Raw genomic sequence first — 144179 nt, 5'->3', positions numbered from 1 at the left:
TTTAATTCCTTGGAGGCAGAGCATCAGTTTTACAGGGAAAAGAACTGGTTCTCACACCTGTTCTCCTTCCTTTTCTACTTAAAACAAGCTTCCAGCAGAAGCAGTGACCACTGGTTGTGAAGGGGTCTGACTCAAGTGCTGGTCTCTCTGATTTTGGCTGAAACAGGAACTGTTCCTGACCAATGGGCTTTCTAGTCCCCTGTGTTCAGTGTGGCTCTTTGTCCTATCAGAAGACTCTCAAATGTTCTAGCAGCATTAATGCGTCAGATGCTCTGACGGATTCCATCAGTGTATTTCCTGCTATGTGATCCTGTGACCTGCCCTGGTTAATGACTCTGTGCCGAGGTCAGCCATGGTCATGTGATCAGCAGCAGCATTCCCTCATTCAGTGTATCACAGGTCCCACACATCCAATCCTTTGGAGAGCTCCAGAATCAAAGCTAGAGGAACAGACTGAAGAGATGGCTCAGTGGTTAAGAGTACTTACTGCTTTTGCAAAGGACCTCAGTTCCCAGCACCCACAAGGTTTAGTTAAAATCCAGACATCCATGTGGTGGCTCACAGTCTCCCGTAACTGCAGTTCCAGGGGATACAACACCCTCTTTTGACTTCCATGGACTTCTGCACACATCTGTGCACATATACTTAAACAGGTGCTTGGGCATGTGCACACACACCTATATATGTGTACACACACCCATATATGTGTACACACACACACACACACACACACTTTCTTAAAAAAATATTTAGGAAAAATGAAAAACTCAGAGCAGAAACTGAAAGTAGAAATATCAGGGAAAGGTCTTCATGGTCATTTATTCTCCTGAGAGTGAAAGTTAGCATTCATCCAACCTTTTGATGTTGCAACAAAATGTCATCTACAAAGTTCACACTCAAGAAACTCCCAGCCCATCCCTACAGACAGCTCATCAAGCTAAAAGAACTTGTTGTACAAGCCTGGCAATCTGGGTTCACTCTTCAGGGCCCCCATAAAAATGAAAAGAAAGAACTGACTCCACAAAGTTGTCCTGTGACCTCTACCTGTGCTCCGTGACACTTGTCCCTCTCCCCCATGATAAAGTTTTTAAATTAAAAATTTTTTTAAAGAACCACACAATCAAGTTACTCACAAAATTGCTTGAAACAGCTCAGTGTTTTAAGTATGTTTACAATCTTGTGTTGGGCCACATTATTAGGTACCCTGGAGTAGGTGTAGCCTATGAGCCACGGGTTGGGCATTCCAAAACAAGCACATAGGGTGGGTCAGAGAAGGTGACTGAGAGGATGCAAGCTCAAGAACAAGCTGGCAGTTGTGAAAAGATAGGTGTGAGGAAGTTCTTGGGGGAGAGGGAGGACCCTTGAGGTGCTGGACGAGAAGCCTTCACACAGACAGCAGCAGAGGCATTACAAAACCACTTTGTGTGGCTATCTGCTGGGAGTACCATGCCAGGGGTTGAACGCCTGGGACAGATACTCTAATCTTCCTGGCTGTGTGATGCTGGAGACCTTTATGGACTTGTTTCTCCATCTACAACACAGACTTCCTAACAGATCTCATTTTTTCTTATCACTCCAATGAGTTTAAGGGAAATATAAGGTAAAAAGGGTTCTGTGTGGTCCAGGTCCTATATGTAAATAGTGCACAGTGAGTCTTGGCAGCCATCATAAGCCTTTTATCTTTATACTTCCCAATAGTTATTGCCTGGTTCCCTACCTTGTATCTGCCCTGGGCAGTGGGAGATTGTCATGACCATTCTACAGATGCACCAAGAGGTTGGTTTCTGGAAGATACTAGACAAGCTATGCCTCACCTGACATCTAGGACATCAACACTGAATTTCTGCACCAGCACAGCTACATAAACAGTGATGTGTGACAGGGTGTGTTGTTCTCATGTTTCATGGTTGGGAGTTAAGCATGTGCATGATACAGTGAGTGCTGGGCTTTAAATACAGACCACTCCACTTACCAGATGCCTGGTGCTATTCCTTAACCTCTGGTTGGCCTCCATTTTTGTGGTAGTTTAAATAAGAATGGCCCCCATAGGTGATTTTTTCATTTCCTGAAGCTTTGTCACTTTTTATCATACAATCAAGAATTAAAAGTCTCAAGAGGTAAAAAGCTGTGTCATGAATCTAGAGATTAAATCAGGATTTAAAGGCTAGGTTTTGACAGATGCCCTGAGCAACAAAAGTCAGATGTGTTAAACAGGTTGAGAGATTAGTGAATGAGTGCTCCTGCTCTCTCCTTCAATGAAGATTCTTTGAGTTCAAGTGAAATACTGGCTAGAAATGTAATATGCTTTCCCCTGCTGTGGCAAAATAAAAATCTAATTAAGTCACAGAATGTGCCACTGAGAACTCTGTTGAAACCATAACATGATTAACAAACCAGGCACTCAAACAAGTGCTGTGATCACATGCAGACTCAAGCTGTCACAACGGATGTTGGGGGAAGGGTCATCATTGGGATTTGTATAAATCTAGTACCAATCACATGCTACAAGTATTAGAATATTGCCAAAGTATGGCATCTGAAGTCGTTGCTTCCTGATTCAGTGGGAGTGTATGTTCCTCTAAGCTATAATGTGTGTGCGTGCGTGCATGCGTGTGCATAGGTAGGTAGGTGGTTTCTGAGATAAGGTTTCCTACAGACCAGGCTAGGCTCAAGCTCTCTATGTATCTCAGACTGGTCTCCTGATCTTTCCGTCTTTCTACCTCTCAAGAGTTTCGGGATTGCAGTATGTACCATCATAGCCAGCTCAAAGGTACATTTGGAAATCAGTGTGGTGATGTTGGGAGGCAGAGTGGTACCTTCAAGAGGCTAAGCCTAAAGGGAGGTGGATAGGCCACTATGAGGCTAGCAAGTTCCCAGGAGAGGGCAGACTACAAATGTGCACTTGCCCTTCCCCTCTCTGGCATCCATCTCATCACATGATATCCCTGGCTCCCTTGGACTCCCACCACAGTGACATCTGCCACAAAGGACTAGTGCCATCTGTTTGGACTTTCAGCCTCCAGAACCTGAGCCAAATAAGCCAGTTTTCTTTATAAATTATTCAGCCTTGAGTATTTTATTATGGAAACAGAAAACAGACAGCATACTCTCCATTCAAAGACAAGAGCTTAAGATACTAGAAAGGAATTGCATTTTTATTTTTCAAGAGTCTCAAATCCTAGGCAGAGAATCTTCTCCCCGGGCTAGTGAAAAATTATGTCAACAAGATATGACAGTTTTATCTTATACCTGTCAGAATGGCTAAGATCAAAAACACTGAGAACAGCTTATGTTGGAGAGGATATGAAGTTAAGGGGAGCACTCCTCCATGGCTGGTGGGAGTGAAAACTTGTACAACCACTTTAGAAATCAGTATGGTGACTTCTCAGAAAATTGGGAATTAATCTACTTCAAGACCCAATGATACCACTCTTGGGCATATACCCAAAGGATACTCAATCATACCACAAGGACACCTGCTCATTTATGTTCATAGCAGCATTATTCATAATAGCCAAAACCTGGAAACAACCTAGATGCCCCTCAACCAAAGAATGGATAAAGAAAATATGGTAAAAAAAAAAATGACATTATGAAATTTTCAGGCAAATGGATAGAGCTAGAAAATATCATCCTGAGTGAGGTAACCCAGACTCAGAAAGACAAACATGGTATATACTCAGTAGTAAGTGGATACTAGATGTAAAGCAAAGGATAACCATACTACAACCCACAGCTCCAGAGAAGCTAGGTAACAATGAGAAACCCTAAGAGGGACACATGGATTGCCCTGGGAAGGGGAAATAAAGACATCTCCTGGGTAAACTGGGGTAGGGGTAGTAGAGGGGAGGGAATGGGGGATGAGAACATGAGGGAACAGAATGGCAGAATTGGGGGAGGGACAGAGTGGGAGAGCAATGAAAGAGATATCTTGATAGAGGGAGCCTTTATGGGGTTAGGGAGAAATCTGTTGCTAGGGAAATTCTCAGGAATCCACAAGGATGACCCCAGCTAAGACTGCTAGCAGTAGTGGAGAGGGTGCCTGAATTGGCCTTCCCCTATAATCAGATTGGTGAATACCCTGACTGTCATCACAGAGCCTTCATCCAGTAACTGATGGAAGCAGATGCAGAGATCCAAAGCCAAGCACCAGGCTGAGCTCCAGAGTCCATTCGAAGAGGGGGGAAGGATTATATGAACAAGGGGGGTCAAGACCATGATGGGGAAATCTACAGAGACAACTGAACCAAGCTTGTGAGAATTTACAAACTCTAGACTGACCGTTGTGGAGCCTGCATGGGACCAAACTAGGCCCTTTGCATTTGGAAGACAGTTGTGTAGCTTGGCCTGTTTGAGGGGCCTCTGGCAGTAGGATCAGGATCTATCCCTGGTGCATGAGCTGGCTTTCTGGAGCCCATTGCCTGTGGTGGGATGCCTTACTCAACCTTGATGCACGAGGCGGGGGAAGGGCTTGGTTCTGCCTCAACTAAATGTACCAGGCTTTGTTGACTTCCCATAGGAGGACTTACCCTTTTGGAGGAGTGGATGGGGGGGGGGGGTTGAGAGGGAAGGAGCAGGAGGAGGGTTAGGAGGGGGAACTGTGGTTGATATGTAAAATGAAAAAAAAATTAAATAAATAAAAAGAAAAGATATGAGGGTTTTGTTTTTGTTTGTTTTAGGTTTTTGAGACAAGGTTTCTCTGTGTAACCCTGGCTGTCCTAGAACTTGCTCTGCAGCCCAGGCTGGCCTTGAACTCACAGAGATCAACCTGCCTCTGCCTCCTGAGTGCTAGAATTAAGGGTGTGTGCTACTACCGCCCAGCTTGGTGTGAGAGTTTTATCTGGCTGGAAGTCTAGCATGCATTCACCAAAAGGCATAGTTATTAAGAAAACTGACATGTGCTTAGGCAACATGTATGATAATCAATACAATAATGAGCAGAGTGTGAATTTAAGACCACCATCCCATTCCCCTCACTTATTTACATACATATATAAGACCCCCTGGAAGAAAGATATGATCAGTCACCTGTAAATAACAAGAATACATCCAAATTAATGAAAAATCTAGAAACCACATACTGAAAGTGTTTAAGCTGCTGGGAATAAAGATACAATAGGCTCTCAGCTAGTAAGACTTGGGGCAGAGGAGGGAAGGACTCAATGACCCAGAGAAATATTAATAAGATTATCTTGAATATGAATATTCCTTCAAATATATTCTTTATTAACATATTATTCATAAGACAAATCTAGCCCAAAGAATTGCTTGTACCCAGGCATAGTTTTATGAATTTATTATATAAAATACAATTTTATGAATGTATTTTCTAGAATATGTTTTGAATGAATTAATTATATCTAGTGAATTTATCATCTGAAGGCTACACTCTCATGGAATGTTCCTTTGAATTTGTGCATAATTTCTATTCTGTTTCTCTCCCCAAGGCTTCTTCTCTCGGCCTCCCTTATTCTCCACTGTTCAGCCGCTGGCTTTGGTAACAAGGCACCAGGGCAAAGATGAATTGAACATCCCTGAAGCTAATTCTACTAAGACAGAGGGAAACTCAGCACACAAAAGTACAGTGTTATGTCAGGCATAACGACTCATGTCTTTAATCTCAGCACGTGGGAGGAGAGGCAAGCGGATCTCTGTGAGTTCGTGACCATGTTGGTCTGCACAGTGAGTTTCAGAACAACCAGAGCTACACAGTGAGGCCCTGTCTTGAAAGAAAGAGTACCCTATTTTATATCATTTCAGTTTTGTAGAAAACACAGTAAACAATTGAACATCTAGCAAATTCAGTTCTCTATCTATTGAGTTATATGGAAAAGGTAGAAAGGTGTGAGATTTAGGTGGCCACCAGACCAGTGTGAACCCACTGTGAGAGTTAGCTAATAAGAAAACTCATACTCTGGCTGTATCAAAAATGACTTTGACCTTAACCATGGTTGGTTAAGTTATAAGTGGTCAATGGACCCAAGCAAGGCTAGGGTTCTCCCCTAACACTCTTCAAGTTGAAATCGGGAGGGAGCACGATCATTCTTTGAGTAGAAAACTTGAGAAGAAAGATGGAGCTTTGGGGCAATGAGCAAACTTGCTTCCTATCTGGTGAAGGAAGTTACCACCTGCAGGGAGAACAGACTGAGCTGGTTCTCAGATTAAGGGAGAGGCTGGACAGTGCCCAGGCACCTGATGTTACTTTTCCTGAAACCCTGCTGCCCCGCTAATCTACCCAAAGGAGGAAGTGGCTGACTGAGGCCCAGAGCATGGCCTTCTCAAAGAAGAGTCAAGGTTAAGTGTTTAGCCGTTAATGCAAGTACCAAGCTCTCAACTTGCTAAGAAACTTTTTTCTCTTCTTTTTCAATAAATGAGATTATTTCAATAAATGAGGGAAGCTCCAGAAACACCTAGGATAGGACTATAATCTAGTGAAATAAAACCAGGAGCCAGTAGGGTTGCAGGAGAACTGCAGGGCATTTCCTTTTACTGCAAACAAGGTTCTTATTGAGATTCTTGAAAGATTTCAAGTTCACAGCTGGGAAGGGAGAAAGACCTTACACAAACATTAATTGTGTGTGTAGACCAGGCTAGCTTTAAACTCACAGAGGTCTGCCTGCCTCTGCCTCCTGATACTAGGATTAAATGCATACTCAGCCAGTCCATTGTGTTGTTGCAATTCTTGATTCTCAGCTGGTAGAAGAGGCTTCCACCAGATCTCAAGATGATGGGCTCCTTTCTCATATCATCATAGTTTCTATTTCTTTTTATCCTGCTTTTACCTGAAAGCCTTGCTATTATGAATAATTAAGTTGAAGCATTAGGAATGATAAGGAAGCTGGTATAGGAAAGGACCAACAATATCTGCCATGTACTACTGCTAAGTAAAAAGGGCAGTCTATGACTGTATCTTAGTGCAGGCTGCTATGGCAGAATACCACAGGCTAGTTGGCTCAAACAGCTGGATGTTCCAAGGTCAAGGGGCCTCCAGGCCTGATTTCTGGTGAACCTCTCTTCCTATTTTGCAGAAGGGACTTTCTCAGTTCATTCTCATGTAGTCTTTCCTTTTGATGCAGACTGAACCATGGTGTCTCTTCTTCCTATTAAATACACCAGTCTCATCTGCGGGGTTAGGGCACCCCAGAAGAACCTTATGATCTCGTAGCATCACTGAACCTTAATGGCCTCCTGTATTATTTTTCTCAATGCTGTCACCAAATACCTGACAAGAAGCAACTTGTCAGGGAGGAAGGTTTATTTATTTTTTGACTCACAGGTTTGAGGGGAAGGCATGGCAGCAGGAGCTCTAGCCACCTCTAGGAGGTTTTTCACATTGTATCCACAGCCAGGAAGCAGAGAGCAGAGGAAGGAGGAAGGAGGGCCACACCGTAAAACTTCTAGCCTCACCCAAAGTGACCCACTTACTTCATTGAAGCTCCACCTCCTAAAGGGTCCACAGCATTCAAAAACAGCACCACCAGCTGAGGACAGTGTTCAAGCATGTCCTTATTTACATCATAACACCTCTTGAAAGGGCCCATCTCTGGGTCCAGCTACACTGGGGATCAGGGCTCCATCGTGTGCTGGAGAAGGAGAGCACACAGTTCAATCAGGACGGTGGGTAGATTTGTCTTTCCCACTCCACTGCTGCTTTATATGACAGCTGTTCTCAGGAGGGCAGATACAGCTGGGTGGTTTGATCCTTGAAGGGTCTCCAGGTTGGCTGGAACTGGAGAGCACCAACTTGCTCTGCTCAGGGTTAGGCAGGCCTGGAGCTCCCAGAGATAGTGTGGGAACTAGACACAGGAAGGCTGACATGGGGGTAATGCCCCACCTCCACATATTCAGAGACGCTGAAAAGCATGAGAGGACTTCCCATGAAAACTGGTGAAGTCATTAGGTTCTGTGCCGGTTAGCTTTTGTCAACCTCACACAAACTAGTCACATGGAAAGACAAGACCTCAGCTGAGGGATTGCTTCTCTCAGACCGGTCTGTATGTGGAGCATTTTCAACAATGTAGGAGGTACCAGCCCACTCCTGGTGGTGCCACTCCTGGGCAGGTGGTCCTGAGCTGTATATGAAAGCAAACGGAGCAAGTCAGAGAGGAAGCCAATAAGCAGTGTGGTCTCTGCTTCAGTTCTTGCCTCCAGGTTCCCGCCTTGAGCTCCTGCTCAGGGATGAACTGTTACCTGGAAATGTAAGATGAAACAAATCCTTTGGTCTCCATATTGCTTTTGGTCATGTATTTATCACAGCAATGGAGACATGAACTAGACACCAGGCCTGGGACTGTGTGGGTAGAAGCAGAATTGGGTGGGGGTGAGAAACCAGCGTGGGGAAGACCAGGAACCAGGAGGCCCCCAAACCAGCAGACCTGGAGGCTGTGGCTTGACTGTGAGGGGGTTGTGAATCTGCATTGTCCTGCCAACCACCTTTGAATTTCTGGCAGGGGCAGGCATGATGGGCCCACAGCACTTAGAAAATGTTTCAATACTAGAGAAAACCCTAAGGAATGGAAGTATATAGATGGTTCAATAAGTATTTTGAAGTCAGTGGCAGCTAAGGAAGCCCGCCACATGGCTGAGATAGGAGTGAAAACTACCTTGCAAGTTGCTGTCATCTGATTGTATGTGTATGTGCATGTGTGTGCCAGTGCATGTATGTGCATGTGTGTGCCAGTGCATGTGTATAGATGGGAAAGTGGAGGCAGAAGATCACCCTTGGGAATTGTTCCTTCCTTAGCATTTCTCTTTAAAATTGCGTTCATTTATGATGGATGTGGGTAGGGATGTGACTTGGCACCTGCAAACCAGTGTGTATGTAGCATTGGGCATGCTTTTCTTATATAATAACTAAAGCACATAAATATGTTGTTTTGTGGTTCTCTGCAATGTACACACACACACACACACACATACACACACACACACACACACACACACATACATTCTTAACCCAGAGTGATTTGGTAGGAAATTGTCCTTTGATACATAGTTGGTGCCATTTCTTCACCTGAAGTACTTTCTGCCAGCTCTAGGCTGCCTCCTTCTCATGCAGAAGATAATTCTCAAATGAAAGATGTTACAAATGTTGCCCCTTGCTGCCCTCCTTCCTGCTTGTTCTCAGCTGGCTGTACAGCCTAAGCATTAGTTATTATCATAGCGACAAGATTACCAGGGGACTTCATCTAAAACATTTTCTTCCGAGTGTGATCAATTGGGCTCTTCAGGAGACAAACAAGCTCATTTCATTATGCCAAAGCACCCCATTTGGTACCCAATTTCCTGCCACACTCAGCCTCCCCATTTCCTCTTGGGGAAGGATGGGCATAAAGGCAGGTGTGCACAGGCTTGCCTATCCAGGGCTCCTTAGCAGCATGCAAGGCCACTTCTCCATGAATCTGGGCTCTTGGGAGTGCAACTGCTATTTATTATGTGATTAGTCTCACCAGGGCCATCTTAATTTGCCCTTCACAGGCACATATTCCAGCCACACAAATTGAGGAACTATATCTCCAGCCTGTAATAAGACAATGCCTTCAGCAGCGTCCTGAAGCACAGCAACACATCCTGAGCTTGGTCATGGCCTTAATTTCCATCTGGACTGAGAAAACACGTACATTCTGAGAAGCTGCAGCTTTCAGATGATCAGTACACTGTGGGGAATGTCAGGCAAGGAATTTGTCCTCTGTGCCCTTCTCATTGTCTTTGGGGACTTTGGAGAGGTGAGTGGGATGAACTTGGGACTCAAAGATCAGAGCTAGAATTATAGTTCTTTCTTACAAGTGTGGTCCTGGCAAAATGATTTAGCCCTCTCTGTGACTCAATTCCCTCATCTGTAAAATGGGTGTGATTATAAGTATTCTGTGTGTTGGGCAGCCTTGGATGTTTCTTAGAATCTCTATGAAGCCCTCTCAGGAGACTATTCCTTGATTTCCTTTTAGGGAAACTTCTTTCACTACGTATACTCTTAGAGACGTAGAAATCAAGATGTTCTGCCCCTGTGAGGCTGGGAAGGGCATGCAATCAACCTGAATGATTCTGAGGACACCCTCAGGATGCCCAGGGCTCTTTGTTCTATTGGCCACAGTGGTGCCCAGACTGGAGAGATGTTCCTTAGATCTAGGATTTCTCCTAAGTCCCAGGTACTCTGATAACCCCATTTCTCCAGCTCTCTTGCTCCTCTGTGAGCTATCAAGTCTCTCTTGGAGAGAATCTTTTCTGATTCTGTACCCCAGGGCCATCTCTCTTGCTCGTGACCAAAATTCAGTTACTACAGCTCAAAGCTGGCCTACCTGCCCTCCTCCAGAGGATAGCAGAAGCCATGGTGGTTTTAAATTGCATCTCCGTATGTGGGATGAGCCACCTGAAGTCTCATCAATTTGCCTAAACCTCAGGAGAGCAGGGAGTGCAGTGCTGGAGCCTGCGATGCAGCAAATCCAAATGTGTCAGCCAGAAACAAATGTTGATCAAGTTACATTAAATGCGTGAAACCACCTTCTCTTTTTCAAGAACTAAACAAAACTATTTTGTGAGAAGTTAGACTTCATAGAGAACCACACAAAGGATCTGGAAATCATATTATCATCCACCTAATTAATAGCTGTGAATCTATTGTCTATTTTCTTCTACACATTAAAAAGATGAATACTGGGAATACAGATAAGGCTTTTTGACGTGGCATTGGCTAATTCTGCTTTGATCCCTCAAGCCACTGAGTTAACCTCCAGCGATCATGTGCCAGGAAGCGCACTATAGTGTGGCTTTTCCTGGGGAGAAATAACACAAATGTCTACTTACCTCGATGGAACACCAAGGATAAATCAAAGTAATAATTCTACCAGTCAATTGGGTTTTTATTGGGGTTACTTACAGGAACAGGGATGACTCATAGGCAGCTCTGAGATCCTGAAAAGCCCATCCAATATGGGTTATGGCTCACGGAAGCTGCATCTTCCCAGCTCTCTCCATTACTTGCAGACAGATCCTTAGCAATTTGCTGCTTTTATAACTTTAGGAGGGGCCTTGCAAATCTTAGAAGTTTCTGCTTTTCTGGGACTTGTGAAGTTTGTTTACTACCCAAGTTTCATGAGTCTCCCTTAATCCTCCTAGAGGGAATGCTTCAATTTGGATGAAATTTGCTCACATACACATTTGCACATGCACACCCACACTTGTGTGTCCTTTAATAGGATTCATATTAGTGCACCAATGTTTTAAAAAGATCCTATCTGTAACTTTTGACATCTTGCTTTTCATTCAACATTATTTTTATTTATTATTTTATGAGTTTGGATATTTTTGCCTGCATGTATGTCTGTGCACCACATGTGTGCCTAGGAACTGTGGAGACCAGAAGAAGGCACCACAGGCACTGGGGCTGGAGTTACAGATGGTGGTGAGCTGCCATGTGGGTTCTGGGAAAGGAACCCTGGTCCTCTGAAGAGCAGTTGGTGCTTTTAATCACTGAGCCATCTTTCCAGAGCAACACTGTTTCTGTTTTTTAATCTTTATATTTATTTAGTGTGTGCAATTTGGTAGACTTTTTTTTTTTTTTTCCGAGACAGGGTTTCTCTGTGTAGCTTTGCGCCTTTCCTGGAACTCGCTTTGGAGACCAGGCTGGCCTCGAACTCACAGAGATCCGCCTGCCTCTGCCTCCCGAGTGCTGAGATTAAAGGCGTGTGCCACCACGCCCGGCTTGGTAGACTTTTTATCACTTGGCATGTGTGCAGTAGTGCATGTGTGTCACGGCACATGTGTGGAGGTCAGAGGACAACTTGTGGCAATTGGTTCTCTCTTTCTATCTCATGGGTCCCAGAAATTGAATTCAGATCAACAGATTTGGTGGCAAGCATTCTTACCCAGTAAGCCATTTCACTGGTTCCTGAACATTTTTTAAAATCTATGTGTATATATGTGTAACTGCTTGAGTTTATGTTCATCATGTGCATACAGGTGCCCTAAGAGGAGGAAGGATGTTGGATTCCCTGGAACTAGAGTTACAGGCATTTGTGAGCTACCTGATGTGGGTACTGGGAACTGGGTCCTCAGTGACAGCAGAAGGGTAAGGCATTAGTGTTAGAGTTAGGGGTTAGGGTAACTGTTGGACTGTCTCTCCAGCCCTAACATTGTTTTTTAAGTCTATGTTGATATATAAGATCTAACACACACACATGCAAATGTATATTTGAACTAAACAAATCTCAAAGTTTTTTGAGTGCTGACAAGATCTTGCCTTACAAAACAGAAAATTTCATATCTGACTTCTTGTAGTAGGCTGTGATAAAAATACAGATAATATATAGTTTAGTCAGCATTCCAAGGGGTAAAAAGATCCTCCCAGCACCTTCAACTGCAAGAGACAAACTTTGTTTCATGTGCAAAATATTATATAAAATTACTTCTGGTCTATGTGTATAAGGTGTGAATTTCATATATACCACATGTTCCCTGAAACACTCATTTGGCATATATTAGCTAGAGTGGTTCTGTTATCTGTAATGGAAATTTGGCCAATAGAGTTTCCAAGAAATGGAATGTTTAACACTCAGTGTATCCTTCCTTTTTTCATGAGAACATGTTTTGACAGCAATGTCTTAAAATTATTCATCAAATCATACAAAAGTATATATTGAGCATCTTGTAGGTTCTACCCTTGTGCTGAATGTGTGTAACAGTAAAATAAGATGGTCCATAGCAGTGCTTGGGGATACCATTTTCTCCACCTTCTATCTTAAAAACCACGGGTGCTGTAATGGCTAATCTTGATTGTCAACTTTATAGGATTTAGAATCACCATGGAAACACCTGTGAGTGTATCTAGGAGGGTATTCCAAGAAACAGTTACTTGAAGAGGGAAAACCTACTTTGAAAGTGGGCCACATCATCCCATGGGCTAGGGTCCTAGACTGAATAAAAAGATGTCCATCTGAGCACCAGCATTCACCTCTCCTCTCTCTGCTGTGGGTGTGATGTGATTAGCCGCCTCGATGTCCTTTCGCTATGACCTGCTGTGATGTATTAAATGCTCAAACATGTGCCTAAATACACTTTCAAGTTGCTTCTGGTCAGGTATGTGGTCACAACCATGAGGAAAGTAACTAATGCAGGTGCCTTTGACCCTTTGGCTACCCCGTAAGTATGAGCATCAGAGTGGATCTTGATACACTGATCATATGATTCTATAGGCTCAAGAAACTTGATTCCCCACTCTATCCCTGTGCAGATAGAAGGACAGACAAGCTGGAGGAAGGAGGGTGTTACCAAGAAGGTTACTGGTGTTCTTGAGGCTTACAAAGGATACCATTAGCACCTGCCTCATTAATGTGATACATTCAGGAATTGCCATTCAGGTTCTGAGAACTGATAAACTGTCACTTCTTCTGGCCACCTCAGCAGACAGAAACAGCTGCTTCCCTGGTAACCACATTGGAATCACATCTGGGAGGGTCTGTTCTGACAGAGCCTTGGTTTTTGCATTAATGATGCTCTAAGCCTTGAGATCTGTCACACCACGAGAGAGAATGAAAACGCAGATACCTTTGAGTATAAATGAATCAGGTAGCTTCAAAAACAAATGTGCTTCCTTTTCCTTTTTCTCTTTTAGAGTCATAAAGAAGCTTATGAATTATTTAACCCAACTTCAAAATAAGGAACACTGCCAGAGATGAAGAGAGACCTTTCATGAATGGGATGGGGGGAGAAAAGTGTATGTGTGTGTGTGTGTGTTCCATCAGAAGCTGTAATATTTGTAAATATGTGTATATTTTATAACAGAGCTTTAAAATATAGGAACAAAAAACAGCATCAAAGGAGAAATGGACAAACCAATGGCCATTACAGGAATGTTCCTACTCCCCTCCCAGTAACTGATGGAGCAGAGAAATGGACAAACCAACAGCCATTACAGGAATGTTCCTACTCCCCTCTCAGTAGCTGATGGAGCAGAGAGATTGGTAGACAAAGGCTGTGGAAGACCAGGGCAGCACTATCTTGACCTAGCTGACATTTATAGAACTCTCTGCTGAGAACACACAGTCTTTTCCCCATATAAATAGAACACTCACTATGATAGGTTTTTGTGCTGGACCACAAAACAAAATTTCAACAAATTTCAAAAGGTTACAAATCCTGTTAAGTACATTTCCCTATAAAGTACATGTCATATTAAACATTATTTTGTATGATAACCAAAAAGTGAATGAAAGCAAAAACAAAATATCTGGAAAACTAAATATTTAAAAATTAAACAACACAATTTTATTTTTATTTTTGTCATGCTAGGGATTAAACCTAGGGCTTCATGAGCAAGTGCTTTCCTGCTAAGCCACATACCAAACCCAATGATATTTTTTCCCAAAGGTTAAAACAGTTACATATATATATGTGTGCCTACATGAGTTTATGTGCACCATGTGCATGCAAGTGCCCTCAGAGGCTACAGGGTATCAGATTCTCTGGAACTGAAGTTATAGGCAGTTGTGAGCTTCCTGACATAGGTGCTGGGAACTAAACCTGGGTCTTCTGCAAAAGCAGTAAGCACTCTTAACAACTGAGCCATCTCTCCAGCCCCCTGAACTCAACAACACAATTTTAAATAATCCATTGGTCAGAGAAAAAAAATCACAAAGATTGACAGTTTCTGAATTCAAATTATGGTGGTTTCTTTCCCTCTGAGTTGTGCCATGGTCAACTGCCCCTGTCTGCCTAGATCTATGTCAGTTTTGTTCCATAAAATCCTAAGAAAGCCCTGGGCTGTGGGTAAACAGGGATGGATGGTCATGGGATAAAGTGCTGGTCTGGCTCACAGTGTCATTTTGGGCTGTGAACCAGACTGAAAGCAACACCCAAGCCTTTGTTAACTCATGATGGTTGTATAAGTAAAGGAGCCCAGAGAGAAAGAGTCTGGCTCCCCTCAGATGGAAGGGAGCCTAGAAGAGGTGTGGGTGGTGGCTGCTGAGGCCTCCTGCTTTTGTGAACCAAGGGGCTAGGGGAAGGGCTATGAGTGGGAAACTCCTGAACTAAAGTAGATCAACTATCTTGAGTAAAACCTGTCTGAACAGAGGTGCATCGTGGGGGTGAGCCTGGCATGTTGGTCCATACCAAGGTATTAGTTGTCTATGCCAGACTTCCTGTATATGAGATCCCGAGTTTTGTCATATTGTATTGTTTAGTGTAGCTATGCAAACTTCGGTGATGCAAGAAATAACATAATTACTTGTAATGAAACTGGAAGACATCCACATTGAGACCACCACAGAGCTAAAATGTTAATGTCATCACTGGATTCTTTTTTGTGAGTGGATTTTTAAGGAATGTGCTATGTCCCTGTTGAAGTGTGTGCACCCCTCATCTGCGGCCCTTGCTGGGAAAATAATTGGAGTGACCCCACAAGAGGATATATTGGTGTTGTCTGAGAGACTGTGTTGTGAAGAGGTCTGTCCAGAGATGCTACTATCACAGTGCTCCCAGTTCAGGTTCCATCCCTGCTGTGAAGAACAGGAGCTGTTAAGCTCCTCAATGCTAACACCCTTGAGGACCTTGAGAACTCACCTTCTCATGAGGAAAGCAGCCTGACTTTTACAACAGACAATACTGCACTCAAGAATCCACGGTGACAAATGGCAGGAATTTTGCACGTAGAACACAGAACAAAAGAGCCATCCAGAGCCCTCTCTCTGTAGAGGGGAAAGATGCTTCTGGATGGAACAATGAGGCTGGAGATCTTTGCACTATGGAAGAGGCTTAGGTTGGTTACATAACATAATATGAGGATATCATTATGTAATTGCTATTTATTTTTAGTATAGAGAAATATGAGACAGAAATACAACAAAATATGTAAGGAGAATAAGCCCATCTGCCTCCTTGATAAACACACATAAAGCAGAATGTGCCTTGTTCACAGCCAGGGTGAGAGGACAGAATGGTTTACATGGAGGGACAGAAGACTTGGCAATGGCCTGCATTCTGCTGATGGCACAGGACAGAATGGAAATCAGGGCACATGTAGAGCTAGTGGGCCTGGACAAGGCTCTCTCCAGTGTTACGGCAATAAGCTCCCATTTTCCCATACTGGACTAACATGGGAGTAAACCAAGGCCAGGGACGGCGACTAATTAGGGCCAGGACCCCATAGGAAGACCTCACATTTGTGGGAAATTTACCTGAGTAAGGGCCCCTAAATATTAAGGGAACTCCTTGTGGAGTCATACCTCTCTATCTTTACTGTCACTGACAGTGTGTGTCCAAATACATGTCTTCTGAGTCCAAAAATCCCTTAGAGCAATTCTCAGAAGTCCCATGATACAGTGTCCATGTCCTGATACTCTGGGAAAAATAATGGTACCTACCCTTGGGCCCTACTGGCCCTACACCCCCCGGGACAGGTTCCTTCCCAAACCTACTTTATCTCACAGAAAACTTCTCTAGCTCTGGAGGGACTGGGTCTGAGGCATTCCAGGCTCTCCCCCTTAACCCGTGCCCCCAGCCACTGCAATAGGAACTTGTTCTGGTAGAGGTCAGGCCTCAGTGATGTGATGATTAGAGATAATAGCACTGAATCAGATACAGGCCTGCTTTTCAGCTGTTTTTCCAATAGGATGGAGAAAACATTGCTACCACCATCTAGACTGGCTGTTTACAGTCTGCTCTAACTACCACCTTCCTTCCCAGCACCAGCTTCTCAGAAATGGAAAATCCCCACTTGCAATTAGAAGGTGAGAGAAAGACCAAAGCTGATGGCTGAGCTGCAGGCTCCCTAAGGCTAAGTGCTTCCAAAGGCCAAGATCAACCCTACAACCTCTGGAGGGTCTGTAAAGCCTTAATTAAAAAAAAAAAAAAACCTCCAGCAACCCTGATGAACACTCTAAGGTCCCTGCCAGAGTCCCTACCACTCGTCATGTGGACAGGGTGGCTTCCATCACCATCACCACCACTTGGGAGGTGGAAAGGAAGTGATCAACAGCTCCCTGCCTCTGTTTCCTCCTCTAAGCAATATTCTGAGTGAAGGTCAGAGTGGAATGGACCTCATGCCCTCAGCCGTCAACAACCTTCTTTCTCCTAAGGGCTGAAAGCTGCCTCTGAAAGCCCCCATTCCTCCTCATTCCCAAAGACAGTGACAATGAGCAGCAGACACCCTGCTACTAAGCCTCACTGAAAGCTCAGTGTGTCTGTGTGGAATATGTTAATCCTCTAAGCACCCACAGGAAGGACAGAGTGAAGGGAGAGGCTCTGAAGCTCTGTGTCTCCATGCACTGGAATAGCATGGATGTCCTCAGGGTGACAGAGGGGCACCCACAGGATGAGAATATAAGAACTTCCCCTTATATGCTGCTCCAGTCTCACCTGTGTCTGGCTTTGGACTGGGTCCGTCAGGACAGAGGGGCCTCCTCACACTGGTTGTGTGATCACAGGGGCCACAGCAACATATACCCTTATCTACTGTGGGTCTCAGTGCACCCCTGAAAGACCTCAAGCCAGCAGCCAGGTGAAGCTTCCAAAGATGGCTGAGACTATGCCTGTCCCTGCCATACTCAGGAATCTGGGATAACCCAAACAAGCCCCACATCCCAGAAGCTGCTCCATCTTCAGAATCCACAGTACATAATTCTAAGATATTTCCATTCTAACTTTATTTCATCCTTGATGTATCTGCTGTATCCTGTCTGCTTTCTGCCATGAGCCTGGTGCAGGGGTGGTCTGTGAAAAGTGAAGAGCCTGGAGATACTATTTGACCCCAAAACCTCTACCCAATCTAAAGACCACTAGGCACTCAGAACTGCCTCTCTCCAAGTCCTCCTTTTCACCCCTCAGGCTCTGTTGCTCCATCTATACAACAACCATGACACTTACCCATGTCTTGAAGGCAGAGGATGGACCAGGTGACCTTCTGAAGGTGTGTCCTGTCTCAGGCTTTCTAATATGCTGGTTACAGAGTCAGTTACCACCCTCTAGGTCCCAAGTGGCACCAGGACCTACAGGTGCTCAGCAAAGACAGTAAAGTTAATTCCTCTTCCCATGGCTCCTGGACATGGCTGAGGTCTTCCCTGTCTGTGTCAGTACCCAGGCACTGGAGCGGGCCCTTCAGGGCTTCTTCCCTCCTCTCTATACCTCCCAGCAAGAGAGGCACAGCCAGCCTACAGGACAGCCAGTCAGTTTCCAGATGAGGATTGAATGGCTGATACCAGCCCTTCATTCATTACAACTGCCATATGACCAGCACCATCATCTGATAACAACAGGAATCTCATCCCCTATAGAAACCAGCAGGCAAAGGCACAGCAGGTGGAGGCCTCATGCTCTAGTTTCCAAAGTCCCCCTGGTTATGGAGGAAGACAGGATGCAGAACCTCAGAGGAAGACAGTCAGGGCTACTAGAATTGTGGGAGACAAGCTGGTGCTGAGTCCACACTCACTCTGGCCTGTTCTGCCTTCTCAGCCAAATGACCTCCTCTCAAAGGTGAGTGTGACAGGCTTTGAGCCATGGGCCTGACTCTGCCATGAGCTGGCACTGTAGGCCCAAGGGTGATGGGCCAGCCTGGGCAACCTCAATCAAACCACTCAAGTTTCTTGAAATTCATTTCTCAAGTGTCAAGTGCAGCATTTAGATGAAAAGATTCAGTTTTCAATCATGGTTGCAGCAGACACCTCAAAGGTAAGCAGGGGAAACACAGCCTGAATATTTTTGAGGGGTTCTGAGACCACTGGGGACTCACCCAACTGCCTGTGCAATCTTGCTACCGCTTCTCTCTGGGTTATCTGAAAGATCCTCTATGGGAATCTAAAATGGACCACTCACTAAGAGTCATTTGCCAAATATCAACCAACCCAGAGAAGATGAAATATCACACATGTAAATTTCATGCAAACATTTTAAACAAAATTAGCATAAACTCTAAACTTGTAGAGTGGGATGTGGGTAATTGGCTTTCTTTTCTTTCATAAGCTACTAACCACTGTGTTCAGCAAATAAAGCAGGAAATCTAGTTATGCAGGCACATGGGTCATTTGGCAAATTGATGGATGATTTTAAACAGAATGCAGCCCCACTGAGGCTGCATCTTAATGAAACCCCAAAGGACACTTTCTGCTCTTGACATTGAAAAAGCACTCAATTTTGAGAAATGTTTTTAGCCAGGGTCACCACTAGCTTTAACAAGACAATGAGCAACAGGTGCCACCTCCAGGGTCTAATTTCATTGGCCAGAATAAGGGCAACTTCTTCAGTACTTTTTAGTGTATGTGTGCACTCAAAAGTGTGGATGTATCTGTGCCAAAGGTCAACCTCAGCTCCATACACTGTAGTTGGAAGATTTCTCTGGTGCTGCCAGGCCCCCAGAGTCCCATGACTCACTTATAAAATAATCACTCAGAAGCTTATATTAATTATAACTGCTTGGCCATTAGCTCAGGCTTATTACTGACTAGCTCTTACACTTAAATTAACCCATAATTCTTATCTATGTTTAACCATGCAGCTTGGTACCTTTTCTCAGTTCTGCCTTGTCATCTTGCTTCCTCTGTGTCTGGCTGGCAACTCCTGACTCAGCCTTCCTCTTCTCAGCATTCTCCTCACCTACTCACCCTGCCTATACTTCTTGCCTGGCTACTGGCCAATCAGCATTTTATTTATCAACCAATCAGAGGAACACATATTCACAGCATACAGAATGACATCCCATAATAATACACCTTGGAGTTGTTTATTTGTTTTTGAGATAAAGAGCTTGCTGGCCTAGAACTCACTGCTTAGTCTAGACTGACTGGCCAGTGAGCCCCAGGGATCCACCTGTCTCCACTTCCCCAGTGCTAGGATTACAAGCATGTGCCCCACTTGGTATTTTTATGTTGATTCTTGGAATCATACTTAGGTCCTTGTGCTGACAAGTGTTTTACCAGCTGAGCTAGTGCCCAGCCTTGTGAGTATTTTAAATGTCCTAGAGCACATCTGGCAGCTCCTACCCCAGCTGGTCTCACATGGCTCCATCAGCTCCTTCCCTTTTCCTCCCTCTTCCCCCAGGACCTAGAACTCCAAATTGTGGTAGATGCTCTCTCTAGCATGTGATTTCTGTCATCATGGCTGACAGTCATAACCAGCCATCAGCTTGGGAGAGGCATCCCAGTCCATACTGCTTTCTAGGTGGGAAAGAAATGACTCCCTGGCATCTGGCAATTTCAGAAACAAGCCAGGTATAGTCCAGGGCAGTCTTCATTGGCCACTTGCCTTGGGGCTTGTGGTGGATTCAATAAGAATGACTCTAAAAGACTGATATATTTGAATGCTTAGAGAATGGCCCTAGGCAGTGTGGCCTTGTTAGAATAGTTATGGCCTTGTTGGAGAAAGTGTGTCACTGGGGGTGGGCTTTGGGGTTTCAAACGCCCAAGCCAGGCCCAGTGGCTCTCTCTGTTCTTGCTGCCTGTGGATCTGGATGTAGAACTCTCAGCTACCTCTGCAGCATCATGTCTGCCTGTGTGTGTCATCATGCTTCCCACCATGACAATAATGGACTAAGACTCTGAAATGTAAACCAGCCCCAATTAAATGCTTTCCTTTATAAGAGTTGCCATTGTTATGGCTTCTATTCACAGCAATAGAACAATGACTAAGACAGGGCTTGTCTTGGTTGGTGAGCATATCTGGAAAGAAGGCTCCTGTTTCCAAGGCAGCACAGATAACAGGGATGCCTCCAGGACTGGGAAGTAGGAACAGGGGACAGTGTTGCAGCCTAGAGTCCAGGTCCTTTGAGGCTCAAAGACGAGGTCCTGGGAATCTGTCCAGCAACACTCTCCACTAGCTCCACTCTCATCAGACCACCTGGGGCCTTTATTAGGGTGGGTGGCCGACTGTATGCTGAATTCTCAGTTCAGCATGTCTGGGAAGGGACACAAGGAATTTCATTTCTCATCTGATTGGAGGACTACATCTTCAATGTAGTCTTGTCCCTTCCCGCTGTGTGACCAACGGCAAGTGGTTGATCTCTGTGTACTCAAGTCCCTCTCTGCCAGATAAAGCTAAGGACAGTAGTTGTATCCTTGAACTGTAGTGTGGAGCAAGTAAGGAAAGAATACTAGAGCACAAAGCCCTGGTGCTAATGCACTGAACTATAGCAATCACTAGTTTGGGAAGTTGTGTCTGTGAGCCTTTCTCCTTCCAGGGATCAAAAACACTTTACCAAATTATTTTTTAATTCTCAAAGCAAACCTCTAGAACAAATGCTAGTAATAGTCCCACTTTACATATATGAAAGCTAATCAGAGAAGCAGAGTCACTTGCCAAAGGTCACACAGCTAATGGAGTTCAAATTTAAACCCTGGCTTCAGCCCCAGTTGCCCTCCTGCTGTTCTTTGTACAGCCATGGAAGTGACCTGACCTTGAACTCAGCATGACCAGGGATGGGGTTGGGTCTAGCAGGGGCAGCCACCACATGACTGTTGGCTGTTGGTGTTCTTTGCATTAAATAGACATAAACCCAGCTCCTCTGTTTCATTGGCTTTATACACAGGGCCCCAAGGGCCACACTGGACACTGCTGTTTTAGAACATTCTCATCTGCACACAAACTACTGTTGGACAGTGCACCCCACAGCCTTCTGTACTGATGACTCCTGGCACTTCTGGGCTTTCCAGTTGCCCCATTCCACAATCAGAATTGAATGGCTGCAGGCCAGGTCTAGGGAGGTGAAAACAGGCAGATCCCTGGGTCTCACTGACTAGCCAGTCTAGCCTCATCTGTGCATGAGACCAAAGAAAGACCTAAAACAAGGTGATGTCTGGCTCAAAGTTATCCCTCCACAGGCATGAGCATGTGGCTCTACTCTGGTTGGCTCTCCTGGCTTTCCTGACAATGGCTGGAGCTTTGTTCACAGGGCAATAGAGACTAGAAATGAGTTTTCCCCTTCAACTTTGTCTGTCTACACATGACAGCTGGGCTTTGGAAAAACATGCATCTGTTATTCTCCACATCTCTGCTACAGATGCTGCCAGCCTACCAGGGGACCAAGACGGGAGAAATAAGGTAGGATGAAGGCTGGAGCCCTGAGTCTGGGCTCAGAGGTATCAGGACCCCCAAGGGTTGTTAGGGCAGTTGATAACACAAATTTGACAATAAAAAATTGCTGCCTGAACAACTGAATTAATTGGTGTGAAGGTCAGAACTAGAGCACACAGTTTGCATTCATGCCTGCTGGCTGTGTGACACTGGACTGCAGCATAACCTCTCTGGGCCTCATGGAACTGCTGGGAGGATGGACAGAGATTGTGTTGGTGGAGAGAGTTTCACACAGGACTGTTAATAGTCACAAAATGAAGAAGGGATCAATGGTTCCTCCCATCTCTAGAGACAGGGCACCACCCAGCCCACCCTTGACACCAGCAGAAATCATTAATGTGCTGCCAGGCCAGCACTGCTTCTGCAGAGAGGACTCCAGGCCACCAGTGAGGTGGGTTTTGTGCCCTAATGGCCAGAGGCCTCCCTCTGTGTCTCCTGGGGTCCAGCCTTGTGACAAGACAGTGTCACCCTCTCCAGCTCCTGCTCTCCTTCCCTCTGGAGAACCTCAACAGGGCACCCCCAGATTCAGTAGGGTGGGGGGAGTTCAAGGTGAGACTTTCCAGACAAGTTCCTGCATCCACAGGGTCTCTTGCCTCCCTGCAGTAAGCTCTTCTATATCACAGCCCCAAGACCTCCCTGCATGAGACTTCCCCATTTGTTTTCGCTAGTCTTCTAAAGTCTCCAATACAGGGCCCTCAGGATAAGCGGCACCCTCATAGTCTACCACTGGCCTGGAGCTAAGTGGCCAGGGATGCCCAGTCGTTGCCTGAGTATCAACTCAGCATCTGATTTATTTTCTCTCAGAGCCTGCAGGAGCCAGTAGCACCCAGTAAACGACAGTCCTTCTCACCATACCCCTAGGCTTTCTGATGGCAAAATCCATGGGCAGGAACAGAAATCCTACCAGTCTCCTCCACCAGCAAAGAATGGGCCCATGCCTGGTTGCCAGAGTAACCACTCAAATCTATCTATTTAGGAAGTTAAGCATCCTATTTATGTCCATTGATGTAAGCCCCTGATTGCAGAGGGCACTTGGGAAGGGACGCTCTACCACAAAGTCCCACTCTCACAGCCAGCTTGTTAAGTAACCCTGTATCCCAACTAGGCCAGCAGCCGCTGGGATGTTCTCACCTGAGCTGCATATATGCCCCAGGCCTGGTGGAAGGAGGGGGGCCTGGGAAGGCCCCTTTTGAGATCCCAGCAACAAGGCTAAGGAGAGACAGCATGCACTCCAGTAGGGCCCTGCATGCCCTGTCTGCTAGACCTACCAGAGCACTCAGCCTCTTCCAGCAGCCACCAGGGACTCCATCATGTGGATCTGGCATTCTGTGTCCCTCTCATCCCTGCCCCAGGTCTTCCTTCGTAAAGACAGCTCAGGGTACAGTGTCAGAATTGAATAAAAAGGTCACCCAAATTGGGAGTCTAATTTTAGCCCTGAAATGAGAAAAATTAAAAGATGACTTAAGAATTAGTCTTCAAGCAGGTTGTGGTGTCACACACCTGTGATCTCAGTACTTGGTAGGTGGTGACAGTAGGGTCAAGAAATCAAGGCAGTCTGAGCCATGTGAGACCTTGTCTTGAAAAAAGAAGAGTCTTCAATTAGACAGTATGGAAACTGGAACCTGAGACTTGATCCAGCATCTTTGTCTCCAAGAGGTAGGCTTGTTATGCACAACTGAGCCATCTGGAGTAGGTGTTGGGGCTACTATACATGTACAGAACTAGAACCTCAGCCATGTGTAATGGGCAAGGAAGCCACATGGTTGACAAACCCTCTTAGTGACAGTTCTGCACACAGGAGCTCAAGAGCTCTCTTCTTTGGCCAGTGAGGAAACAGAGCAGCTAGGTGACTGGGGTCTCGGCCAGGCAAGACTAAGACTTGGGACCCAGCTCTAGGAAACACAGCTGTCACTGGCTGGAGCAGCTGGGCTGGCCAGACCTCAATTTGTGGGAGCCTCTGGACTCTTGCAGTAAGATGATCTTAGAAGCCTGTAAAGGTAACTTGGGTGGCAGTGCAGCTGGTCACTGCAGTCTGTCAGCAGGATCTTCAGGGAAAGGAGTGGTGAGGTAAGGTTAGCTGTGGCTTTCCCTATTTCCCTGACCTCTCTCAGGCTTTCACCCTTATATCTGGCTCCGTGTTTTTTTTTTTTTTTTTTTTATTTAATACGACCATTTAGAAATTCATCTACACAAGTTCCTGTTTCCTCGTGCCTTATATACCTTTCTGTGTCCTGCCATATTACTTCCTGGGATTAAAGGCGTGTGTCCTTATCAAGCAAAGACATGAGATCTCAAGTGCTGAGATTAAAGGTGTGTGCCACCACACATGGCTGTGTTCCCAGTGTGGCCTTGAATTCACAAAGAGCCAAATAGATCTCTGCCTCCTGAATGCTAGGACTAAAGGCATGTGCTACCACTGCCTAACCTCTATGTTTAATATAGTGGCTGTTCTGTTCTCTGACCCCCAGATAAGTTTATTGGGGTGCACAGTATATCAATCACGATGGGTTTATTTATTTATTTTTGTTTCAAATGCTATCAGTTCCCCCACAAGACTCCTGAAATTAAATGTCACTGATCATAAGAGGTGTTTCCTCAGCCCCAAAGATGAAACACTCAATAACTAGAAGCCATCGCCCATACCCAAGGATAGGCCTTGGTAGAACTATAAGAAGATGTGGGTGCTTTCGATTACTATGACAATTGCCTAATCCAGTACATACAGCTCAGTAAACATTCATTGAGTTAAAAGAAAATAAGACTCTAACTTTCCAAAAGAAAGTAAAAAAGCTATGTGAATAATGGGCTATGGCTAGACAGCACGGTAATTTAGTTTTTCAACACTTACAGAAAACTGCTTTCTTTTAAAGAAAAAAAGCCTTCTATGCCTGTTAATTGTAGTTATGATCATTTTCTGCCAGTTCTGGGCAGGGTGTGTCCCCTGTGCAGTGGAGATTGAGGATGGGGTCACACAGCTGCAGGAGCAGAGCTCAGAGACTGTGCTCTGGTTTGCCCAGCTCCCTTCAGCATCCCGTGCTCAGTACCAGGAAAGTGATCCAACTGTTATGTCCTCACTCGTCTCGTGGGAGGAATAAAGAGAAGTCGTCAAAGCCCTCTAGGGATGCAGACACCACTGTGCATTATGCATAGGTATGGAGAATAGAGAAAAAAAAGCAGCTTTTAACACACAGCACCATGTGGGGACATGTGGCACACTGTGAGAAGGACAGGGCACAGGGCTTATCATCGAGCTCTCATTAACAGCCTGTATAGAGAACTATACTCTGCTCAGAACATACTGAGACCACAGCGGCTCCTCCCTGTATTATATACTGGCTAGTGGTGGGTAGGCCACCTCTGGCCATCATTAAAGCCTACTGTGCAGGGAAAGAATCTCTGATTGGGGCCAGTCACCTGCCCCTTCTCTACCCCCTTGGCCTGGCTCCCACCCTGCAGAAGATGGCCAGTCTTCTGAAAGCCAGGGACACCCTGTACGGTGGACCCTATCCAAGGCTGCGGGCCAGTCCTGTGAGCACCTGCTGTGGTGGCTGCCAGTATACTCTTGCTGCTGCCTGGAGTTGGGAAATGCGTTTTTCACCTTGTCAGGAAGCAGGGCAAAAGCAATTTACAACGGTCAGACAGAAGCAACATGCAGCTAGAGGTGTTTGACAGTTCATTAAACAGTGTGGACCAAGGCTTCCAGACATGTCCACACTGTGCATCGGCGTTCACTCATCCAGAATTGGCAGGGTTCTTTGCTGGTGAGTGATCAAGGATCGGGGGCTTTTAGGGACTCAATCTCTGGGCACTGCATTCTTCCCTCACCAACTCATAGAGAAGCTCCATTCCTTAGAACAGCAGAGCAGGACAGTGGGATCTTTATAAGAAACTATGAAGCCATTGAGAGATAACTTCTGTTAATTGATGGATCTCATTGATGGGAACTTTCCCATAAATGAGACCACCCAGCAGGTGGTCTTTTGCCCAGGATCATTTCTATTTCCATTTTTCTACCATGAGTCAATGCCAAGGGCTCCCTCAAGAGAAGCCTTGCAAGAAGCCCTGCAAGTATTCTTCAAATTCTCTGTCTCTATAACTTTTGAGCTAACTAAATCTGTTCTTTATGATATACTCAACCTCAGGAATTTTGTTGTTACAACACAAAGAGGGCCAAGACAGGGAGCAGCCTGGAAAGTGTCCCCTTTGTCTACAATGAGATTGGCAAGTAGCCGTCTTTAGATGCATTTATTCATTTGCTCACCCTTATCAGAACTGCTCTGATATGGGTAACAAAGACCCCACTTATGGGGAGTGAGTTATGTAGGAAGCAGAAGCCCCCAGAAGCTTTTCTAGGAGTCTTGGGATACAGAGCCTACAAGCAACAAAAACCGACTCATCTTTCAAGGTGAGTGAAGTAGGAAAGGCATGGGTACTAAGGAAGAACGGCAGTCACTGAGGACAAGGCAGAACTGTAGCTTTCAGGTGTGCCAGCACCAAACAACGCCAGGATCTTCACAGCAGGAGTCCAGCAGTGTCCACTCCTGGCAAGGGCTGGCTCCTGCTATTGACAGACTTCAGCCCCTAAACAGCTGCAGCTCCAAGAGAGAAGCCTAACTGGTTAGGATCACATCTATCTGCTGGTTGAGGGAGGCAGGTCCCCTTCACCAATCATACCCCCATAGCTATGTCGAATAGAAGTACTGCCAATTATATGACATGAAGGGCAGGGGGAGGCCAACTACACCCCAATGTTGGTGTCCTCTACTGTAGCTCATTTCTTTTATTAAAGCACAGAGACATGGGTGGTCAGAAAGGCTTGATGACTTACCTGGTGAACTAATGGTGGGGCCAGAATCCCACTGTGAACCTGACTCTAGGGTTGGCCCTCCATGTAATAATGCCCACCCTTGGCCTGTACTTCCTGCCCTCTGCTCAGCAATCCATGACCAGCCTTTCCAGGGTATGCTATTTTCTGATCCTATTGACAAGGGAGGCACTGGAACTTAGTAGTCTCTGGCCTCACTGAAATTGTGCTCTGGACAGACCTATGGAATGCCTCTCCCTCCATGTACCCACAAAGTCTGGCTTTGTACTTTCAGATGCTAGGGCACGTGGTTAGAGCAGTAACCTGGAGCTCTGCTACAATCTAGAGATAGCCCATACATGGAGAGTTTGGCCTCTGCTGTTTGTTAAGAAGAGGCTTTGTTCACAGCCTGAGCATCTATGCCATAAAGGTAGTTAGGCTGCCATGGAGCATAGCCTGCTTTGTGGATACAAGAGAGGATGTGGGTACTTCCAGACCTCCTGCTCTGTCTAGTGGTATCATGGTTACACTTTGAAGCCCTATGCTGTGGTGGTATTGTGTTCCCCAAAATATTGTGCACCCTAATAAACTTATCTAGGGTGAGAGACAGAACAGCCACTAGATACAAAGGCTAGAAAATGGTGACACTCACACCTTTAATCCTAGCATTCCAGAGGCAGAAATCCCTCTGGATCTCTGAGTTCAAGACCACATTGGAAACAGCCAGGCATGGTGACATATGCCTTTAATCCCAGGGAGTGAGCCTGTAATCCCAGGGAGTGATGGCAGATAGCAGAAAGGTATGTAAGACCAGGAACTAGAAGCATTTGGCTGGTTAAGCTTTTAGGCTTCTAGTAGCAGTTCAGCTGAGACCCATTCTGGATGAGGACTCAGAGGCTTCCAGTCTGAGGAAACAGGATCAGCTGAGGAACTGGCAAGGTGAAGTGGCTTTGGCCTGTTCTGTCTCTCTGATCTTCCAGCGTTCACCCCAATACCTGGCTCAGGTTTGATTTTATTAATAAGAACTTTTAAGATTCCGGCTACACTATGCCAACGCTGGTCAGTATGACCATTAAGGCCAGCTGCTGGGACACAACTTGGTCAGATCACTTCACAGCTATGTTATGGAACAGGGTGTTAAGTTCTCTGACACAGTAGATAAATGGCTCTGCCATGCAAGGGACATCACCAGCATTTGATAAACAAGAGTGAGTAAGCCCTTGGGCTGAGACACCAGGAGACAGGGAAGGTACTGGGTTGCCGGTTTTAAAGAAGATACTAAGGTTCAGAAAGGTGAAGTGACCTACACAGGGACACAACTTACTGGCCCAGGAGCTACCGACCTCAAAGACATCTAGGTCTAAGTTTGGCACTCACCTACTGCAGTGTGGGACCTCTCAGAAGTCCTGATCCAGGTTCAGGCTCCAGCTTCACCACTACCTCATTTCCTCTACAGGAGTCCTGTCTCCTGGCCATAAGGACTCATCCAGAATGACAACCTGGCATGAAATGGCTTGCCCAGCTGATCAAGGCCTGGTGTGCCTAGAAGTCTGATCCCTTGAAATGCATTTATGATCAACAGTCTCCACAGTATCTGCCTCACCTTTTCTGTTTCTTTCCTAGACCCTGTCTGTGCATCTGGTAAGCTGGGCCCTTTCAGGAGAAAGTACATACACATCTGCTTCCAAGCTTTTGATGTCCTTCCCTGTATTAGCAGACAGGGCTGGTACTTTTCATTTTCCCCAGGTTATACTTGAAGGATGGAAGCAATTCTCCTCACTACCACCAGGGACTAATCTGATTTCTCATCCTTTTCCCTGGCTTGGAAACTGCCAAGTCTGTGGGAGAATAACTGTCACAGAATCCAAGAGCAATCTGTGCTGAAGCTAAAGAAAGTGCTCAGGGAATTCCCCCAGCAGTGACTCAAAAGGTCCCTTTCCCATGCTTCCCCTGATTGGATGTAAGGACATGATGGCTAAAGTTAAACTAATGTCAACTCCACTCCCTAATCCCTGATTGACAATCAAAATGTATTGTTAAAGGCAATGAGGTAACATTGAGAATAAAACACAACTGAACCTAGGCTGACCAGTTGTCTGAGCAGATAAAGGCACTTGTCCCATCCCAGGACCCCACATAGTGTAAGAAATTGTCCTCTCAACTCCACATGTGCCCCTCCTCCACAAGAGAGGGAGGGAGGGAGGGAGGGATTTTGTGTAAGAGACTCATATGCTGTGGCATGTTACAGCTCAAACTATCTCAGAACAAATGGCACATTCTCCTTGGTTGTTAGTTTTAATACATTCCTGTGTTGCCTTGCCCTCAGACACTCCTCACTGACAAATACAAGAACCAAGTCTCTGAGATGTTTTGCTGCTCTTAAACTGACATCCTAGGGTCAGAGGTCTCTTGTTCAGCTCACTGATGTAACAGCTGACTACTGCAGCAGCCAAGGGAACAATGTGAGCACCCAGATAACACAAGGAATGTTAGATGTTCTGTCTTTGGGACAAGTATCTGTAGCATGAATCCTAATTTGTCTTAATAAAAACCGGAGCCAGATATAGGGGTAAATGCTGAAAGATCAGAGAGACAAAGGAACAAGCCACAGCTACTTCTCACTTCACCAACTTCTTAGCTGAAAGGGGTGAGCTTCTTTCTCTTCCTGCTTTATATTCCTTTCTCCGCCCAGCCACATCACTTCCTGTCTCAACCTCCCTAGTGCTGGGATTAAGGGCTTGTGTGCCTCCCAAGTACTGGGAGCAAAGGCATGAGACCACAAGTGCTGGGATTAAAGGTGTGTGCCACCACTGCCTGGCCTCTATGGCTAACTAGTGGCTGGCTTTGCCCTCTGGTCTTCAGGCAAGCTTTGTTAGATCATACACAAACCATCACCACAAATACCCAAGAAAATAACTCGAGGAAGATTGATTTTGTTCATGTTTTCAGAGGTGTCAGTCCATTATTGTGAGGAGAGCTACTAACATCTCAGAGGGCTGAAAGTAGAGAGAATGCCTGTACTCTGGGCTTTCTCCTTTTACTTTTTTATTCCCTCTGCAACTCTAGCCTATGGGATGGTGCAGCCCACATTCAAGGGTACTGTATCCCTTATTTAATCCTCTCTGATGGCACCTTCAGAAAAACCCAGATGTGTGATTTACTACCACTAAGCTCTCCTCAACCCATTTGTTTTACTAATCTCCCTAGGCATTCCTCAGTCCAATCAAATTGACAATCATGAGGAACCACCAGGGCAAGGCTAGCCTGGCACAAAGCCAGAAGCAGCCCACTGTTAGGGCTGTCAGGTTCCAAAGAAACCCAGGACAAATGACTGAGGTATTTATTAACACATCAAAGTGGATGCTGGCCACCAGGCTACCTCAGCATTGCAAGTACCTGTTACAGAGTCCTGACTCTCAGCACCTCTCACCACCCCCACCACCCTAAACCTCCTCAGCCCCTGAGCGTTACTTCTCTTCCCCCAGCTTCTGATTCCTATAAAACCTAGCTTTTTCAGCCATGTGCTCTCTATGTCTTTGTTCTCTTGGTTCTTCTCCTTCGCCTCATCCCCTCTCACCCCTTCTATATTACTCCCCTCATCTCTCTCCTCCCACGACTCTGCTGGCCATGTTCAATCCACTTTCTCTCTGCTCTGGACTGAATTCTCCCTCATATCTACAATAAAAATCTTCTCTTCAACTATATCTAAGAGTGGCCATGTCCTCATTTTCATTCACTCACATCCCCGAGTACACCCTTAGCTGTCTATTAACTTTGGCACTTCTGTGGGGCAGTAAATTTCCCTTCTCTTTTAAGTGGGTGGTCTGCACAGTGAATAAGATGTTCCACTGAGGCACAAGGAAAAACCAGGAGTTACGATTGTTTCTAAGAGAAAAGAGACTTTACCAATACATGGCAAGTCTCAGTCCCCATGTCAAGGATCAGATAGCACACAGGAGTACTCAAGGAACCTTCAAAAGACCAGTGACAGCCTCACGGTGCCAGGCCAGGGTTTCACTAATCCTTTCCTGAATCCCTTCTCTGTGTTAGTTTGATATATACTTTATCATCTTCCATAGAGCATGCTGACAACAATTTAAAAATGATAAGAAAAATTAAACACCAAAGGGACTTGCTAGTTTTCTTACTGCACTATTCAAAACACTGTCAAACTGAGGCTGAAGAGATGGCTAATCTGTTAAGAGCAATTGCTACTCTTCCAGGGAATGTGAGTTTCATTCCCAGCACCCTCACAGTGGCTCACAACTACTTGTAACTCCAGTCCTAGAGGATCCAACACCCTCTCCTGGCCTCCTCAGGCACCAGGTACACATGTTGTTCAAAGAATACAGGCATACAAAATACCCATACACATAAATAAAACCAATATATACATATAAAACGGTCAAACATGAAACACATTCTAGTTTTCTGCTTAAAAACAAAAGAATGAATGTTTGATGATTTTGTCAGCCTTCTCCCATGGTGAGAAGCATTTGTAATAATATGCCATCTAGAAGGAATTTTCAGAGTGAATAGGTAACAGCTTTTTTTTTAGGTTTATTTTTATGAGTATTTTGCCTGCATGAATGCATACTTGCAAGCTGGTACACTCAGAGACCAGAAGAAGGCATTGGATTCCCCTAGAACTGAATTTATAGCCAGTTGTAAGCACCCTGTGGGCTCTGGGAACCCAACTTGGATCATATGCAAGAAAAGCAAATGTTCTTAACCACTGAGCCACCTCTGCAGTCCTCACACCTGATTCTTCTAGGCAAATGAGATACAAACAAGAAAGGAAGAGTTGTGACCCAATCGAAAGAAATTCTTGTTACAGATACTTTGGGATTTTTAGATTTATGTCTTAGAGATATTATTGCTGTGGCAAATACCATGATCAAAAGCAACTTCGGAAGGGAAGAGTTTATTTGGCTTGTACTTCCACATCATAGTCCATCATCAAAGGAAGTCACAGTTGGAACTCTAGGCATGGAACTGGAGGCGGGAACTGAAGCAGAGGCCCTGCCAGAATGATGCCTTCTGCGTTGCTTCTCATGGTTTGCTCAGCCTAGTTTCTTAAACACACCGGCAGCAGCTGTCCAGGGGTGGCACCATACCCAGTGAGCTAGGCCATCCTACCTCCGTCATTAAGACCCCACAAACTGGCCTACAAACCTGATTTTATAGAGACATTTTCTCAATTAAAATTCCCTCTTCCGAGATATGTCTGGGTTTCTGTCAAGATGACAAAAACCAACCAGCACAATATGTAGCCAAAAATATCCACCCATTAAAAAAAATGTACTCTTAAAGCTAGGAAATAAAACCCCAGAATAAGTTTCTCTGTTGGTTTTTAAGCTATTGTCAACAGTAGTAAAGACTGTTCCTATATATTCAGCAAGATCAGATTACTAACACCAAAAAAGCTGAAAATGCATTATCAGGTATTTAAGAAACACCTCAACAAACCAGGCAGTTGGAATTGAACATTTCTTCTAGAAAGCATAGCTTTTTTTACAACCAAAGGTATCAATGAGATAGCTTTTTCAGGCATAAAACAAGCCACTAAGTAGCCTCTAAAATCAAGCCTTAAGATAAACTTACCTTAGAACCAAAACATTGAGATCTTTGCATAAAGACCAAAAGGAGTTCCAGAAATAAAACATTTTTAAGGGCTCAAGGTGTAGTTCAGTGGTTCTCAGCATTACATGAAAAACAAAAACCCTTCAAAAATAACTTTTTAAATGTTTGTGTCTCATTAATTTTAGTATGATGTTTTTGCTTACAAGTTTTGAAATAATGAAGTGTGCTGACTAGTTTTGTGTCAACTTGACACAGGCTAGAATCATTTGAAAGATGGGTACTTCAGTTGAGAAAATGCCTCCGTAAGATCAGGCTGCAAGAGACCCTCTAGGGCATTTTCTTAGTGATTGACAGGAGAGGGCCCAGGCTATTTCGGGTGGTGCCATCCCTGGGCTAGTGGTCCTGGGTGTGGTGACATATTGTGTACCCTAATAAACCTTGCCTGAAGATCAGAGAACAGAACAAGCCACTGGATTAAACAGAGGCCAGGCAGTGGTGGCATACACCTTCAGTCCTAGTACTCGGGAGGCAGAGATCTGTCTGATATCTGAGTTCAAAGCCACCCTGGACTATATGAAATTGACTCAGTCTAGGAGAGAAAACAGAGCTAAGCAGTGGTGACACACACCTTTAATCTCAATACTTGGGAGTTACATGCCTTTAATCCCAGTACTAGTAAAGTTGAAACAAGAAATTATATGGGTGGGCGGAGAAAGGTATATAAGGCATGAGGAGACAGGAACTAAAGCCTTTTCGGCTGAGGAAGCTCATTCAGCTAGAGGCCTATTGGCTGAGGCTCTTTCAGGCTGCAGAGAGGGTGAGGTAAGAGGTGGTGGCTATGGCTTGCTCTCCTTCTCTGATCTTCAGGCAAAGTTTATTAGGGTACACAATATATCGCCACACCTGGGTTCTATTAGGAAGCAGGCTGAGAAAGCCATGAGGAGAAAGCCAGTAAGCAGCACCCCTCCAAGGCCTCTGCATCAGCTCCTGCCTCCAGGTTCCTGCCCTGCTTGAGTTCCTGCTCTGACTTCCTTCAATAATTGACTAGAGTTTAGAAGTATAAGCCATAAACCCTTTCCTCCCTAGTTGTGTGAAAAAAATGACACAATACACATATCTACTTATCCTAGACAGGGATCCCACGACAGACCTGTAAGAGATTAGTATCTGCTCAGGACTTCTGAGAGTAAGTTCTCAGCACAAAAGAGATTTATTTGCCCTAGAGGGACAGAGGGCAGGAAATAAGAGACAAAGACAGGAGATAGATGACAGGGAGAAGGGGAAGGAACAAGGGAGAGGGGGCGGGGTATTTGTCCTGGAGGGGAACAAAGGACTGCCTCTGGATAGAGAGGAGATAGACATAGCCCATTGTCAAATGGCAGTTTATAAATGTAAAAAGGGGAAACCCAGTGTTAGGATGAGGTGTTTAATTGGACATGCTAATTAGGTGAGCCCAAAGGGGCTTTTGACTGATGGACTTAAATACTTTGATAGCTGGACCTTGTTAATTAGCCTCAGGAGGAGGTGGCCAAATAAGGGAAGAGACCTTGGTGGCTAGCTTTAGGAATGTAATCTAGCGGTTTGGGGCAAGGCAAAGGGAATGGGAGAGAAGGGTAAGGCCTGCCAGAGCCATGCGCTCAAGTGGGCTAGTATCCCTTCAAGACCAAAGTACAGATACCGCCAAAATCCAACAGTCCAACTTGGTGAACCAGTGAGTTTTATTGGAGTTACTTACAGAAGAATGACAGCCAGCTCCAACACCAAGGCACACTCCAGCATGGGTGACAGCTCACAAAAGCTGGGAAACCTGGAGCACACTGCACAGCCTGCAGGCAGCTCAATGAAAGGACCAAGCAGATGCCATAACTGGCTGCTCAGTCTTCTCTCAGAGATCAGGCCTCAATTTCAGTTTCCTGAGACTTGAGCAAGCAGTTTCTGGGAGGGCCATGAACAAAAGACATAGTCCTTGCAGTAGCTCCCTTTCTGCACGTACTCTGACTGCTCAAAGTTCAGCCAGATGTTTACTTTCTGGGGCCCCTCACCAACTTAGAGTTATGTGCAGTACGTGCTTGGCCAGCCAGCCCCCATGGTGGCTCAAGGACAAAGCCTGGGACTTGTGCTGGACTGCCCCCAAAGCAATAAATTGTAACCACCAACCAGTAAATTCAAAGGTTACATACCCTCACCCAATTAAAAGAGAACAGAGATAGAAATAAACCAATCCGAGTTGCACCCGTGCAAAACTCCCCCAACCCCCATGAAGGGCTTGTGGATTTTGCCTTTAAAAAGCTAGCCACACAAAGAAAAAGCAAGTTCCTCCTGGCCTCACGGTTACTACGAGTGAGTGCTTTGGATCAAGCTTCCCTGCCCGTGGCTTGTAAACAAACAGAAATAAACCATGCTGTTGCATTCTGAACCTAAGGTCTGTGGTGAAGTCTTTGGGGTCCCTATCTGGGCATAACACTCAAAAGGCTGGACTGTCCTTTCCAAGTGACTCTGGTCTAAACCTCTTCTAGACAGCTGAGCTGGTTTCTACTTCTTCCAGGCAGCTGGTCTGGTCAGTCTTCTTTACATTTCCCACCCCCCCTCACCACCACCACCCTACCCCCACCCGCACCCCCATTTTTTTTTTGTAGCTTTGCTTGTTTGAATCTTCTTTGCAGCTTAGTTCTTTCCTCTGAGGGGGGACCCTTAGCTTTTATTGTTCACTCTGGCAAGGGGGAGACCTAGGGAATCTGGCCAGTTTTAGGGACTTTCTGAAGCTACTTTGAGTTTTTACCTTTTTGTTTAAAGAGCTTCCCTACAGGATGGAATGTTTTCATCTTGGAGGAAACTGCTACACACCACCAACTTGCTTCTGATTGGTGTTTCAACATAGCAATAGTGACCCTAAGTCAAAGTTTATAAAATAGTTTATGTGTCCAAATGCATCCTGTGTACATACGCATCAGTTCAGTCATCAGGGGACAATGCTGGGTGCGGCTCCTTCTCTTTCATCTTGTATATTTGAGACATGGTCTCTGTTTACCACTGTAATGCCAGGCTAACTGGCCATCAAGCTTCCAGGGATGATTCTGTCTCTACCTCCCATGTTGCTGTAGGAATGCTACCACAGATAGCTTACATAGGTCCTTAGCAATCAGACTTTGGCCTTCACACACACATAGCAAACTCTACTGGGTGATCTCCTCAGTCCCAAATCATTTTTGAATCGCACAGCTCTCACTTAAAAACCATTTTTAGCACATCCCTTTAATTCCAGCTAGGGAAGCAGAGACAGGTGGATCTCTGAGTTTAAAGTCAGCCTGGTCTACAGAGTGAGTTCTAGGACTGTCAGGGGCCAGAGAAACCCCATCTTAAAAAGCCAAAAAATCAAAATAAAAACAAAAAAATACCATTTTTTTAAATAAAGAATAGTCTTAAAAGATACAAATACCACCCACAATAGTTCAAAATATTCTCTCCCTTTTTTGTGTGTGTCTTATGTGTAGCAGTATATGAGTACATGTTTAAATTTAAACAATTTGGTTACGGATAGATGGCTCAATGTTGAGTGTATACTCCTTTTGGAGAGGACCTGGGTTTGGTTCCTAGCACACAGACATCAGACAATTCAAAACTGTAACTCTAGCTCAGTGGTTCTCAACCTTCCTAATGCTTCGATCCTTTAATCCTCATGTTGTGGTGACCCCAACCATAAAATTATTTTTGTTGCTACTTCATAAGTGCAATTTTCCTAGTTATAAATCATGATTGTCTGATACGCAGTTTATTTGATATGCAACCCCGTGAAAGGGTCGTGACACACAGGTTGAGAACTGCTCTACATTAGGGGTTCTCTCCTGGCCTCTGCATGCACTCTATGCACATGGTACATATAAACTCATGCAGGTGCACATATACACATAAGTTTTGTTAAAAATGTATCCATAAGTACACACACTAAACACTCCATGGAGCACAAAGGCAGGTGACAGCATGTATACAGCATTTGTGTCTCGTGACTATGTCCTTAAAGAAAATTCTCCATTCCTAGGAGTGGGGAGTCAATGTCTTTTTTGTGCTGTGCTTTTAAATTTAATTTTTAGTCCATCTGGGCTTTCTTTGATGAATGGTATGTATGACAGCAATCAATTTAATTCTCTCTAGCAGTTTTCAATGAATAACTCCTCATAGCCAGAATAACTCTTAAAAGCCAGTGTTAATGTATGCCTTCATTCCTATTTTTACCCATTTCCCATCACCACGTCTATGTTTACACCATTGTAACTGTTTTAAATTTAATTGCACTTTTGAAAAATATGATGTATCTTTTTGGTACAGCAAGTTCCTTCTATTTTTTTCTTGGTCATTTTCAATGGGAATTTTCCTATTTTCATCTGTTTACACTTCCATGAGGTTTTAAATTATATTAAAAACAAGACTTTTGGTCTTTGGAATGGCTTTGTATAAATTCATATATTAATCCAAAAGGAAATGGCATGTTTACAACAGTCAAAATGTTATTATCAAATGCTTATAAGCTTCTGGGCTCCTCCACCAAGAAAATCATGCCCATTATATATGCCTACAGTACCATTTATACACAGACCACGTACATCTAAAGCACAAGTGCACATACTACACCTACAGTACATTCATACATACATACTTTATACACCCACAGTACATGTGTGCACATATATTACCTACAGCATGCATACACACACTACCTACAGTACACATTCATACACTGTACACTACATCTACAGTACATGCTTACATAAACACCATATACATCCACAGTTCATGTCTACACACATACATTGTAATGCCTAAAGCACATATAAACAGTTTTGTAGTCACCGATCTAAAGGTTAAGGCTAACTGTGTCTGAGTTGTGGCTCCCATGTCATAGAGTACCCTGTAAGTGGAACTGAGCATCCATGTTACAACAGCGAACCAGGTATCAGAGCCAGGACATCTACACAAAACTTATAACAAAACAAGTTTAAGGACATCTGTACAAGATTTATTTTCCATTAACCACAATGTTTTAGTAAGAATATACACCTAATACAGAAGAGTGATTCAAAATCCATCAAACGTTTATAAGGAGAGCCCAGGCCAGCAGCTTTGTGCCCCAGCTCAGTAAGCGCTTTAGTCTTGTTCTGTGAATGAGTGAGTGGCAAAGGACAGTACCAGATTTGCCATGCCTTATGACAAGTGGTTGGGAGACCGGACAGCAATGCTTCATTCACTCTGCTATGCTGGTGGGTGGCAAAAGCTTTTGCCTGCATGTGATCTCCAAATTTTGTATAAGCATTTGTTTGAGCCACAGTTCCTCAGGACTTGACATTAAATAATTTCTCTACAATTGCACGGCTGTAACACTGACAAATAAGACTAAGAAGAGCCAAGGGTACTGCCAACCATTCAACCAAACATACCCTAGGAGAACATTCAGTCTTACTGCATTTAATACAGTCACAATATTTAAAAGACACATAAAAACCAATACAAACTATTTTCCAAACCACTCAACTTTTAACCCCAGAGCCATGCTGATGACTTTCCCAGAGGTGTAATCCATCAGCACTCTTCTAACAATGAATCAAACCTAAAACCAAGTTTTCACAGCAGAGCACAGATCTGTAAAATAACAGGTCCTGCAGTGAGGTGGCAGCCCCAAGCCACTGGCTCTGGAAAGAGGTTCAAGTTAAGGTCTCAGCTAGAGCAGGAAGGAGGAGGCAGTGACTGCAGTTAAGCAGCAGGGGGACCAGAGAGGAGGCATTTCCTTTGGGAAAGAACAGGTACCTCCTTCCCAAAGTTCTGGGGGTCAGAAACCAAGGCAAATTTCTATGTGGTAATTAAAGCACAAGAGCCATTTCTCTATGGACCGCTGCAACCTCTGGTCAAAATGAACCTCATTTTGCACACTATTACTGAAAGCACTCATCACAACTGAAAAGGCTCTCTATACTTGCTTCAGGTGTCAGTTAATGGTGTCACATTCCAACCTTGAATTTTAACATCCCCTTAAAAGACCTACACATGGATAAAAGCAAATATAATATTCCAAGCTAAAAGCTCAAGGGATACACCATAAAAACAAACAAACAAAAAACTCTAAACACTCTAACAGCTGGATAGCTAATGCAGGGTTTTTGTTTTGCTTTTTAGTTGTTTCTTATTATCTCAGCTTAGTATACTCTATGAATATACATTCATAGAATAATGCTTAGTTAAATGTTGGCTGTTTAATAAACAACTGAATCTTAGCTCAAGGGAAATTCCTTCTGCATACTAACTGTGGGAATAATTAACCACTGTGAGAAAGAAGAAACAGGAGAAAAAACAAACAGCCTCAATAAGACAGCAAAATCTGGAAGGTTATTTACTCTATTTACAGGGAGGTTGTTTAAACATTAAATGCTCCTCTTTCCATTACCTGCAAAAACCAGTTTTGTTTGCAAGCTCACCATGGCCTTCGCTAGTAAGTGTATGAAGCCTCTCGTGCTGATAACCTTTGATGCTGTTTGGTCTATACAGAGTACATTGAAGTGAGGAGTGTGCAAACTGTTCCTGAGGAATCATTCACGTGTGCAAATTTGCAACCTGACAGAAAGCAAACGGGGGGGGGGGGCAGCAGCTAAGCAGGTCTGAGCATTAGGGACATATATGCAGTGTTGTGACCAAGGGCACCTTTCCTCTGCACTCTCACCAACACTCAAACCAACTTCATCCTAGCAAAAGGGAGAGAAAGTGAACCAGAAAAAAAGACTTTTCCAGAAGTTTCAGTAACGCACACTTTGTGGCTTTCTTTTAAAGCATTAACTGCATTACACTGACTGGCTAACCAATCTGCATCATTTGGCCATTGAGGATCTGATTAAGAAAGTAGTCCTCAGCAGGGGTAGAAAAACTGCACATCTCACTGGCAAGAACACAAGACACATGAAAAGAAAGTGTTTTCTGGAAATATAAAGTGGGAGAGAGCAGATTTTACTTCCTCATGGTTGAGGACTACGAATTCTGTCAAGATTTCAACTAATAAGCAAGGCCAATTTCACCTTGAGTATGTTTTACAAACTATGCCTTTCAGTATCAGTACAGTTGTATCCAGCTCTGACTCAGAATTTTACAGGCTTTCCTCTATTTTGTGCTAACACAGAATGTGTATGATTATATCTCCATTAATTTAATAACACAAAAGCACACACTTTAATGCCAATTTATGTAATATGATGCTTTTATAGGGAAAGTTCTATTGGAGAAAAATAGAGAGTACTCTCTTCCAGTGGAGGTGGGAGGGTAGAATAAGACACTGAGCTACTTACTTATGTCTCAAGAAATGTTCCAACTTTACTACTGTCAAAAATATTAAAGCCATGTAGAAGAAACCAGTTCCAAATTATATTTACAACCTTGTGGCAAGCATTCCAACAGAAAAGTAAACTTTGGGCTTCTTGATAAAATGAACGTTTCCCTTGACATTAGAGCAGAAAAAGCTGTACACCTGCCTGTCTCTACTCAGGGTAACCCAAATAAAACGAAGCCAATTAAAGTCCCCACAAACTACCAACTGCAGAGAAGTAACCGAAGGAGCTAAGCTGTCAGCTCTTACTATTCCTCCCCTAGACCATCATTTACAAATCCAGGACTGCTACTGGGCAACATTCTTGCCCCCAGTACACCATTTCTAACTCTTCTGCCCACTGTTTCGAAGTAGTAGCCTGGGGAGGCATTCTCTGAAGGGTCAGAATCACCGTCGGCTAAAGCCTGGTAGCACGAAGCCACTTCACAGTCAAGCAAAACTGAGAAGAAAAATATTTTTCCTTCACCATGCCTGTTTTTGTTTACCATTGAAAAACAGCTAGAGAAAGCTTCAGACATTTGTGAAGATCTAAAGAGCACTGTTGGTGTAGTGAAACAGACAATACAGCTCTATCACAGCTGAAGGAAGCCTTCAAATACCAGGGCAAACTCTCCCCTGCTGTACTCAAATATCAAACATGATGTTTACAAGATGCAGGGCAAAGTTGACCTTTTACAAATACTAAAATGCACCCATCAAAATGAGATGGACCAAGAAATATTTACCATTTTTGGCTTTAACTACTATTGCTCCCTAGAGGGATCCAGGTAACAGCTCCCACAGCTGGGTAATCTCTACAGTATCACAGACCAGGACTCCACCCACACTAGAGGCTGTAAGATCAGGTGAGGTGACGGCAGAAAGGAAACCACTCAGTAAGAGTTGGTCCCCATGAGAACTGGGACAGAAGGGTGAATTCTGACCTCTGTCCATTTTCTCAATCAGGTCCTGCTACAAAGCCACACCAGAGGCCTTGGTAGGCCAGTTTGGGATATCAACTTCTCCAGGAAGCATTGTGAGTCTGATGACATAGTCACATAGTTGCAAAGTGCACAAAGCTCAAGGCACAGAGTTAAAAACGTGAACTGATGGGGAAAGTTATAGTGAAAGCAATTATTAGCATTTTTCTCCATAAGACTAATGCTAAACATAGACCAATTCTGAATTTAAAACAGATTGTTTGGGGCACGGGTGAACACTGTATTGTAACATCTGCTTGTTTAAAGCAAAGATATCTTGACATGAGACACCATGTGCCAAGTCCACAAATGAACAAGACAAGTGCTTAAAAAATAATAAGATTCTATCGTTCTTGTATTTTGGAGGAAGCTGATTTGCATGTTGGGCTTCACTTAGCAATGGCCGCTCTCCAAGACACTTGCTCTGTAGATAAACTCATTAAAAGATTGTCCCATTTCAAAATCACCCCCAAGTCTAGCAGCAATTGTTTTTGTTAGTTCTTGTTTTTGAAAACTGAAAATCAAAGAAAGAAGTGTGGCATCCTCTCTGAGAACAGCCTTTTGACAGAGCTCCTGAGTGGTGCAGGCCCCGCTGTGCCTGGAACAGTTTCTGTAGCTCCAGTGTCTTCTCTCCGAGAGAAAAGTACTTCAGCAGTCACTATCTATATCCCCTGGAACTTGCACAAGCAGACGGACTGTCTGGGAAAAAAAAAAAAGGTCAGACAAAGAAAAACCATCAGAGACAGAGAGCACTCTGTTCACACAAAGCTATTTCTCTCCTGATCCCCATCTCCTGGTGTATTTATTTTAAAAACTTTGAAAAATAACACAGTCTGAGAGAACTGAAAAGGAGCCAATATCACCACGAACTGATCTTGAGGCATTATCCCAAAGAATCTTGTGGTCTCTTGGCACCTGCCTGAGCCCAAGGCCAGAATGACCCCAACTTCACAAGCCATGCTATGCCATCTAGACTACCACCTCTACAAACATGGTCTCCATACTCATCCTCAGAAGCTGGCCCACATCAAAAATTCATCAAAACAGGAAAAGCATTATCACTTACTATAAGCCAACTCATCCCCAGCTCTTTTCCGGGACTGGTCACCTCTAGGGATAAGAAAAGAGTTCGAAGAAGTCAACAAAACTGACTGGTTTCTTTACACACGAAACCAGCAGAAATAAATCGATGTGATAGCAGAAACAGCAAATGCTTCAGTTTCTAACCCAACAGACTGTTTAAACAGACATTAAACATCAGCTGAGTCATTTACCTCAAGTATTCTTACCTCAAGGGTAGATGTAGCCTGTTAAATATAGAAAGTTATTAAATGAAGGATCATCTATAAAGATGGTTTACACTGAGTACTACAAAGGTACAAACTAAAATATGTCTTTGACAACAACCCTGGATTCTGCTAATATTATCTCCAATATTCTGCACGTACTAGCCAAACTTTAAATATCAAAAAGAGGGGAGTTAAAAATCTTCCCGTCATGCCCCAACTGAGACTCTCAAAGCCTTTGGAAGTCAGAAACTGAGGTACTTGAAGACCCTTGTGGGTGGAGAGCACAAATCTTCAGATATAGTGCCCAGCCTAGCCTCACAGGCCTAGAGGCAGTCACGTTCTGTACTCCAGTTAAGAGTGGTTGTGTATAGGCCATACTTCCCATGAATCACACTCTAGCTTTCTGGCTTCAGACACTAACCCAAACTCCAATGCTTAACCAATGAGCAATAATGGCTCCACTTACTTGCCTCTCAGCCAAGGGTACAATCATCCCTCCTTTCTGAAATACTTTTATTCTTAGCTTCTTCTGACCTCCCACCCACTGTTGGTGTCCTTTGTTGGCTCTGGTTAACAATGTCATAGGCCACATTTTCTTCTCCATATATATTCTTCTCTCTTTTCTAAGATGCAGACTATATCAGGCTGTGGCTCTGATTTCTGTCTGAGATCTGTAGGTTCAGCATTCTCATCATTAAATACACACTGAAAATTTACCATACCCAGAACATAATGTCTGTTCAGCTCCATCCCCAAACCTTATATTATTCTTGACAAAGAGCTAGAGTGAGTTTATATAAGGTATAAATAAGATTAGTTCACACCTCTGATTAAAAGTCTTCATAACTTTTCATTACAGTTCAAAATCAATTCCAATTCATTTCAGCCAATGTCATGGCTCTGGACTCTCTCTCCCACCTCATTTTCCAGCCCTTATCACCTCCACTCACTTTTGGGGTGATTATATTTTTCTGTTTGCCGCTCTCTTCCCAAGGGAATCACAACCCCTTGGAGGCCAACACCATGTCACTGATTACCCCCCAACTCTAATTTACTCTCTAATATTCTTCACAGTGCTTATTTTTTTACTTGAAATTGTACATACTTTTACAAGTTTATTATTTGTTTGCCAACAGTAGAGCACAAGTACCACAAAAGTGAGGACTCTGCCTGTCTTGTCCACCCTGGTGCCTCAGTGCCTAGCTCATAAGAGACACTGGAAATGTATCTGTTGAATTAACAAATTGGTTAATAATTCACAATCTCAGATAATTACTAAAATGCTGATCTGAGCATCCCACATTTAAATTAACCAAACAATAAAATAATATCTGATTACTAAACCAATGCTAATTTTGAAATATTGTAAGATTTTGAATAATTTTCCAGATATTCCAAGTTTATTCTTTCTCTCACTTGCTTCTAACCAAGACAGACATCTCTTGCTAAGCTAAGGATCCTTGATGGTTGGCAGAGAGGCCATAATACATGACTGAGAGGTATATGATTCTTTACAGTGAGCATCTAGAAAAAAATTCCACTGTATTCTCCAGGAACAGCCCTGAGCAGCCTAAAAAGATATCCAACTTTATGCCCTACCAAAGCCAGCAAAGCGACTTATGTGGTTATAATGCTGATTAAAACTGAAGATACAAAACTTCATATCTGGAACCTCTACTTCTAAACAAAGCATCCATTCCTACTTCCTCACTGGTTAGATAGAAACAGAAGATGTACAAGTAACAGGGGTGAAATGCAGATGTGAAAACAGCAGGCATGAATAAAGTAGCTGTTGTAGATGCAAAAGACAATACTGATTTGTGAAGTCTGCAGCTGTACACTGTGCTCTGCTATGAAATGAAAAAACTCAAATTCAGGGGCCACTCTCTCAGCTAAAAAACAAACAAAAACACCAGTATCTTTACAAAGTTCTACTGTATTCCAGAAACCAAGGTCACTTCTTCTCAGAGGGAACATCTTATTTGCCCTTGCAAAATGTTTGGTTGGGACTCTAGGCTGGCCTGGATGGTACACTCCAGGCCAAGGCTCATGTTTTCTGTTGCCAATAAACTTAATCTCCACAAGGTAATTTCTGACAGCAGACACCAACCTATCCAATCAATACAATTACCCATAAGAGAGAAAGATCATGATGGGTCGAGCTTTCATATGTTTACTCTAGTTATGAAATAAGTCTTCCTTGTACTTCCATGCATCTATAGATCTACTGCAGAGGATAGATCTGAATACATTTGCAGATTATGTAAAAACATTTCAAAGACTTTGACACAAAATGAAGAGCTTGGAATACCAATAAAGAACCACAAACTTAGTAAAATTACTGCTCATGCCCAAATAGGCAGTAAAAGAGTTATCTGATACCCTGTACATTTTGAGTTTTTCTTCCCTTTCATATCAGTGAAGTTATTTTTCTCTAAAACAATCCTAGCTAGATGACTAAAGAGAACATTAGTGTGACAGGTATTACACAGAATGCCCATGACACAAACAGAGACAGGTCTTCTACAGAGGCTAAGCATGGCAGTCCTTTCTGATAGGTGATTAAATAAGCCTAAAAATGGGTCATAGGATATCTGCTTTGGCAGGGCCTACTCTGTTCAAAGTACCTGTCAGAATCCTTTAGAAGGCAGAGTTTAATCCTCACAGTAAATGTGTAATACACAGTGTTAACTATAAAAGTGGCTAGATTAAGTTTGTACTACAAGACATTTCAATTTTACTACCTCTTGGAATACAACCTAATGTTTAAAACTCAGCCAGAAACTGTTTTAAAGAACCCCATTGTAAGTAATAAAAATTCTAATTTACACAAAAAGCCCAAGGCAGTTCCCTGATGCCCTTGGCCTTGGCAGCACAATACTACAATAGTTCTTTCAAAGCAAAAGAAATACTGTATGATGGCACTTCCAGAGTCAGCTGCTCATCTCATCTCAACCCAAGTCTGACCTAAGAGCCATATACCCAGCAGCTCCATACCCTTTTCACTTGTTTTAGTGCCCAAGGTAGGGCTAAGAGACACCTCTGGATGAACCTCAACAGCTCAGTGACAGACACAAGAGCAGGTTTTCAAAAGGCAAAATTTTAAAGGGGGGAATTAATAAACTAATGTCTAAAATTAATTATTTTGCATTTATTTATAAGTATTTAGGGTTGAAGAGATGGATCTGTGGTTAAGAGCATTTGGCTCTTGCTGAGGACCTGGGTTCAGTTCCCAGCACCCACACGTTGACTAATAACCCAGTCTGTAACTCTAATACTAAGGGGATCCAATTTCTCTTCTGGCCTCTGCGGGCTTCTGGACATGTGTGGTACATATAAACACATAAATCTTTTTAACAGTGAAATAAAAGTATCTAAGGCAAAATTTAATTATAATTCAAACTACAGAAGTCACAAAAACCTTAACCTAGTATAGTTACACAAAAATGTAAAACCACTTTCTCGTGACTGAAAGCAAAGCCAAAGGATCAACTGAGGAATATAATCTTGGACTAGGAGCCAATTTCTTTCCTATATAAAGAGCTCCTAGAAATCAAGGAAAAAAGACTAACAGAGCAATGACAAAGGACATAAACAAGCAGTTAACAGAAATACAAATGCAAACAATGCTCAGCTCAGAAATGCAGATTTAACTTATTCTGAGTAGCTTCTACACTTTTTAAAAGTACAGCTATACTTATGTACACAGTGTATGTATGGCCACAAAGAGCATATGCACAACGGCAGTATTAATCACATTTCCAATTATATCTAACCCTTGACCCAGCCAAGCTACTTCTGAGATACACATGCAACAAGCACAGAATAAGGTATGTTTTTGGTTTTCCATTGCAGCTCTGTCTGTATTACCAAACAACTACTAGGGCCTAGTTAAGTAACTAGTTAAGTTAGTACACCGTCTAATAGTCCAATGTAGACACATAGCTGAATATGTGGGGGGAAAAGAATAAAAATAAGGGAATACTTTAAGTTTACTTGTATTTATACTAAAAAACAACAACAACAAAAACCACAAAAAAAAACCACTAGAAAGGACCACAAAAAACTAACAATAATGGTTACTTAATGGATTGAGGTAGAGTGAGACAAGTGGAAATAAAAATTAGTGTATTTTTATATTATTTAAAAATGAATATGGGAAGGAGGGATTCTTGAGGCTCCATCCCTAGCTGAAGAGCTATTGGCAGTTGATGGATGCTAGGGAAGGCGGAATTACTTTTCTTTGGGGGTGGGGGTGGCTGCAGACAGGCTGCCCATACCCTGTACATAACCTACACCCATGTACATAGACAGCACTAATTGGACTCTGGATTATTTTAAATACAAACAAGAAAACTATGAAGTTGAGAGGGAGATGTACTGAGGAGTTCGGGGGAGAGGGGGTGGGTAATAGGGAGATGGGTATAATTAAGATACATTATACGCATCCATGAAATTGTCAAAGAACAGGGCATTAAATGGCTTCACTCTATGCACAAAATACTTTAATACTGGGAGATACAGGACGCCTCAATCTCAAAGAGAAAAGCCATCCACTTACATTCAAGCAACACCCGTCTGCACTGGACACTTCTGATGTAAGCTGCTAGGGAGGGAAGTAAATGGCCAGTGGAATTCTCAGTGCCTCTACTACCTTATGACTACAGATGTCACCAAAACTACAACCCCTGAGGCAAAAAAAAGTCTACTCTCTGGGCTGACAAACAACAACAACAACAAAATTTCCTTTCTTTCTTAACCGGAAACAGATTAAGTAGGCAACCATGGTAAAGGCTGTTTTGTTTTGTCTGTTTTGGTATGTTTCTGAAATTCAGTTTGGACTCAAAACTTTATTTAGAGGAATGTCCATCTCTCATCAGATAATCAAATCAACATTCAATTTGTTGCTTGGGTCTTCTTTTTCATAAGTTTCCTTAATATTAAGAATTCAGATACCAGAAGATAGGGGAGACATATAAACAGAAAAAATACAAAAATATAAGTTACTAGTGTGTCATTGACTACCTAACATAACCAAGTACTTTCCCACAGGAAATTACCAATCTTTATATTATTTAAAACAATCTTTATATTATGTATTCTTATTTAAAACAAAACAAAACAAACAAAAAAACACCTGTACTTTCCATGATTTCTCTGGGGTATGGTCATAATAAGGAATTGTGTTGTAGAATAAAGTAATGTGTTACTTTTGTTTATGTTGCATTTGTTTAACTCTGTGAAGCTGTGCTGTGGGATGGTCTGTATGTCAAATCTGTTGCTCTGCTTGGTCAATAAATAAATCACTGATTGGCCAGTGGCCAGGCAGGAAGTATAGGCGGGACTAACAGAGAGGAGAATTGAGAGAACAGGAGGCAGAAGAGAGTCACTGCCAGCGGCTGCCATGACAAACAGCATGTGAAGATGTGGTAAGCCACGAGCGACGTGGCAAGGTATAGATTTATAGAAATGGGTTAATTTAAGATATAAGAACAGTTAGCAAGAAGCCTGCCACGGCCATACAGTTTGTAACCAATATATGCTGTGGGATGGTCTGTATGTCAAGTGTGTTGCTGATTGGTCAATAAATAAATCACTGATTGGCCAGTGGCCAGGCAGGAAGTATAGGTGGGACAAGGAGGAGAATAAAGCTGGGAAGTGGAAGGCTGAGAGAGAGACACTGCCAGCCGCCACAATGACAAACAGCATGTGAAGATGCCAGTAAGCCACGAGCCACATGGCAAGGTATAGATTTATAGAAATGGATTAATTTAAGCTGTAAGAACAGTTAGCAAGAAGCCTGCCACAGCCATACAGTTTGTAACCAATATAAGTCTCTGTGTTTACTTGGTCGGATCTGAGCGGCTGTGGGACTGGCGGGTGACAGAGATTTGTCCTGACTGTGGGCCAGGCAGGAAAACTCTAGCTACAAAGCTGTGTTACTGTGCCTGTCTAAAACACCTCATGGTCTAAAAGAGAGCTGAATGGCCGGTAGAGAGGCAGGAGAAAGGCTAGGTGGGACTGGTAGGCAGAGAGAATTAATAGGAGAAATCTGGGAGGAGAAAAGAAAGAGCCAGAAAAGGAGGAGAACATCAGGGGCCAGTCACCCAGCTACATAGCAAGCCAAGGAGTAAGAAATAGAGAAAGGTAAAAGCCCCAAGGCCAAAGATAGATGGGACAAGTTAAGTAAAGCTGGCTAGCAACAAGCCAACCTAAGGTTGGGCATTCATAACTAAGAATAAGCCTCTGTGTGTGATTTATTTGGGAGCTGGGTGGCGGGGCCTCCCCAAAGGAGTAAAACAACAACAACAGAAGAACTGTAAACATTGCAGAAAAATAAACATATACACCAAAGGCAAGGGAAGGGAAAATCTGGACATTTATAAAGAGACACTCTATTTTTAAAAAACATTTAGATTTAGAGAAAACGTGACAATAATGTTTTTCATTGTGTTCAGGATTAATGTTAGAGACTCCAAGCTGGAAGGCCTTGCCCCACCTAACTGTCCATTCTTCAAAATGCACACAGAAATGAACAACTTCCACCAGCTCAGCACCCAGTTGGAAATGTCCAGACAAGGAGTCCACAGCCCCAGCTCTCAGACACTGATTCTCAACACTCTCTCTAGCCAAGCTAGAAGCCTAGGCAAATGGGCTATATTGTCACTAAAGGAAAAGCTAACTTGCCTGGTAAAACCGTTCTGTATAAGTTCTCTTTGAAGCTTCTGATCTTGAGCAGCGTATTCAGAAAGTTCAGATTCCACAGCTGGAGGCAGAATGTTTGGAATAAACTTAGAAAACAAAGTCGGAGCCATCTGAACCCATTCTGTGAGGGGAAACATATGATTCGTTAATAACAAATGAAAAAGCAAGTTTCTTATTTAAACAACAAGCATATATATTAAACCAAATTAAATAAAAAAAAACTTAGTCTGGCCCTATTTTGGTAAACACACAAAAATATTTTCTTTCTAAAAAGTATAAAGAAAATGGACATTTTTATATTATTGATTCAAGAAAATTGAATAAAAATCTATAACCTTTGAATAGATCTTGTAAAAAATTATAGAGATGTGGGAAAACACAAATGAGATTACTAGGCAACTCCAAGTGGAAGAGGATGTGGAGAGAAGCAGCTTGATGGCAATACTAGCTCTAGGAGCCATTAATTCAAACAACAAACCAGTCCCAGAACACAGCACTTCAAAGGAAATAATAAGTATAACCCAAAGAGAAAACAATCCAAACACAGGCAGGGAGGTGGAGAACTAGTTAGTGCTTTGGAAATAAAAATCTATTTTGATCCCTGTTAAAATTCCAGCTCCGTGTTTGAGGGTGAACACAACAGTAAAAGAGAATTACATGGTTATCAAGAGAAAGGCCAAAAGAATAATCTATAGAAAATAAAAGGGCAAAGAGAGGTCATAGGAATATATTTCCACCAGACATAACAAAAACGTTTATTAGAGTATTTGTACCAATCAGGTTCAGAGATGAGTAAAGACAGGAATGGGCTGGGTGGGGGTGCACACCTTTGATCCCAGCACTCAGAAGGCAGAGATCCACTCAGAAGGTGGATCTCTGTGAGTTCAAGGCCAGCCTGGTCTACAAAGCGAGTTCCAAGACAGCCAGGATTGTTACACAGAGAAATCCTGTCTCAAACAAACAAACAAACAAACGAACAAACACAGGAATGGATTATTCGAAGAAAAGATCTGCAACATTACGTAGGCTTGTTAATATTAAATTAATTATTCAAGGTAAAACACACATGCATACTGGTCCTCCATTCAGAGATGGCATCTGGCCTTTCTGAATAAGACTTTCAAGAACACTATTCAGCCTTTTCCAAGTGTTTCAGGTTAGAGCTTTCAAAATGTCCCTGTTATAAATATTCTAGCTGTTTATACTGAAAAAAACATGAAAATGCCAATGCTCTGTAAAGCCAGTAAGCCCACTTTAAAAACTGCAATCTGAATCTGAAAGCCCACATTTTTGATTCTGTGTGGTGGTGGCCAATGGTAAGTGAAAAGTAGAAAAAAAGATGTCCAACTAGAAAAGAGCTAAATTAGAGGAAACAGGCAAGAGCTGGGAACATGCAGGCCAGCCTACACTTCCCTTTCACAGTGTCATGGCAAATGCTGTCTGTCAGTGGTGTGCCCCTCCAGCATGTAGCTTTAAAAAGAGTCATTAGAGTGTTCTGGGGAATGACTAGCAAATCAGTCTGAGGCTCCAGAAGCCAAATCCTTTCATCAGGTGGTATAACTTCAGGTAGTCATTAAAATAAAGATAATGAAACAAAAGTGTATATATTAGACAAAAAGAGGCAGAGTAAGGTTGCTACACCTGCTTCTAAAGAGAGTTTCTAAAAACTCAGATGGAAATTTAACATCAATGCCAAGTCCTCCAAATTGCCACTGGGTGAGGGCATGAATCTAAGGCTGAAAACCTACCAAGATGATTGAAATGTGGCACACAAAGACTAACATTATTGAGGACACCTGTGGCAGAAGAAGCAGCTTCTATGTTTAAAATTCAGCTTTTGTAATATTCCAACCTTAATCTGTCAGGTGACTAGAATTTTACTAGACTAGGAACATAATGGGCACTGGCAAGACATGGAAATGTCAAAACATGTTTAATAGCGTCTCTGAAAACATCTAGGGCAGCAAAAGGTTAGTCAGTGATAAAATTCACCTTTTGAAAAGGACAATTCTCAAATACAGAATTCTCCTCACAAGGAGTATAAATCCTATTACAAGAGCTCAACCTGGATAAAATAGCATTTAGATAAACAGCCATCTACAATTTTTTTCTACCCATAGTGATTAGCTTTATTCTATAATTTTGCTGCATGTGTGAAAAGCCATCCACGGCTGATAAACCTGCCTACTTAGGAGGCAGAATTTGTCATACTACACTGAGAAGACTTCCAACATAAAAGAAAAAAATCATTCATAATCTAGTGTACAAAAAAATTCATGAGGCATCTTTACACTATAGGAAAATAAAATTCAAATATCAGAAAAACTAGAAAAATAGCTTACTAGAAAATGTAATAAAATATTTTTGTAACTTTATAAAAGTAGTTACTTTATACAAATGATTCCTGTTAAAAATTACAAAGAATAGAACTCAAGGCCAAAGCCAAAGTTAGCTAATAAACATGAACACTCTACAAGTCACTAATCATTTTATAATAGCCTGAGAAGGAATAATTTCTTGCCGGGCAGTGGTGGCGCACACCTTTAGTCCCAACACTTAGGAGGCAGAGGCAGGCAGATCTCTGTGAGTTCAATGACAGCCAGGGTTACAGGGAAACCCTGCTTCAAAGTAATAATAATTTCTTGAATCTGCTTCCTTGATACCAGTTTCACTTGGTTCTTAATTTAGCAAGCCAAATTTTGAAGTGTCTTTTAAATTAATTAACTATCAGCTATTAATTTGTTATAATAATCATTAAACTCAAATGATGAGTAACTACAGTTAAAAATGCTTATTATTGGTGTCAGATTAAATTTTTTTTTAAGATTTATTTATTTTATGTATATGAGTCCTCTGTTGAGTGGTTGTGAGTCACCATGTGGTTGTTGGGAATTGAACTCAGGACCTCTGGAAGAGCAGCCAGTGCTCTTAACCACTGAGCCATCTCTCTAGCTCCCAGGTTAAATTTTCCATTCACATTTTATTTCTTTGAATCTTCAGATAACAAAATTTCATAAAACAGTAATTTCTTTTTTAAAAAAAAAAGTATTTTTTGTGTTTACTGATTGTAGGATAATGTTTTACCCTGAGATTTCCACAAGCTTCTCCTATAGGCATGTTGTAAATGGCTAGATAACTCAGTGGCAAGCTTGAGGCCCTACAAAGGCTCTTTGGATTGCTTTGCATCTAACCATGCTTTTACTATGAAGTAGACACACTACAGTCATTTACAGGCCTGGCTTGTGAATATAGGTATTGTTTATGTGTCTTCCCTCAAATCCTCATGACATAAATTTATCAACTGTTCTAGATCCCTTGCCAAGTTATTAATGAACTAGAAGATATAATTTGAATGGGCACTCCTACACATCTGACAGGGTGAAATAAAGGAGAACCTCCATAACAACAAAGACAAAACTAACACCAAACACAAGATTCATTTTCTTGCTTTGTTTTGCAACACAGTCTACCTATGCGGCTTTCAGGCTGGCTTTAGACTCACTATCCTCCTGCCTCAGTTCATAGATGATGTCAGCACACATAGGAAATGAATCAGCAAATTATTTTCTGGATTTCTCTCTACAAAAACCAAAGCAGCTGCTTTTCACTGGTAGAAAACAAGTTCCAAGTGAGTTCAAAACCAACATTTCACACAGATTTAAGTTCTGGGATTTTTACTACAGTAAACCCAAATGTCATTTGGCCTTACGAAGCATATCAAGAACCACTGTCCTTTTGTATAAGGCTGTAATAAATAAAAACACAGGCCCAATCCCAACAGAAATGACAGGTGTTTACCTGGTCTGAGAGTGTACAGGCCTTTCACAATATTTGCCATAGTTGAAGGTGTGACCTGAAATGGTGTTGACTGGGCTTCTAAAAGTAAAGCTGGAATAAGAAGAAAAAACAGGTAAAAAAAGAAAAAAAAGAAAAAGAAAATGAAAAAAATAAAAAATAAAGAAACAAAAAAGAAAAATAAAAAAAGAAAGAAAAAAGCATGTAACACTTGCTAACAGTAAAAATGTCTCTCTATTAGTATTTCTAAGTCTGAATAGGTAAACACCACAAGAAAAGAGCAGCACAAGACAGGTCGAGAACTTATACACACAAGATTACAAAAGCCTTTAGCACAGCACTCAATAAAGCAGGAACCTGCACTGATCTGCTGCAGTACTAATAAGCGAAGCAGTGCAGAGGAGTCAGAGGAGAAAAGCCTTCCAGAAGCAACAGCACGGGGCACTCATTGTGTGGGTGAAGATGACACAGGACCTTCTTTCTTCAAACCACCCTCATCTAAAGTGCTGGGATCAGAAGTTGTCTTGAATTTTATTGGCTGAACATCCCTAATGCAACAAATCTGAAACACTCAAATTTCTGTTATGTTAAAAAAGCTACAGATTTCAGCTAGGAATGGTGGTGCACGCCTTTAATCCCGGCCCTCAGAAGGCAGAGGCAAGCAGATCTCTCTAAGTTAGAGGCCAGCCAGAACATAGTGAAACTCCCTCCCCATCAAAGAGCATTTTGGATTTTCAGATTAGGGATACTCAACCAACAGTAATTTTATTAACTGTATCAAAGCCATAGCTCCATCTTCTTGCAAAAAATCTTCCTATGCAACGCTAGAGATGATCACAACTCACCTTTTCTACTTCAGCAACTTTGAAAGTACCCTTGAGTTCTGACTGAACAGAGTCAGCTTTCTTTTATATTTTCTACATTTTCTCTATTTTTAAAATAAGTAATTACTTCAACAACACTTCTATTATATCATTAACAGATACTAATCCCATGTTTATGGGCAGAGCAAGTGCTACTGCCCTGAAATAGTTCATTTTAAATTTGTCTCTCAAAGACTAAAACAAACAAACAAAAATACCCACTATAGAAATATTTACTATCCAAAACAAAAATGGGGGGGGGGGAATAAAGAAGAAAGAGAAAACTAAATGGTGGGATTTTATATAAGCCAGTTTTTTATAGTTAACTATTTTCCTTTATCCATGTTATTTTGAAAATGGAAATACTTCCTTACTTCAAGGATTTGGTAACTTTAGACACAGGATGTGACTTGCTATGGAATTTACTAATAAAGTTCATCAGAGGTGCTTTGTTTATTCTTCCCATCTTCTCATCATCCACATATAGTTTCGATTTTGAATGACAAATGTTAAGGATGACAAATGTGAACTATCATAAAATCATGGTACTTTAAAATCTAATGTTTAAAAACTGAAATTCTAAATGTTGTGTTCTGAAAGCCTTAGGTACTCAGCATGTACCAAATGTAAGTGTTCTTTTTAACCAATCTATGTTCCTAGTTTTTTTTTTTTTACCAATTCCTGAGGCCTTCATACTTAACCATATACTCAATATGTGCTAAGTAATGACTCTGCCAACAGTCCCTACCATAATTTCTATGCCAACCTGACAGCTATGAAGAAATGGCAAATTTTAAAAAGACATACATAGCACATGAAATGTGTATGAATAATTTGTGGTGAACTAACTATAAATAATTACATTCAAGAATAAATATTATTACAGGCTAGGGATGTAGTTCAGTTTGTTAGTGTTTGCCTACCATGTACAAAGTTCTGGGTTTGACCCCCAACACAACCTAAACCAGGCATGGAAGGTGAAAGTAGAGGGATCAGAAGTTCAAAGTCATCTTTAAGAGTTTCAAACCAGCCTGGGCTACAAGAGACTCCATCTCAATAAAGCAAACAAAACAAAACCTCCAAACAATAAAGGGTTATCAAGAGCTGATAAAGTATTTTAATAATTTGCTAACATCCTCTGTTCTCTATCTACACTCTTCAGACAAAGTAAGTTTAAAGAATTTTCCAGATTTTTTTTTCCCTAAAGAACTGGGACTTGCTAAGGATGAAAGGGGATGGGGTGTTTACTGCATCCAGCAAGTTCTGACCTTTACCATCTTTGTTTGCTTTAACTGGATGAACATTTCATATGGTTGGGAAACTTGTATTCCCTCTGAACCCTGTAATCGCTCTTCCTTCACCAAACATACTCCACAGACACACTTGTTTTACATGGACTGGTGCTAGTAAAGTGTTGTTCTTAGTAATTGGTTTCTTCTGAAAGCCATGTATCAAAGAACAGCGTACTTCAACAATCCTTTTACTCACAGAAGTATGTCAATCAAAGAGGGGTTAAGCCTAGGCATAGACCTGTTATGACATTAAACTCTTAAGTTATCTTGCTGGGTCCTGAACTCCTCTAATGTTTCAAGTTTCTTGGTGCTAAGATCTTGCACAGGATTTTCTTTTAAATTTTCATTACATTTATTTATAGTGTATAGTGCACACACATGCATGAATGCCACAGTGCATATCTGAAGGTCAGAAGACAACTTGTGAGAACCACTTCTCTTTCCACTCCCCTAATCCAAGGACTAACATGGTCAGGCTTAGCAGAAAGCAACCTGACCTATTCAGCCATCTTACTGCCTTCATTGTTCAGGGGATTCTTTTACTAATTTGTTCTAGAAATGAAAACTAAAACTACATGAATTCAAAAAGTGTCAAACTACAAGGGTCTAAAAGTAAAATATAGACTCCTAAGGAAATTTAAGTACAAATATTTGAAACTATCTGCAAAGTAAACTACCTTTAACTGCAAAAGTCAGCACATTATAATTTCTCTGGAAATGTCCAACCTGATTACTACATCTGCATCTGCTCAGTACAGTACCATGCAAATACTTTAATTAATGTAAATCCTCCTAGTTCTACATTCAGTTTAATTCAAAGTGAAAACAAATTTCTGAGGAAAGCAATTTTGTTACCAGTCAAAACCATATCACTTTATTTTCTAAGGACACATGTATGCAAAGATCATACACAGTGCTGATGAGAAACTAGCTTCACCTACAATAACAACACTCACTGTTTCTTAGTCACAAATACTAATTCATGAACATGAAGACATCGAGTACCAATTTGTTTTTAGCACACAGGATTTTATTTTCTCTTGCCGTACTAGTTTAAGATATGGAATCTCACACACTCGTGTGAAATACTTCCCACTGAGAGATGGGGGTCCATGATCATCCCCCTCACCCCAGAAGTTTAGGCTCTGTGATTGCTCACCCAACAGAATGCAGAAAATTTATTCTGAGCCCAGGACTTTAGACACAGTTTCCAAGTTTCTATTTTCTGAATCTTGGAACATTCACTGTTGGAGAAAAATCTAAGAAATTAAAAACCACACTAACTTAGCAGTCATGTCAGCCAGTGTGGAGCAGGGCAGATAAAATGCCTTACCAAGTCCTTTCCAGATTTACACAGCAAATTAAAAGATGCTGCTAGTTGAAGCCACTATGTTTCCAAACAACAGTGAATGGAATAGTAGCACATCCAAGTGTGTAAAAGGCCAAAGGAAGGAAACTAATATTCACATTTTTAGAAAATCAGACACTAGGTATACTTGTATTATAGCCACTGGAGTTAAAATACCAACTCCGAATCACTGTTGTTTTGACTTTATTTTTATCTCTCTGCCTCAATTTCTATGGTAATAACCACCTACCCTATAGTGTCAAGATATTTAAATAATACTTGTAAAATATCTAGAACAGGTCCTACTACATGTAAACTGTGTGTGCGCCTGCTCAAAAATCCTTGTCATAATCATCTTTACAACTGTTAAAACATTTATAGAGCTCCTTTGTCCTGGGACCCAAACCAGTGTGTCCAGCAGCCACTCTCTGTGTCTTCCATCATATGTATAATACCTACTAACTGCTCAATAAATATCTAATGTGTTTAGTTTTATCCAACTTACAAAAATTTAAGGGCTTTTTCTATTTTCTGGAAAAAAGGATGTATCCTTTAAGTGTCAATTTCATGAAAACCCCAGACTAGAAAGCACTCACATCCAATCTAAGTGCAATATTCTCTTCAATATTCTTTCCATATGGCCAATAAAGTTAACTTCCAAATTATTAGCAAGTATAAAGACGAATTTAGAAAGAAAATACATATTTCTATCAGACATAGCATTTCTTTATAAAATTTTTTTTTTTTTTTTTTTTTTTTTTTTTTTTTTTTTTTGGTTTTTCGAGACAAGGTTTCTCTGTGTAGCTTTGTGCCTCTCCTGGAACTCACTTGGTAGCCCAGGCTGGCCTCGAACTCACAGAGATCCGCCTGGCTCTGCCTCCCGAGTGCTGGGATTAAAGGTGTGCGCCACCACCGCCCGGCTCTTTATAAAATTTTAACAAACAAGAAAGTGTGCTTTAAAAAGTTAAAAACAATGTCAGTATCCAAGGCTAAAACCAATGGCCAGAAGCTGGTGCAGCAATACACCTCTGTAATCCCACAAGTTGGAAGGCTCAGGCAAGAGGATTGCTTAAAGTTCTAAGCCAATATGGGCTAAGCAAGACCCTCTCTCAAACCCAAAACAAGTGGTATACCTCAGGGTTAATGTACAAAAATTCTTATAAGTATCTGTCCAGTCTTAAAAACAATGCATGTTATAAGTCCAAGTTTCTGGATCTTCTGGGAGCAAAATGATGTCAATCAAATCTATACTAACTGTGTGAAAACTGTGACTTGCAAAAGTAAACTGGTCCAGTATATAAATCTCTTCTCTTAATTTAAAATCAAAAGTGACAAAAAGAGTTTGTGGTCAAGCTTAAAACAATTACTTTGTAAATTTCAGTAAAACTTTTGTATGGCAGCAACTAATTACAACTAAAAGACTGGGGGAAAAAACTACAATCTACATTAGTACCAATTGCTAAATACTGATCAAAACAGAGCTTTTTTGAAGGTGCTGAGTAACAAGTGATGATATACATGGAGTGCACTCGAAGAGGGATACTCCTTTAGATGAAGAGGAAACAATGCTACCTATTGTGAGCCAGGGATGGGGAAAGACTGACTGAGCTTGGCACTTGTATCATAATTAGCTATCTATATTGCCATGGTAATATTTTACAAATGCTAATCCACAGGAGGCTAGCTGCTTGCTAACATGGGGAACAACAGCCACACTACACTAATAGTAGAAACCAGATAGAATCTGTGCTGGCCTTCAGACATCCAGTGCTCCTTTGAGAGTCAATGATACTGCAGTTACATGTGACCCTGCTAATCATACTTCTGCTCAGTGAAGAAATGGCAACACAGATCATACCAGGCACAAGACACGGTCCAATACATAACCCGCCTAAGTATCTAAGAACAGTGGATGATCTGTAAACCACAGTTTCAATCCCCAGGTGTCTCTCTCTCTCTCCAGACTGAGGCGGCCTTTACAATTTCCTGCTCTCTGGTTCTAGAGATGCCAATACTGGAGTTTAGAAGACAATGTTCTCAGATGAAAGGAAAGAGTAACACTGAGATGGAGAAGGGAGGGAGGAAGGAAAAAAGAGACCATGGCTAGTGCTGTCTCACCCCCATAAGAAGTAAAATTACTTACGCATTAGGCTGTAAATGTGCTTTTCTGCAACGTGTTCCGTAAACAGCTTTATAAGATCATCTTTTAAGTCTCTGTTAAGCTTAGTTTCTATGTAAAACTTATTCTGAAAAAAAAAAAATAAGTTTTTATTTATCAACAAGGGAAAGTAATCATTTCCATGAGTGGGAGAACTAAGTGTTGTTTTAGGAAATAATGTATAAATGTATCGATTTAAAAAAACAATAAAATAAAAATATCCAGCAAACAGCAAAACCCAGCCATTCCTAGTTACGGGTCTTTTTGGCATGAGGTTAAAAGGCTGGAAGATCCAAACAATCACAGCAATATGGAGCCACACTGTGTGCCACGTCCTTTAAGCATTCATTAGAAGCATCAAAAGTCAATGCTGAAATTCAGGAAGGCACTCCTCAGCATCCAGGCTGAGGGTAGGCAGTGGAAGCTACCAGGAAGAGTCCCTGTAAACATGCCCTTCAGCAATGGTCAGTGTACCAAATTTCAGATACCATCTCTGTTTAGAGGCAGACACCCTAATCAGGCTGAGAGCAAGCAGTCCTTGAAGGGAAAGTTGTTTCATTTATATCCAAAATAAGATGAGCTGTATGGTGTACAGCAAGGGACAAAACAGAAACCCTGATTAGAACACCCCTGGGAACTGCCTACTCTCAAGGACTCAAGGTCTGCTTCCTTATTTACCTGAGTCACTCTGAATCAAGTTTTCTCTTTCTTGCAACCAAAATCAGCCTAACTAGGAAAAAAAACAAACACAAATCTAAAAACATTACATTTGTTCATGTTTAAATGCTAGCTGAATGCCAAAGAGTAGAAAACAAACCGCTCACTCACTCTCTTGGTTCTGAACAGTGTTTTTCCCTTCTGTAAAAAAAAGGCTATATAAGTCAGGCAGTGGTGGTGCAGGCCTTTAATCCCAGGCAGAGGGAAGTGGATCTCCGTGAGCTGGAGGCCAGCCTGGTCTACAAAGCAAGTTCCAGGGATAGCCAGAGCTGTTACATAGAGAAACCTTGCCTCAAAAAAAAAAAACAAAAAAAAAAAACTATAAAAACAAGATGCACACGGTTAGTTAAAAACTACAACCATGCCCATAGGTGTACAATCAAAGCTGATCCTGTATTCTAGCTCTACATAAGTTTGAGAAATTCTAGAGATAACATTTTGAGTCTTCCAAGGCCATTTTACCAATTCACATTTATACTCTAAATTATAGGCCTGTTTCTCTACAGCTTCATCAGAAATGAGTATTTCCAAGAACTTTTTAAAAAGTAATTTTAACTTGTATTTAACAATGATGTTGGATATATTTTCCTTTTTTATGCTATGTATTTTCTGTGAACTATCCAATTCAATACCTTTTTTGTCAAAAAACAGTATTGCTGACCCTTTCCTACATAATGTATGAAAACTAGTTAGCGAAGACAAACCTGAGTCTTGTGTTTTGTAAATTTCCTACAAACTTCTCCACCTATTTTTGGTTTTGGTATTTTGCTGAACAAAGGTTTTTCATTCTAACATCAACTAATATTCTCCTTCCTGATGGGATTTAAAGGTCTTCTCTCAGCAAGAATGTGAAAATGGGACCTGTGGGGATATGGGGATGGGGGTGCAGCACAAAAGGAGGTAAGAAAGGGTTGGAGGAGAAAGTAAACTATATATACTATATATAGTATGAAATGTGAAAGAACAAATTTAATAAAGAAAATTATGAGGAGGGGAAGAAATGCCTTTCTTCATTCTCAAAATTGGGCATGATTTCATCTCTCTCTCTCACCTTTACTTTTAGGCTTATTCCATTTGGATGTGCTGTAAAGAATAAGGTAGTGATTAGACCTCCTACCCTCAACTCCAGGTTCATAAACACACCCATCTTTAATCTGACTCAGGAATGAAACGGAAATTAAAAAATACAGTAAAAGAAAACCAGAACACCATTAAGCCCACATGGTTTGGGAAAGGTAAACAGAGCTCTCACTTACCATATATATGAAAAGAGGCACGATGCTCTGCAATGCTCCCATATACTGTCCCAGAGCTATATTAAATCTTTCGATATAGAGGTCTGGAGGGCTGGCCTGTAAGAAAGAATATCAACATAAACACTCTGAGAAACCAGGTGAAAGTCCTTCAACCTCCTGCAACACAAACCAACTTAGAAAGAACCCAAATTCCCAGTAAGAGGGTGGGGTGGGGTGTGTGTGTGTCTTTAAAATACTTTAAAGTCGGTTAAGGTTTCTTTGTTCCAAATCAGTTTAGTCACCTTTAAAAACTGTATAACTTTAACACATTAAGATTTTAATAAATCACCATTGAATTAGGGAAGACGCTCCCTACAGGAATCAAACTACATTGGGCCCTGAATTGGGGGGGTGGGGGGAGGGGCAGGGAATTCAAGCTTATAGAACAGGCTCAAGATACTACCAGAGAGGCTGAAGAGATGCCCAGCAGTTAATTATGCTTGCTGCTCTTGCAAAAGGACCCAGGTTCAGTTCCCAGCACCCACATGGCGGCTTACAACCATCTGTACCTCTGGTTCTGGGGAACCCAACATCATCTTCTGGCTTCCACAAGCACTGTACACAAACATGCACTCAAGTAAAACACTTATACACATAAAATAAACCAATCTTTTTTTTAAAGACACTATTGGAGTGGCTAATTTTTATAATATTAGCTTGGTTTCTTTAGCTAACAATGTATCAACATGAGAAGTAAGGACTCAAATGACTCACATTTACCTGCAGGTCTAGACTGAAGTACAGTATAATGCACACCTAACTTCACCACTGCTACAAAATACTAAGTCACAAAAGTAACTAAGGAAACCTCTAGAAATTTACTGTATGTTGACTGAACATGTCTGGTCTCCCAGTGTAGCTGTATCTGAAATAAGAAAACAAGATTCCATGAGGTCATAAGAGCATGGCCCTCATTCTACAAGACTATGTGACCTTAAAGGGATACCAAAGGGCTTACTCCCAAACCTTAGCTATCAAAACGTGGCACAGAGGAAAGGCTTTGGTGAAAACGCTTCTACCTACAAGTCAGCAAGAGTCCTCAACAGGAACCCCTAACCCAGAACTTGATCTTGAACTTCTCAGCTTCCAAACTACTGTAAGAAATAAGTTTCCCAGTCTGTGGTATCTTGCTGTGGTGCTGTAAGTTAAGATGTTATGTTTTACAAAAAAATATATCCATATACTATTTTATTTTATTCTTTACGTTAATTTTAATATTAAAGAAGCTTAAATGAAAGGGTAATTTAAAAGATTAAAATATTAGCAAATGATAAGATACACATGTTCAACCAAAAATTAATTCCTGGGTCAGGGTGTTGAGGAATGGGAATGCATAAAATACAAAAACAAACACATCCCACATAAGGCCTGTCCTTTGGAAACTTCACCTGACAACCAGACCTTAAAGACAGTATCTTGCTTTCAAGTTCTGCCACACTAAGACTCCTAAGTAACAAGTCCAACAACATAAAATTGGGGGCTAGAGAAATGGCTCAGTGGTTAAGAGTGCTTGCTGCTCTCCCAAAGGACCTGGGTTTGATTCCCCAAACCCCTCTATCAGGCAGCTCACAGCCACTGGTAATTCCAGCACCAAGGATCCCAGACCTCTTCTGGCCTCTTCAGGTAGCCACTCACCCCCACACAGAGATACACATAAAAAAAAGTTAAGAATATTTTTAAAGTGAAATTACAGAAGCCATGTATTAGCTATTTGAGAAATGTTCAATGTTCTAATACTCTTAAATGTTTTTAATTTTTAAAACTTGTAATTTGTAAAATACCTCATAAATGTTTTCACTTCTACCTAGAAGCTCAGAATATATTCGGGGAACTGTCTCTACTTCATCTTTCATTACAGAGTATTTACAGGTCTAGTGTTCTCTTTCCATTTCTTTTCCTAGTCCTCCTAACTGCCTGTGGAATAAAGGTTTTCTCCATCATACATAGGAGGTAAACAGCTCAGAAACACTTAACTATTTGACTGTGATCCCAAGCTAAGTTTAATATGCACTAAGACTCAATCAGATCCTGGTGACTCTGAGATATTTTGTACTGAAACTCCCTTCTTAGTACTCTCAAATCCCCCACTTTTTATTCTTAATTCAGACTTCTTAATTTAGGGCACATTGTCTACTTTTCTGCTTCCGCATCCTACATCCTCTTATACACTGCCCAGCCCAGCACATGGACAAACTCGCCAATACCAAGTGGTATCAGTGTTCTTCTGTCTGCCCAAACATCTCTTTTCCTACCCCTCACCAGACTTGCTTTATTCCATGGCCCTTCAGAGGGGCAACTCACTTACTGCTCCCACTCGTCTCTGCCACTAACTGCAAGCCCCTGAGGAAAGACCTGTGCCCTACCTGTTCCTCTCCAATCTGACCAGAAGGCCTGGAATACAGGGGACAGAGACATATATTTTTCAAAGACAGAGTCTTTTGAAATCTAAAATTTATATATGAATCTAACCTAGCACTGTTTGAATCTAAATTTCTATTTTAGTATTAATAAGGCTTTGTGGTACTGAGTAACTAATTCATCCCTTTGAATTTCAGTTTCCATACTCAGGAGCAATACCCACCCTACACTATTTCTAAGAATGTGTCAAGAATCAGACAAAACAAACTCACATCTATATGAGTAGTAGTAAACAGCAACCATGTGCCTAACGCTTAGAAAAATCCAGTAATATTTTAAAAAGCAATCTTTGTCAACCAGAGAACTTGAGGGAAATGGTTCCGCATTACAGGCAAACCTAGCCACTGGAAATGAACAGACTGGCATGCATCATCTTCCTCAAAGCAGCTTCAAAGAACTCAGGAAATGATATTCAGCATTCAAAGAAGTAAATTTTACACATATAGAAGAAAAAAAATCTGAAAAGCTGTTATATTAAAATATTTTTTCCTTTTCATAAAAGGGCACTTCATCTAAGAGTTAAAAACATGAACACTGATCAAAAGGCACATTTAACAGCAGCGAGAATAAATAAAATTGAGCTCCTTATTTCTTTATGAAGTCCCCAAGCCTCAAAGGTTAGGAGTATTAAAAAGTACTTTTTGTGCTGAATCAAATGTCAGAACACTTAGCTTTTTTACTTCTACATTTCATGCAGCACTTACTCAAAACCTTTGAAATGACAAGACTATAAATTATGACAGTCTGAGAAAACAAACTCCATCTTTTCCAGGAACCTAGAAATGAATGTCATTTTGAAAAGACTAATCAAACTGTTCCTCTTTAAAAACCTACATTCTGTATTACTCTGGTCCCCATTGGGGAAAATGCTGCCTAGTTTGAGTTTTACTATTCCAAAATGATAGTATCTGGCTTGGACATTAATTGGGGAAAAAAATCCCTCACATCAAACAAGAAAAAGCAAGCTGTGGGAAAAATAACTACTGTCATAAACTTCTTCCAATCTTAGGGAAAGTGGTGCAGGTGCTTGGGCTGAACCAAGAGCCTCACCCAGTGCCAGGCAAAGGTGCTCTACCACAGCCACACCCTCAACCAGTTCAAATGGGTTCAGAGTTTTACTTTCACTTCTTCCTCCCTGAAACACCTGACACTTAATTCTTTTCTATCCTTTCAACATATATTGCTTGTAGAAATAAGAGTCTAATAGCTCTTTACACAAATGTTAAGTTATACTAATACCAACGTGTACTTTTTCTAACTATCTTGGGAGTAGGTTTTATTCTATTGAGTCTAAAACATTTTGGTCTTTAGAACCATTTGCACTATTAAAAATAACTGAACATGGAGCTGGGGACATGGCTTGGCAGTTCGGAACACTTACTGCTCTTGCAGGGAACCCAGATTCAGTTTCCAGTACACACAGGGCATTTTACAAGAGACCTGATTCTGTCTTCTTGACCACACAGGTTCCTGAACACATGGTACACATAAACTCATGTGGGGGCATAAGTACACATGAAAATAATAAATGATAAATCTTTAATCCTAAAGGCTCCAAAAAGCCTTTATTTGTGGGTTTCATCAAATATTTTTTTCTATCTTAAATTAAGATAGAATTAAGAGGGTACAGTGAAGAGCACCTGTACTCCCAAGGAGGCTGAATCCCTTGAGCCCAGGAGTTTGAGAACAGCCTGGGTAACACAATAAGAATGTATGGTCCAAAACCAAATAAAACTGGACTTTACCAACAGGGTACTCTCAAGGTACACTCCAACTCTTAACCATGAGGAACCCAGACAGCAAAGTGGGTTTAGTAAACATGATACTACCATTCACCAAAGCATATACAAAAACCAAATTAGACATTTTAAGATGAGTGACTTGGTCAGCAATGGTGTTTAGATAGGCATACTAGTTCCCAACACATAACTCTACTGCCAAGCTCAAGGCTGGGACAAATGGACATTTGCCATTTACTGACTGAGAAAGTATGATAAGGCAAAGCCCAGAAATAAAATGTTCAGCGCTTACTAGTACCCTTTGGGTACTGCCAAAGTGGGAAAAGAAAATCACTGAAACTTTGAAACACAGCAGGAAGTATCCATTTTGTGCAAACATGGAGGGTGTACAGGAACAGGCCACACCACAGCACAATGAGCTTCAGACACTGCAGACTGGGGTGGGGGGAACGGCTTCACAGACGAGGGTCTAGAGAACAAGCCCCTCAGTTTTCAAGAGACATATAAAGCCAAGGGATGTGAATTCTATGATGTGTCAAGAGGAAGAAGAGATGAAGTAGGATGTTTGTACAGCAAATGAGGTGAAAGGAGCCATTTTGAAGGAAGCTAAGAGTTCACCAAGAAGAATGAGACTTAGAGAGTTTTAGAAGAAGAAACTGCTTTCCTGGAAAGCAAGCTACCTCTGAGCTCATGCATTAGGTGACAAGTTAAAAAGGACAAGGACCAAAAGAACTCCAGCTTTGTGTAACACAAAAGTCCAAGAGCATAGGTAGGTCATCACATGCAAAGACCATTCAATTCAAAATAAAGGCGGCTATGCTTTATTGTTTTCTCATCACTAAGGTCTTCAAAGGTCTTCAAAAGTACACAATCGCACACGTCTTACATATTTACGGCTATGAAGAACCTACAAGCTGCTACTCTGCCATAAGTCTAGTCTCTTTTGCTGCAGCCAAATCACTGTCACTTCAGTGTGCATCACTATGAAGTGCAAAGGCTCAGTGTTCCTGAAACCACACAACTGCTTCATATCATAAGCAGCTGATAGCATTTTTACTCCAGGATGGACCTTCTTTGTCATACACCAAACCAAAAAAAAAAAAAAAAAGAATATGCTTTGCAGTACTTAAAATCAACATAGATGGAGACTTTTAAAAAGACTTATTTATTATGTTTTAGCACAAATCTTAAAAGGTCTTATTAATAAAAACAAATCTGGATCAGAGAAGCAGAACAAGCCACAGCTAACCTCACCTCGCCAACTCCTCAGCTGATCCTGTTTCCTCAAACTGAAAGTCTCTGAGTCCTCATCCAAATGGATCTCAGCTGAATTGCTGCTAAAAGCTAAAAGCTTAACCAGCTCTAGTTCCTGGTCCTCACGCCTTATATACCTTTCTGCTTCCTGCCATCACTTCTTGGGATTAAAGGCGTGTATCTCCATGCCTGGCTGTTTCCAGTGTGGCTTTGAACTCACAGAGATCCAGATGGATCTCTGCCTCCAGAATGCTAGGATTAAAGGCGTGTGCTACCACTGCCTAACATCTATGTTTAATATAGTGGCTGTTCTGTTCTCTGACCCCTAGATAAGTTTATTGGGGTGCACAATATATCAACCACAATTATGTATACAGTGTTCTGCCTGCATGTGTCCTTGCAGGCCAGAAGAGGGCACCAGATCTTATTACGGATGTTGTGAGCCACCATGTGGTTGCTGGGAATTGAACTCAGGACCTCCAGAAGAGCAGTCAGTGCTCTTAACCATCTCTCCAGCCCGAGATTTTCATTTTTGATAAAATTATCCAATTGGCAACATCCCAAGGCTGTTGTTGGAAGTTTTTACTCTTTTTTTGGGGAGGGGGGCTGCCACCTAGCTCCCAAATAAATCACACACGGTGGCTTATTCTTAATTATGAATGCCCGGCCTTAGCTTGGTTTAGTTTCTAGCCAGCTTTCCTTAACTTAAATTATCCCAACTACCTTTTACCTCTGGGCTTTTCCTTTTCTCTAACTTCTGTAAATCTTACTCTTACTCCATGGCTTGCTGTGTAGCTCGGTGGCTGGCCCCTGATGTCTTCCTCCTCCTCCCAGTTTTCTCCTCCTATATATACTCTCTGCCTGCCAGCCCAGTCTATCCTTTCTCCTGCCTTGCTATTGGCCACTTCTTTATTAAACCAACAGGCACAGTAACACAGCTTCACAGAGTTAAACAAATGCAACATAAACAAAAGTAACACACCTTAAAATATTCTACTACACGAGACTTTGTTACATTGTGTACCATGATAACCCTTTATATGCTTCAATGTATCTTAGGAAGTTGATACATTGCTATGATAAAACAAGTTAAATTTAAAAGTTAAAATAAATCTTTGAATGGTAGTCTATTACATTATGTTCACAGGATATATTACACAATGCTTCTCAAGAAGAGGATAAAATTGAATAATTTTTAATAAAATTTTTCTTAGACATATAACTATGAACATCTGAATATTAAATGTATAAAAAAGTTGATTAGTCCTAGAACATTTTAATGCTTCCTAACTTTTTTTTAATGGTCTGAGGCATATAATTCTCATTCCTTTGTACTTGAATGTCTATATTCTAAAAAAAAATTAAATAATTTACATATTTAAAAATATGAATTAATTCATTCTAATATGACAATAATAGTCATTACATATGAATATATTTTTATGAAAAATAATCTTCTAAAACAAATCCAAATGTACTTAAGTAACTTTGGCAATTATTTTGACATTTTAACAAGTCTCTTACAACTTAATTCTTGCATCTGCTTCAATAATCAATTATTATGATTTTTTAAGTAAAGGAAGAAAATTTAACCTCAGAAATTTGTAAATGGGGGAGGGAGAAAGATATCTGAATAGCCTTTTTTCTCTCTCTCTTCTCTCCTCTCTCTGGTTTTTTGTTGTTTAGTTTTTCGAGACAGGGTTTCTGTGCAGCTCTGGCTGTCTTGGAACTTGCTCTGTAGACGAAACTGGCCTCAAACTCAGAGATCCACCTGCCCCTGCCTCCCAAGTGCTGGAATTAAATGCGCGTGCTGCTGCCACCACCACCTGCCCTCAGTAGCCTTTTCAAGACACAACAAATACTCTTTCTCAGAAGCTTAACAAATGATTGTTTCTTAAAAATTTGTTGCAATGTGAATTAAGACTCCTGAAACTACCAATGGGTGCATTAAATATTACATGGAGCTCTGGTTTATCTTCTACTTGGGAGTCTTTAATTTACATATTTGTTACCACAGCACATTGGCCACTGGAAAACAATCAGTTACATAGATCTTCTAACTGCTGACACATTTCAAGTACCTAACTCTGAATAATCAGTCTGTTCTTCATCCATTCATTAAATGGTGAAGTAAACATGGTGTTCTATAGGAAAGGGTAGTTTTCTCAACACTCAGACCATACTTCGGTGTATAACTAAGCATTCAAATATATGAGACTGTAGGAGCCATTCTTATTTAAACCACCATAGCTACTGTGAAGATAAAAACACAAAGAAGATGTGGAAAGCAGCATTCTTTGCAGTCCCTTTCTTGAGGACATAAATGTTGTTCATAAATCTGACTTCCAATTTTTAGACTATTAGTATGGGGTCTGAATAAGTAGATAGATAGTTCATTCAGACTTCTTATAAAAACAGAAGTTCTTAAGGCATGTACCTTTGAATACAGATTTTTTTTTAATTACCTCAAAGTCAAACTTCAATAAAATGAGTAATTCTTATAGTTCTCAGATACTCTTTTTGAAGACTGGATCTTGTTACATAGACCAGGCTGGCGGGAAACTTGCTGGACTGAGAAACATGCAGTGATCCTCCTCCTAAGCCTCCCCAGTGGTAGGATTACAAGCATGTGTCAATCATACCCTACCATGTAAGATAGTCCTAAGTGAGACTGAATGAGTTGTTTTGTTTTCTAATTCACACATATACAAGTGAAAAAAGCTCTAGCAATTTTACCCACCACTGCTTACCTCATCACCGCAAATGTTAACAAAATTACAAGAGGAAATAATACAAAGTAGAAAACCAGCTTTGATTTTGTAGAACCCTTCAACAAGTTTCAGAGCCCCCAGAAGTACTCAACAGGTATGTACATTGAAGAACTTCTATTCTTGTAAATAAAATGTCTGAATGTACTATTTATCTATTTATTCAGAATATCATATTTACTCATACCTATAGTCTAAAAAATGGAAGACAGGTTTATGAACAAGGTTTATGTCCTCAAGAAGACGACTGCAAAGAATGCTGCTTTCCACGTCTCTTTTATATTTTTATCTTCATAGTAGCTATTGTGGTTTAAATAAGAATGGTCCCTAAAGGCTCATATATTTGAATGCTTAGTTACCAAGGAGTAGCACTATTTGAGAAGGATTAGAAGGATTAGGAGGTGTGGTCTTGTTAGAGAAAGTGTGTCCTCAGGGGTAGGCTTTGAGGTTTTACAAAAAAACCCACACCAAGCCCAACACTTCTCTCTATTGGCAAATCATGATGTAGCTCTCAGCTATTTCTCCAGATCACATCTGCCTGCAACCATGTTTCCTGCCATGATGATAATGAACTAAGCCTCTGAAACTGTAAGCAAGTTCCCAATCAAATGCTTCCTTTTATAAGAGTTGCTTAGGCTGGAGAGATAGCTTAGGGGTTAAGAGCACTGACTGCTTCTCAGAAGGACCCAGGTTCAATTCCCAGCACCCACATAATAGCTCACAACTGTCCGTAACTCCAGTTCCAGAGGATACAGACATACGTGTAGGCAAAACACCAATGCACATAAGATAAAAATAAATAAATCTTTAAAGGTTGGGGATTTAGCTCAGTGTTAGAGCACTTGTCTAGCAAGCACAAGGTCCTGGGTTCGGTCCTCAGCTCTGAAAAAAGGAGGGGAAAAAAAAGAAATAAAAAACAAGAAACCAATTATTAAAAAAAAAAAAAAAAAAAAAGGTCGGGCGGTGGTGGCGCACGCCTTTAATCCCAGCACTCGGGAGGCAGAGCCAGGCGGATCTCTGTGAGTTCGAGGCCAGCCTGGTCTCCAAAGCGAGTTCCAGGAAAGGCGCAAAGCTACACAGAGAAACCCTGTCTCGAAAAACCAAAAAGAGTTGCTTTGGTCATGGTGTCTCATCACAATAGAATAGTGACTAAGACAGTAGCACCCTGGACTTGTTTTTTCTTTTGTTTAACATATTTGAGCGTTTTATCTGAAGATAGCAGTGGATGCCAGAAGAGAATCCCTCAGAATTTGAGTTACAGATGTTTGTGAGCAGTCATGTGGGTGCTGGAACCTGAACCTAGGCCTTCAGGAAGAGCAATGAGCGCTCTTAACCACGGAGCTCTCTCTCTCTAGCCCAATATTCGTGTTTTCAAGTATCAGATATCCAAGATTTCCTCCTCTTAAACCTGCCATGTCTAACCAGGTGTCTTAGTTAAGGCTATCATTGCCATGATTAAAAACAACTTGGGAAAGAAAGGCTTTATTTCACTTAAACTTCCAGGTTAACAGTCCATCACTGAGGGAAGTCAAGGCAGGAATTCAAACAGGGCAGGAACCTAGAGGCAGGAGCTGATGCAGAGGCCATGGATGGGTGCTGCTTATTTGCTTGCTCCCCATGGCTTGCTCAGCCTGCTTTCTTATAGAACCCAGGACCACCAGCCCAAGGATGGCACCACCCACTACAGGCTTGGCCCTCCACCAATCACTAATTAAGAAAATGTCCTACAACCAGATCTTATGGAGGCATCTTCTCAATTGAAGTTCCCTATTTTCACATGACTCTAGCTTGTGTCAAGATGACAGAAAACTAGCAAGCACACTAGGTGAACTAAATTCTGAAGACCAACAAACTCCACGAAGGAAACAATGAACATACAGACTTCTTCCTCTTTAATAGTGGTAGCCATGGATTCAAGTTAGAGAATAAATGAAGGTACAGTGAATCATTACTGGCCGTTGTGACCAACAGCATAGAATTCCTCATAGTTTCCATCCTGCAACTCACACCTGTTCTCCCCTGGAGTCTGAGAGTGGGATAGTTACCTGAGAACCTCTGTCTCCTAATGCTTAGCAAACATTACTTTAGTCCCAAGTTTTTGGTTTTTTGTTGTTGTTGTTGTTGTTGTTGTTTTTGGGGGTGGGTTTTTGAGGCAGGGTTTCTCTGTGTACTTTTGGTGCCTGTCCTGGATCTCGCTCTGCAGACCAGGCTGGCCTTGAACTTATAGAGATCCGCCTGCTTCTGCCTCCTGAGTGCTGGGATTAAAGGCATGCGCCACTACCGCTCAGCTCCCAAGTATTATTTATTTTATGTATATGGGTGTTTTGCCTGCATGTATGTCTGTGTTCTATGCATGATCCCCTAGAACTGGAATTACAGAAAATTGTGGACCACCATGTGGGTGCTACAATTCAAACCTAGGTACTATGGAAGAACAGCAAGCATTATGAACTGCTGGACCATGGCTCCAGTCCCTATAGGGCTTATTTTTTAAAAGAAAATTTTTCTTATCTTTTGAAACAATTACATAGCTACCTCAAAACAAACATTAAACAAAAATACAATCTGTGATCTGTGGGAACTAAAGAGATGGCTCGGAAGTAAGGAGCATATGTTCTTCTTGCAGAAGACCCAAACTTTGGATCCCAGCACCCACACTGTCGAGCTCAGAGCTGTCTGAGACTCAGCTCTAGGAAATCTGACCTTCTGGCCTCTGAGTGTACCAGCACACATATGCACATACTTCCACAAACATATAACATATACACATAACTTAAAAAATAATAAATCTTAAACTAAGTAAAAGAAATTCAATTTGTAAATGTACTCTACACATTCTGATAATAAGCAAATGCAGGTATCTGCTGTCTAAGTTCCAAGTTCAGGATCTGCCTCAACTGAAAAAAGCAGATGCCTCAAGAATCTCAGCTGTATAGCAACTTACAGAAAGTCACTTCTGAATCTGTCTGGGAAAGATCACACTAGGCCTATGACAGATTAGATTAAGGATAAGTCTCTACTATCAAAGGCTGATGGTAAACATTAAAACTACTGTCTGAATGAGCACTTGTGGATATGGCTGAGAGTCAGTATCTTACTGGCAAATTCTCTTATAAAAATAACTTGTGGTTGCAACTGCTTAAGTTCTAGTTTAGATTTAAAAACAGGGGCTAGAGTGATGGCTCAGTGGTTAAGAGCACTGGTTGCTTTTCCAGAGGTCCTGAGTTCAATTCCCAGCAATCACATGCTCAGAACCATCTACAATGGGATCTGATGCCCTATTCTCTCATGAAGATGTACAGGAAGACAGAGCACTTACATAAATAAATAAATCTTAAAAAAAAGACTTCCAGATAACTTACTCAGAAAAGCCTTCATTATTCACAAGTGAATGATTCAATAATTGGTAATGATATATATTTTGTTTGAGATCTAGGAAGAAAGGGTACCAGGCAATTTTCTTTTAAGGTAAGTAGAGGGGTATGTGTTTGCCTATGACCACATGTGCATGGGTACCCATGGAGTCTAGAAGAATGCATCAGGACCTCTTGGAGCTGGAGTTACAGGCTGTTGTGAGCTGCCCAATGTAGGTGGCAGAACCATATTCCAGTCCTGCATGAGAACTACAAGTACTCTTAATTACCAAACCATTTCTCCAGCCCAATAATTTTATTACCTAAAATCTTCGGTCTAGTAAGGAAAAAACAGTATACTGGAAGCAAAGAGGGTCTTTGTTTTGTTTTTGTTTTTGTTTTTAAGACACACTATGTACTTCAACAGAACTAAAAATTAAGGCTTTTTTTTTTTTTTGGCTAAGACAGCTGTAAGCAACCAGTTGGATTGTACTGCCACCCATTGGGCAAAAAGCAAATAGCAATGCAACACCTGCCCAGATCTTTTTTTTTTTTTTTTTTAATTTTTATTTTGCAATACAATTCAGTTCTACATATCAGCCACAGATTCCCTTGTTCTCCCCCCTCCCGCCCCCCTCACCTTCCCCCCAGCCCGCCCCCCATTCCAATCTCCTCCAGGGCAAAGCCTTCCCCACAGACTGAGATCAACCTGGTGGACTCAGTCCAGGTAGGTCCAGTCCCCTCCTCCCATGCTGAGCCAAGGGACCCTGCATAGGCCCCAGGTTTCAAACAGCCAACTCATCCTGCCCAGATCTTAACACCAAGACATGGCTGGCCCTTTACTGGCAGTTGGGTAAGAAGACTGATATAAGTCAGTGTTTGTACAGTCTGAATAAAGTGATCTTAACACCAAGACATGGCTGGCCCTTTACTGGCAGTTGGGTAAGAAGACTGATATAAGTCAGTGTTTGTACAGTCTGAATAAAGTTAAGACTAATTATGGCTTAGTTTCAACTAATTTCATTACTGATTGGTTTGTCAATTATAGTAACTAGAAACCAAGATATATTTATCTTAAAAGGTACCAAAATTACTAGTTTTATTATATTATTTTAAGTGTACCCAGTCAACTTCTTTTTAATTAAAACAGCTGATAAACACTTCTATAAAGTGCTGTTTAGAGGGTCTAGCTAGAGTTTTCCTGCCTGGCCCACAGTCAGGACAAATCTCTCTCACCTGCCAGTTCCACAGCCCCTCATACCCGACCAAATAAACACACAGACTCTTACATTATTTAAACTGCTTGGCCATTAGCTCAGGCCTATCATTGTCTAGCTCTCACTCTTATATTCAGCCTATTTCTATTAATCTTTACTGTGCCACGTGGCTCGTGGCTTACCGGCATCTTCACATGCGGCTTGTCAAGGTGGCGGCTGGCAGTGTCTCTCTGACTCAGCCTTCCACTTCCCAGCTTTATTCTCCTCCTTGTCCCGCCTACACTTCCTGCCTAGCCAATGGCCAATCAGTGTTTTACTTATTGACTAATTAGCAACACATTTGCCATACAGAACATCCCACAGCAAGAGGGGGCTGGAGATATGGCTCAGCAGTCAAGAGCACTGACTGCTCTTCCAAAGGACTCTAGTTCAGTTCCTAGCACCCACAAGGCAGTTCACAACTGTAACTCCCAAGATCTGACACCTTCATACAGACATACATACAGGCAAAACACCAATGCACATAAAATATAAAGAAGTAAATTTAAAGTTCTGTCTAGAGATTTAAAAATGAAAACTTTTACTATCCCCTCCCCGGCTCTGTTTTTGGTTGCTCCTTATCAGGACCTGAATGCAGCATTATCTGTGCTGTTCCCCTCACTTCGTTATTGTTTTTCCCTGGAAACAGTCTCTGCTTAAACAGCTCAGTGGGTAATACACAGTACAAGCTCCAAATGATTGAAAATGAGCAACTGTTAATGGTCAGTGACTATGAACTACATCGAAAGCCACAATGCTCAGGTGATTAAAGTGGAGATATACTTGCAATTCAACCAAGTACATCAAACTTATCAACAAAATTGCTTGGGGAAAAGTGCTTCATAGCTGTTTTAGTAGATTCTGCACCACACACACACGTCTAATGTGGAATCATCATTTAAGACAGCTTTAAAAATAAAGAATGTTATAGTCATTAAATTAAATTACATTACCCAGATTGGAGTACAACAGAACAATTCATCTTAAATGCTGTTAATTTCAAATGTATTATTGAAAGCAAGGTGGGGGAAATTCCAGTTACCTACAATAAAGCTTAAGCAAACAGTCATTGTCTTTACAATGGAATATCATTTGGGCATAAAAAGGAATGGGGTACTAATCAAGTATGACTAAGCCTTGAAAACATTGTACTACCAGAACCAGAAGGCTACATACTGTATGATGTATTTGTCTGAAGTATCCAAAACAGGCAAAATCTATAGAACAAGTTCAGTGGCTGCCAAGAGCAAAGGGGAGGAAAACAGTGACTGTTAAAGAGTAATAGATTCAAAAGGCCAGCTCATGCACCAGGGATAGATCCTGGTCCCACTGCCAGGGGTCCCACAAACAGACCAGGCAACGAAACTGTTGCCCATATGCAGAGGTCCTAGTTTGGTCCCATGCAGGCTCCCTAGCTGTCAATCTAGTGTCCATGTGCTTCCACAAGTTCAAGTCCTCTGTCTCTTGCTCAGCCTTGATTGGGGGGGGGGGGGCAGGAGGAGGCACTTGGTCCTGCCTCAACTGAACATGCCAAGCATTGTTGACTCCCCAGGGGAGGCCTTACCCACTAAGGAGTGGATTGGGGTGCGTTGAGGGAGGTGGGGGGAACTGTGATTGGTATGTAAAATGAATAATAAATAAATAAATAAATAAATAAATAAATAAATAAATAAATAAATAAATAAATAAATAAATAGACTAATAGATTCCTGTAGCAGGCTTTTTCTTTTGGGCCACCAACCAGCTCCCAAATCATGACACTGAGACTTATTATTAGTTTTGAATGCTTGGCCTTAGCTTAACTCTTATTTTAATCTGTTTCTCTTTACGTTTTGCCTCAGGGCTTTTTACCTTGCCCCACCACCCCCTTCCTGTATATCTTTCTGTATACTTTCCTGCTGTCTCCATGTCTGGCCGGAGGCCTGTCCCTCTCTTTCTTCCTTGTTCTCTTCTCCTTCTCTCTCCTTTTGCCTAGATTTCTGCTCCTACTTATTCTCTCTGCCCACCAGCCCAGCCTATCCCTCTTCTGCCTAGCTACTGGCCCGTTCAGCTTTTTATTAGACCAGGCAGGCAAGGTGAAACAGCAATACATCTTTATATAATTAAACAAATGCAACATAAACAAATGTAACACATCTTTACATCATTAACAAAGGCAGCATAAACAAATGTAACACACCTTTACACAGTTAAAGTAATATTCTGCAGCATAAACAAATGTAACACATCTTTACATAGTTAAATATTCCACAACAGAGTCCTTTCAGTAGGAACTAACATGTCCTGAAATTAGTGGTAAGGTATGTGTTAACAAGTAGATATTAGAAAATACTATGCAATTCTCAGGGAACGTTCAACATTGAAGGAGCCTTGAACTCCTCATCAAAGGCTATGGCTTTGCTCTTGAGGGAAATGGAGTCAAAGGGCTAAAAAAAGGTAGCATAAGAAGTCTGAAAATCAAAACGGACTAGGGGAAAGTATGAAGCCAAGATACAAGATATCTTTTCTTATTGTCTAGTCAAGCATTCAAGGAGGCTTAAATTAATGAGATGGGAAGTGGGAGATAAATTTGAGAAATTTCACAGCAGAGAAAATTAGCCAGGACTTGGAACTCAGTTTATCTTCCTACCCTGTCACTCTTCACATTTCAGAGTATTAAAATGATCATTACACCTTTTCCTTAAAAGGAGCTAAAGAATAAAGCCATACTGTAATTTTTCTGTAACCCTAGCTTCTAGGTACTAGCAAGGCCTAGCATATAGACATTAAATATTTGTAAAGTCAAACATTCTAAAACATTGACTTTCTATTTCCCCATCTCTAATGGGCACCTAACATTTTCTTTAAACAGAAATGATCCCTGGGTTCTGCAGCTGTATCATTTCTAAGCACCCAAGTTACTCTATGTACCCCTAGATAGTCTGGAACTATGAGACCAGGCCAGTCTTTCTCCTTTTTATTACCAACTGGTCCATGGTTTCGTCAAGACTCCCAGGGCCAAGTGTATACCTTAGTTTACTCAGAGCTTGGCAAATTTAGAAGGCATTGTAGTACATAATCATGTATTATTTAAAGACCCAGTAGGGCCTGAGAACACACACTGCTTTTTCTAGGAGAAAAGTTAAGAAGAGTCCCAGTAAATTGTTCACACAAGTTTAGATCAAGTTTTGTCTGGTTTTTATGTGTATGAGTGTTTTGCCTGCATGTATGCATATGTGCCACACGCAAGCCTAATGTTCAAAGCTGTCAGAAGAAAGCATCCAAATCTCTGGAACTGGAGTTACAGATGATCGTAAGCCATCATGTGGGTGTTGAAAATGGAACCCTGGTCCTCTGCAAGAGCAACAAGTGCTCTTAACCACTGAGCCATCTCTCTAGCCTCTAGATCAAGTTTTAATACATGAGTTTGGATGCCAAATTTATGAAAAGACATCCTCTTTCAGATTTTTATTTTTTAGATGCTGGAATTACAGATGACCTGTCAGGTCACCACAGTCAGCACTTCCTCATATCCCATCCTTCCTACTCCAATCCATCTTATGACACTGATCCTCTAATACACAATCCCTGGCATTCAAGGGCTTCTACCATCTGAATCTAGTCTACCTTTCCCCTGCCAACCCCACTGGAACACCCTTCCCTATTTTCTTCACAGGACTACTCCTTAAGACCTGGGCAAGCCCACATCTCTCACAGAGCAGCCTCTGCCCATCAAGTCCTCTGGTCCCCTCTATGACAAAACTTCGTTGGTGCCGCCATCTTCTTCATTGCCTTAACCAGGCTGGGACTGGTTGGCTTTTGATTTTAAGCAGCATGTTCCTTCTGCTCTGAACCATGGTTATCTGGGTGGCTATAAACAATGCAGTGGTCTAACAAGCTGGCATCGTGTTTTAATGCTTTCTTTAGGTCTCATCTGTTGTTTGAGATAAATGCTAAGGCCTTTGATTTTCCAAAAACTTCACTGTTTTCTAACCTAGCATTTTAAATTGTATTCTAAACCATATTTTCTTAAAACAAACACCCCCATCTTCTGTCTTGTTTGTGATAGAGCCTCTTTTTGCTGTTATTGTCATCATCATCATGTTTTTAATTATTTTACTTTTATTTTATGTGTATTGGTATTTTACCTGCCTGGGTGAGGGTGCCAGGTCCCCTGTACCTGGAGTTGCAGAAAATTATGAGCTGCCATGTGAATGCTGGGAACTGAACCTGGGTCCTCTGGACGAACAGTCAATGCTCTTAACTACTGCGCCATCTCTCCAGCCCCCATCATCATCATTTCTGATGCATACCAAACTACCTGGCCCATGAGCCTCCAAAGATTTTCCTGTCTTCCACCATGTCCCTACAGAAGCACTGGTGTTATATGTCTGTCTTATGAATGGGCTCTAGGGACTTAAAACTCCCCACTGAGCCATCTCCTCAGCCTTGTCTAACATTTCCAACATTTACTTTCAATTTTTCTGTTTCCTTATCCATATCTTTCAGCTGTGCCTCTTGGCAGCAACATTTGGTAGAGCTGCAGGATTCCATGCTTCTGGTTACTGCTTTTTCTTATGCAGCACTTAGCTTTCAGCATTTCATATAATGACAGACAGACTGAAGTTTAAGTTATTACTAGTCTATGCCTCATCTGTTCTTTGTGCCCTTTTCCTCCCTTTCTTGGCTTGATTATTTTTGAATTACTATATTTTCTCCCTCTATTATCATGTTATATTTAGTCCCCTTTAGAGGTTACCACAAGTTTACAGTTTGTATCTTTGCCTTACTTTAGTCTAAAATAAATTAATACTTTGCTACTTTCCAAATAATACAAGGTCCTTAGAACATCTTAAATCAATTTGCTTCCAAACCCTTATATATTATTGTCATGAGTTCTAGTTACATGTATCTTTTATACCCTCTAAGAAATTAGGATCATTTGAGCTAATGAGATGGCTCAATGGGTAAGGGTAATTGCTGCCAAGCCTGAAGACCTTAGTTTGATCCCTAGGACTGACATGGTGAAGTTAATCAACTCCTGCAAACTATGCTGACTGCTACATGTGCACTGTAGTATGTGAGTCTCCCCTCCCCTTCCCTCTCTCCAGACGGCTCTTTATGTCACATACACATACACACACAAGTAAATTAATGTAAAAACAGAAACATAATTTACATAAATTTACCTGTTTTGTTACTGTTCTTCACACCAATATGAATCACCAAATTTTTACCTATAAACATCCTTCTATCATAAGAATACTTTTTCTTTTTTTTCCTTTTATTGAAAATAGATTGTTTTCTCATACAATATATCCTGATTACAATTTCCCCATCCTCTACTCCTCCCAGTTCCTTCCCACCTTCCCTCCCCTCTGGATCCACTCCCTTTCTGTCTCTCATTAGAAAAGAGCAGGCTTCTAAGAGGTAACAAATAAATATGACAAAATAAAATATAACAAGATAATGCAAAAACCATTATATCGAGACATATTTCTATCAGAAGAATGCTCTATAATATTTCTTTAAAGAGACTACTGGTGATGAATTATCAATTCTTATCTGATATTTCTTAAGACTTTACAATTATCTAACTCTCCAACTCTGGTTATTTCTAATTGAATGCCAGACAATGATTATGAAAATTATTAACAATTCATGCCTAAGGAAGAATTATTTTCTCCAGAGAGAATATACTTTTGCTTCTCATGACTAAAGGTGCCAGCAAGTCTAGACCATTATAATCAAAGCATGAAGAAGTCAGTCTACAGTTTGTCATTCTTACGGTTACTGGGATCTATTCCTTCAGTTTGATGAACTTTGATGGTCAATTTTATATCTTCCCCTTAAGTCTATCAGAGTTCTATTAAATTCCACAGTCCAAAGCTGGGGATGCAGCTCAACAGAAGAGTCCACGCACATATTTTGGAATACAGTGGTCTCCTCCCCTTCCAGAATAGGTAGGCGGCCCTAGCAGGCAGATGGTTCAAATGTCAAGCTCCTCTCTCCTAAGTTTCCTCATCTCAGATATTTGCCCTCTAATTCCTTAATTTTCTGTTGAGTTCTGGTCTTGTTTTTGAAAACTGTTCAGCAGGAGTGAACCAAATCACATCTTCTTATCAGGGACGTTCCCACTGTACCTAACAGAATACCTTGCATACTTGGGACAGAAAGTGCTAGCTACATCCAATTTCCCAACAGAAATGCTTGCAACTAATAAACCAATTCAGCTGTTTTTTGTTTTAGGGTTTTTGTTTTGTTTTTAATAATGACTAAGAATTTAACTATAATTACTTGAAACAGGTGGTGGAGTCTTTAAGTTTCTGAACAAGAACATATGGCCACAAGCTAGGTATGCATGGTTATGAACAGCTCTGATCCCAGAACTGGCAACCAGAGACAGGTGGATTTCTGTAAGTTTGAGACCAGCTGAGATTACACAGTAAGGTGCTGTCTCAAATACAAACACATACACATGCATGTATGCACACCACAGAATATATGGTCACAAATTTAGGGATTCTTAAGACATTATTCAACTGGATGAAGAGCCTGTAAAGGCAAACAAAAGAATACTGCATTGGAGCAGGTATCAGCAGGAATTAGTATGAGAGCCTACTAACTGATCGAACCTGAAAGCAAAAGGAGAGAGAAAGAGGACCCAAATATGAATGTGAGATCGTGAGATCTCAAGCCAGAGAGGTGAGTTGGATCGAGGCACTCCAACTTAGCCATGAATGTGACGTATCTATCAGAAGTAATTTGAACTCAGCAGGCATGTTCAAAGTCCTGCTCCAGGCCCTCAGCCCAAGTATAGTGATTTCTATAAATTTAAACAGAACTTTGCAAAACTAAGCAGCTAGGCCAGGAATGGCAGTGCACGCCTTTAATTCCAGTACTGGAGAGTCAGAAGTAGGTAGATTTCTCTGGGGCTAGCAAGTTCCAGATCAGTCACGGCTACATACTAAGATCCTGTCTCAGAAACAAACAACAAAAACAAAAACTAAGCAGAGTATTTGCTAAACTGGTAAAACAATTTTCTGTATATAACTAGTTCCATTAATTTGAGAATCAAAAAAACTAAAAACTCAAATACTCTGGAGATACAGAAAAAAAAATTTTTTAAATCTGAATTTCCTTATGGCATTTAAAGTAGTCAGAAACTATAGGAAGAGGGATTAAAAAAAAAAAAAAAAGAAAACTAGGCAGGATAAACTGTCCCAACAATCTCAAATAGAACATAGACAAGCATCAAGTGAAGCAACAAATGAGAAGAATACTAAGTGGGTTTAGCTATTTGTTTTACCAATTCAACAACAAGCAACTTTTTAAGTTATTGAAGGGGTAGAAAAGACACTATCCCAAAATGAAAGGTATATGTGGGAGTGTGGAGTAAGTGTTTTAAAACACTAAGATTGTGCTACCCTACAAAATATTTAGGTTTTACAGACTAATTTATTAAGATCTGAAAACAATATTCTCTAGCTTTTAGGTCAATACTAAAAATAAATACAGAATGCTATTTCACATGGCACTTATAAGTGTCTCCAACAGAATGTGCCTTTAAATATGGATAAATAAGTCAAACCAGTAGCTATTTTAAGATGCCCCTGACAGAGGCTGATGCCCTGTGGGTCCAACCCATTGATCTGTCAACTGCAATGCTCAATTTCTGCTTATCTGCCAAATGCAACTCATCCCACAATACTACTCTGGCTCAAGAATTTTAAAAACCAGGTTGCAAATAACATGCTCCACCCAAATACAATGTCCTGCCCTGTAAGACTTGTCATAGTCTTCTGGTCCCCATGAAAACTACCTAACCATCCAGAGAACATGAAAATCAGTTATCAAAAGACTAGTCATGATACTTTTACTACTGGTACAAGTCAAACTCAGCTGACAAGCATCCACTCAGCAAGTGTTTTCTGAGTTATGGTTGTGCCAGATATTAAGGTTAAAAAGAGAAACAGGACAGAGTCCTTGCTTCCCATGAGCCAGAGAAGTAGTTGGACATGAATACAAAGACAGTAACACAACCACAGCCCTAACAGGCTTGTTACTAGGAGTCCATAAACAAATGCCAACTGTTTATTCTGTTTTGTTCTGTTCTGTATTATTTTGAGGGTTGGACAAGAATTCCAGGAAGGCTCTCTGTAGGTGAACAGAAATGAATATAATACTGAGAAAGAAGGTTTTGCAAGGCAGGAAGCAGAAGATAAAAGGGTATCTTACAACTTAGTGTAAAGGGACCACAGATATTTCAATAAAGCTACTTCACCTTAATGCTGAACAAGCTGACAAGATGATTTTAACATGTTTAATAAAAAGGCCTACAACTAATAAGTGACAAAGCTGGGACCAGGGTTTGAGGTCCCCATTTTTTTTTTCATTTTTCTTTATTAAGAAATTTTCTATTCACTCCACATACTACCCACAGATCCCCCCTCCTCCCTCCTCCCACCCCCCAGCTCTCTCTCCCAAGCCACCCCGAATCCCCACATCCCCCAAATCAAGGTCTCCCATGGGGAGTCAGCAGATCCCGGCACACTGAGCCTAGGCAGGTCCAAGCCCCTTCCCACTGTACCAATGCTGTGCAAGGCGTCACACCACAGGCACCAGATTCCCTGAAGCCTGCCCATGCACCAGGGACAGATCCCAATCCCCCTGCCTGGGTGCCCCCCAAAACAGTTCGAGCCAAACAACTGTCTTCCGTATCCAGAGGGCCTAGTCCAGTCCCATGGGGGCTCCACAGCCACCAGTCCACAGTTCATGGGCTTCCACTACGGTGGCCGGTCATCTCTGCACGTCCTCCCATCATGATCTCGACATCCCTCGCCTGCAGTATCTTTCCTCTCTCTCATCAATTGGATTCCCATGGTCAGCATGGTGTCTGACCGTGGATCTCTGCATCTGCCTCCATCAGTCACTGGACAAAGGCTCTATGATGACAGCTAGGTTATTCACTAGACTGGTCACCAGAGTAGACCAGTCCAGGCACCCTCTGGACCATTGCCAGCAGACCAAGGTAGGGTCATCCTTGTGGATTCCTGAGAGCCTCCCCAGCACCCTGCCTCTTCCTATTCCCATTATGTCCTCATCTATCATGGTATCTCCCTCCCTGTCCTCCCACTCTGTCCCCATTTTGTTACCTACTTTAACTAGCTATTTAAAACTGGTTACCATCTTCCAAAAATGTCAATTAAACATTGGCAGGGTGGGGTGCACCCATAATCCCAGCACCCAGGAAGCTAAGGCAGAAGGATCACTGGTGGCCTGGCACAATTGTAATTCAGCAGGTGTTTGTTAGGTGAAGCCCAGGTGAGATTGTCTCAAGAAAGCCAAGAACAGCTCAGTGGGGGAGCAATTGCTTAGCATGCACAAGACCCTGAGTATATGATCCCCAGAACATCAAGGAAAAAAATTTAAAGAAAATAGCATTTTTCAGATTCATTGGGATGTGTATGGCCTCTAAAAATTGCTGTGGGATGTTCTGTATGTTAAATGTGTTGCTCTGATTGGTTAATAAATAAAAACTGATTGGCCAGTAGCCAGGCAGGAAGCACAGGCGGGACAAGCAGGGAAGAGAATTCTGGGAACAGGAAAACTGAGGAGGAGAGACCCTGCCAGCCATCGCCATGAGAAGATGTTAAGATACCGGTAAGCCATGAGCCACGTGGGAACTTACAGATTAATAGAAATGGGTTGATTTAAGATATAAGAACAGTTAGCAAGAAGCCTGCCACGGCCATACAGTTTATAAGAAATATAAGTCTCTGTGTGTTTACTTGGTTGGGTTTGAGCAGCTGCCGGCCTGTCGGGTGAGAGAGATTTGTCCTGACCGTGGGCCAGGGAGGACTGGGGAAAACTCTAGCTACAAAAAATAAATCCCCTGATTTTACATCATATATACCTTTACATTTACTGACAGTTTTTTAAATACTAAAAAGAAGAGCACAGCACCTTTATCTTGTTTTAATCTTAGTAAGTCTTTCCTAATAGGAAGTTAAAATTTAGTTTTATAAAATGTTGTATTAGCTGGATGAGGAAACACAAACCGACACAGATATAACTAAAATGTGGGAGTCTAACCTGGTATCTTTATGAACAACAAGATGACATTACTGACCAGACTGATTGTTCATCCAAGTGTTATTAGTTTAAAAGCTACCTAAAGATTAATCAGTATCAATCAAAAGGACACAGGACAGACAGACCAGAGCAGCAAGCTGCCTTTAGGGAGTTTGGGGAGAAAGGTGAGTCCAGAATTAAAAGCAAACTATTTAAGGCATAATAAACAGTCATGGGGTTACATGTACAACTGACACATGATACCCAGGCAGTAAATATATTTGTTAACAATTATGGTGTATTCAGTTACAAAAAGATGAAAAACATAATAGGCAAAGTTGTATATTTTATAAAATGTAGCGCTGTCAATAATTGAGAAAAAAGAAGGGGAAAAAAAAATAAACAACCTTGGGCCAATGAGGTGGCTCAGCATGTAAAGATGAGAAGATGCCTGACACCGGCTCTAATGAACTAAGTTTGCCCTGGGATGCACACAGTGAAAGGAGAAATATGGTAGTATTTCATTTGTGCTGAAATGTGATTTTATTTGTATGTTAATAAATGAAGTTGCCTAGGGGTCAGAGCTAATAGCAAGCCATTTAGCAGAAATCTGGCAGTGGTAGCACACGCCCTTAATCCCGATCATATGACAGGCAGATCTCTGTGTGTTCAAGGATACCACCAGCATGGAGACACACGCCTTTAATCTCAATACCAACCATAGAGACCTGGAGGTCTATATAGACAGGCAGTGATGAGGAGGTCATGTGGTTGGGTTTACAACCAATGAGAAGGCAGAACAGAAAGTCAATAAAAAGACAGACACACAGGAAGTAGGTCTCTTTCTGAGGGGAAGGATGACAGCGAGGGGTAAGAAGGCGGTTTTGGTCTTAGCTCTTGGCTACTGCTCTAACCTCTTGGGCTTTTAACTCTGCATTTGGCTCTGTGTTTCTTATTTAATAAAACCATTCAGAATTATATCTACAGAGAAAACCAACTGTAGCAAGGGCACCCCGTGGTACATGTGCACACTGCCCCCCATACACACACAAGATAAAATGTAAAAAAAAAAAAAAAAACCTACAAGGTGAGTGAGAAACAATATCACACACAAAGCCTACTGTTGGAGCTATTCCTCACCTTGGAGTGAACCTTGGTCACCTACTTGAGTGAGTCTCTAGGCCCTATTACTTCTACACCAGAATCCATGTGTGACCTGGCTCTAGCATGAAGCTAGTGTCTGAGGTCAGGCACCCCACTGAGGGTTTTCTGCTGTTTCCCAGATATGAAGATCTTCTGTAAGGGTTTGCAAATAGTTTCAGTTGTTCATACTACAAGTGTTAGAAACTAGGAGGCAAACCACTCACTCTTGAACGCTAACACAAATTCCAAAAAGAAGTTAAAATATATTGGATCTATTTTTTTTTAAAATTTCACCAGATAGTAAAGTTAACAGAGAACATGGTTTTAAATAAAAGAAATGCTAATGTTGTAGTATCAGTTATGAACTGAAATATATTCCAAATAAAAAGTTTCATAATTTATGTCAAATTTACAAACAACTTATTCTAAAGGTTAGATCATTTAGTCAGTTATCCAACTAGAAAGTATATACTTGTGTGGTAAATCAAATTAACAAGATCCCAACTGTTCATGAGACAGCCTAGTTCCACCCCACCACAAACACTCAAAGCAGCAAACACTGATGCACTCAGCTCCTTACCTGCAGCTCCTTGGAGACTCGCTCTAAGTGACTGGTTATCTTTTTAATCAGATCACTGTACATCTGTTCCGAGTGCTGCTGGCATACACACTTATATACACAACTGCAAGAAGAAACAGGCACAGAAACCAAGTCAATGAAGAAGCATTCCCCACAATCCCATGATAAAGCACACTTTCAAAATAAAACTCACCAACCTACAATAGGTGATCAACCAGAAACTGGAAGAAAAATCTACCCTCCCCAGTCAGTGTTCTGATGGGAAGGACACTGCAAACTAACTTCAAATAACCTGGACAGTACACATTAAATAAGCATAAAATAATCCAAAATGAGGATCTATAGTCTGAATGTGGTAACTCCTTATAAGTCAGCTTCTCTCTCACTTTTTTTTAAAAATACTTGTCAAAGTAAGGAAGAGAGTGAAAACCAGAAAAGAGAAAGTTTCTAACTCACAAAGGTATTTGCAATACATTATGGTGTTACTGTGTTCCCCAAAATATTGTGCACTCTAATAAACTTATCTGGGGTCAGAGAACAGAACAGCCACAATATTAAACATAGAGGTTAGGCAGTGGTAGCACACGCCTTTAATCCTAGCATTCCAGAGGCAGAAATCCATCTAGGATCTCTGTGAGTTCAAGGCCACATTGGAAACAGCCAGGCATGGTGACTCATGCCTTTAATCCCAGGAAGTGAGCCTTAATCCCAGGAAGTGAGGGCAGAAAGGTATATAAGGCTGAGGACCAGGAACTAGTCTGGTTAAGCTTTTAGGCTTTTGAGCAGCAGTTCAGCTGAGATTCATTCTGGATGAGGACTCAGAGGCTTCCAGTTTGAGGAAACAGGATAAGCTGAGTTGTCGAGGTGAGGTTAGCTGTGGCTTGTTCTGCTTCTCTGATCATTCAGCATTCACCCCAATACCCAGCTACAGGTTTGTTTTTATTAATAAGACTCTTTAAGATTTGTGCTACAATACATCCTCCTTGTACACCAGTCATGAGGAACAACATAGCTGTCACTTCTTCCTGTCACTGTGCTGATCTCCTTTTTCACCCCAGTTCCTAATCTACTGCTTCCATTTACCGAGAGCCAGGTAACAAAAGGCTGAAGAGAGTTAGAACTACATATCAGTAAGCATCAACAGGATGTATTTTTAGGGTCTCCTAAAACCATGTATTTTTACAGCAAATACTCCACTAGTTTTTCTCATTGGCCTGGGAGGTTCTTCATTGTATATGACAGGCAAGCAATCAAGCAGAGGTGGAAGTTAATAGTGTGGTATATACTCTATCTTGATTTGAATACCACTTCTGAACCAAACCTCCAACCCACTAGGTGGAGAATATATACATCCAACTTCATCTTACATACTTTATATATCACATTCATGTTGTCAGCAATCAAATTCCATTCAAACTTGAACAAATTAAATGGTGACTTACCTGTAAATCTGTTCGTAGGATATAGGTATATAATCACCAGGACTCTGGGTTAAAAGTTGATCTATGGCACCATCTAATTTTGGCCAGTATGTGCTCTTATAATCTTCAATTGTTATAACATTCATTACTACAAATAAAAGTAAAATAAACATTACTATATGCAACATGGAAATACAAATCATAGCAAGTGTATACTCATTTAAAAAAATCTATTCTTTTATAACTTACCCATCCCATTCCAATTTTAAAAGAGAGAGAGAAAGTTAGGAGGTGGAGGCGGAGGCAGGCAGGTATCTCTGAGTTCTAAGACAGCCTGATCCACATAGTGAACTCTAGACAGCTCAGTGACACTGTCTCAAGAAAAGAAGAGGGGGGAAGTGAGGGGGAAAAGAGAGGAAAGGAAGAGAGAGGAGATAGAAAGAGAGAATGAGCAGAAGAGAGACAGCATAAGCACACGCATGCACACACACACACACACACACACACACACACACACACACACACAAGCAGCCATTGGCTACTTTCTCAATTTGCTGTAAGTTTCTATGATCAGTGAAGCATTCTCAAATATACCCTGATCCTCAAATACAGATTGTCACAATTATGTGACATAATGAGCCATCAATGAACTACAAGAAGGTTCCAAGAACTGTGGCCTTCCATAATTAATCTTTATAGACATCCGGGGGGGGGGGGGGGGATCTACCTAATGACTGAACTACAGGGCCAGAGATTTAAATAACACTGTAGTCCCAAAAGAGGCTCCCATAAAATGTACTGAGATTTATGGTATCACAGTACCACTCAGACATACCTGGAACTTAACAAGCCCAAGGCAAAAAAGACAATGACCTAGAAACCTTGCACTGAAGGCTCATTTCATTTCAATGGACAGACTCAAACCCTCATCATGGATCCTTTCAAAGCCTTAGCAAGCTGTTCCTAAGTCCAGGGATAACAGGTGTTTTATAATAAGATACTAATGTTAAAAAGAGCTACCAGTGACTGATGGAAGCAGATGCAGAGATCCACGGCCAAGCCCCAGGCGGAGCTCCAGGAGCCCAAATGACGAGAGAGAGGAGGGATCATATGAGCAAGAGATATGGAGACCATGATTGGAAAAAGTACAGAGACAACTAGCCAAACTAGTGGAAATACATGAACTGTGATCCAATAGCTGAGGAACCCCCATGGAACTGGACCAGGCCCTCTGGATAAGTGAGACAGTTGTTTAGCTTGAACTGTTTAGGAGGCCTCCAGGCAGTGAGACCGGGACTTGTCCTCAGTGCAAGAGCCGGCCTTTTGGAACCTAGTGCTTAGGCTGAGACACTTTGTTCAGCCTTGGTGCCGGGAGGAGGGGACTGAACCTGCCTCAACTGAATGTACCAGGCTCTGCTGACTCCCCAGGAGAGACCTTGCCTTGGAGGAGGTGGGAATGGGGGGTGGGTTGGGGGGGGAGGCTGGGGGGGAGTGAGAGAAGGGAGGACAGGGGAATCCATGGTTGATATGTAAAACAAATAGAAAATCTCTTAATAAAAAGAAAAGGAAGACAAGAAAAAAAAAAAAAAAGAGCTACCCAAGGATCCCTAGATATCCAGGAAGATAAGAGGTAATAACTTCCAGATCAAGTATCTTACTGCTCATTTTACCAAAAACTGGGAAGCAAGGTTAAGTGGCTTCCTCCAGAATACATGGCTAATTCCAGACAGAGAGGCCAGGTCAGGGAAAGCCTTACTATTACATTACTAACATCTAACTTTAGCCATTAAGGATATGGATGGAGATATATATATATAGATATATCTATATATATATATATTTCATTTTATTCAATTGTCTCTAAATCAATTCACTTTTAGTGCTATAAAAGGTATACTAAAGGGCACTTAAAGAATGACTTATTGACTCATAAGACAAAATGATAGTTTTTTTGTTTTGTTTTGTTTTGTTGTTTCGAGACAGGGTCTTATGTAGCCCGCAAACTCTCTATGCAGCCATGAATGACCTTCAACTGCTCATTTTCCTGCCCCTGCCTCCCAGATACTGGGACTATAGCTGTATGCCAACATATTCAGTTTCAGTATAGCATAATCTTAAGTACATTTTGGGGATGTAACTCAGTAGAATACTTGTCTAGTATATGAGAAGCCCTGGGTCCAGTTATCAACATCATTGGGTGTGGGGAGCAGTACTTAATGTAAGAAGCCATATCCAAAAGTCTCCATATTTGTAAGAGTTCTGTGTATATAATAGTAACATAGGGAAAACTATAAGGATAAAAACATGTCAGTAATTGCCAGGGAGTTACTAATAAGGAAGAGCTTATTTATAAAGCTAACAGATATCTTTAGGGCATTGAAATGCTTTGTATGGAACTGAAATAACAATATACCACTCTATCTGTATCAGAACCAAAAGAATTGTACACCATACAATGAATCAACAAAGCTGTAGGCTACAGAAGTAAAGATGAAATGGAGATGTGACAAGTCTAATTAACAAATGAATCACAGAGTCAACAATATATTGTAGAGCACTTGCCTAGCATGTATTAGACCCTGGGTTTGACTCTCCTCAAAACTGGGGGGGGGGGGGGGGAACGACAATTATTCTAAAGACTTAATATCTCTATTTAGAAAATTTAAGCTCAGTGGCTGACAACTCACCTAGCATGTATGAGGCCCCAAGTTCAATGCCTTAACTTTTGATTAAAAAAAAAAAAAAGTGTTTCTTATATAGACTGGCATAGTGGTGCATTCCTGCAATCTTAGCACTTGGAAGGCTGAGGAAGGAGGATTGTCTGAATTGCATAGTAAGTGCAAAGCCAGCCTGGAATGTATGATGAAAAATCTTGTCTCAATAAAAAGAATGAAAAGTAAGTAAACTAGAAGATGTGAGTTCACAAAGAGACATTCCAATTCAAAATAAAACGTGTGATTTTTAAAACAACTGCCACAAAGCCTCAAAATACATATGGGAAAGATAGCAAACTCACACAGCCTGACTCCTACTGCAAAAGTAGTTAAACTGACCATTACTGCAACAAAAGGAAACTAAGTCTAAAACATGAAGAGGTGGAACCCAGGACTTGGGAGATACTATACCCCTGTCAAAAACTAGGAAACTATTAGAAATATGTCATTCATGGCAGGCACTTTCATCAACCAAATTAACTTTTTAAAACTTGGCACAAGCCAGGAGTGATGGCACATGCCTTTCATCCCAGCACTCCAAAGGCAGAAGTAGGTGAATCTGAGTTGAAGGCCAACCTGGTCTACAGAGGAAGTTCCAGGACAGCTAGGACTACAGAGAAACCCTGCCAGAGTGCAGGGATGGGAAGGTGGTGTTTTGACACAAGCACCATAGAGAAGAAATTAAAAGCTAGTGCCCCAACTCTGAACTGCTGATGGGTAGTCAAAGTCTGTGAAGTGGACTAACAAAATAAGTGCTTACTGGAGAAACAATCCAAGGCATACTATTTCCTGTTTGGAATTCCATTTCACATAGGCTACTGCAAATCAAGGTGGTCCTACTCCACAATCCTTTTGCATTTACTTCTTGTGCTTTGGCCAGGCTGGTCTAGCTACTGAAGACTTCAACACTTTGGCCAGGCTGGTCTAGCTACTGCAAACACTTCAACAGTGGTTCTCGAAGCCTGATGACAGAGGGAGCATCACTGGGAAGGCAGTTTGTCATAGGAACTGTCAGACTCCACCTGTCATATTAGGGTTTCCATTGCTATGATGAAATGCCATGACCAAAAAGCAAGTTGGGGAGGAAAGGATTTATTTGGCTTACACTTCCACACTGCTGTTCACTACTGAAGGAAGTCAGGGCAGGAACTCAAATAGGGCAGGATCCTGGAGGCAGGAGCTGATGCTGAGGTCATGGAGGGTTGCTGTTTACTGGCTTGCTTAGCCTGCTTTCTTATAGAACCTAGGACCACCAGCCCAAGGATGACATCACCCACTATGGGCTGGGCCCTCCCCCACTGATCACTAATTGAAAACATGTCTCTCATGGAGGCATTTCCTCACCTAAGGCTCCCTCCTCTCTGATGATTTTAGCTTGTGCCAAGTTGACACACAAAAGCAGCCAGTCTACCACCCTAGGCCTGATCAGAACACTGGAGTTGGAAGAGACCCTAGAATCTGTTCAACACTCCCTTCATCGATGACGCTCAAGACTGCCTAAATTTGAGAACCATGGGCCCACATCACATACAGCTCAGTGTAGCCAGGGAAAGTCATACCTATTTTCTTCTCTGGATTGCTAGTAAGTGGTCTGTCATCTTTCACTGTGGTCAATTAAATGTAGAAATATATCAAAGACAATATTAAAAGAGGAGGCAGAAGTGCTTTCATAAAAACTCACCAAAGTTCCACTTGTTACCCCTATTCCCCACCAAGAAAGCTACCTTAAATAGTATTGACTCTCTGAATTGGTAACGACAATTTTAAAATAAGCCAAGCTTAGCAAGCTAAATTACATTTAAAACACAGCTTTTTAAATTAACTATAACTAATGACTAGGTACTCTAGGCTATTCATGACAGTGAGATACATCTGCTCCTGGCAGCACCAATTTATTTAAAAAAAGGATGATGGGCATTGAAGAACCTCCATATGGAATTTGTTTTTGTTGTGGCAAAGCTAGCCATTTGGGCAAGAAACTGCCCTTGCCTCAACTGCTGACAGTATGCTGTCCAAACTGAACAAGTAGGACACAAAAGAAGGCAACTGCCGAACTTTGCCTAGACAAGGTAGGAGAGTCCTTCAAAATTCCTGCTTCACAGAAAAGTCCGTCAGATATTTTAGGTCCGTAGACCAAAGTTGGATGCCTCAATGTTACAGAGGAACCCTGGGGTGACTGTTCAGACAGTCAGATGTCTCTGTTGTTTCTTAGTTCTGGAATTTGCTTGCTCTGCATTTCTGTTTACTCAGGTAATATTGTATCCTTCTTGGGTCTCTGATGGGGTTGAAGATTAGATAGTTATAATTACAGTTTTCCTCAGTTATGATAAAAAGTAAATCAGGTACAAAAATTTGGACTCACCAATATAGGATAGATAATAGAGTATTTTCTCTGAATTTCCCAAATACAAATGGACTGGACATTGTAAATGTAATTCTTACTTGATAGTTTTTCTTATTGTATATAATTTTACTGTATTAGAGTTAAAAACCTTTCCTTTTTATTTAGACAAAAAGGGGGAAATGTTGTGGGATATATGTACATTGTGTGAAGGTGTGTCACTGTGGTTGGTTTAATAAAGAACTAGACAACAGTTAGGCAGGAAGATGTTAGGCGGGACTTCCAGGGACACAGAGGTCTCTGGGAAGAAGGTGGAGTACCAGGCAGATGGAGAGGAAACAGGATGGGCAGTACAGAGTAAAGGTAACCAAGCCACGTAAAAGAACGTAGATTAAAAAATATAGGTTAATTTAAATTATAAGAACTAGTTAGGAACAAGCCTAGGCTTAGGCCAAGCTTTCATAATTAATAGTAAGTATCTGTGTCTTTTTTTTTTTTTTTTTTTTTTTGCCAGCAAGCAGCCCAAACAAAAAAACCTGTTTACATCGGGTGGAATGGACCAGGGAGAAAGGGGATGTTTTCTTAAAAAAAAAAAAAAAAAAAAAAAAAAAAAAAAAAAAAAATCATCATTTGTTATCATAGCTTGTTCATCTCAGTAACAAGCCAATCAATTGGCATTACTCAAAACATAATATCAGGCAGTACATTCTGTTCCCTCCATCAAAAGGGACTGACTGAACTCTTTGAAGTACTAGACAGAGGAGCTGAAGGCCAAGAATAAAACCTTCAGAGTGGGAAGGAAGTCCTTGGGAATAAGGGAAACAGATGGTCAAAATAAAAACAAGATATGTATTCTATGGTGATATATTGTGTATCCTAATAAAATTTGCCTGAAAGATCAGAGGGCAGAACAAGCCACTAAATTAAACATAGAAGCCAGGCAGTGGTGGCACACACCTTTAATCCTAGCACTCAGGAGGCAAAAATCTGTCTGTGTCTGTGAGTTCAAAGCCACCCTGGACTACATGAGATTGATTCAGTCTAGGAGAAAAACACAGCCAGGCAGTGGTGGCACATACCTTTAATCTCAATACTTGGGAATCACACACCTTTAATCCCATCACTTGAGATCTCATGCCTTTTCTTAAGAAGCACACACGCCTTTAATCCCAGAAAGTGATGGCTGGGCAAAGAAAGGTATATAAGGCATGAGGAGACAGGAACTAGAGGCTTTTCAGGCTCTTCAGAGGTAAAATGTGGCAGTGACTTGTTCCTTTGTCTCTCTGATCTTTCAACATTGACCCCAATATCTGGCTCTGGTTTTTTTTTTTTTGGTTTTTTTTTTTTGTTTTTTTTTTTTTTTGGTTTTTTTTTTTTTTTTTTTTAACTAAAAGACCATTTTAGCAATTAGAACATTCAGGCAAATTTTATTAGGGTACACAATATATCACCACATTATTCTAATAATCAAAAGGGAGCGTTTAAGAAGTAAAACCTAGCTTTAAAGAGACATAATTTGGCTAGGGTGTAGCTTAGTTAGCTGGTAGAGGGCTTGCCTAGCAGGCACAAAGCCCTGGGAGGTGCACTCACTCCTGCAACCTGAGCACTCCAGAAACAGAGGCAGGAGGATCATCTCAAAACAAAAAGAAAAAGAAAATAACTTGACACAGAACCGTGACACTTAGTTACTAGGAGAACTGGCCAGTTTAAAAACAAAAACAGTCCATTGTAAATAGCCTGCTCCAGAGGAGAGAAAATCTAACTCTGAGCCACTTACCTGGTAAGGTTTTGATTTGCCAATAGAAGAGAGCAAAACCTAGTGAAGCTAAATTTCTTTCTACCTGGACAAATTCTATGAAAAAGGTTTTGGGTATTTGGGGACTTCTAAGTTTGGGGGTTTGGAGACACTATAGAGAACTTAAAATGCCTGCTGTGGATACTATAAAGTCACTGTTCTTATAGGTTCTAGAGTTATATTCACATAAACATATCACAGATAACACTGGCATCTTGTTTTTATTCAGGTCCTCATTAATACATTCCTTAGGAATTCTGCCCTATTCAGCTGCTCCCCAAAAATACACTGGTAGGAAAGGAAGCAGCAAGCCAGCTATTTGCTACTATCTAACATACTTTGTTTCAAATGAAGTGCTCTTCCCAGACACTGAAAAGTTGTAAACATCATTACTGTTCTATTGCTTAGAACCCATTTCTGCCCTAGAAATAGACTAAGAGAGTAGGCCCACCTCCAACAGAAGATAGTTTAAGAAACCAATACTCGATCAGTGGCTACTAGCAAGATGGAAATATCTGTTCCTACAGTACAGTGTTGTGTACTGCACAACACAGCTCTACACTTCTATCATCACATTTCAACTTGAGACACAGCTGTGAACAAAAACTCATCATGACAGCACATGTATGAAATGGTCAGGGTTATCATGACATCTATTATGGTACCAACTCCAAACTAATCCAAACTCTCACCAAAGTAAAAGTATTTAAAATGGGAACTCTGTTCTCAACTACACTAACTTCAAGTATGCTGTTGTTTTAAAATTCTTTATTGTCTCCTAACATTTCAACAGGTTGATCACTCTTTAGCATTGAAACCAAAAATGCCTGAGTTCTGAAGAGGAAACAAAGACAGGTGCTGAGGTGGAGCTCAACAATAAAAGGAATGTTCAAGTCCAATCAAGAGAAATAAATATACTACTTCCTGATCCATTTATCCACCCCTTCTTTTTCTTAGAATGAAGATCCTTCTCTTGAAAACTGAACATCCCCAGAGATAGGCACTCATATACTAGCACTTGGCAATTCTTTAATAAAATAGCAGGCTTTGCATCCAATCAACCTAAAGTGAGACCAACACTTACAACTTGGCAAGGCTGTCTTAACATAGAAGCAATCCAGGTACTTCTAAAATTAAAAATACAGTCAAAATCTAATAGATAAATAATCAGGAAACTCACTCAGACAATTAAGGGAAATAGAAGACAACAAAACCTAGCTAACTGACAGAAAAACTGGAAATTCCACATGACTACCAATAATTCAAGAGAATGAAGAGAACGGGAAAAATGTAAAGAAAAACCAGATACTGACATATTACAACATAAGAAAGTATCCCATAAGCTTCCTCAAGAATGAAAGTCAAAGTAGCATTTGATGCCATTCATTGTAGACAGCAAGCTTAAAGTCAAGGATAGAACATTTCAAAAGTTCCAGAGCAAATTTCAGTTAAGAATTCTTGTGATACCTGCGGGTGGAGGGGGGGTGGAGGGGGTGATATTCTCCATCTCAACTGCCAATTAGGTAAGTATGAATGCAGCCTATTTTTAGCCAGGCAAGATCTAACATTCTTTATCAGGAACCTACTAGAAGACTTCTTCAAACACGCACGCAAACCCAGACAGGAATGTATCACAAAAAAATGCAGATGCAACCATAGAGGCTGAGGGTGTAGTTGAGCAACCATTGATGCTGAGGGTGTAGTTGAGCAGCAGGGTCCTTGCCTAGCATGTATGACTGGGTCCAAGGTTTGACTTTCACCATCACCAAAAAATAGAGGGAACAAGAGAGAGAAGAAAGGCAGAGAGAGAGAGTGCAGTCACTATATCCACCTGGGAAGCTGCTCAGTGACAAGTATACCTTAGCCCTAAGGAACCAAAAAGAAAAAGAGGACTGGAGACTTCATAAGCAAAGATCAAGTCACTAGATGTACAATCGAATGACACTGTTGAAAAGTTTTAAGAATATGTTCAAGCCACCCGTGTTAGCACATGCTTTTAATTCCAACACTTGAAAGGCAAAGGCAGGCAGATCTCAGTAACTTCTGGGCCAGCCAGGGCTACAGTGAGACCCTATCTTAAAATAAAATAAACAAAAACATAAAACAGAGTATGTTCAACAAAAGTATGTCAAAGTTCTAGATCAAAGAGAATGTAATCTGAGTACTTTTTTTGGCCCTTCAGTGACTATCAGGTCTTCTACAAGAGTGGCAAATGCTCTTAACCACTGATCCATCTCTACTACTCTCCTAAACTTGTATTATTTTAATAACAGCAAAGGTTTTTTTTTTTTTTTTGATGAAACTGTTTTAGGATTTCCAATATTCTAAGGTAAGAGAAATGAAACAGTTCGAGTTCAAACCATTCATCCTCCCTTCAACCCCAAATTTATGTAGACTCCAATCCCTAAAGACCTCTAAATATCTGAAAACCCTTCTTCAAAGCTCCATCTCTTGTCTACAATTGTTACAGCCTCAAAATGGTCATTGTCTTTACCTCTCTCCACTCACACTAAGACACACACAACAAGGGCACTCACTCCCTTAACACTCCCTTTCATATCCAACCATTTCTATCTTTTCAGGTTTAGTTTGTGCCACTCCCTCCTACACCAAAATAATCCTGGGTCACAGAATGCTTCCTCTGCAAGGAAATCTGAGTCCAACTACTCCCCACTTCTCATTCTTCTGGCAAACTTCTCTTCTTATTTATAAGGATTCTCTCTCTCCTTCCCTCCCACCCCTCTCTTTCTCCCTCTCTCTCTCTCTCTCTCTCTCTCTCTCTATATATATATATATATATATATATATATATATATATATATATAAAATATTCTATGCTATCAAGTACGTACACAACCCTAGCATCTAGTCATAACACACCAGCATTATGTCTGTTCATCATCTCACATTAATTTTTTCTCATTCCACAGCCTCATTATCAGAAGCTGAAACACTACTTTAGCAAACAAACACTTGCTGAATAAAATACCATTCAGACATCTAATCACCACATCTGTAACTACATACCATAAATCTACAGAGGCTAACAGCCAAATTCTCAAAACAAAATGAGACATGAGACTAGTTTATAGTACTAAGACACTGCAAAGGGGTGAGACTAGTTTACAGCACTGAGACACTGCACAGGGATGAGGACAACAAACTTCACACAGCGCCCAACAACCTACAGTGCAATGTGCATGGTTTACAGCTCAGTTTACAAAAGAAGTAAATGCTGGCCAGCATTTTAAAAGAAGGTAAGAGCGGGTGAATTGTTATGGGTGCAGCTAGTTCGCAGTCGCTCCTGGAGGAGCAGTTAAATGGACTGCTGAAGCAACAGGGCCCACCATTAAGAGCAGGACAGCTAAAGATTTCATTCAGATCCTCCAGCATGTTAGTCCCTGGTTTCTGGTCTCTGAGGGATTTAATATACCAGATTGGGAACAGGTTAAGATTGACTTACAAAAATGCTTGCATAAAGAAGGGCCTGATTCCATACCCTTAGCTACTTTCTCTTTGTGGCACTTGGTTAAAGATATGTTGCTTAGTGATAATGTCAAAGTTCAAAAACAATTAACCAAAGATAAAGCTGTGTTGGAAGAGGCTCAGGTAGAGGAGGCTTTCAGATCCCTTCAGACTTCCGATGTTTCTGACTCTGCAGAGTCGTCTTCAGAGGGCGATAATGTAGAAGTCAGATTAGAAAAGGATACTAGATGCTTAAGAGGGAAATTACAGAAGATTTCTTACAAGGATAGACCTCTGTGGTGGTATTGTGTTCCCCAAAATATTGTGTACCTGTAGATGTAACCAACCTTCTTATTAAATAAGAAACACAGAACCAATGCAAAGAAGAAAGCCAAGAGGTCAGAGCTAAGAGCTAAAACCTTACCCTTCCTCCTGCGGTGGTCCTACCTCTCCGAACCAGAGCTACTTTCTGTGTTAAAGTCCTTATATAGAATTTCTGTTCTGCCTTCTCATTGGTTGTAAACCCAACCACATGACCGCCTCGCCATGGCCTGTCTGTATAGACCTCCAGGTTTTCCATGATTGGTATTGAGATTAAAGGCATGTGTATCCAATACTGGCTGTATCCCTGAACACACAGAGACTTACCTAGCTCTGCCTACCAAGTGCTGGGATTACAAGTGTACACCACCACTGCCCTGCTTTCCTATGGCTTGCTAATAGCTCTGACCCCTGGGCAACTTTATTTATTAACATACAAACAACATTTTAATACAAATAAAGTATCACCATATGTACCCTAATAAACTTATCTGGGGTCAGAGAACAGAAAGCTACTAGATACTTAGGCTAGAAAATGTTGGCACTCACACCTTTAATCCTAGCATTCCAGAGGCAGAAATCCATCTGGGATCTCTGTGAGTTCAAGGCCACATTGGAAACAGCCAGGCATGGTGACACATGCCTTTAATCCCAGGAAGTGAGCCTTTAATCCCAGGGAGTGATGGCAAAAACAGAAAGATATATAAGGCGTGAAGACCAGAAACTAGAAGCATTTGGCTTCTAGTTTCAGGCTTTTGAGCAGCACAGTTCAGCTGAGAGCCATTCAGATATGAGGACATAGAGGCTTCCAGTCTGAGAAAAAAAGATCAGCTGAGAAGTTGGCCAGGTGAGGTTAGCTGGGGCTTGTTCTGTCTCTCTGATCTTCCAGTATTCACCCCAATAACTGGCCTCAGGTTTGATTTTATTAATAATAACTGTTAAGATTCCTGCTACAGGCCTCCAACACATAACCCTGACTTTTGCAACACAGAGGTCCTTCCTTCCGCACCCATAGAGGGGCTTACGGGGGGGGGGGGGGGTAAGGGGGGGAGTTGCTTACCCAGTTATAGAGACTCAAAATGCTCAAGGTCAGAAGCAAAGGAAACACAATCCCCTAGATTTTAAAAGCATCAAACAGCTTAAGGAAGCTGTCATGTCGTCATATGGGCCCCATGTTCCTTTTACCACAACTATACTTGAATTTTTTCTGCCTTAAATTGTACCCCTAGTGATTGGATGCAGTTATGTTGTGCTGCTCTCTCTGGGGGGGATTATTTAATTTGGAGGAGTGAGTTTCAAGAACATTGTCAAACTACAGCTAATAGGAATGCCGCTGCGAGCTTTCCGGCTCCCAATCTTGAGATGCTCACAGGTACAGGGCAGCATGCCACTTTACAAGCACAGATTTTGTATGATCCCGCAGTTTATGCACAGATTAGCATTGCCGCTACCAGAGCATAAAAAGGGCTGCCTAATAAAGCTGTTCGCAAACAACTATCTAAAGTCATTCAGGGGCCATCAGAACCATTTGCAGAATTTGTAGATCGTCTGCTTCAATTAGCAGGTAGAGTATTTGGGGATGTTGATCAAGTCATGCCTATAGTAAAGCAATTGGCCTTTGAAAATGCCAGTAAGTATTGCAAGGCCATGAGGCCCCATAAAAATAAGAGCTTAAATGATTATCTTAAGATATGCAGAGATATAGATGGGCATCACATCATAGGACAGGTAATAGCTTCAGCCATGAGGGGGAAATACTCTGGAGGAGCCCACCAAAAAACCTGTTTTGGATGTGGCCAGCAAGGTCATTTTAAGAAAAACTGTCCTCAAGCCCAAGCAGTGGCAAAGACACTGGGACTTTGCCCCGATGTCAAAAGGGCCATCACTGGAGTAATGAGTGCCGATCTAAGGTTGATGCTCAGGGAAATCCGTTACCGCCTTTGGGAAATGGGCAGCGGGGTCCGCTCCAGACTCCCCACAGCCAGGTGTACGGAGCCCTAGATACACCTGTCCCAACCTCAGTTTCCCACCATCCCATCCAGTTCATTCCTCGTAGGAATCCCTTTCTGTCCAAGACCTTATCAGAGGCACCCCTGGAAGCGCAGGATTGGACCTCTGCGCCTCCGCCAGAGCAGTATTAACACCTCAGATGGGCCCCCAGGCTCGCAGTACTGGAGTCATGGGTCTACTACCTGCAGGATCTTTAGAACTGATTCTGGGCAGGAGCAGTGCTCTTATGCACGGTATTAGAGTAATTCCAAGAGTGATAGATGAAGACTTTGAAGGAGAAATAAGAATCATGGTTGAGGCTGGTAAGGGGGTGATAGCTATTCCCCAGGGGGTGCTTGCATAGCACAATGCTTTTGATGCCTCGCTTTCAAACTAATAATCCTTTTCTTAAATCACATAGAGGTGAGAGTGGGTTTGGCTCTACGGGCCCTCTAGCCCGCTGGGTTTGGTTTCCACCTTAGAACAAAGACCCATGCTAAATTTAAAAATTAATGATCGCAATTTTCAGGGTCTTTTAGATACTGGTGCTGACACTTCAGTTATCTCTATAAAACATTGGCCCAAAGCATGACCCCTTAAAGATTCCACCTCTAACCTACAGGGTATCGGCACAGCTCAAATGCCATTACAGAGCAGGCTACTCTTAAATTGGAAGGCTAAGTAAGGTCATGCAGGAACTTTTCAATCCTTTGTGCTACCTAACATTCCAGTGAACTTGTGGGGACGGGATGTGTTAGAAGGTATGGGAGCAGTGCTTACTACACAGCCTGTACAACAGATGCTGGAGAGTCAGGGCTACTGCCTGGGCTGAGGCTTAGGAAAAATGTTTCAAGGAGACCCACTCCCTGTGGCAGACAAAAACTGTGTCACCAGAGGTCCTGGGGATACTAGAGGACTAGGGTCTTTTCCATAGGGGTCACTACACAGCAGCCTTTGATTATACAACCAATAAAAATCACTTGGAAAAGTGATGACCCTGTATGGGTGGAACAGTGGCCCCTTACTAAAGAAAAACTGGAGGCTGCAAATACATTAGTTAAGGAACAGTTAGATGCTGGACATATCATTCCTTCCACTTCACCTTGGAACTCACCTATATTTGTTATTTAAAAGAAGTCAGGAAAATGGAGGCTATTACAGGATCTTAGAGCTGTAAATAAAACTATGCTTCTCATGGGAGCAACACAACCTGGCTTGCCTGCCCCTGTGGCAATTCCTAAACATTGGCATTTAATTGTGACTGACTTGAGGAACTGTTTCTTCACCATTCCTTTACATCCCAAGGACAGTCCTCGCTTTGCTTTTAGTGTTCCATCAGAAAATCTCCAAGTACCTTATCAGAGATATCAGTGGGCAGTTTTGCCCCAAGGAATGGCCAATAGCCCTACTATATGTCAAATTTATGTGTCTTTGGCCATAGCTCCAGTTCGAAAAGCTTTTCCAGATGTTTATATAATTCACTATATGGACGATATTTTATTGGCTGCTGAAGGCAAAAAACTTGTTTTTGATGCCTTTTCTAAATTACAAGAGGTTCTTAGCCTGGCTAATTTACAAATAGCCCCAGAAAAGGTACAGGGGCGACCCTGATCCTTTATCTCCCCATGAATTAACAGCTGAAGGGCGTACAGCCCTACAATGTGTGCAAGAGGCCCTGGAACAGGCTCACGTGAAATATATAGATCTTTCTTCTTCCTTATTGTATTTGATATTTTGTTTTTCTCATTCACCTACTGGAGTGTTTGGGCAAACAGGTCCTATTCTATGGGTACATTTCCCAGCTTCTCCAGCAAAAACCATTACTCCTTATCCTCAGGCTGTTGCTCATATTATATTTAAGGGAATCAAGATTAGTGTTCAAACTTTTGGTAAGGAGCCAGATATTGTGGTGACCCCATACACCCAGTCTCAAATAGCATGGCTGCAAGCTAATGATAATGATTGAACCATATTGACATGCTCCATGCAGGGTCGGTTTGATACTCACCACCCCTCCAATGATGTGTGTAAGTTTTTTAAATTGCATCCTGTTATATTTCCCAAGATAGTACAGATGACAATATGGTGGTTTATTTGTACTGAAATGTGATTTTAATTGTATGTTAATAAATAAAGTTAACCAGGGGTCAGAGCTATTAGAGCCACAGCAAGAGCGTGGCGGTCGTGGTGCACGCCTTTAATCCCAGCACTTGGTAGACAGAGCTAGGTAGATCTCTGTGTGTTCAAGGATACAGCCAGCATTGGAGACACACGCCTTTAATCTCAATCCCAACCACAGAAGACCTGGAAGTCTCTACAGACAGGCAGTGAGGAGGCAGTCATGTGTTTGGGTTTACAACCAATGAGAAGGCAGAACAGAAAGACTATATAAGACAAATACACAGGAAGTAGGTCCCTTTTGGAGAGCTCTCTTGGCTGAAGCAGGAAGGGTAAGGCTCTTAGTTCTGACCTCTTGGCTTTCTTCTCTGAATTGGCTCTGTGTTTCTTATTTAAAAAGACGGTTGGTTACATCTACATGACTCCTATTCCTCAGGCCTGTGTAGTATTTACTGATGGCACTTCACGTGATTTTGCTGTGGTAGTTTCTGGTAACATAGTGAAGAGAATGAAAGTCCAGGGTACTTCCACCCAGATGGCGGAGGTACAGGCACTGTTGCTTGCTTTACAGATGTTTTCTGATGAGCTTGTAAACATTTATACTAATAGCCAATATGTGGCACATGCCACTGTGCCTTTGGAGACAACAGCCTACATACCATCCATCTCTCCCATTCATAAATATTTATTGCAAGTGCAAGGACTCATTTGGTCCCGCTCACATAACCTTTATGTGAGTCATATTAGAGCTTATATTCAATTGGACCTCTAAGCGAAGGTAATCAGAGGGTTAATGCCATTACTCGTATGGCTGTCACATTAATTTGTTCCACCTTTGAAAAAGCTACTCAGCTGCATCAACATTATCATCTTAATGCTGGATCTCTCCGTCATCATATGGCATAACCTGGGAACAAGCCATCCAGATAGTTAAATCATGTCCTATTTGTGCTGAATTTTTACCTGTTCCTCATTTGGGAGTTAATCCCCAAGGACGTTTACCTAATCATGTGTGGCAAATGGATGTCACACACATGCCTTCCTTTAGAAAATTACAATATGTCCATGTATCTATCGATACATATTCCTCTCTAATTTTTGCCTCTGCCCATTCGGGTGAGAAGGTTAAGGATGTAAAGAATCATTGTCTTCATGCTTTTGCTTATATGGGAGTGCCAAAATACATAAAGACTGATAATGGTCCCGCCTACAGCAGTATGGGGTTTTCAAAATTCTGCCAAAATTTTTCTATTATTAATAAGACTGATATTCCCTATAATCTTCAAGGACAGGCTATTAAAACACTGCTATCATACCTTAAAAACATACTTTGCTAAAGTAAAAAGCGGGGAGCTAGGAGGCTCATCTTTCCTCTCCACATTCTATTCTTTCCCTTGTTTTATATATCTTAAATTTTTTATTGGTGGATTCTGCTGGAATATCCACTGCAGATAAGCACTGGAGGGCTCCTATTGCAAATCAACCTCTGGTGCGATGGAAGGATCTTTCTACTGGCACTTGGAAGGGACCCGATCCTGTGCTAGTGTGGGCCCAGGGGTCTGTTTGTGTCTTTCTGCAGGACAATGAGGTTCCTCTTTGGGTTCCTGAGCGCTGTGTGCACCCTGTGGCTGCTGACGAATCCCAACATGGCAGAGACCTATTGGGCCTTCGTGAAAAAACTCTCCCCTTCTGATGCCAGTGGGGATTGAGAGCCCAATACAGCCGACCTTGACAAGCATTAACATAACCCTAGGAACTGTAGCCATGCAGTTGGATTCTTCCGAAGGTAATGAATGGTAACTGCTTTTTTAAGAATGTTTGAGAATGTGTCACCCAGGCACCTTGGAGATTAAAGGGTAACCCTGACATTTGGTAGTATGGTCACTGACCTCCGTTTGTTAACAGTACCATGCCAGCTAAGCCTTTTCATTTTCACAATCCTCTTTGAGCTGGTGTAGTACCTACCTTTTCAGGAATGGCTCTGTGCAACGTTTATTGCCTCCTGGAATTCATCTAGCCCCCTTTGAAGATACCTTAAAATTTGTGAGCCTGAAATGTAACCATTATGAGACCATTAGTTCTGCTCTTTGTGTGCTGCCTCTGTTTTTCTTTGTGGTTCTTAATTGTTCTTTTGCAGAGCTTAACTCGTGCTGGGATCAAGAAAAATGGGCCTTGGTAGTTCGTGTTCCTGGAGTTGTGTCCATGCCAGTGGACCATGGCAGTAGACACAGATGGTGCTCACACGCTCCAGAAGAGAATTTGACTTCACTGCAGTTGTTGTTGCTACTACAGCGGTAGTGGCCACCACTGCTACTGTTTCTGGGATTGTTTTTTCACAATTGGTTACTACAGCTAGTACAGTGGAGACCCTGGCAGCAAAAGTAGCTACCACAGTTAATTACTCCTTCATTCTATTGGGTATGATAAATTTAATTCAGCAATAATATGCATTTCGATTAGCTTTAAAAGTTATAAAATTAATAAAACTTGAGTTCTACTTACTTTTGGGATACCATCTTACAAGGACTCCAATTTGCAGCAAGGCTCATTAAGGAAGGGAATGGCTCAATTGCCCTTAGCTACTGGCTATGGGTGAGTTAGGACTTCTGTTGGTCTTTCCTGTATCAAACACACAGATTGCAAGTCCAGCACCACTTTTAGATCTATGGCAGCAGTTAACCCTACAGCTCACACATGGTTGAGTTTGTATGATAATGAGTATTCAATGACAGGTAATATCTGGGGGGCACCCACCAACCTAAGACAGGGAGCCTGAGTGGCCTGGGCAGGTGTCTCGATGACGGGTAAGGTGATGTGCTAACGTCCTATGCAACCTAAGACAGAAGCTCATTTTTCTTTTTAGTAAGGGGGGAATCTGTTGGGCCCTGACCCCCGTTCCTTGGGTAGCTGTTGCCTGGATTGCTGACCCTGATCAGATGTCCTCCCTATGCTAATTCCCTGCCAGTTTCATTCCTCCTAAACAGCTTACTGGAGGTTCCTTGTTTGCATATCCTGCATATTGGTGTAATGCTAGAATGTAAAACATCTGTAGCAAACTTTTGCCCTCCCAGGTTCTTCCACTGTGCTGTAAGCCTGTATTTAAGGCCTCTTCCCTCCAATAAAGGGCATTCTACTGAGACGAATGACCCGCTGTCTTGTCTCTGTTTTAATTCTCAGCCCCTCACTCGGACATGGTGAATGGGTAGTAGTGCGGGCGCTGCACTACACAGAGAAACCCTGTCTCGAAAAGCAAAATAAAACAAAACAAAAGATATGCTAATCTAAACAAAAAAAAATTTCTTTTAAACCATTTTGTTTTTCTGTCCTCTCTTTGTCTCTACAAAACAAAATAGGATCTAAAATAAGCTCTTCTCAATAAGATCACATATGAAGGACCACCATGGCCAATCTCAGCCATTAATATTGTTCTGGGAAACTAGTCCCCGGCCGCACCAGGGCTGAAAGAGAATGCCCAGAGTCACAAAACCAAACTTTTTCTATCTAGGGGGTAGGAAAAGAACACATATGTTGATGGTAATTCTCTTTATTCTCTCATGTTGCTCTCTTTTCTCATGTTGGCTCCTGCTTTTCTTTGTTCTTACAGATATAATTTATATATATATATTCAATAGCCTCTTTCATATTGAATATACAGTTACATTTTAAGGTCACATTTCAGTAGACGATAACAAAACAGGGCTATCCCAATACATACAAATAATAAATCTCAACTTCTTAATTGGCTGTAAAGTATAACTACAGCTGCAAATAAATCAGTCATTACATTATGTAACATTTTGTGATTAAGAGAAATGTCAGGCTTTCTAGAAATGTTTACCGAAAGAGAACTGTGTCATAAATGCTTTGGTAGGAACTCAGGTTTGCCTTAATTTTCTTAATATGAGCTCACTAGGGCATTCTCCAATAGCACAGTGACAATAAAAATATTTTTAAATCTTGAAATATACTTTCCTATCCTGTGTATAACTTCTGATTACCCAAGGACAACTGTAGCCCTCATTAGGGGCTAGAGTCAAATTATTTTCTGTAGCCTTGACTAGTCAGAATATATTTTTACAAACTGAGGTCAGGAATGGGTGCAAGGGCTAAATCATTTGCTAGCTAGTAATAATTGGGATATCTTTGTATTTACAACCTAGCCAGGCAGCTCAGCTGTGTGACCATGTGATAGCAAGGCACCTGTGTAACTATGTGATAGCAAGGCACCTGTGTAGACAAATTTCTAAATGGTCTTATTAAATAAAAAACACAGAGCCAAATATAAGGGTGAAAGCCTTAAAGATCAGGAAAATAGGAAAAGCCACCAGCCATCCTATCTCACCAACTCTGCAGCTTCTAAATGCATCTTACTTCCTATTTACCCATGACTTTATGTGCCTTGCTTTTCTGCCCTCTCATTGCCTCTTCTCAATTCCTTGTCACTGCCTGTCTGTACAGACCTCCAGGCCTCTATGGTTGGTACTGGGATTAAAGGCGTGTGTCACGACGCTCGCTCTGTTCCCTAGTATGGCCTTGAACACACTGAGACCCTGCCTGCTAAGTGATCGGATTAAGGGTGTGTGTTGCCTGACTTTGTTTACTTAAAATGGCTGGCCTTTTCCCCTGATCTCCAGGCAAGCTTTATTGAAAGCACAAATAAAATATCACATTTCCCCCTTTTTTTGACATATTGTGCACCCCAATAAACTTATCTGGGGGTCAGAGAACAGAACAGCCACTAGATAGATATAGAGGCCAGAAAATGGTGGCACACACACACCTTTAATCCTAGCATTCTGGAGGCAGAGATCCATCCGGATCTCTTTGAGTTCAAAGCCACACTAGAAACAGCCAGGCATGGTGACACACACCTTTAATCCTTGGAAGTGATGATAGGAAGCAGAAAGATATATAAGACATGAGGACCAGGAACTAGAGGTTTTTAAATTTTTAGGCTTTTTAGCAGCAGTTCAGCTGAGATCCATTCGGATGAGGACTGAGAGGCTTTCAGTCTGAGGAAACAGGACTAGCTGAGGAGTTGACGAGGTGAGATTAGCTGTGGCTTGTTCTGTCTCTCTGATCTTTCAGCGTTTACCCCAAAATCTGGCTCTGGGTTTGTTTTTATTAATAAGACCTTTTAAGATTCATGCTACACACCTGGTCTTATCTAAAGCTCTTTAGAAGCTTTGTGTCACTTAATGATGTACAAAAAAACCTGTAACTGTAATTCTCAACTTAAAGATTAAAGGAATTTAGCCAGTCTGGACTCAACTGTTTTCCTATGTCAGCCTGAGCTCTGATATAAAACAGTTCTTAGGGATTTATAATTCCTGACTTGTGCAGTATTTTTTTATATACATATTTATTCATCAAACCCTGTGTAAGCTAACAATATTAATATTAGATGGGCAATACAGTTTAATGAGGAGTCATCTTTTAGGCAGTCCACAGAATAAATGTCCATAAGATGAGATGTAACCATGATATAGACACATGCAGTACAGCTGGTGGGGAGATTCCACAGCAGTTTTTACACATGTGAAATTGCAGACAGAAGCAAACAATATTCTGAGTCCGTGGCCTCGTAAGCCTTGCTTGAAATGAGGTTCCTCCATCAGAGAATTATTCGTCTGGTGGGTTGACATTTGAATTATTAATTGTCATCTGCTGTATTATTCCATGGACCATGGCAGGCTGGAACCTCCAGCTCATTCCTGCTTGATCTGGAAAGCCCCATTCCTCTCTCTCCAAACCCCGCCCTCTCAGAGAATCTCAAACAAAGAAAGGCGCCAAAAAGCCCAGTTCCACATCCTTGGCAGCTGTGGCAGCTCCCCCCCTAAGTTGCCAGTAGCCCAAGACCCCGCCTAAAGTGGTCAGTTTTTTACCATACTTGGACACAAACCCAGCTTGTGGAGGACATGACATCACCCCTCACCTATAGGGTATACATGCTCCCTGCTTTAGTTAGGCCTCGTGACTTCTCTGGCTTCAGTCTCTGGGGCTGGAGGGCTCACCTAGGAGTTGCTTTGCTCAAATAAACCTGTTCTTTTGCTTTTTCAGTTCAGCTTGATCTGGCTTACTACATTGGCGAAGAAACCTATTATTATGTTACACCGGAAAATTATTAAATATAACATGAGCAAGAAAAAGAAAGAAAAACATAACAAAACAACAAAAAACCTTTGTTATTATGTAAGCCCCTAAGATTTGGAGGTTATTTTCATAGAAAGCTAATTTTAAATGGGAAGTTAAACAAAAAAATTGCACTTTCCAAATTAGATTCTGCCAAAGGAACACACTTTAGTGCAATCTGGAAGGTCAAATCAACGCTTAGGGCTTTGCGGTACTACTGATCTTTCTATAAACACTAGCATGAGAGTTTGTGGCAGTCAAACTCCAAATTCCAGGGCCTCAGGATGAGACAGGTAGAGTTGCAGAGTTGATGTAAACGGTGATGAGGGCAGCAGTCCACTCTCTGGAATGGTCACTGACTTCCATCCTTCCAACTTGTCAGATATTTATAAAGCACCTAAGTTCCTGAATTCAATCCTCTCCTCTGGACACCACAGTTCTTGCACTGAACTGTGACTGGTAAATGAATAGTATTACCTATAGGAAACTGGCTCAAAGGCTCAGAACTAGTTTTGGTTTTCTCTCACAATTGAGTTTTACAGCAGTGATGACTTGCCACCATTTTGAAAAAATCTAGTAGCACATGTGGATATGTGAAAAAATTTCTACAGCAAACCATCTGGTGGGCTGCTGAGGCAGTTATGGAAATGAGAACTAAAAAGACTATGAAATCTGATCGGAAGAGGGAGAGCCTTTTTGTCCCAACCATCCAGTCCCAAATAAACACACTTATAAAAGAAGTTTATATTAATTATAAATCCTTGGCTGATGGCTCAGGCTTATATTAACTAGCTCTTATATTTAAACTAACCCATTTCTATTCATCTATATATTGCCACATGTTCTGCTGTGGCTTACTGGTCTCTGGCATCTTGCTTCTTGGACGGCTCCTTGTGTCTCTCTAAACTCTCCCTTCTTCCTCTAAGTTCTTAGTTTGATTGTTCTGCCTAACCTTATCCTGCTTTGCCATAGGCCAAAACAGCTTTATTATCAAACAATGAGAGCAATACATATTCACAGTATACAGAAGGCCCATCCCATAGCAAGCAGGCTTAAGGAGAATGTCTGGTTCATTTTGGCTCAAAGCATGTAAGACCTTTGCAAAACCCATCAAAGGATCTCTTAACGATTAGAGGCACTAGGCTGACATACAAAAAAGTTTATAGACAGAAAGTCTTTAATATTATAGAATTACCATATGAATTTAATCCAAAGTCTAAACACATCTATTAAGGAAACTAAGTACAATACCTGTGATTTAACAGAACCCTGAGCCCCAGAATGAAGCTAGCATGTTGAAAGCTGATCAATCTGAGAGCCCATGATAGCTCCAGGCCTCTAGCTAGAATCAGACTTCACAGAAAGAGCAAGTGCCAAGAATAATGAAAAAGAGGTGGGTAACATTCCATAAAAACTAGAGGACTTTAACACCTGACACTGGCAGAAACCTGAAAATGCATTGGGAATGGATCCTGAGGGCACCAAACACTAAGAAAGCTAACTACAGATAAAAGTCCTTACTGAAGATTCTATTACCATACCACCTAGGATTTGCTCAATTAACAACATCTGGACTTGATGTCAGCCCGCACTACATTCCCAAATGAATCTGTATAAGCAGATTAGACAATAAAAATGAAAAGATCAGTGAGCATGAATCTATGGCAATAAAAACTCTCTTTGTGGGCTGACCAGATAGCTCAGCAAATAAACAAACTTACCCTGCAAGCCTGACACCCTAAATTCAGTCTCCAGAACCCACATAAAGATAGGAGAGAAATAACTCCATAAAGTCAAGTCAATATCCTCTGGAACACACACACAGTTTTTAGAGAACTATCTTTGTTCGAAGAGCAATCCGGGGGGGGGGGGGGGGGGGGAGGAAGTTAACAGTGCTTCAGTACTTATGACAAAAGCAATCTGCCAAATGGAACTGGGGGTGGGGGAGATAATCTGACAAACTCTAAATCCAGGAAGCTCAGAAAAACCAACAAGAGCAAACACTTTTAGAAAAACTAGCCCTCAAGAAACATCATAGTCAAACTGCTGATGCTTAAAAAAGATAAAGCAAAGCTAGGAATGTGGTGGTTTAGTTTGTAGAGTGCTTCAAAAAGCCCTGGACTGGATAATCAGCTGGCATAAACTGGGCACAATTCCAGCCCTCCCAGGGTGGAGGCAGGGGCATGAGATGTTCAAGGTCATCCTCAGTTACAAAGTGAGTATAAAGACAGGGTGGGCCAAAAGAGATCCTGTTAGGATAGACGGATGGATGAGTGAATGGGTGGGTGGATGGGTGGGTGCATAGGTGGATAGGTGGATGGATGGATGATAAATTAAAAAAATATTAAAAGTAGCCAGAAAAAAGGGAAGTAGCACAAAGAGAGGAACAAAGACTACTCAGATATTCAAGAAAAAAAACACAGACTACTAACTGGAGGGAGGGCGCTCATGACCCCCACACCCTTAGTGGAAGCTATTGAAAAAGTCAGTTTTCTTTGAGGGTGTGAACTCTAGTAGGCTGATAATGCTCTCCAATGGATGGTGACACTATGCTTAGAGTCGCACTGTACGGGTGGGTTATGAAAAAAGGTACACATTAAGTTGGTAGGAGGTGGAGATACGGAAGTGAATCTGGAAGTAGTTAGGAGGAAGAAGTAGGAGGTGAATATGATCAAAATACATTGTATGCATGTATGAAATTTTCAAATAAAAATTCATTTTAAAGAAACAATGAAGGTCAATAGACAATGGAAAGACATCTTTTAAAATTATAATTGGAGAAGTTGTGCATATAGAATTCTATATCCAATAAAAAATATTCTTAGAAAATAAAGACTTCTACAGACAAAAGCTGACTAAGTCCAAGTCAACAGAACCACATTTAAAAAAACTTTACAAGCCAGTCAGTAGTTAATCCTAGCACTCGGGAGGCAGACACAGGAGAAACTCTGAGTTCGAGGCCAGCCTGATCTACAAAGCAAGTTCCAGGATGTCCAGGGCTACACAGAAAAACCCTGTGTTGAAAAACATATCCAAAAACAAAAATTTAGCAAAAGTTTTTATGGAAGCCCAGAACTAAAGAACAGAAACACAAAGGATAATATAAAAGATTTCTTTCCCAGTTGTCTTAATCACTGTTCTATTGCTGTAAAGTGACTCCCTGATCAAAGCAACTCTTAGAAAGGAAAGTATTTAATTGAGGGCTTGCTTACAGTTTCCGAGGCTTAGTCCATTATCACCATAGTGGAGAGCATGGCTGCAGGCATGGCACTGGAGAAGTAGGTGAGACCTACATCCTAATCCACTGGCTGAGACAGAGACTGGACCGGGTATAGGCTTTTGCCGCTGACACACTAATTCTAACAAGACCACATCTACTCTAACAAGGCCACACCTCCTAATCCTAAACCTCAAAGTGCTACTTCCTAATGACTAAACATTCAAATATATGAGCCTATAGGAGCCATTTTTATTCAAACCACACTAATTTTTGATTATTTAAAAAAAATTCATTTTATGATTCTAGACTAGATAAGCACAAAGACATAAAACAGACTAGGGGATTCCAGGAGCTGGAAGGTATAGTCGGAAGATTTCCTGTCTTTGCCTGCTGGTGGTCAGGACAAATCTCTCCAACTCATGTCCCCCAAGTAAACACACAGAGACTTATATTAATTATAACTGCATGGCCATGGCTCAAGCTTTTTGCTAGCTAGCTCTTATATCTTAAATTAGTCCATAACTATTAATCTATGTATCGCCACATGTTCCGTGGCTTTACCTGCATCCCATTACATGTTTCTCCTTGAGTGGCTCAATGGCATCTCTCCTTTCTCTTCCTGTCTATCTGTTTGGATTTCCTGCCTGCCTCTAAGCTGCCTCACCATTGGCCAATCAGCACTTTATTTGTCAACCAATCAGAGCAATACATTCACAGCACACAGATATTTATCAACCAATCAGAGCAACACATATTCACAGCATACAGAATGACATCACCTATCAAAACACTTAAGATACACCCCCTCCTGGGACTGGAGTATCAGTAATTCAAGGTCATCCTCAGCTACACAGCTAGGGTTAAATTTAATACCAGTCAAGGCCTTAAAAAAAAAAAAAAAGGATTTTGATATATATATATATATATATATATATATATATAGACAACGTACTTCAGCCTTATAGTAAATGTGAAGAGCCTTCAACAGGGCTTAGAGGCTAAGGGCCCATGACTTTCATCTCAAAGGCAGAGAAAAGCAGATCTCTGAGTTCAAGGTCTATGAGTTCTAGGGCAGCCAGGGGAACAAAGAAAAATTGTCTCAAAAAAAAAAAAAAGGAAAGAAAGGAAAGGAAGGAAATGGAAGGGGGAGGAGAAAGCAGGGGGAGGGGAAGGAGATGGGAGGGGAGGGAAGCAAAAGAAAAAAAGAAAGGAAGGGTAGACAGACAGAGGTTGTCACAAATAAATCTTTAAAAAAGCAAGATCCAACCACATGTTGTACACAAGAAATGCACTTTTACGTTAAAAACAAATGAACTAGAAAAGACACAGCATACAATGAACGTGAACATCTCATATACCAGACACTACCAGGGATAAAGACAGGCATTCCATCATGATAAAACATCCACAATCCATGACACAGCAATCTCGAAAATGATATACCATATAAAGGTATTAATGCACAGAACTGAAATCTATACATACACAGTCTGTTACTTTCTTACAAAACTGCCAAAATAGCAAGAGTAGTTTTTCAACAAATATTGCTGACACAACTGGACATGTCAATCTCACACTGTACACACATATCAATTCATAATTCAAACCACAGATTAGAAGCTAGGCCAAAAAACTTCTGGGAGAAATTCTTCCTGACTCTGGATTACACAAATATTCTCAGGATACAAAAAAAAAAAAGAGAAAACTGATAAAAATCAGTTAACATCAAAACTAAAAACTACTACTCTTCAGAAAACACTAAGAAAAAGACAAGTCAGGGGAGAGAACATTCAGAATGCCTGTTATCTGATAAAACATGCACTCAAAGTTCACAAAACAAACAACCCAAAAAATGAGCAGCAGATCTAAACAGTCTCACACAACTGCAAGAAAGACCAGAAACCACCTGAAAAAGCCAAAGGCACGTGCAAATAAAAGACACAGCAAAACCTACTACTGCCCACCTCTGTCAGGATAAACTTTACAACTGACAATATGGAGCCGTTGGAGACCAGCCAGCACTGTCTAGAAGTACTGCAGCAACAGGCACTAACACATAAATTTAGTTTAGGTTACTGAGTTTGTCAAACAATTCAAACGTAATGTTGGTGGTATTTAAACTGAATTTCTAGATTAAAATGGAGAAAAGGCATTCTTATAATAATTTGATTCAAGAACACGGAAACTTGAGCCACTTAACTAGAGTCCTCCTTAGTTCCTTAGTAAAGTTTTACTGTCTCTTCTTAAAAGACTTGTGTGTTCTTGCATTATTTTACCTATAGACACCATAATTTTGCTACTATTACATAGATATCCATTTTTGATATATTGCTACTAGTATAAACATTAACTTTCCCAGGCTGGTCTTCAACCTAACAATCCATCTACACTGAGTTTCTTTCGTGATTTCATTGGTTCTTGATAAATAATATTATTGCCAAATTCTAAAGGGCTTGTTTTGTTTTTTGAGACAGGGCCTCACACTATATCACCTTGGCTGACCTGGAACTCATAAAGATCCGCCCCCTCTCAGGGAGATTAAAGATGTGAGCCACCACCATCAAGCCAGCAACCAGGATTTTTCTTAACATGTTAAACAGTAATAGAAATTGTTGTTCAAATCTTAGATGATCTTTTAATAAAAAAAAACCCAGAGCCAGATATTGGGATGAAAGCTGAAAGATCAGAGAAGCAAAGCAAGCCACAGCCAACCTCACCTCAACAACTCAATTGAACTGTCTTAGTTCCTGTTTCCTCACGCCTTATATACCTTTTTCCACCTTATATACCTTTCTCCACCCAGCCATGTCACTTCCTGGGATTGAAAGTGTGTGTGTTCCCTAGTACTGGGATTGAAGATATGTGCCACCACTACCTGGCTCTGTTTCCAGTGTGGCCTTGAACTCACAGAGATCCAGTCAGATCTCTGCCTCCCGAGTGATAGGATTAAAGGTGTGTGGCACCATCGTCTGGCCTCTATGTCTAATATAGCGGCCGGCTCTGTCCTCTGATCCCTAGGCAAGTTTATTAGAGTACACAATATATCACTACAGAAATAGGGAGCATCTATGGCTGGTTAGCATCTTATAGTGAATATACTGAAAATTTCTCCATTATTATTACTATTAGCTACAGGTCTTTGGTAATGACTTTTATATAGTTATCCTGCACTCTTTGCCTTACTAAGTTTTCATCATAAACTGGTGCTGGCTGATTAGCATTTTTAAAAAAATCATCAAATCATGCTTTTCCAATCTATTGAGATAAATTATATTAATATATCAATATTGAAAAAAAAAAACTAGGACAAACTGTTGAATCATGATTCTTTTGACATGGTTAAATCTGATGAGCTAATAGTATACAGGATTTTCATTTCTACGCTAATAGGTGTAAAAGATAATGATAATACCACTAAGCTGACAAACATCACCCAAAGATCAGCTCTGGACTACAAACTACTCAGGACATATTTTGAGATGGCTAGCTGAGATGATCCAACCTCACAGACTACTTGAGCTAATAGGTGTAATACGCCTATATATAACCTTATCTAGTTTTAGAATCAAGATTTCACTAACCCCATAAAATGGTCTTGAAATTTTGGCTTTGTCTTGCTTTTATACCCTATGTTCCAGAATTTATAAAAAGGAAGGGTTCTTTAAATCTGACGGAGTTTGTATGCATAAGTATCTGGACCAAGAGATTTGAAAGGGAAAGTCCTCATCATTACTACAAGTCTAAGCTTAGTCAAAGCTTTCTACTGATAACTGTTTTGAGTTACTAGTTCCCTAGCAATCATGTATTTCATCTACCTTTTCAAATTTATTACCATACAGTATCTTTTTAAAAATCTAATGTTCTATTTTTATTTTCATTTATTTGCAGTTTTTCCCCTGGACCAATCTTTAACAGGTCTGCATAGCTTACTAACCTTTTTGTTTTGTTTTACAACAAGATCTCATGTTTCATAAGCTGGCCTTCAACAGGATATAAAGCTGAGGAAAATGAAATTCTCGATTCTCATATTTCTACCTCCAGAATGCTAGGATTACAGTTGTGAGTCACTATGTCAGGTTTTATAAGGTACTGGGATCAAACTCAGGGCTTCCTGCACACTAGGCTAGCACTCTGTCAATCCAGCTGCATTCCTAACACCCCAAACTTATTCATCTTTTCCAGGGATAATCTTTTGGTTTGGCAAGTCCTTTTGCTCTCAATTTGACTGATGACTTCTACTGTTTATGCTCACTTCTTAATGAATCAAAGAAAGTTTACTTAAACATTAATCCAAACTTCCTTCACTGTTTAAGGTAAATCACACTGCCACTGTAAGGTCTATTTTCACAACATAACTTTCAACATACAAACTATATTAAATAAGTGATAGTCACAAACCTTCCTATCCATACCCACACAAAAGTCTTTGCCTAAAGCACTATATTGAAGGCATGTAAGGTTGTGTGCTATTCCCATAAAATTTTTTTCTAAGGTTGTGACTACACATCAGTACCAGGACAATTTTCTCTTCACAATTAGGTGGGCAATTACTGTTACAGCTTAATAAAATTGGTAACTAGAAATAAAATCTCCAGTTGCATTACCAGATGTCATTTTAAACTTGCAGTTAACAAGGACCTGGCTACCACTAGTGATCATGTTCCTTTTACCACACTACCTCCCAGGGCTAAAAACCACTACCCCATTCTTTTCCTAGCTATGGAAGCACATCACCTGACATTTTTGAACTACTTTTTGCCTTTAGCCCGCAACTGAATGTTAAGGCAGATCGCTAAAAAGTTCAACATGGGGCAGGGCCCTGCATATGGCCGCTTGAATTGCTTCTCTGAAAAGTGGTTTTATACATCAGCTTCAAAATAGTTGTAGCAGTTCCCACTGCATAAAGAACTCAGAATTCTGTGACAGGATGCAAAATGCACAGAGCAGAGAACAAAGTGTTGATATAGGCCAACGTTCAGATTCCTGATTTGCTTAAAGTACAGCGGCTAAGTAGACAAGAAGACAAGTTGTCAAATTTCTTTGCTCTCTGGCTGCAAAAAAAGACCTATTGCTAAGGAAATTCAAGACTGCCTTAATTTCCCCCCCTCGCCTTGTAAGGTGAAACTTTAAAGAGGACACATGAGAAAAGGGCTTACTAATGTTGAGAGATGATCAGGCATAACAAAGACCCTGTCTGAAGCATAGTGCGCAGGTAAACGAGCAGCCTGAGCTGGTAGGCCAGACACCGGCCGCAGACACTGAGCGAGGGTAAAAGGGTAAGAGGGAAGAGAGAGACCTAGGCCTGGAACAAAGGAAGTGGAGCACGCCCAGGGCGGGGGGGATTCGGCGAGCTGATGTGGAGAAGCAGCCGAGGCTATGGGGAAAAGGCCAGACTCACGGAACTTGGAAGTGGAGGTGTTGATGTTGATGGTGGAGCTCGGGGTGGGGGCGGGGGCCGCCTTGGCCACCGCGGCGGCCGCGTCGCAGCTCTTCAACATCATGATCACCCCGCTGGGCTCTGGCAAGGGCGGAGGCCCCATCGGGAGCCCCTCCTTAGGGCCCTTCCTGTCCACGGAGCCCGAGGGCACAGCCAGCAGCTGGCCCCCCGGGGGTTCTCGGCCAGGATCCGGGATGGACGACGAGGGCGGCGGCGGCGGCGGCGGCGGCGGTGGCGGTGGCTGCCGGAAGTTGTCTGCGGCGGCCTCCCAGTTGTTGTGGTTCTGGTCGTCCATCATTGCCTCGTAGGTGAGCATCTCCTCTTCCTCCATGCTCTCCTCCATCCTGCCGGCCCGCGGCGGCCTCCCAGGCACCTGCCGCCCACCTCAGCCCCCGGGCCCAGGAGCACAGCAGTCGCCTCGAGTTCACATCGCCCGGAGCCCTCGCGGGCGCGGCGGAGAGGCCAGTGGCGCGCCCGGTGCTTTCGCCCTCCCTCAGGAGGACTCCGCTGGAGGAACCGCTGACTGCGGTGGGCACTCCCGGGATCTGGTTCTGAACAGCAGCCGCAAAGCGGCGACGTCCTTCACGACATTTTACAGCAGCTTCAACAGGCGTTTGGAAAGGGCTCTGGGGGAGCGGCCAGGAAGGCACGTGGTGCGAGGACCAGCCCAGAAAAAGCTTGGCAAAAAAGGGGCGGGAGTTATGAGTCACCTCCACGCGCGACAGGATCCAGCTGCCACCCCCCTACCCCCGGGCTCTGCTTAGGCCAGGTATCTAGACCAGCATTCACCGCCCCGCCCATGTCCGGCATTACGTGATAAAGGACTGGTCTACGCACGCGCATTCTCTAACTTGTTGCCAGAACATCTGGGAATCTGGGTGTGCCCGGGAATGCGCGAAAACGGCGTGCCGCAGCGGTTATGTATCATGCCTTGTGCTGGCTAACCTTTCCGTAGTGGAGTTCCCCCACTACCACCGACACTTGCTTTTTGCCACCCAGGCCTTGGCCTCACAGCCTTAGCCTTTGCTTGGGGACAGAAGTAGAGGGTCGCAGCAGGCCCAGGGTGCAGACTCTAAATGGGATGGACTGCTGGTATGTGCCTTTCCTAGCCCTTGGTACCCAAAACTTAGAAGTACGGAATATTGCTTCAAGAATTGCACAATACACATTCCTTCCAAGAATATGTGAAACATTTACGAAAGATAAATATGCTGTGTCCCGAAGCAAGTATCTCTGCATGTCTGAGGACTGACATCATAGCAACCACATTCTCTGATCACTGTGCAGTTAGAAACCATTAACTGAACAATAACGAGTAAGTCCCCATTGCATTATTCTTTTGATCAACTCATGGATGCGAAAGTCATAAAACTTTTAGAACTGATGAGATCGGTACAATCGTGGTAATGGTAAACTTTTCTAGTAAGGCCCCGCTCAAGGAGTTTTTCCCAGCACACTAGTAAATACTGAACTCTTCATGTGTATTTTGTTAAGATACTCAATAAATAAAATGCTTTCATTGGTTAAACATCATTATGGAAAAACCTAGAAACAGGCTGGACCAAAGAAATCATAGGATCTATAGGTGGTCATGGGTAAGAAACGTTAAAGGGAAATCGAATGGGCCTGTGATAACTGGTTGACTCAGAACTTTGTGAGCCATTGTTAAATTATACTTTAAGGTATATTATGCATTAGTAGTTATTAACGTAAAACCATTGCTGGTTTATTCAGTATTTAGAGACAGATACAACAATTATAGGAACACTGAACCAACGATAGGCCCAGGTTAATAATTACTTTTAATAATATTTATTAATAATTAATAAATACCCTTCCATAGTCCCAGAAGTTAACCGCTTTGTTTGGTTTTTCTGTTTGTTTCTGTTTCCTACTAAGACGTGAGTTTTATTAAAGCGGTAAAAATATAGCTGTAAAATATATTTGTAAGTTTATATACTTAGAACACCAATTTAAAACATCCACTGTTGAGGGACAAAGGTCCTTGTGCCCATAGAGAACTAGGAAAACCAGGAATGTTAAACACACAGGGATGTCTCCTCAATGGAGGAAATAAAATACCTACATTTCACCCAGAAAACTGGGAGTGGATGTTGTTAACAACCTAGTGACCTTTTGCTGTCTGTAGAGCCTGGCTTGACTCAAATCCCCAGAGTAATTATCCCAGAGTTTCCCTCCCTAGACCTTTATCTTTAGCTCCCAATTAATAGAACCCATCCTTAGGGGGGATGTCACAGGTACTTTATGGCCTACTGATCTCTATGCCACAACCAGATCTTAGGCCTTGAGCTAAAGAACCCATCTTCATGGTTACATGTACTTTGCAAAGGAGTTTCTATGTAGTCATGCCTTAAGCTTTATTGTGCATCTGAAATTGGAATGGTTGTTGCCTAGAAATGTTTTTTCCAAATTCTACTTTAAATAATTTAAATATACTGGCAATAAACTACCTGGCATTGGACTCTATAAGTTTGATCCAGACCTACTAAGTCAGGCTGAACCTAGTTTTCAATCTTACCTCTTCATGGTTCATTTCCCTGCCTGCCATGACATTTATAGGGAACACCATAAAACACTATTTTTTATAGACAGAAAAATGTTTAAAGCCTTAATGATTAACAAATAAAGCCATTTAAAAACTATAAATTAGGATAAATTTAAAATGTTTGTATTGCCTTTCAAAAAAGGAAATTTATGTTAAATGCATGGTACATTTCTGATCTAAGCATTGCTTTAACAACTGAATTCAGAATTCCATTTGCTCTGATTTCAGAAAAATATAGTTTCTCTATTTTGGAATTAGTGAAAATCATCCAAAGAACCAGTGTCCCCAAATAAGAAGCCTAATTTGTCACTACTCTAAATTAAACATCAGTTAGTGAAAGTTTTGGTTTCAAAATAATTAGTAATTCACTTATGGCAAGAAAATTAACTCTTGACATAAATACATTATGACATAAATACTCTTGACATAAATACCTAAATACTATGACTCTTTGACTTACTTACCTGGCCTATCAAAAACATCAGATGTGCTCCATAAGTTACAGCCAGTCATATATCTTACCATATATTTTACACCTATTTTTATTTTGTCATAAAAGTATTTATCAAGGGAGGAAAATGAGACCTCTGTTATTTAACAGTTTGTTGACTGAATGTTTAACATCCAAATATTCAGCCACACAGATGAGCCTCCATGGTAATTGTTGCTGCAGTTATTAGCAATGGGCCTGGGAAGAGACCAGAGAACGTGAGGGGCTATGCATGTGAGTGCTGGAGCTTCCCTCAAGGGCTTGTGTAGAGACAAAGGTGATCTAGGAAAAAAAATGAGAAGGGGGCCATGACCTCAAGACCAGGAGATGGACATTTTTGAAGAGCTGGGGAGAGGGCATGACTGCAAAACCAGGTGATATCACTCTGAGGAGGCAGGGCGGAACACCCCTGTAGTTTAAGCTTTAGGAAAGAAACAGAAAGAATGGACTGGCAGCAAGGACGCCACCATCAGACCTTCCTTTTTGGGAGAATACAGTATGCCTTCAGGAGGTAACAAGGGAGGCAATACTCAAAGGATTGTTAAATTCAAGGTAAGACAAGGGACCTGGGAAAAGCAATTGAACAACAACAAAAAAAAAAATCCATAACAATGGGTGGGAGGACTGGGGAGATGTATCATCAACTAAGAGCACTTGTTACTCTCACAGAGCACCTACATGGCAGCTCACATCTGTGGCTCTGGTTCCAGAGGATCTGACACTCTCTTCTAGCCTCTGTGGGAATTGCACATACATAGTGCTCAACTATACGTGCAGGCATAACACCCATATGTAGCACGAATCTTAAAAGGTCTTGCCAACTTCTCAGCTGACCCTGTATCCTCGAATTGGAAGCCTCTGTGTCCTCATCTGAATGGATCTCAGCTGAACTGCTGCTCAAAAGCCTAAAAGCTTAACCAGCCTAGTTCCTGGTTTTCACGCCTTTTATACCTTTCTGCTTCCTACCATCACTTCCTAGGATTAAAGGCTCTTGTTACCACACCTGGCTGTTTCCAGTGTGGCCTTGAACTCACAGAGAGCCAGATGGATCTCTGCCTCTGGAATGCTAGGATTAAAGGTGTGTGTGCCACCATTTTCTGGCCTCTATATCTAGTGGCTGTTCTGTTCTCTGACCCCAGATAAGCTTATTAGGGTGCACAATATTTTGGGGAACACAATATCACCACACCCATACACATAAAATATTTTTTAAAAAATAAAGTAGGATGACTATGGAGCAATAGTTCTAGAAGTCACAATGAAAGGGAAGGAGCATGCGAGAGAAAAAGAATGAAAACTTGCATCAGAGGATTACAGGAAAGTTTGGAGATGAGAAATGAGAAGTGTTTTCAGGGTCACTGAAATTCTGGTGATGAAATACTGGAGTGATACAGTGTGCCTATTCCCAGTGGTATTTCAGTGGAAGAGGGTACCCAGACTAAATGCAGCTCAGCTGTGGCCTGCTAGGTCTGATGGAATTGAAATGCAAGACTGGTTTTCTACCATCAGCCAGCACAGCAGGTGCTACAGTGTCCATGATTGGCACCACTGAGCACAAGACACCTGACTTTTCATGGCCAGTCAGTTCAGGCAATTCTCATCAGCATCCCAGGTGTTTGGACCAAAATGCTTTGTAAGCTTGGCTCCAACACTCCCCAGGGATTAACACTAGGTAGAGGCCAGGGTTCCTTTTATAGACATGCTGATGATCTGGGAGGAGTTGTTTCTATCTTGTCATATGGAAGAGGAGGCCCATACAAATGAACCCCAGTTTCTATTTATTTCAATCAGTGCCTTCACGTATACTACCTAAAATAGCCTCCTGTATTCTAACCCCAGACATTTCCAACTTTGGTGCAATGCTGTCCCTGTCAGCATGCAGCTCAGCATTGGAAGCATCCGTGTCATATACTACTGTCACTAGTACATATAGATGAAAATTCCATGTTTTCTCTCCTTGTTTTTTTAATTTTATTTTTATTTATGTATATGAGGGTATACCAGCATGTGTGTGTGTGTGTGTGTGTGTGTGTGTGTGTGTGTGTTATGTGTCGTGTGTGCAGGTGCCTGCAGAGTTCAGAAGAGAGTGTCAGATTCCCTGAAGCTGGAGTTAGACAGTTGTGAGCTACCTGATGTGGGTGGTGGGATTAAAACTCTAATCCTCTCCAAGAGCTACATGCTTTAACTGCTGAGCGATCTTTCCAGAAAGATCTTTCCAGATCTTTCCTACTCCTCATTGCTTTAGAAAAATAAGTAGAAAATGGAAAACTGGATAAATTTACACTAGTGTTTTTCTCTCACTATGTAGCCCTGGCTGTTTTGGAATTCACTATATAGACCAGGCTGGCCTAGAACTCACAGAGATCCACTTGTCCCTGCCTACCAAGTGCCAGGATTAAAGAGCATGCACCACCACACTCAATACTAGTAATTTTTTTTTTTTTAATGAAAAGAAGCTAGTTGTGATGATACAGGACTTTAATCCCAGCACTTGGAAGGCAGAGGCAGATGGATTTCTGATTTCAAGGCCACCCTGGTCTACAAAGCAGTTCCAGGACAGTCAGGGCTACACAGAGAAAACCTGTCTCTAAAAAAACAAAACAAAAAAGAAACTATAAAGATAACCCATCTTAGATACAGGTGAATCATTAGATCTGGGGAAAATTGTTGTTTTAATCTTTATCACTGATTCCCTGAACTTCAACTGGTCATAGTAATAACTGTATAGAACAAAATTAATTCATATTTCCAGGCATGGTGACACTTGTAATTCCAGCATCCATGGGTCTGAGGCAGAAAGATTTCCAGGAGTTGGAGCCCATCTTGGATTACATAATGAGTTCCAAATTAGCTTAGGCTAAGAGTAAGACCATGTCTCAAAAATAGGGGAGGGGAAGGGCAATAGAACACCACCACTGATTGTCTAAAAGGACTGTTGTAATTGTGGATTTTGTAATATTCTTGGCTTTCTGAGGATAGTCCAGCCTCTTAGATCATGTGTTTTAATTATTCAACTTCTGTGCTTTATCTGATCCAAAAATTTCAGGAACCTATGTTGAAAGGAAGTCTACAGAGCTTCCAAATGGTGACCTCTTTCCTGGAGCACCATGTTTCCAAGACAACAGCATCTCTTTACTAGAAAGAAAATGGAAACATGATGAATGTAGATGGGTGATTTTAAGTCAAGAAAGTGACTAGTAGTTGTGAGGTATTCACCAGAGAAGGCTGCTTAGACCTGGGATAAGCCAATAGAAAGTGTTTGTCAGGCTGCTGGTGACTACACTGAGTGTTCCAGATCCCAGTGTAGCCCCAAGCCTTTCTCAAGGTGAGCTTTTATGCACAAAAACATGTCCTGGGTTGACATACTTCAGTTAACAAGAACAATTAGCCAGAAGCAGAACTACAGAAGCCAAAAAGCAAGGTTAGTACATTTAGAGATTTTTCCAGAACTATGGACTTTAAGGGTTAGGTCTTTGTTTTCATTTTGGCAGGTAGTACTGTCTATGTGTTGAGTCTTATGGCCTGAATAGTACTTCCATCATGGAGTCAGTTATGCTAAGTCTGGGGGACTACTAAGGTCTGGGGCCTGTTACAACAGTCACTGTCTGCCTACTGTATACCAGGCATACACCAGTGGTTTTATCATCCCTTGGGAGCTGCTGCTTCTTTGGACTCAATTACTCTTAAAACCAACAAAGAGAGGGAGTCAGGTTTGAGCTGGCTAGAGTATGGCAGCTTCTCTAGGTGCATAGAACACTGTGGGCAATCATAACAGCAAGGATAACATTAGCAAACCACCATTGCCTGCTGACTCCATGCCAGACATTCAGCTAAGCATGTTCTGTGGACTATCTTATTTAATCATCACAAGAAGCCTAGAGGTACCTGGTGAAAAGAAACTCCTTGGAAGGGGGTAAGAGAAGCTGGAGTGCAAGTACATTCCATTCCCCGTGGCCTGTCTCAGATGGTGAGACCAGGATCCAGGTAAAGGGCTCTTTTCCCTTCTCTTCTTCAATTTTCTACCTTTCAACTTTTAGTCCCTACCATCTGCCATAGACCTCAGGAAACTATGGTCTCCAAGATGAACTCAAGGTTGAATATATCACTAAGGGTTGACTCAAGAACAAGTTAGTGCTGCAATTTTGACCAAAGAGTCTAGAGAGGTCTGTGGAAGTCAACAGTACATATGAAGAGATATGAGGCAGGAATGTTCCCCTTTGAGGGAAAATCTTGGGCCAGGGCCAACCATCAAACAACATAATAGGGTCAAGCCTGAGATTGGAAACCAATACTTAATAAGTTTGCTGCACAAAAAGATGGAATGTGTTTGAGTCACAGATGTTTCAAAAGTGGGCCAGCCAACCCTGGAACTGACATAACTCTCGGCATCTTATTGCATGAGATTTAAGCCCCCTTAGGGTCTGAGCCAATTCCAATTGGGTCCTCATTACTGAGAAAGCCTTTGCCACCAACAGGATACATCCCAGGTCCAAATCTGGACCAGACTGAGGGTGTCCAAGAACATCCCAGACTTATAGACAAAATGAAATGTGGAACTTTCTCAGAGGCCAGGAAAACTGTCAGAGCAATTTCCTATCAAGCCTAATTGAAAACAACAGCCCCTTAATCTAAATTTATAACATAATCAGCCTTCTGGTTACCTAATCATAATTAAATTAGACTGGCAGTATATTTCATATATGCTAGTTAAAATCACAGAAAGGAGAAGCTGCATTTGCTATCTAGTTTTTCCTACTGCTTCCTCCTGGAGTAGGGGGTGAGAGCTGCCTGGCCTGCAAAGTGGGAGTCCTGGGTTTGAGTCCTGTCTCTGCTGTGAATGGCTGTGTGACTTGAAGCAAGTTCCCTAGCCCCTCTGATTCTCTCTCTCTTCTCATCTATCAGATTCCAAATCAAAGAGACTCTTGGAGACAGCATATGGCATTACACAAAGGATCATCATCACTTAGTTTTGTCTGTTCATATGTGTGTTTACATGTTCATGGAGGTGCACACATGTGCAGGTGTGTGTGTGTGTGTGTGTGTGTGTGTGTATTTGTAGGTGCACCTGTGTGCTGAGGCCAAAGGTCAACCTCAGATATTATCCCTTAGGATGCTTTATCCACATTGTTTTCTGACATGGGGCTCTTCACTGGCCTGGAAGTTGCCCATTCAGCTAGAGTAGTGGTCAGCCATCTCCAGAGATCCATTTGTCCTCATCTCAGAGCATGTCACAACACCTAGATATTTCATGTGGGTTTTGGGAATCTCAGGTCTTCATACTTATTCAATAAGCACTGTAGTGCCTAAGCACCTCCCAAACCCCTTTCAGCCTATTCATGAATATCACATAACTAAAATTATGAAGTAAATATTGTTTTGTGTCTAGTAAGAAGCCTGCGCTACCTTTTTTTTTTTTTACATAGGGTCTCACTGTTGTCCTGGATGGCCTTAAACTTAGAGCTTGCCTGCCAATGCTTCCTGAGTGCTGGGATTAAAGGCATGTACCACCATGCCTGGCCTAGCCTATGACATTTTTTAGGGCATCTTATTGCCAGGAAATTGATGAGCTCAAAGTAGCAAAGATTTTGACTTTTCAAGCATTAAACAACTTGGATGGGTGAGGGGACCTGCACAGGCAGGAAGCCAGTTTATGAATTCTGTGTACCTCTGACCAGGGCAAACTCTCCCAAACTCACTTTGTATGGGACTCCAGAGATGCTTAGCAAGAAGAAATCTCCTAGAGTGACATCAGAGGCATAAGGAGCAGTGGACCTGAGAGCCCTTCTCAGGATCAGAGGTGGTTCTAAAGGAGGTTTCCCAGTCATCTACTCCATACCTGCCAAGCAAAATCTCAGCTATCCAGGCCAGTGGCCTCTGTATACTGCTAAACCTCTGTGTATCGAACTTTACCTGGAAGTTTGTTTACATCATTAAAAAAGAAGCCACACTCTCAGCCTGGAGTGCACTGCCCATTCACTTCAAGAGGGAGATGAGGAAGATGGGGAGGTGGTAAAGTGTTTGCTCAGAAGATTGAGGACCTGAATCTGATCCTTAAGTCCCACAGAAAACCTGGGCACAGTGTCATTCACCTGTAATCCCAGTGCCAGGAAGATAGGAGGCTCTCCAGGGCTTACTGGCTAGCCAACCTAGCTCCAGGTTCAGGAAGAGACCTGGCCTCAACATTAAGGTAGAGACTGAAGAGGACAACTAATATCAACCTTGGGCCTCAATATACATGTGTAGCTGCACACACCTGTTCTTCCCCCACTCCTCTCATCTCCTCTCCTCTCTCCCTCTCCTCCCTTCCCTTTTCCCTTCTGCCTTCCTGTAGCGGGTATTCATTCCACCTATGACCTTGGGGTACCAGCCCCTAGGTTATGACCTCTTGGCTAGCTTAAGACTTGAGGACTGAGGAGCACATACACAGTCCTCTTCTCTCACAAGCTCTTGGATGGTGAAGACCAGGCTAGGCAGCATGAAACAGCATGAGACTGGTTTTCAGCCTCCCAGGGACTCTGCCACTGAAATTGCCATATCCTGTATCAGTGAGTTGATACCCCATATAATCCCTTAATGAATAGATTCATTATCGGTAATCCATGTATTTCCTTTTCTTGTATTACCTTCCGTTCCCCCTCTCTCTGTTTCAAGACAGAACTTGTGTGCATATGCACAGGGCACGAATAATGAACATATATGTTCGAACATGAGGAAACAGCATAAATGTAAACACAAACATTGACTACTCACCAAAGACACAAGTGCCCCTTCTAGAGTGTGGGGTTTGCATCAGGAAGCAAGCAGCAGCTTCCTAGCCAGGAACTACATTTCTCAGCCCCCTTGTGTGTTTTAAAATATAGATGAATAAACATAACACAGCATTTTTTGTAAGGTGCCCTGTCCTATAGTATGTAGTTCATTCACAGTGTCACCCAGCTGCTCCCTACCCAAATTTCAGAACACTTTCATCAAGCCATGTTGAGTTTACAGGAGTGAATGACATCTGGCCTGTTTTAACTGTCTGCAGACAAGGTATGTTGCTTCCAGAAACATCAGCTGCTTGCATTTTAGTGAAGTTCAGTGACTGCTTCTTGTGAGTGGCAGAGATCTTTGTTATACCTGGGCAAGAAAGCTTCCCCATAAGACAGCAGCTCTCAGCCTGTGGGTCACAACCCCTTTGGGGTCAAACAATGCACTTTCACGGGGTTTGCCTGAGACCATTAGAAAAGATACTTAATTACGATTCATAACAATAGCAAAATCACAGTTATGAAGTAGCAACTAAAATAATTTTCTGGTTGGGGGTCACCAATGTAGGGAAAGGGGGCTGACTAAAGAAACCCACCCTGACCCTGGAGCCCAGAACTAGGGAAAGATGGCTCAGATCAGGGCAGAAAGAAACACAGTTTGGCTCAGTCAGATCAGAGCCATCTCTGTCCCTAGCCAACTGACTTGTGAAACCAACCAATCACAGAGCAGGACAGTAGAACCCTGGGCCCCAAGTCAACCCCTGGTTGACTGCACCCCCAAGACTTCCTGTGTAAACCATCCTGCCTGGTCAGTTAGAAAAAAAGGCTGTTCTCTCTGCCGTAGTAGAGGCAGCTACTCTCCTGGACTACTCCTTCCCAAATAAATCTCTTTCTCAAAAGAGTTTTGGGTGTAAAGATCTTCCTTCACTGGCATAGAGAAGATCCTTGCTGAGACTCCCTCAGTGGACAAAACAAGGGAGAGCTGAAAGAGCAGAGCAAAGAAGAGCTGAACAGACGATCTTTGCTGAGGCGTCCCTCAGTGGACAGAGCAAGAGAGAGCTGAAAAAGTAACACTTTTCTCCAGAGCCAGAGGAGATTGCTACATTTCTGCAGGAGTTTCCCTTTTGCAGAGTGAAGCAAAAGAAGCAACATCTTAGGCTAGAGAGAGCGCGGAGAAGCAGAACTCTGCTAGGAAGCCCCCTTAAGTGGGGGCTGAGCAAAGCTCAGCTGCAACAGATCTCCAGGAGAAGAGCAGGATTGCAATATCCTGTGGGGAGACCATCCCCCATCATACCAGGTATACCCTGACTTTCCCGAATAGTCAGGATACCCTTTCCTGCTGAAGCAGTTCCAGGCCAGACTTTCCTGAGAAGTCAGAAAAATTTCTTTTCCATGGTTGGGCTGCTTCTTTGTGGTTCCAGCCGTCAGAGCTGTGCTAAACAGCTCCAGGTGTCCGGGACACCTTCAGGGCAGAGCTGTTGTTCTAAGCAGCTTGAGGTGTTGCCTGACTCCTCAGGTAGTCAGGACACCTTTCCGCAGAATTGTTGCAACCAATTTACTTACATTGTTGGTGCTGAAACCTGGGGCCAAACCCATTGAGTTACAACCAATTTACTTACAACCACAATATGAGGAACTGTTTTAAAGGGTCAAAGCATTAGGAAGGTTGAGAACACTACCGTAAGAACAGTCCACTTTAGGCTGACTGCCAAAGACTCCAAGGATTCACAAAAGGGAAGAGCCACAAGATCCAGTCTATGGGTGAAGCCTAACCAACCAGGAATATGAAGCTAAAGTTTTCCTGTGTCCCAGCCTGCCGGTAGTCAAGACAAATCTCTCTCACCTGCCAGTCCTGCAGTCACTCGGGCCCAAGTAAACACACAGAGGCTTATATTATTTACGAACTATATGGTCATTTGCTCAAGCTTATTACTGACTAGCTTTTACACTTAACCTATAATTCTTGTTTATGTTTCGCCACGTGGCTTGGTACCTTTTCCCAGTTCTGCCTTCACATCTTGCTTCTCATGGCAGCGGCTGGCAGTGTCTCCTGACTCAGCCCTCCTGTTCCCAGAATTCTCCTCTTTCTTTGTCCCACCTATACATCCTGCCTGGCTACTGGCCAATCAGCACTTTATTTATTAACCAATCAGAGCAACACATTCACAGCATACAGATATCCACAGCAGGAATAGCCACTCATTGTGGCATAAACAAGCAGCTGAGGCCGTGGAGGTCCAAGCTTTATCTATCATAGCAACTTCTGTCAACGAATGCACTGCTGAAGTTCTCACTCTGAATGCCCAGTTTCCTGGTAGAGTTCAGTATAGTTCTTCTCTTGCACATCTCCAATGTCCATCACTTCTCATCCAGGAAGCATTTGTGGGTTTCAGTAAGCAGAAATAACCAAACCAAATGAAACACACTTGACCAGAAGACTTCTGAGACCAGTGAACTTTGGAGACAGAATACAATATGCATCTGAGACTCCTAAAAGCTATCAGATATATGGCAAAGTTCTTTGTTTCCCTTTTTTCCTTCATTCTTTCCTTCCTTCTTTCCTTCCTTCCTTCCTTCCTTCCTTCCTTCCTTCCTTCCTTTCCAGACAGGGTCTCATGTAGCCCAGGCTGTCCTTGAGTGCTGATCCACCTGCCTCTACTTCTCAAGTGCTGGGATTGTACGCTTAAACCACCATGTCCAGTTTGTGCAGTGTTTATAATCAAACCCAGGGCTTCATGCACACTAGGTAAGCATTCTACCTACTGTGCCACATCCCCAACCACCTAAGTTTTCATTGAGCTGCCATCTTTAAATAGATTGACATTGAAACCTCCAGTTTGCTGTATGTTCAGTATTTATTTCTAGGCAAACCTGGGGCCCAACACCATTTCCTTGTCTCTGACCCTCAGTAAGGATCCTGATGTCCAGCCACAGGGAATCAAAGCTACCAACTATCATTCAGGCAGGTCTATGTGGTCTCTGCCCTCTGTTTCCTCCGAGGCTTCTATGCCACACTATGTCCAACTGCTGCCTTCTATGAGTTTCTTCCTGCTGAGCTTGCTAACCACTCTGAATGGTCCAGACCATCAACTAGAATATGCAGATATTATCTGCCTTCCTCTCCTATTGAGTATGGTCCACACCTACTCATCACCTGGAACTCATTGCCCTGTGTGGCTGGCTTCCTTTAGAATGTGTGCCTAAACTACCTCCTAGGTATCTAAATCACTCCAGGACAGATGAAGGACCTGGATCCACCATGTGACACCTTCTGCCTTCAAGAAAGTTATTTCACATCTCTGAGCCTATGCTTACTATAAAATGAGTAAAATGGCACTAGCCACATCAGCATCGTGTGTGTGTGTGTGTGTGTGTGTGTGTGTGTGTGTGTGTGTGTGTGTGTAGGAAATTGAGACTCAGTGTGAGCTCTCAGTAGTTCTTAGACTTTCACCATTTTTTTTTTTAGGAAAAGTCTTTCCCTATCACCACACTTCAAAATCCAAATTCCAGGAAATCAAATGACTCCTCTTCAGGGACACCCCATCAACCCTGCAGGGCCACCTGCCCAGGACAACAGGGAAAAAGCACCAGCCTCATCCTGTGGAGGTTTTCCTTAGACAGACACAGGGACTCTTTTCAGGTGCAAACTTTGCTCCATGTCCCCTCCTTGAACAAGTAGCTGTCTCTGGCGTCCCATTGTGGTCACTGACAGCTTTTTGCACTGCCAGCCCTGCCTTGTTTATTCTGTAGCCTTTCTCTGATAAGGGCAGAGACCTGGGCAAGGGGGCCCTGGTTCTTGTGGTGGGGGTATGTCTGGTGAGGACTCACCTAACCAGACCTTGGGGATCTCCTTCCTCCTCTCTGAGAAGACATGAAGGGGCATGGTCTACCTCGGGGAGCATCCCTCATTCCTCCAGCATCTTGGGGGTAGGGTATCTTAGTGTGGCTGTGTGTTCCCTATGTGGGGGGAGCTGCTTATCATGCCTTCCAGATGCTGGTGGTTTATTGGATGCAGACACACATTTGCATGGACCCAAAGGGCATGGTCCCTTCTTCCACCTCTCTTTTGAGCACCCTGGTTCCATTCTACCACCCTCCCAGAGCTTCACCAGCTAGCAGGTGTAACCTGAGTTATATCCACAGCTGTCCAGAGCTAGGGGCCTTTTCCCCTGAAGGCAGCTGTTCCTTCCATGCACTTGAATGCACAGAGGGCTCATACAACTGGGCTTCAGGTCTTGCCAGCTTACTGGAGCATCATAGAACCTGCTCCCTAAGCTTTTTGCCAGCCCTATTCCCCCTGCTTAATGGGGCAACAAGAGACTGGCTCATCCAGGGCCTGAGCCATATCTGATCAGCCTGCAGTGGCAGTCCCTTGTCCTCACCTTGGCAGCACCCCAATAATTCCTACCAGTTATTCTTTACCAACATTCCCTCTTTACTGGGCTTCAATGCAATCCAAGGTGCAGCAGCTTATACGCACACCTTGGGGAGGGAAATAAACTCCCCCTCTCCAATGAGGCACACATAGAATAACTTTCTGTCCTCATCAGCCCAAGACCCAGGTCACAGGTAAGTCTCACTTTATAGCCTGTCCTTAAATGAAGCCTTCCTTGATCTTCTGATCAAAGCTGCCAGCTCAGAGGCTCTGTCATGGGCAGTGAGCCATAGATGTCATAAGTGGCTTCAAACACAGGAATGGAACAAAATCATTGCTTCCTCTCTTTCCCTTTTTTTCATTAAGCCTTCAAGTAGAAGGAGAATAAACTGAGTCATTGCATTTAACTTATAGGAAGTGCTCCCTAAAGTGGTGAAGACTTCCCTCTTTCTGATGGCAAGAAGGTAAATGTGATGGCTGGAAGTGCAGCAGCTTAGACTGTCATTTAGACTGAGTGCCAGATCAAGGAGTAGGAGTCCCAATTCCTGACAAAGAGGGAATTAGTTGCCTTTATAATCCTTGACTTCTGATCTCTGTCTCATTCACATGACTTCTCAGATTTTCTGCTTCTTATTGCCAAATCTCACCAAGACAGTCTAATTCTGAGTCTGAAGCCTCTCTTCCTTGAAAAAAAATAATTTCTTAGATTATTAGATCGAAAAGGTGTCTGGAGAGGAAATGGTGTTTGGGACCTTATTGTTTTTCTTTAAGGAGGTTTGTACAATAGGCATGATCTCCCTCTTATCACCTGGGGCACCTGCTTAATTAACCCTTGAAGAGCGGTCCTCACAGGTTTCAAGTCAGTTGAACATGGTAAGAATATGTTAGACTTGCTATCTCTTTGAACTTGAGCAAGTCACCAATGTTTCTTACGTTACTATCCTGTTTCATTGAAATAGTGAAAAGAGGGATTGGAAAGATAGCTCAGTGGTTAGGAGTGCTTGCTTTTCTTCCAAAGGACCAGAGTTCAGTTCCCTGCACCCATGTATTACACACACACACACACACACACACACACACACACACACACAAATAATAGTAATAACAATAACAATAACAATGCCTGTCTTCAAGAACTGACCTTGCCTGGTGTGGGAGTGCATATCTGAAATCTCAGAACTTAGAAGTCAGAAACATGAGGATCATAATTTTTCAGCCAGCCTAGGCAGTGCCAGAGACCCTGTCTCCCAAAATACTAAACTGTTTTTTTCTTATTTCTGTGATAGGGTCTTCCTATGTTGCCCAAGCTGGCCTAGAATTGAAGATTCTCCTGCTTCAACCTCCCAAGTACTGTAGTTACAAATCCAGGCCCTCTAGCAATTTTTAAAATATTTTAAGAGTGTGTATTGGGTGGGGGTGCTCATGAGTGCAAATGTACAAGAGGACAGAAGACATTGTAGCTCCTGGATCTAGAGTTACTGTGAGGTACCCAACATCAAGGGGCCCAAACTCAGGTCCTCTACAAGAGCAGTGAGTGCTCTTAACCCCTAAGCCACCTCTCTAGCCCAATCCAAGAAAATTTTAACTCCACAGCTACTATCTTCATGACATGTCGTTGAAGATAGGATGGAGAAAAAGACAAGTAAAACTTTTACTTTCGTGGAACTCGAGGTTAGTTGGAAGAGATGGTAACGAAAGCACATAAACAGGACCTGGGCATGTAGCTCCAGGACAGAGTGCCTCACATGTCTGAGGTCCTGAGTTACAAGTGTCGTGGAGGAAAGACAAGATAGATCGAGGGACAGAGCATGCTGAAGCAGACTACAGAAAGGAATCTGGGAACCACCAGTGACCAGGAGAGTCTTCCTCTGGAAGCAGTCAGCAAGGACTGGAGGTTACCATTACCAAAGCCCAGTAGCCCAGCATGTAGCTTGTGCACAGACTACCTAATTCTCCAATCTGTGCTGTTTCTGTCCTTCCAAGCCTGGATGGAAAGTAGGATTGGCAGACAGAGGGCTTTACATAGACTGTTCCAGCATAGTGATTGGCCATTCCTGCCTGGCATAGACCCCTCCACTGAAGCTGGTTTTAGTTCTTCACATAATGGGCACCACCTGGGTCCCAGGGATTGCATCTGGCATCAATTAGTTCTAAGCCCAAGCTGGAACAGCACCCTGGCTCCCCTCCCAGCTACTGGCTTTGGAAGCAGCCAGATCCTGGCTGGGTGTCTTTTACTCCTGATGACCTCTGTCAGTGACCCCCATTGTAGACCCACCAGGCACACAGCTGTCACCATCATAAGCAACCTGGGCAAAGTGATCAGGTGTCAACCTTCACTATGTGCCCTAAGGACCTGGTGACTAAGGACAGCTTAAGCAACAGAGAGAGGATGAGCATGCTATTTCTAGCTTCGACAGATAAAAGCACATTCCATGTGGAATGATGGATGGGCTGGAATCTCTGGTAATGTGTGCAATACTTCTAAGGCTGCTTGAAAACAGGTGGATGGGAGAGATTTCATCCCTACTTGGCTGTTCTAGTGGTCTGATCTTGGGCAAGCAACTTATATTGCATTCTCTAAGCCTTAAATGCCCTATTTTAAAATAGACATGAAAAAGAACTTACTGCATATGTGAGACAAAGATTAAGTAAAATAATTCATGCAATGCACTTAAAAATATTTAACGTATGTCTTCTGGGACTCATCTTCATTCACTACCTCAAAAATATTTTTAAGCCTGCACTGTGTGCTAGAATAAACATTCAGACATGTCCAACCTTTTAGCATGACAATATGATATCACCTACACAGATCATTCTTGAGATGACTGCCCACCCCACCCCCCGCAAAAAAAAAAACCAATCATGTACACACAAAAAAACATAGTATTTTAAGTATGTTTATGATTTTGCTTGAACTGAATTCATAGTTGTCTTCAGCCTCATGTAGCCTGTGGGCAATAGGTTGGATACATCTGTCAGCTAGTCTCTGAGGATGCAACAGGAAAAAAAGTTGGAAGCAATATTGAAGGTCCTCGTATTTGCAGACCATGCATTGTGTGAGCTTCACAGCATTCAACCTGGGCTGAAGATCTCAGGCTGGACCTGTATGCCTCAGTTTTTCTGAGTAACCAAAGCAAAGCACCCCAAATATAGTGACTTGAAGCAACACATGCTTCTACTTTCTCCTGACTCTTTGGGTGATCTGGGTAGTTGTTGTGGACTGGGTGATTCTGTTTACAGCTGGTGGTGGAGGATGGCCTCATACATAAGCCCCAGGCCCCAGTAGAGATATTCGCAATCATCTTGCCACAAGGCTCTCAACCTCCATGGAGCTGTGTTGTCTGACCCCAGATGTCAAGAGGTTCCACAGTAAGGTAGTCTCCAATGCCTAAGTACCCTCCAAGCCTCTGCTTGCATAATAGTTTTGTTTCATTGGTCATAGCAAATCACAAGACTAAGGCCAGAGTCCTCTAGGAGGGGCATGGAACCAGCAAGCAAGAACAAATGAAGTGTTTAACTGTCATGGTTAAAACTGGGGACCACTCCTTCCTATGTCCTCCCTGGCCCTTGGTGCTTTTATGTGGAGAAAGAAAGTGATATTATTATTTATTTTGCATGTAGGTGTGTATGCAGATGTGTAGCCATACATTCATAGCCTTCTTTGGTGGGTAAATAAGAGGATTCTCAGTAACCCATGGGTGTCAGCCAGAACATTAAAGGACTGGAAAAGTATAACTGCTTTCTTGTTTCTTTAAAAAACTATTTTATGTTCGTTGGTGTTTTGCCTATGTGTATGCCTGTGTGAAGATGGTAGAGCCCCTGGAACTGAAGTTACAGACAGTTGTGAGCTGCCATGTAGGTGCTGAGAATTGAACCCTGGTCCTCTGGAAGAGCAGCCAGTGCTCTTAACCACTGAGCCATCTCTCCAGCCCACTTTCTTGGTTTTTAACCTCAAAGTCCTCATATTTTTCCTAAAACCCAGGAGATCATATTGAGTATCCCATTTGGAGACCATGGACTTGCTCTGTCAAGAAAAGTGTGTGGTTTTTCATATACTAAAATTGGAAACATCTTTGTAGATGGCTAAATAAATAGACTGCCGCACAAGCACAAGGACCCGAGTTCAGATCCCCAGCACTCACATAAAAATCCAGACGTGGCAGTGTGTGCCTGTACCTTATAGGCCCAATGCTGGGATGTAGATAGGCAAGTCCCTGAGACAATGTGGGAAGAAAGGCTATGACAGTAGATATCTGTTTCTGTGGAGAACAGAGTCACAAGCTGAGGAATGAGTGGACAATGCTCCTCTGGGAGACACTAGGGTACTTCCTGGCCCTCCAGCCCCTCCTGCTGTCACCTAGCATTCCTTGATTCTACTTCTATGTTCCACCCTGGTATTGCCTTTCCCCTATGGCTGTCATCTCCCCTGTACATCTTGGGAAAAGGGCCCCTGATCATGCCTGTTAAGGACTGTAAAAATAATTTACTCTTTGAAATTTCCATATACGTATACAATATATCCTAATCATATCTGTCCCCTCTCCCCTATAAGGGATTTTCTTAATATAGATTTATTGAGGTAGGAAGACCAAACCCTAAATATGGTGGCACCATTTCACCTGGACTACATAAAAGGGAGAAAGGGAGCTGGGCACAAACATTCATTTCTGCATCCTGACTGGATGCTCTATGACCAGCTGCCTCACGCTCCTGCCACCATGTCTTCTTGTTACCATGGACTGTACTCTCAAACTGTGAGCTAAAATAAACGTTTTTCCCCTTAGGTTGCTTTTGTCAGGATAGTAATTTATTACAGAAATAGGAAAAGAAACTAACATACACCACCCCAACAAAATCAAAGAAAAGAGGAAGAAGGAAGGAGGAAAGGTAAAGAGAAAAGGAGGAAGAGAGAGAGGGTCAGAGAAGGGAGGGAGGAAAGAGGGAGAGAGGGAGGAAGGGAGGAAGGAGGGAGAGGGGGAGGGAGGAAGGAGGAAGGAGGGTGAGGGAGGGAGGAAGGAAAGGAAAGGAAAGGAAAGGAAAGGAAAGGAAAGGAAAGGAAAGGAAAGGAAAGGAAAGGAAAGGAAAAGGGGCGTAAGAATCTGTTTGCAAAGGTGCCTCTGAGATTTGATATAGGAGTTCTACCACAACCTGTGTGTCTCTGTGATGTCCTGTCCAATGATGTAGGGGCCCCTAATGAATGATTCCTTAGACTGATCCACAAACACAGGATGAATACCAAACAACTACCAAGCCTCCTGGTAGCAGTTCATCCTCCCAAACAAAAACTCCAAGTGTGTGGCCCTGGAGATGCCCTTGGTGGCCTAGGTGAGATTACCCTGTTGTATCTAGTGGCAGCTGAATTTTTAAAGGCAAACTCCGTTCTCAGGAGTCTCTTTCTCCAGCTGAGCATCCCACTCCACTCTGTATTCAGTTCCTTTAGGGAACACACTGTTATTAGATGTCATCTAAGCTTGCCGACTATTTAGGTAACCTGATTGTTCTGCCCACATCCTGGGCACATCAGAAAAAGTTCAAGGCAAGCTATCATTCAAATGAGACTCAAGAGGTTATAAAAGATAACTGAATCTCAGGCCACCCTGTGGACTTGCCCAGATTTCTCCTGCCTAAGTGATACCTCCCTAGCTCTTCTGTAGAACATCTGTCTTCTGCTGACTGCCTGGCAAACTGCTCACCTTTCAGCAAAGTTCAAATGTCACTTGCTCTATAGATCCTGCCTTGGACACTGCTACATGAAAAGTAGCTGAAGTTGGGCCAGCTTGATAGGGCACCACACTCTGTCACCAGTGAGGGAGGTAACAGTGGCCAAAAAGTTTAACTTTTCTGAGGTAAGCTTTAGATTTCTCCCACTTGTAAAATATGAATCCAAATTATGGCTCAGAGATGCCCTGTCTTGGGCTTATGCTGAGGCTGAACTGAGCCTGTGTGAGAGGCCCAGGCATAGAACAGGAGCCTCAATCTATGCAGGCTGTGGGACTGGGGCACCTTGCCATGAAACCACAAAACTTATAGTCAGAGGTTGGGGACATGGCTCTAGTGGTAAACTGTTATATGAATATGAGGACCTGAGTTCTGTAGATGAACAGTCTTATTAAATAAGAAACACAGAGCCAATTGCAGAGTTAAAAGCACAAGAGGTCGCCGGGCGGTGGTGGCGCACGCCTTTAATCCCAGCACTCGGGAGGCAGAGCCAGGCGGATCTCTGTGAGTTCGAGGCCAGCCTGGGCTACCAAGTGAGTCCCAGGAAAGGCGCAAAGCTACACAGAGAAACCCTGTCTCGAAAAACCAAAAAAAAAAAAAAAAAAAAAAAAAAAAAAAAAAAAAAAAAAAAAAAAGCACAAGAGGTCAGAGCAGTAGCTGAGAGCTGAGCTTACCCTTCACTGCCACTGCTGTTCTTTCCCTCAGCAAATGCGCTACTTCCTGTGTATCTGTCTTTTTATAGACTTTCTGTTCTGCCTTCTCATTGGTTGTAAACCCAACCACCTCCTCGTCACTGCCCATCTATGCAGACCTCCAGGTCTTCTATGGTTGGTATTGAGATTAAAGGCATGCGTTTCCATGCTGGCTGTATCCTTGAACACACAGAGATCTGCCTAGCTCTGCCTCCCAAGTGCTGGGACTAAAGGCATGCGCCACCACTGCCCAGCTTCTGCTATGGCTTGCTATTAGTTCTGACCCCCAGGCAACTTTATTTATTAACATACAAATAAAATCACATTTCAGTACAAATAAAATATCACCATAGAGTTCAGCTTTCCAGCATTCATATAAAAACCAGGCATATGAATATACACCTGTAATTCCTAATACTGGGGATGCAGAGACAGAATGATCCATGGCTGGCTGGCCAGTCAAGCTGAATTGGTAAGTTTCAGGTTCAGTGAGAGGTTTTGTTGGCAAAAATCAGATGCAGGGCTGGAGATATGGCTCAGCAGTTAACTGAGTTTGGTTCCTAGCATCCACATCAGGGGGCTCACAACTGTCCATAACTACAGTTCCAAGGGATCCAACACCACTGGCCTCTGCAGGCACATGAACTCACAGGCCCATATTCACAAACACACACTCTCACATACAACTAGAAGTAAAAGAAATAAATCTTTTAAAAAGTAAAATATAGCCGGGCGGTGGTGGCGCACGCCTTTAATCCCAGCACTCGGGAGGCAGAGCCAGGTGGATCTCTGTGAGTTCGAGGCCAGCCTGGGCTACCAAGTGAGTTCCAGGAAAGGCGCAAAGCTACACAGAGAAACCCTGTCTCGAAAAACCAAAAAAAAAAAAAAAAAAAAAAAAAAAAGTAAAATATAGATAAACTGTATTCACAAATGAAATTACCAAAGAATAGATTTTAATAAGTATAAGATGTAGATGATTTAGGTTGATAGATGATGCTAACACACACACACACACACACACACACACACACACACACACACATACCTTCTAGACTGTACAACAACTCTTTTCAAATTTAATTGAGGAATTACTAGGCATAGTTAGAAGGCAAGTTTTAGTCTGTGGGCACCTGAGCAACTCATGCCTTCCAAACAAGTTCCAGAATGTGTGGAAGCCATAGACCCCAGGACCACACTGATTGAGCTGCTACCTTCCTGATCATCAAGAAGGAAACACAGAGCCTGAAAGGGGCTGCTATTCATCCACAGAGGCCCACAAAGCTGCTGGGAATGGCAAGCTAGAAGGCTCTACATGGTGGAGTTGAATGGTAATTCATTCACTGTTTAAAGCAGCTACTAACCATAAAACATGAGCATTTTCTCTGTCCATCACAAGTGTGTTTCTTCCACTCCATGAGCCAACACTCTCAATTGCTGACCAAGGGAAGCTGCCTTTCCAACTTGTCTGAGATGGAAGGAAAAGGAGGTAAACTTGGAAATCTCAAGAGCAAAGACCTTCAGCTTGTAGGAGTTGTCTGGACACAAAGCAGCCATGACCAAGATCTCTAGGATTCTGAGAAGGGTTTAGGGACAGTCATTTCTCTTCTATCATGGTTATCAGACTGCTCACATTAGAGAAACATAAAATTCATTCCTCTTTGAGGAACACCAGCTAATGCAACTCTGCCTGTGGGGCATGCTGAGATGAGTCCTGTGGGATTCCTAAGTATACCCTGGAGTTGTTCCACAATTAAGAGGGCATTTTGTTCTGCTGCACCAAGGAGGGGCTGCCCCCTAAACAAGCCTATTCCATGATCTCTACACCCTGTTGTCCACATCTGATCATTCCTTCTACTAGGTACTTGCCAAAGCTAGGCCCACTCTTCTTAGCTCAACTAGAAAGGGATGTGCTATTCAAGGAGAGAGCTGGAACCCACTAGCTCTCAAATGTGAACTTGTCAAGACTGTGCTCTGTCCTAAGGCTGATGCCTGGTAAGCTTCTGGAACCACAGCCCTAGTGCATTGCCCCCCATCAAGTCTGGGAAATGGAAACAAATTTATCATTAGGTGCATTTACACCCAGAGGATCAAGAGGAACCCAAAAGGACATGTACTGGAGAAGGCTCATTCATACTCCTGCAACATGGACTCCAGCAATCCGTACCATTTTCTACCACACTCCCACACATCTTTGTGCTGTGCTCTGGAAATAAGACAAGTGAAACATCTAGCTCATGTCCTCAGAGAGATGACAATTCTGTAAAAGACATGATACAAAATGTGCTGTTTAGTTTTTGTCAACTTTACACACAAAAAAGTCACTTGGGATGAGGAAAGTTCAGTTGAAGAAATGCCTCCATCAGATTGACATATAGGCAAGTCTGTGGACATCTTCTTGATTGTTGACTGATGTGGGAGGGCCCAGCCACCTATGGGTGATGTCATACCTGGGAAATAGATCCTGGAAAGTGTAAGAACTGTAACTGAACATAAGCCATGGAACCAAGCCAATAAGCGGAGTTCCTGTCCTGACTTCCCTTCATGATAGACTGTGACTTGTAAGCTGAATTAAACCCTTTGCCCCCCAAGTTGCTTTTGGTCAGTGTTTTATCACAGCAACAGAAACCAAACAGCCAAACCAGGACACAGACTTCTAGGAAATAAAAAATAAACTTGCTCCTGCTGTAGTGAGGATTACTGATGGAGGACATGAATTTTACCTAGTCTTACCCATCATAATTTCATGGTTGTATATTTTCAACTTTCCTAAGAATATCTCAAATATGGGAAAAGTCTTATAATCTAAAGAACAGGAACCAGAAATGTTGTTTGTAGGCAGTCTTCTGTTTTTATAAATGTGGAATGTGTGTAAAATTAACTGTATAGAATTAGAATAAGAGACTTGTGTATTATAAATACACATCCATCCTGGGCAGCTCTGCACTGTTGGGCAGATTGACCACTATGTAGCAGCATCTGGCCACAGATTTAGTGGGGACTGAAACTCAGCTGTGTACCTTGGCATAGTGTTATATGTACATAGAGGAGGAAAAAACGAACCCCCTTTTCAAATTTTCACAAGATACCCTTCGCTGATAGTGGTCTTAAATCTGAGAGATAAAAAGTACTTCACATCAAGGGCTGGGGATGTAGCTCAGCTGAATAGCATTACCAGAAGCAACTTACAGAGAAAGGGGTTTATTTCAGCTTATAGTCCATCGTCCAGGAAAACCGGGCAGGAATCTGGAGGCAGGAACTGATGCAGAGGCCATAAGGGTGGGTGGGGTGCTGCTTATTGGCTTGCTTACCATGGCTTGCTCAGCCTGCTTTCTTATAACACCCGGGACCACCAGCCCATGGGTGAGACTGCCTACAGTGAACTTGTCTCTCCCACATCAATCTTCAAGCAAGAAAATGCACTACAGGCCAATTTGGTGGAGGCATTTTCTCAATTGAGATTCTTTCTTCCCAAAACGACTCTGTGTGTCAAGTTGACATAAAACTAGCTAGCACACATGGAAATGTTATTTGGCTTAGCTCTAATATTAGTACTTTCTCTTTTTACTACTTCCCACTTGTTTTTAGTAAAGCAACATGGGAAATTCAATGATGTTTTGAAGTAGGTGCACACATGCTGTTGAACAGAACTGTGCCAGCTGTGGCCTGGCAGGCAGCACCACCTTGGAGTGGCTCAAGTTGTTGTTTCAGTAGCCGGCACATGACAGTCTAGGTTCGTGCTAGGAAGGCAGATTAGGTGTGTCTATGCACGACATTAACAGAGGACAATGCTAACACTCACACAAACATAAGGTGGTGCTATAGAGTGCTGAGTATCCCTTAAAGATCTATGTGTCAAGGGTTTGGGCCCCAGACTGTGGCACCATTGGCAAGTAGTAGAAACTTTAAGAAATGAGGCCTAGTAAGAGATCTTTAGGGTATGTGCCCTGAAAGGGATAGGAATATCCCAGCCCTTCTGCTTTCCCTCATGTTCCTTTTCCTGACCATGAAGTGAATGGCTTTGCTTTATCAAGCATCTTCTCTGTGGTCCTTCGCCTCATCGCAGGCTCAGAAGTGACTGGACCCACCAATCATGGACTAGTACCTCCAAAACTGAGCCAAATGAGATTTTCCTCTTTATAAGTCGATGATGTCAGTGTTGTCACAGTGACAGAAAGCTGGTGTAGCAATTACTTCTCTTATTGCTATGACCAAATCCTATGTGAGAAGCAACGTAAGGGAGGAAGGGTTTATTTAGACTCACAGTTTGAGGAGATACTCCAGCATGGCAGAGTGGGAGATGGCTGATCAATATTGCATATGGGGTCAAGAAGCAGAGAATGGACAGGAAATGGGTGGCTATAAAACCTCAAGGTTCAGCCCATGGAGGAGGGGTCCACTTCTGTTAGAAAGGCTTTCATCTCCTAAAGATTCCACAGTCTTCTAAAATAGCAAAACCAGCTGTGGACTAAGTGTTAAACACATGATCTATGAAGGATATTTCACACTCAAACCACAAGAGCAGCTAATACCCAGTGGGTCGATTTCGGCTGCTGCTAAGAATTCTCACAGAAGGCTACCTCAAGGTGTAGCCTGTGATGCTTGTTTCCCTGCTTCTCTTTTTAGGGAGGCCTGGGGCTCTCCTTTGATCATTGTCTCTCTCAGCATCCTTTGCTTTCTTGGAAGCAGTATACTGACTCGAGTCCTGACTCCACAGGAACTTCCTTCTCACGCTGCTGTCTGGTCCGTCCGCCCCATCCCACCCCACGCGCGCGCGTGCACACGCACACACACACACTCACTCACACTCACACTCACACTAGTGGCAGTGGCTGCTGTCAATCTCAGAAGTCTTTCACTCTCTTACCTCCCTTCTTCTTGAACTTGACACCACCTCTCAGGCTTGGGCCTTCTGCTCCTCTTTGACAGGCTCTGACCATCTCCACCTCAGCATAGGACAGTGCTCATGAAACAGACCCCATTCCCAAGGCCTTGGCAAGCTCACCAAGAACTTAGAACTTAGAACATGGAATTCATAGGGACTCCAAGTAGAGAACAAATGAAGAACAAACCTTATTCCCAGGAACCATACCTGAGTCACTGCCAAGCTGCCTTCCTGGAGCAGCTCAGGGGAGTGAGTAGCAGGGGCTACTATTGTGAGGAGACTCTGCTCCATAGCTTCATGGAGTAGAGTTTGGCCTGTTCTCCCTCCTCCTCCTTCTCTTCCTTCTCCAAAACTCATGGCAGATAATTAGGTGGGCACAGTAATGTCAGCACCAGCCACAGGCAAAAGGCCAAAGCCAGGCAGCAAACACAGGGGGTCACTGCAAGACTGGCACCTCACACCAATAGGAACTGTGACCAAGACACAAAAATAACTGTAGTGTAGCCATAGTTCCCCACTACCACCAGGTCCTGGTGGTCCTGGCCTCCAGTAACAAAGGGACAGAGAAGGGCAGGGAGCCTGCAAGAAAGCCACATTATGGAAGAATCCAGACAAGCTCAGCCGCCACGGTCACCCTTAGACACTCCCCTCAGAGGAGGTGTCGGGAGGATAAGGCATGGCCTCCCAGCCTTGTCATTTCCTCCTTGGTTCTTCCTAGCCCACAATGGGCCAGCAAGGAGGCTGGACATATTGGGTACAGCTGTTAGGTCTGTGTGTCCAAGAATGAGAACAAGGCCAAGACTCACTTACCAGAGATCCTAACATAGGCTTGTGATGTGGACTGATGACTGATGTCACTCTCAAGGCAGGATCCAGAGACAAAACTTGGTCTCTTGATGTGGCTTGGTCAGAGGATGGGGAAGAATGAGGGAGTGGGTAAAATCCTCACATACTCTTAATGGGTTGTGTGTGCCACCAAATTCAGGGAGGCCAGAACTGGCCACACATGGTCATTCATACAAGCAGATATGTCTGGCTGAGGACTGTTCCCAACCCACCACAAGCTTCACAGATTAGCACCCAGGGAAAGGGAACTACCCCAGTAGTCTTCATCAGATGGCATGTATCCTGGTTGGTTTTATGAGTTTAACACAAGCTAGAGTTATCTGAGTAGAGGAACTTCAGTCAATATCAGATTGCCTGCAGGCAACTCTGTGGGACATTTTCTTGATTAATTACTGATTTGGGAGAGCCCAGCTCACTGTGGATGGTGTCACCCTGGCCGGTTGCCCAGGGCTATAAGAAAGAAAGCTGGGCAAGCCATGGGCAGCAAGCTAGTAAGCAGCACTCCTCCATAGCTTCTGCTTTAGTTCCTGCCTTGAGTTACTGTTGCACGATTCCTAAATATTTTTATAATAAAAAACTGGAGCCAGATATCAGAGTGAAAGATCAGAGAAACAAAGGAATAAGCCACTAGAGAAACTTTTCACCTCGCCAACTCCACAAATCCTCTGACTGAATGCCTCTGAGTACTCAGCCAAAAAGAACTAGTTCCTGTCTGCTCATGCCATATATACCTTTCTCCGCCCAGCCATTTCACTTCCTTCCTAGTGCTGGGATTAATGGCATGTGTGCTTCCCAAATACTGGTAACAAAGGCATGAGATCTCAAGTGCTAGTATTAAAGGTGTATGACTCCCAAGTACTGGGATTAAAAGTGTGTGCCACCACTGCCTGGCTGTTTCTCTCCTAGACTGAATCAATCTCATGTATCAGTGTGGCTTTGAACTTTGGATCTCTGCCTCTCAAGTGCTAGGATTAAAGGAGTGTGCCACCACTGCCTGGCCTCTGTGTTTAATCTAGTGGCTGGCTCTGTCCTATGATCTTCAGGCAAGCTCTATTTGATACACACTATATCACCACAACTAGTAAGAAGCTCATCTGGTTAAAAGGTGCTTGCCACCAAGACTGACTATCTGAATTAAATCCTGGGACTCACATAGTGGAAGGAGAGAACAGTCTCCCTAGTGTTGTCCTCTGACCTCCACACACACTCTGTGGAATGCACATACCCCTCCAATAAATCAATGCACTAAAAATGAATTTATGGGGGTGGATGGAGAGGTGTCTCAGTGGTACTTGCAGCTCTGCCATGAAGACCTGAGTTTGGATCCCAGCACCTATGTGGGGTGGCTCACAAAAACCCAGTAATTTTAGCTCCAGGGATCTGACACTCTCTTCTGGCCTTTGAGAGCATCAGCACACACTCACTGTACACAGACTTTCACACTCACACATAAATACAATAAAAAAACTATTTACAAATGGATTTATGAACCCATTTCCTCTGGTTCCACTCCTTTTGAGCACAAAATAAGCTAGTGTACAGATACTAGGAAAGGAAGGTGTTCAGACTGAATGGGACAGAAGTTAGTAGTGATTCATGAAAAGCCTGGACACTCAAAGTCAGTCTTCGGAGGCAGTAAGCCTCACGGTGACTCTTGTATAATATTAGAAGGACCAGCCTTAATATTAATACTTCCCAGGGGCTCAAGAGAAAAACTATGAATGGCGAGGACTATTTTTGGAAAGTAGAATCTCAGCACACTGAGCTCTATAGTCCACTTGCTTTAATTCCTCTGGGATAACATCCTATTTACACAGCTTCAGTTCTGTTCTCATGCCTAGCTCCTTTCTTGCCTGATTTCTCTCTGTATTTATCTACTGCTCCCTCTAAGTTCTGTCTTAATTCTGCCTCATCTAGGCCCTTTTCATCTTATTCTTACCCAGTTAGTACTTCCCCATCTGACTCTTCCTCATCTTCCATCTCGTCCACACGTACTCTCTGGTCAAAATCCTCCTTATTCCTCTCCATTCTCTGTCTCTAAGTTCTCCAGGTTCCTCCTAAGTCTCCCAGGAATCCAGTTATAAACCCAAGCAATAGCAATCTCCTGGTCGAGCAAGGTCACCAGGCTT

General features: G+C 42.1%; 1 protein-coding gene and 2 long non-coding RNA genes across 5 annotated transcripts in view; 2 read left to right on the top strand and 1 right to left on the bottom strand.

Moving 5' to 3' along the window:
* Positions 1 to 40956: 40956 nt before the first annotated feature.
* Positions 40957 to 116509, bottom strand: Cacul1 (CDK2 associated cullin domain 1). Of its 3 annotated transcripts, XM_059255753.1 has the most exons (9): positions 115691 to 116507; positions 86219 to 86345; positions 84777 to 84879; positions 60174 to 60269; positions 58186 to 58288; positions 52543 to 52632; positions 48727 to 48865; positions 41817 to 41860; positions 40957 to 41449 (listed from the first exon to the last, which is right to left on the bottom strand). In XM_059255753.1, exons 1-9 carry the CDS (start codon positions 116070 to 116072, stop codon positions 41409 to 41411), a joined length of 1125 nt encoding a protein of 374 aa, XP_059111736.1. In that variant the 5' UTR covers positions 116073 to 116507; the 3' UTR covers positions 40957 to 41408. The 3 variants fall into 3 exon arrangements, with proteins under 3 accessions (XP_059111736.1, XP_059111741.1, XP_059111750.1); XM_059255758.1 differs by lacking the exon at positions 41817 to 41860 and having other exon boundaries at positions 40957 to 41445; positions 48723 to 48865; positions 115691 to 116509; XM_059255767.1 differs by lacking the exon at positions 52543 to 52632 and having other exon boundaries at positions 115691 to 116509.
* Positions 94527 to 103308, top strand: LOC131904718 (uncharacterized). Its single transcript, XR_009377808.1, has 3 exons — positions 94527 to 94570; positions 102520 to 102726; positions 103078 to 103308. It is a non-coding gene; the product is annotated as an uncharacterized LOC131904718 (long non-coding RNA).
* Positions 116510 to 141381: 24872 nt separating the features above from the next.
* The window catches only part of LOC131895329 (uncharacterized), a 3097-nt gene continuing 299 nt past the window's right edge, over positions 141382 to 144179 (top strand). The window contains exons 1-2 of the long non-coding RNA XR_009375147.1: positions 141382 to 141453; positions 144093 to 144179. The exon at positions 144093 to 144179 is cut by the window's right edge and continues 299 nt beyond it. This is a non-coding gene — a long non-coding RNA (uncharacterized LOC131895329). The remainder of the gene's footprint in view (positions 141454 to 144092) is intronic.

Source organism: Peromyscus eremicus, chromosome 1 (genome assembly GCF_949786415.1).
Source record: "Peromyscus eremicus chromosome 1, PerEre_H2_v1, whole genome shotgun sequence".
NCBI classification, from domain to species: Eukaryota; Metazoa; Chordata; class Mammalia; order Rodentia; family Cricetidae; genus Peromyscus; species Peromyscus eremicus.
Note: the sequence above shows the minus strand (reverse complement) of the source record. Positions and strands in the feature narration are given on the sequence as shown.

Coding starts and splice junctions, on each gene's coding strand:
- Cacul1 (XM_059255753.1), bottom strand. CDS start 116,072: ATGGAGGAGAGCATGGAGGAAGAGGAGATGCTCACCTACGAGGCAATG. Junction 58,289..60,173: donor TGCCTCTTTTCATATATATG/GTAAGTGAGAGC, acceptor TTTTTTTTTCAG/AATAAGTTTTACATAGAAAC. Junction 48,866..52,542: donor CCTGTACACTCTCAGACCAG/GTAAACACCTGT, acceptor TTCCCCTCACAG/AATGGGTTCAGATGGCTCCG.